The sequence below is a fragment of the Rhinolophus sinicus genome, chromosome 12 (assembly GCF_057876585.1).
Source record: "Rhinolophus sinicus isolate RSI-liver-muscle chromosome 12, RSI-T2T, whole genome shotgun sequence".
Classification (NCBI taxonomy): domain Eukaryota; kingdom Metazoa; phylum Chordata; class Mammalia; order Chiroptera; family Rhinolophidae; genus Rhinolophus; species Rhinolophus sinicus.
In genome coordinates this window covers 30,857,178-30,970,689 of record NC_142512.1, presented here as the reverse complement: position 1 = coordinate 30,970,689, position 113,512 = coordinate 30,857,178, and the positions used below count along the sequence as shown (strand labels likewise).

General features: G+C 45.8%; 3 protein-coding genes and 1 long non-coding RNA gene across 10 annotated transcripts in view; 2 read left to right on the top strand and 2 right to left on the bottom strand.

Moving 5' to 3' along the window:
* The window catches only part of COIL (coilin), a 16,399-nt gene extending 3,509 nt beyond the window's left edge, over nucleotides 1-12,890 (bottom strand). The window contains exons 1-5 of one of the 2 annotated variants that reach the window (XM_088802159.1): nucleotides 12,580-12,890; nucleotides 4,809-5,916; nucleotides 4,598-4,684; nucleotides 4,143-4,190; nucleotides 2,181-2,250 (exon numbers count right to left, since the gene is read on the bottom strand). In XM_088802159.1, the coding sequence (XP_088658285.1) occupies nucleotides 2,181-2,250; nucleotides 4,143-4,190; nucleotides 4,598-4,684; nucleotides 4,809-5,916; nucleotides 12,580-12,857 (1,591 nt within the window). In that variant the 5' untranslated portion in view covers nucleotides 12,858-12,890. The remainder of the gene's footprint in view (nucleotides 1-2,180; nucleotides 2,251-4,142; nucleotides 4,191-4,597; nucleotides 4,685-4,808; nucleotides 5,917-12,579) is intronic. The other variant, XM_088802160.1, reaches the window with a different exon arrangement.
* A 6,466-nt stretch (nucleotides 12,891-19,356) lies between these two features.
* On the top strand, nucleotides 19,357-46,937 carry SCPEP1 (serine carboxypeptidase 1). Its single transcript, XM_088802158.1, is given in 14 exon segments — nucleotides 19,357-19,492; nucleotides 21,833-21,981; nucleotides 24,835-24,924; nucleotides 28,405-28,560; nucleotides 28,918-28,992; nucleotides 33,219-33,291; nucleotides 36,767-36,804; nucleotides 37,312-37,440; nucleotides 38,040-38,133; nucleotides 39,090-39,203; nucleotides 41,220-41,357; nucleotides 42,388-42,551; nucleotides 46,238-46,289; nucleotides 46,292-46,937. Coding segments are annotated over 14 exon segments (1,404 nt in total). The 5' UTR covers nucleotides 19,357-19,419; the 3' UTR covers nucleotides 46,351-46,937.
* Nucleotides 39,901-81,219, bottom strand: LOC148756508 (uncharacterized). Of its 2 annotated transcripts, XR_016022879.1 has the most exons (6): nucleotides 81,084-81,219; nucleotides 79,459-79,547; nucleotides 57,269-58,008; nucleotides 54,255-54,406; nucleotides 52,306-52,421; nucleotides 45,339-45,486 (listed from the first exon to the last, which is right to left on the bottom strand). It is a non-coding gene; the product is annotated as an uncharacterized LOC148756508 (long non-coding RNA). The 2 variants fall into 2 exon arrangements; XR_016022880.1 differs by lacking the exons at nucleotides 45,339-45,486; nucleotides 52,306-52,421 and adding an exon at nucleotides 39,901-40,032.
* On the top strand, nucleotides 56,056-112,351 carry AKAP1 (A-kinase anchoring protein 1). 5 transcript variants are annotated; one of them, XM_088802156.1, is made up of 11 exons: nucleotides 56,056-56,213; nucleotides 98,803-100,390; nucleotides 102,926-103,059; nucleotides 104,689-104,815; nucleotides 105,395-105,522; nucleotides 106,763-106,940; nucleotides 108,396-108,546; nucleotides 108,996-109,063; nucleotides 110,447-110,520; nucleotides 110,722-110,784; nucleotides 111,329-112,351. In XM_088802156.1, the coding sequence occupies exons 2-11, from the start codon at nucleotides 98,827-98,829 to the stop codon at nucleotides 111,401-111,403; spliced, it is 2,562 nt and encodes an 853-aa protein (XP_088658282.1). In that variant the 5' UTR covers nucleotides 56,056-56,213; nucleotides 98,803-98,826; the 3' UTR covers nucleotides 111,404-112,351. The 5 variants fall into 5 exon arrangements, with proteins under 5 accessions (XP_088658282.1, XP_088658281.1, XP_088658283.1 ...); XM_088802155.1 differs by lacking the exon at nucleotides 56,056-56,213 and adding an exon at nucleotides 75,434-75,457; XM_088802157.1 differs by lacking the exon at nucleotides 56,056-56,213 and adding an exon at nucleotides 81,324-81,455.
* Nucleotides 112,352-113,512: the final 1,161 nt, after the last annotated feature.

The following is a 113,512-nucleotide window of genomic DNA, read 5'->3' as shown; positions in this document are numbered from 1 at the left end:
CAGAACTGTCATACTCATTTCTAAGTTTGAAATAGCTCTGAGAGTTTGTTTCTTTTTCACAATTCTGGGAAATTTTTGCTGATGTCATCTTCATTTCCCAAGACATCTTCGTTCCTTTCGTCACAGCCACTTTCCTCATTTATGTCAAGAAGTTCTCGTAAAGCTCAGTGTCAACATTCCCACAGTTAGCTACTAATATTTCTTCTATAATTTCACTCAAACTTCATTTGGATGTCACTTTTTGCTTTTTTGTTGTGCTTTCATCTTTGTTGGCCGATTCCCTATTTCAATGATCCATTTTTGTAAAATGTCATGTGGGTTTATCACTGAAAGACCAGGAAGCAGCACAACTACACACTCTACTGTGTGTATAGGAACTGAGTTACAGAAGTACAGTGACCACGGGGCGGCGGGGTGGCTGTTGGTTAGAGGGCGAGCTCTTAACAACAGAGTTGCCAGTTCAATTCCCACATGGGCCAGTGAGCTGTGCCCTCCACAAGTAGATTGAAGACAATGAGCTGCCGCTGAGCTGCAGGTGGGGCAGCCAGATGGCTCAGTGGGCTAGAGTGCAAGCTCTCAACAAGGTTGCCAGTTCAATTCCTACATGGGATGGTGGGCTGCACCCCCTGCAACTAAGATTGAAAACGGCGACTGAACTTGGAGCTGAGCTGCGCCCTCCACAACTACTAGATTGAAGGATAGTGACTTGACTTGGAGCTGATGGGCCCTGGAAAAACACACCGTTCCCCAATATTCCCCAATAAAAAAATTTAAAAAAAAAAGAAGTACAGTGACCAATTACCAAGAGACTTGGAAAGAAGTGGCATGACTGGTCACTGTTCATGATAGGCATCTGTTAATATGTAATGATTTGTGGACTAAAGAGCTGGCAGTGCTTACTGCCATTACTTATAGTTAACAGTTAACATACCCAATATCATTGGAGGACTGGTGTTACTTAACTAAACTGTGGTAACTGAAGTTCATGTATATCAGAACCATGCAAAGCAAGGACTACCTGTATTTCTATCAGAAAACAGATAAAGCCATTTCTTGATGCCCCAAAGAAAAGTTCCAATTACATGTCATCACTGTCAATCACCTGACAAGCAGTGCTGAGGCTATGGCCCTGGAATTTGACCATGGACAAGCTTCTCTGTCCACCATTCCTAAGGGGGATTTCTTCAAATGAAACCTAATCAGAATAAAGCTGGAAAACCAGTGTAGGTTACATGTAATCATTTACTTAATAACATAAAGAGACTTTATTGAAAAACCCTTTTGGCTAACTTCTGTGTACTGAAGTTTTGATTCTTACCTTACTTAAAGACAAACAGAAACTAATTAATTGCCTTAGGGTCTGCTAAAGAAAAGGGGATCTCCCCTGCTTTCTGGCCAGGGACCCCTACAACACAACCCAAGTTAAGCCATATACAGTAAAAGTCCTCTCTTCAGGATTTCAGGACCAATAATGGGTAGAGTGAATCACGGATAAAGCAGAATGTGTGAGTATGCATACACACAAATACTTCCGACATTTTATTTTGGTGTAACACACAAATATGTTCATTTGTCAATCTTTTGAAATAGAGCAGAGTAGATCTTATGAGTCCACCGTTTAGAGTTGTCTTTCTTTTATAAATCATATCCTTAATGTATGTCTACAATTTGCACAATTTCCAGTTTTGAAGTTTTTTGTTTTTGTTTTTTTTTAATGTTTTGCTAGAATGCAAAAACTAGCCTAGCAATCTAAGTGCAAAATCCTTCCCAGATTTTTTACCAAATTCCTCCCAATCTCTTACAGCTGACCCACTGACCCATAACTCAACAGCAACTTTTTTAGTAACACTCCTGAGTCAGCATTCAACTTGGGTTTCATAGAAATAATTCTTTTTGCAATCAGTTTTCATTGGTTTGTGTAATTTTTATGAAATTACGTAATTACAGTAATAAGAACAACTGGTCTAACAGTTTTGGGAACAAATTCGACAACTCTTAGCAGACACACAACTGTGCTAATGGGAACACAGGCCCCTGCTGTGTGCTAGCAGAGGTAGTGGAGAAGGCCGGCTAAGCATGCAGGCCAACGAACACAGCAGCTCCTGTGTATGCAAGCTATTTAGAAACCAATGCAGATATAAAAGTCTAAACACTTTCAAATTCTTTTCTAGAACACTCACCAGGTAAAGATGAAAGAATTTCTATATCTACTTGCTGGGTCTCTGGATTGTGGCTTAATATTTTTCCTTCCTTTCAAAAATAAAAGTCCAAGTCAAAAATCAACATGTGAAACATTATGAATACACTAAAACCACTGAATTGCACACTTTAAAATGGTGAAAATGGTGAATTTTATGTTATGTGAATTTTATCTCAATAAAACATGTTTTTAAACAAATCAGCATAGAGGGGAAATGAAACTCCCACACACCAAGCCAGTATTTCCCAGGGTCTAACCTACCCAACGGTCAGGTACCACAAAACTAGGAACAGCCCCTATAGCCCAAAGCCTGCTCATTATTCAAACTAGCCTACCCTAAACTGTATCCCCCACCCTGCCGTGCCTATCCTCAGGAGACCCCAATAAAGGCTCTGGCCTAGGCTTTCTCCTTATTCCTGCTTCTGTCTCCTGGCCACTCCCACGTGCTTTCCCCTGCAGCCCCTCCTCTACGGAAATGTAAGTAATAAATTCTTCTTTCAATAGCATTGGCTTCTCTATGTCAGCACTCAGTCACCTCCATTAATTAATCACATGGGAACAAATACACAGGGTCAGGATATGAAGAGACTACATTCTTTGAAGAGAGATCTGACAAGCTTAATGAACAAAGTCGGTGATCAAGCAGGGTAAATAGCACTTGCAGTCAAAGCAAAAAGGTGGGACCTATTTTCTCTCTCAAAATGGTTTTGAAAGATATTTCAAAGAAGTTCTAAAACTACCAGGATATAAAGTAAGCAAACAGCTTTCCAAAGTGATAACTATGATGACCAACATCCATTTAATGTGAATTTTAAAAAATTTATATCATTTAGAATCACAATTTGTACAGGCTGTGGGACGTATCAATTCTATATTTATTTCCATTTCCTCATGTAGCACAAAATTTAATTCGCCATTTATGGTAGAGTGACAAAACATCCTGGTTTGCCCAAGACAGGTCCATTTATATTTCCTTCCAGTATAATTATCCATATAATATTAATTCTTTTCACTCACAAGTATCTTGATTTAGTGATAAATCATATGGTCACCTATATTAAGCGGCTAAGAAGATGAAAAATATGATAAAATACAAATTATCCAGAACTGACCCACCTAATCCATTCGTGAACTGATACTTCTTCGAGTCTGCTTTTAAGGAAAGGCTCTTACCAAGATTATAAAAGTTTTCCAAGGTATCAACTCAGATTAAATCAAATTTCCTTGTACTTTATATTTAACACTATATTAACATTACCAATTACCTTTAAAATGGACTTAGTCTATATCTTATTACATCAAAATATGAAAGTATGCATTTTAACAAGATTTTCAACAAAATTTTGAATGAGTGAAAAGGGAAGGAAACGTGATTTTGTACTCCCTTTGAGGCAAGCTTTTACTAAACTGTGATAAAGCTCAAATGCCAATGACGACCCATATAGATATTAAGTGAGTAAATACCCAGAATATTAGTGAATTATCTGTGGTTAACTGATAATGCAAAAGAAACCATATTAGACCATAATAACCAGCAGTAATTCACAAATATATAAAATAGATTCTTATGATGAAAATTACCAAATTTTCAGGCTGAGAGCTGTTCATTATTTTCTTTGAAAGTTTAGGATCACGGGGGAGGTGTACTCAAATAAGTTTGTGTCAAATATGTTTGTGTGTCAAATAAGTTTGAGTGTCTGATTACAAAAAAAAAAATTTTAATTCATCATTCTCATTCTCTAATCTTCCCAAGTGTAAGGAAAATCACCCTGGGAGACTTCACAATAACGCTATTAACAGGTTTGTATTTTGGTAATGTTTTCATTTTCTACTTTCTGGCATTATTTACTCAAAAAAACCTACATTATCCGTAATAACAGTATTAAACATGACTTTAGCTTCTTTAATATACTGACAATTATTTTTAAATAAAAAGCCTTACCTTGTAGTCAGAGACATCAGGAGAATAATCAGATGTTAGTTCCAGAAGCTAAAAAAGAAGAAAAAGTCCACAAATACACAAACCCTGTGGCTCCTTTCCCCTACCTCTAAGAAAACATGCAGAGCCTGACCATGAACCTGTGGCAATACAGGGGTTCCAGTGGAAAAGGTTTTTGTTTTTGTTTGGGTTTTTTAGGGGGGAGGGGTGATATGTATAGTCTTCTTTTACTGTGCACTTACTATGTTCCAGACACCAGGCTAAGCTATTTTTATTCCTTCAGAAAATAATGACTGGGCACCTACTACATGCTAGGCACGAAAACACAAAAGATATAATCCAGAAAGGGTGTGTGGGTGTGTGTGTGTGTGTGTGGGTGTGTGTGTGTGTGTGCTGTTAACGAGTAAGTTTATTTGGAGGGGGAATAATCTTTTTGTTGTAGTTGTTTTAAAATATACCTTAAATGCAATCCTTTCTCCAATTTGGGGGGCAGCCGCTAACAGCGGTAACAGGCTGTAGTCCTTCTTGTGTGTCTCTACTGGATTCTGAAAAACAGTAGTAAGTCATGTGACTTTGTTACTGGCGAGAAAATGTGAACTGATGACACCACGTCCAGACAAGTGATGTGGGGAAAGGAGAAACGGTAAACTCACAATAGAGACTACTTGCCTGGATGATAGTAGAGGAGTTTGTTACCATTTCATTTAAATGCTGCTGCTTCAGATATTCAGCGTTTCTGTTTAAAACATAGGGAACAGCAAGCCCTCGTCCTCGACCTCGACCCCGCATGCCCCGACCCCTAGCTCCCTTCCAAGAAAGAAGGTCCTCTCCTCTACCGCAACCTCTTCCCAGACTGGTGGGGAGAGTCACGCTGGGAGGAGGACCAGGGGCCTGTCTGCCACCGTTGGAGTCAGAGTGCTTCCATCCAATAGCATTTAGAGTCTTTGGTGACGGTCCTGGACCTACACAACCTTTTCCTGCAAAGAGACCCACTGTCTTTAAGAAACCTGCAGGCCGCTCTGGTGTGCTCTTTGATAGCAGGCATTGGTCATCTAACTCCGAACTAGAGTCTGAACTAGAAGATGATGTTCTGGTCGTCTTGTCCTTGACGGGGGTGGCGTTAAAGCCGGTTTTTGTAGCCACTTTGTTTGCAATTGTGTTTTTTATAGCGGGTCCTTCCTTTGATAACGCAGCTGATATTTTCTCTGAGGAATTTCTGACCTCCAAGATGACATTGCTGAGACCATCGCTGGTTGACCCATGATAAGACTCAGACTCTGAGGAGGAACTGGGACTATCTTTTGCGTGCCTGTCCACACCACCTTTCCTTTTGGCTTTCACAAGGCTGTTTCTAGCAGGAGAACCTTTTGGAGGCCCACACTTCTGGACGGTCCACTCTTTCACTGGCTGTGCTTTAGAAGACTTGGAATTCTTTGTCTGTTTTTTATATTGACATTTCTTTTTCTTTGGTGATTTTCTTTTGGTCTGTTCGTCGTCATCATCTACACCACCACAGGTGGCTTTGTTTTTCCTCTTGTTTTTTTTCCTCACACTCTGATCTGTGACAGCTTTTGGTTCTCGAGCCAAGATAGTCTCACTGTGATCATTCTCTTGCCTCTTCAAATGCTTCTTTGAATTTCTGTAATCTAGTTCGGTTTCTTCATCCTCTTCTAACTTAAATGACCGCTTCTTTGCTTTTCTAGGTAAGAAATGAGCACCGTCACCATTACTCACTATTACAGGATTCTCAGCGCCTTCTCTCTCTTCTAATTTAACTCTGCAACAAAAGAACGAGAGAAAAAACTAGAGTGAGTAACTATGTCTCCTGGTCACAGTAATATATACTGAGCTGACTGCAAGCAGCTGTCACTGCCATCAGTCAATGAAAACAATGTCAAATCATTTAAGGACAAAAGGTTCTTTTTTGACCAAATGGCTTACATGGCATCACTTACACTCAACTTTCAAATGACTGGTTTTATTTATTGAGTATCTACTGCATCCCAAACATTTTCTATACATTTTCTCTAATCTAAACACCATCATGAAGTAGGTATCTCTCATTTTAAGACAAATCACAGAATTACCATTCAGAAAAAAACTTGCCCGAGATTCATAGCTAATCAGCAGCAGAAATGGGATCCAAACCTCAGTTTGTCTAACTTCACAGACTTTCCATTCCATTATGTTGCTAACCCCAACCAGCAAAAATGTCAAGTGTCCATTTTTGTTTTTAAATGTGGGCTGCTTTTTTTAAAACCAGATTTTATTTTTATTTTGTTTAAATTTAGGAAAATACTGAACAATGTATGTTCACTGGGGTAGTGACAGACATTGTAAAATTCCACATTTTGTGATTAATTTTATGTGTCAACTGGATTGGGCCATGGGGTGCCCAGATTTTTGGTTAAACATTGTTCTGGGTGTAACCGGGATAGTGTTTCTGGATGAGATTAACATCTGAATCAGTAGGCTAAGCAAAGCAGATCGCCTTTCCCAAAGTGAGAAGGCCTCACCCAATCCATTGACGGCCTGAACAGAATACAAGGCTGAGCAAAGGAGAATTCGCTCTCTCTGCCTGACTAAGCTTGGAGCTGGAACACGGGTCCTCTCCTGCCTGAGGTCTCAGACTAGGACTGGAACTTACATTATCAACGCTCCTGGTCCTCAGGCCTTAGCACGTGGACCGGAACTATGTCATGAGATCTCTAAAGTCTCCAGCTTGAATCTTGGGACCTCTCAGCCTCCATCATCTCAGGAGCCAATTCCTTATGAAAAATCTTGTATCTGTATCTATATCATCTCCTACTGCTTTTGTTTCTCTGGACAACCCTAATACACACTTCATCCAAAATCATTTCACCGTAGAAAAGAAATTCTGGTCCTCCATGAACTGGCAACAGTGAATTCTAATACGTGCAGCCTGCTGACGGAAAGCTGAGTGTCACCAATGTCAAGCACACAGTGGATGCTCAAAAATGCCTGCTAAAAACACGATACTTCCAGCTACATATTTCATCAAGTTTTTGTTGTTGTTGTTTTGTGTGTGTGTGACAGGGAACGATGCAGAGAATCGTATTTGAAAATAAAGTACAACTGGTGAATAACAAGATACATTATAAGCATTCTTTAAATTTTTTTAAGGTACAGTAATCCTGTGGATTTATCTTGATGTGGTCATTGAAAACAATCCTCAACTATCCTTCAGGATACATGAATACACAGACACATACAAATCAAGGTAAAAGAAAAGCTACTGATACCGGGAATGGGACAAAGAGAGACACAAAACTCTGAAAGATCAGGGATTTAACTTATGAAAACACATTACCCTCTCTTCTGAGCTGTGGACGTCAGCATCAGGCAGCAAGGAAGTATTCCTTAGACTGGCAAAAGTTAGCTCGGCATCCTGGGAATTGAAGAACGGCTGAGGAACTTCTAACGTATCAGACCGTCCCTTGTTATTCTTGATCAATTTGCTATGATTCAAGTTTCCGTTCTGAGATGACTAACTAGGACCAAACATTCCATCAAGTTTGAAAATGGCTGCGAGACTTTCTGTTCAGTCACTGTGGTTTATTAAAATCACTGGAACACAGCACCAGTGTTCTGCATCCACTGGTGCTGTGTTCCAGTGTTGCATCCACTATATGCAAGATCCCCACCTTTCAGAGGAGCTTGCAATTCTGTCGTGCTTTCCAAAGCAGACCTTGGCATCATTTCACCTGTTTTGAAGACAACGGACCTGCGCATGAAGGTATGGCCTGTGACTGCTGCAGTGTGTTCACTGTCTGCTATTCCTGAAGAGAATAATTTCAGTTTGGAACATATTAAGATTGAGAGACAAAATGCCATCCAGAGAACAAGAAATGGTTCACCAGGGTCTGCTCAGTTACCATTCCTTTCAGGGTGTACACTTTCCCTGGCAAGATTCTTCATTTCTCTACTTGGATCACAGACAAGAAAGGTAGTTGTCCTTTTACAAAGAGAAGTGAATTACCTGCATAACTGGCAATGAAAGAGATTTGATTCCAAGAAATATTTAAAACAGACTCTCCACTGTTCATTCAAACTCTTTGCAGGGCAAACTGGGAAGTAGTAACAAAATGCAATGTATTCCCTTCAAATCTGCAATTTCAATTCTAGGATTCTGTCATACAGAAATACAGATATAGGGCCGGCCCAGTGGCTCAGTGGTTGGAACACTGTGCACCTAAAGCTGAGGTCACCAGTTCGATTCCCACATGGGCCAGTGAGCTGCGCCCTCTACAGCTAATATTGTGAACAACAGCCAATGTGAGCCACCATGAGCAGACCACCCACGACTGGCCCACTGCCTCAGCCCCGGGGGAGGGCAAGGCTTATAATACCAGCATGGGTCAGAGAGCTGTGTCCTACACAACTGGACTGAGAAACAACGGCTTGAACCAGAGTGGGGGGGAGGCAGAAGGGGGGATAAAAAAAAAAGTTTGTCCCTAAAGACATGCAGAAAGTTCAGGGGGAAAAAAAAAGAAAGAAATACAGATATGCCCATCTGCCATGCCTGATACTTCCACCAACTGCCTGCTAAGGCCAAACTGGCTGTCTGGGTTAAAATTTGCCACTTTAATTACGTTTTTAAAACATGACCTCAACCTTTCTCATTGGAGATGTGCTAATAACTATAGTACATATGTTATGTACTATATGTATCTAGAATTACACATGTATCTAGAGCAGTGTGGGGCTCAGAGCAAGTGTTATCCAAATGTCAGCTCTAATTTTTATTAATACAATGAATGTTGCTAGTCCTCAGGGCAGGAGTTGGTGGGTTTTTAATGTCATGTCCCATCAAATGAAGGTAAAATTTAGTAAGGAGGGTGAAAGGATGGACGTGCAACCTCTTTGAGTCCCATCTGTTCCCTGCAGCCTCCCTCCTGTCTGGCTGCGGCTGGCAGTGGCCTGCATTATCACTTTCAGAGAGGTAAAGTGACTTGACCTAGGGCACACAGTTAGAATCGTAGAGCTAAGATTCGAACACAAGGTTCTGACTCCAGACCCTGAGCTCTTAATCACTCTGCTCTATTACCTTTCATACAGTAGTGAACAAAAGTAATGCATATATTCTTGGCATAAATACAGACCAGTACAACTTTTCTGAAGACCAATTTGACCAAACAGCACCTCCTCTAGGAATGTATGCTACTGAACCATGGCTTAAGTACACAAAAATATACAATAGGGGCTGGCCCGGTGGCTCAGGCGGTTAGAGCTCCGTGCTCCTAACTCCGAAGGCTGCCGGTTCGATTCCCACATGGGCCAGTGGGCTCCCAACCACAAGGTTGCCAGTTCAATTCCTCGAGTCCCACAAGGGATGGTGGGCTCCACCCCCTGCAACTGAGATTGAACACGGCACCTTGAGCTGAGCTGCCTCCCGGATGGCTCAGTTGGTTGGAGTGCGTCCTCTCAACCGCAAGGTTGCCGGTTCGACTTCCGCAAGGGATGGTGGGCTGTGCCCCCTGCAACTAACAATGGCAGCTGGACCTGGAGCTGAGCTGCGCCCTCCACAACTAAGACAGAACGGACAACAACTTGAAGCTGAACGGCACCCTCCACAACTAAGACTGAAAGGACAACTTGACTTGGAAAAAAAAAGTCCTGGAAGTACACACTGTTCCCAATAAAGTCCTATTCCCCTTCCCTAATAAAATCTTAAAATACACACACACACACACACACACACATGAATATTCACCACAGCATGTTAACAGTGAAAACCAGAAAATAACTGCCATGGAATGTTCGTATCCCCCCAAAATCCATATGCTGAAATGCTAAGCCCCAATGTGATGGTATTAGGAGGGGGGGCCTTTGGGAGGTACTTAGGGCATGAGGGTGGAGACCTCATGAATGGGATTAGGACTCAGAAGAGACCCCACAGAGCTCCCTAATCCCCTTCAACCACCTGGGGACAGTGAGAAGGTGCCATCTATGAACCAGAAAGCGAACCCACACCAGACACCAAATCTGCTGGCCTCAACTGTAAGAAATAAATTTCTGTTTAAGACACCCAATCTGTGGTATTATATCGGCTCCAAGCAAATGGGCGCACTTCCTCCTCCCAGGAGAGTTGGAGACCCTTCAGAGCTCACTGTCAGCACTGTCGCTGGGAGCTGAGAAACGGGCTGTGAGGAAAGGGCCATGGCACACCAGTGTGAAAATGCCTCTCTAGCCTCTATGGTTATTTCCCACACTGGCTCCTGGCTCCACTTTTCCTCATTAGACTTCTCTCAGCATTCCCAGCAATCCCAACAGAATCTTTGCTGCTCAGACTCATCTCTTTATCAAGTCAGACTATTTTTGTGTGTGTATGTGTTTTTTAATTTTTCATTGGGGAATATTGGGGAACAGTGTGTTTTTCCAGGACCCATGAGTCACTGTCCTTCACTCTAGTTGTGGAGGGCGCCACTGTTTTCAATCTTAGTTGCAGGGAGCGCAGCCCACCATCCCAGCCAGGAATTCAACCGGCAACCTTGTTGTTGACAGCCCGCGCTCTAAACCAACTGAGCCATCCAGCCACCCCACCGGCAGCTCAGAGGCAGCTCATTGTCTTCAATCTAGTTGTGAAGGATGCAGTTTACTGGCCCATGTGGGAATCAAATGGGCAACCCTGCCATTAAAAGCTCGCGCTCTAACCAACTGAGCCATCCGGCCATCCCAAGTCAGGCCAGTTTTTGCCTCCACAACTGTATTGAGCCATCTAACATTTCCAACCCCTCCTTTAAGGTACTGCTAAATTCTAACCATTTGTGTTCCATAATGAACTCTCCTTTCTCAACCACCTTCAGCACTTAACAGCATACGCTAGTATAATTATCCAGTCTGACTGCCTGCATCACACAATATACAGGAGCACGAAACTAGTTATTTTGATCTACTCCAACAACATTAGGTAACTTTGAGAAAAGAGACTGTTTTCTTCTGTAGCTCTGAGGAAAAGTGAGTCTGTCAGGGGAAGCCAGCGATTGATTGGGGACATGAAACCACAAAAACATACAAAACTTTTACAACTTCAATTTTTCCCTAAGTTCAGCCCCATTTACCACGGAAGCCAGCTGCAGAGGTATTTCCTGCCATATGAAATTGTGCATTTGAAGCATTTAGGAGGAATTCTACCTGTTGTTGTGCTGTATTTATTTCTTATAACAGCTTTCATCGTTTGTTTTTTATATTGTTACTGTCATTATAAAGATTATAATTCCCAGATGACTCATTAATTGAAGTATAACTGCAGTTAGCTAGCAACAAGTTATTAATTCATTAGGCAGGAGATAGAAAGGAAACTTAAAAAAAAAAGAAAGGAAACTTAATAAGATGTAGTCCTTACAAGCCTAATACTATTTAAATAGTCCCTGAATTGGAGAGAATGGAGGTCTATTTCACAGTGAATAAAAAGGAAAAAAACCAACAACTCTTTGAAATCTGGACTAGTTCATATTGTCATCAGAAACAGCTAAACATTAACAATGTTTACTAACAATCATAGTGTTTCTGATTTTAAGAGAAACACACACACACACACACACACACACACACACACACACTCCAAGATGGAGAAATTGTTCCAAATTAAATTCCCTGATATTCTGAAGAAATCTTATGAATCTGACATGCTCTGGGGAAAGGACAGCCAACCAAAAGGCAAGCAAGAGGGAAGCAGCCTGGTTCACAACTAGAATTTTTCACTGCAACCGAAGCTTGAAAAAGAAACTCTGAATAAATCACTCCAAGGTATGAATCCAAATTGAAGTGATCATCAACATTTTATTGAGACAAATCAACCACATGTGGGCAATTCATACCACAATTGCTCCTTGATACTCAGTATCTTTTTTTTTTTAATTTCCAAAGACATATTTAAAACTATTTTGTTCCCCAATGGACAACCCCCAGAGGTCCCAAACACCTATTTAAGGGAACCACAAACCGCCCAGGTGAGACACAGAATGACCCCCATTGAGGTTGGACAACCTGCACGTTATGAAAGAAACGGGGCTGTTCCTGTCCGGGGTCTCCCGCACCTGACCCTGCGAGCCGCCGGGGGAGGACAGGGTCTCAGGCACACCTGCACCAAGCGGACCTAACACAGTGCCAAGCTAGGTGAGCGTTTGCTAAATCAAGGCTGAAAGAAAACGTTGGCCCTGCCCATACACATGATCCCGTGTACGGTTTTTCCAAGTTTGCTCCACTGTCCACTCGCATCAGAAGCATCGGAGGAAGGATGCTCGTTGCAATGCAGATTCCTGAGCCTCATACCTGACTAGAATCTCCGGGGGGTTATGAATGAGCAGTTTGGGAGCCCCCCCTTCCCCACCCCCAGTCGCCCCACCCCCACTCGCGGTGCCCGGGGGACTGAGGCGCCCCCGGGCGTGCGCAGGCGCGTCCCCGGCCCGCCGCCTACCTCGTCACCCCCGCACGCCCGCCCCGCGCGCACCTGAGGCAATCGTTGTCTCGTACTAGGCGCGCGCTCTCGCCGGGGGGCAAGAGCCCCTCCTCCAAGTAGAGGCCGAGGGGGGCCCCAGAACTGAAGCCGAAACGCTGGCGGATGAGACTGATGAGATCCGTGACCACTCGGCATCTGTTCAAGTCGACCAGAAGCCAGAAGGCCGTGCACTGTGGGGTAGCTGGCGGCGGGTAATCAAATTGAAGCCGTAGCCTAACCGTCTCGGAGGCTGCCATCTTGCTCGGTGCTCAACGGAAGCCGAGAGGACCACAGTGCTACCGAGAGGCGTGCTCTGGCGGCCCGCCCCCTGGAGCCTTTTAGCGGGTGCCACCTGTTGGTGGCAAGTGGCTACTACAGGGTTCGTGATGGAAAGAACACGGAGCGAGGTGGATTCAATTCTGTTTATGACTGGGCCAGGGAAGAGGACATATAAATGAAATGCCTTTATTCCTTTCCTACTGAGCGCTGTGTAGGGTCCGAATTTAGGCAACTCTCTTATAAACAAGCAGTTCTCAACAGTGGTATATAAAACATTAGCTTATATACGTAAAAGAATTTTTTTTAAAATCCCAATACATTTAGTTGACAAAATTATTCCTCATAAGGAGTTGCAAAAGATGTCATTCCTAGTGTATTTTAAATATTGACATTTTAAAAATTAATCACTCTTAAATGTATTCAGTGTAATTTAAATACCTTAGCAGTCTAATACCTACCACCATCCACATTAAAATATGAAAATAAGCCATTTTATTAACACCTAGGTAAGTAAATCAGAAATTCCAATTTCCATTCCATTCTTCCACATAATATATTAACTCCTTTAGTTTTCATGCCAAAGGTATGAATTACAAACCCTTATTCCCATTTTGAAGATTAAAAAACCCAAAGTTCAGAGAGGTTAAGTAGCTTCCCCAAGGTCACTGGGCCAGTAAGTGGTTGATACCCTGGAGTCAATAGACAGACTGAAACTTTTTAAGTTTTATTTTCCTGTGACTCTAATACTCTAGGTCTTCCAACTGAGTTATCATTACTATTATTAGTGGTACACAATTGATCAAAATAGCATAAAACATCACATATTTTGGTGCATAATTATTACACAGGGAAATAAAGTGGACATGGAAACATCTATTAAGGAAATAAATGTAGCTGTGTGTTTGTGGTTTTTTAATTAATACAAGTCTCTGTGGATAAATATTTCTAAATAAGACAGGGCTCCCCATCAATTCTGGACCCATTTTTGTTGTTGTTGTTTCTATAGATGTAAGGTCCTGTGAAAACTTGTTCATTCATATAAGGAGATAAAAACAGAGGATTTATATTGACAATGTCAGTCAATTTCCTTAAACTCCTTCCAAGTTACGTGCTAAAATCACCTAGAGATCTTTCTTTAAAAATTATTTTCAATACTACATCAGCCAAAAATTCAGTTAGGTTTAATAATGTTAAAAACAAAGAATTGGGAATCACCTCACTTTCAAAAGGAGTGTTTACTCACTCGAGTTTTTCACTTTCTCAGTATCTGGGAAGGCTCTACTAACACTTAAGTGATTATTATACCACTTACTCTTACATTTAGAGATGCCTGGTTGATGGAGCTAAAATTAGATGAAACTGGGGTAAGAAATGACAATTCCATAAAAGAGGGAATGGTGATCAAAGTCCTGAATGTAAGCGAAAGATGGCTAGCGAGATGAACATTTGTGAACTGTTATATACAGATTTATTAGCAATTCAATCTGATAGTTGAAATCAATTATGTTTATTATTACACAATTAACAGAATTGGAAGAGTAAGTATACCAACATCTAAGAAAGAAGAGTTAATTCCCTAAAATGTGACTGTTTTCTCAAGTTCAGAGTATTGCTAGATTTTGTATATCAATGATTGCTGCTAATAAAGTTAATTTAAATTTAATAATATCTGGTAGAAACAAATAAATAAACCAGTGAGGTAGGTGCCAGTGAAGCTATGTAGACGAGGGACAGGGGTGGAGAAGAGATGCATTTCTTTTTTGGAAAACAAAAACATACACATTCTCAGGCAATCAGCTTTAGGAAAGACAAGTGAAAGAAAGAAATGTGGAACTCTATTCTTTTAAAACCATTCATTCCTGTCTACCCTTAGAAAGTGTTGGAGTACTCCTCAGGCTATATTTACTCCCAGTCTGAAGACTGCTACTCCAAACCATAGCAAGTTACCTAAGCAGTGGATGGCTTCTAAGTGTTTACCTATCTATTCCTGTTTCCTTCCTTAGAGAAGGGCCCTGGAGTAAGGACAAAAGATTACACCTAAACCACAAATCTAAGAGTCAGATCTCATGTAAAGTCTGATTTTAGATCTAATCTGATTAGGTCAAATCTAATCCAAGAGTCAGAACCAAAGTGTTAACAGTATTTTAATTAGGCTGGGTGGTAGGTACACAACTCTGTGTGCTTATTTGTATTTTGCAATATTCATGATTGCCAAAATTTCTAGAAAGGATCTATTTTTTGTCAAAGACTCTTTAGAGACCTCTATTGGGTCATTTGGCAACATTTGTCTAAATTATAAAAACATGTACCCTTTGGGGCCGGCCCGGTGGCTCAGGCGGTTAGAGCTCCATGCTCCTAACTCCGAAGGCTGCTGGTTCGATTCCCACATGGGCCAGTGGGCTCTCAACCACAAGGTTGCCAGTTCAATTCCTTGAGTCCCGCAAGGGATGGTGGGCAGCACCCACTGCAACTAAGATTGAACATGGCACCTTGAGCTGAGCTGCTGCTGAGCTCCCGGATGGCTCAGTTGGTTGGAGCATGTCCTCTCAACCACAAGGTTGCTGGTTCGACTCCCGCAAGGGATGGTGGGCTGTGCCCCCTGCAACTAGAAATGGCAACTGGACCTTGAGCTAAGCTGCGCCCTCCACAACTAAGACTGAAAGGACAACAACTTGAAGCTGAGCTGCGCCCTCCACAACTAAGACAGAAAGGGCAACAACTTGACTTGGAAAAAAGTCCTGGAAGTACACACTGTTCCCCAATAAAGTCCTGTTCCCCTTCCCCAATAAAAAAAAAAATCTTAAAAAAAAAAAAAAAAGCATGTACCCTTTGACCTAGCAATTCCACGTGTAGGCCAGGATGCTTTACCATCTCTTGATTACTACCAATATATTAATGTGCATGTGTTTGTGTCTTGTTTTGGGTAGATAAAGACTAATTGTTAATGGGAATCTCAGAAGAAAAAGCCACAAATACTGGTGGGGACGACAGGTAGACCACCTCCCAAGCTCCGAGAAACCCAAAGGCTTAGCTAACAGAAGTGGGATACTTTATATCCAAAGAATTGAGCTGGCCACCTTCCAGCGCACCTGCTTATTTTATGTATAACAACTATAATCCCAGAAGTTGCAGATATCTATAGCAAGACAGCAAAATTTTACTAAAAACAACCTAGAATTACAATGGCACGGGGAACGTTCCAATTAGATAAGATCATTTATGAAGTACAGTTAAAAGCAAGAGCTCTCAAATAAAATAATAATAATAATAATAATAATAATAATAAACAGAATGGGATATCAATTTTTTTTATCCCAAACTAACTTTGAAATTTCCCCCAAGGGTTTGTCTCTTGCTATATGAAAAAAAGGAGATGTTGAACTAATTTGGGTTTATTTGATATGTTAAATTACATGGAAGCATTGTTAAATGAGAAGTAACATTGAGCCTTCTTTGTGTAGTGTCTGCATAGATATATGTTATAAGTGTTCCAGAAACTGAGATTCATGGAACCTAATCTTCTTGGTGGTTATCATCCTTGAGACTCCGAATGATTCGATGGCTGGTGCACAGCTGGGTATTGCCCCATGGGTTATCTACCTGTGCCCCTAATTGTTCTAGAAAGGAGGCATTCATAATTCCCTTTGACAGATCCCTACATCCTTGGTTAGGAGTGAGTACAAATGAGACTATAATCAGAAATCTCTCCTTACCTCTTGAAGATATTCCAAGAATCTGTTATTAAGGCAATAGCTGCCGCACAAAAATCCTTAGACTCTCTGGCCAAAGTTGTTCTTGATAAAAGAATAGCCTTTGAGCATCTTTGGCTGAGCAAGGTGTCTGTACTGTGGCCAACACCACTTGCAGTTCCTGGATTAGCAATTCTGGGAAAGTTGAAATTTAAAATCAGTTACATAAAATCATTGATCAAGCTACTTGGCCTAAGAGGTGTTTCTGATCAGATTGAGTCTTTGGGATTATGACTCTGAAATGTACTCCAAATAGTGGGAATTATCCTGCTTAGAGTTATAACATATATCTCCCTGGAGAGTATTGCATTCTCTCAAAAACTTTAACCCGTGTTTGCAGCGGCTAACTACTGTGTTTCCCCCAAAATAAGACCTACCCGGACAATCAGCTCTAAGGCGTCTTTTGAGCAAAAATTAATATAAGACCCGGGTATAATATAATATAATATAATATAATATAATATAATATAATATGAATACCGGGCCTTATATTAATTTTTGCTCTGAAAGACACATTAGAGCTCATTGTCCGGCTAAGTCTTATTTTAAGGGAAACGTGCTACCAAGTAAATGATCTCCCTAACATTGGAATGTTACTTAGAAAAGGAACAAAGAAAAGGACCAATTTAAGGATTACGAAACTGAAGTTGTGGCCTGTGAATTGAAGCAAAACATCATGACCCGTGAAATCACACAGAGGATCAGAAAAAGCCACAAGAACTACAGAGCAGTAGCTGACAGTGGCATTAATGCCTTACATTTTTTATCACATCCATCAGTCTGAGCGTTTGATCAAAAGGGGGAAATTGTTTAAAAAACAGAAGTAACGGGCTCAAAATGGAATCATTTGCCCCCAGACAGCAAACCAAGACTGAAGTGCAGTTTTCCGCCTATTCCATGCGTGTGACCTTTAACCAGTCATTCTGAAACTTCCTGATTAGAAATGGTGAGGCAATCGGCATGATAAAACCCGTGTCACTCTGTCTGAGCTACCCTTGCTCCTAAGAATGATTTCCAGTCCATTCTTTCTCCCACATTTTCCTGTCCTCCCTCAGCTTTGTCAAGCACATTCGCATCTTGCCTCCTCCTTGAAGCAGGCCTACGATTCTCAGACTGCTATCATCCTATTAGTTTGGGTACAGTAATTAGTTGCCGAGGCAATTAGCTTTGAAAAAGAGACAGGACACTTTCATTGTACCAAAGTAACAAAACTGAGGCACAGATCCGGTCATGTGACTGTCTGCCCAACAATCTTCCCTGGATTCACATCACTTGCAATAAATCCTAAATTGCTAGCATGCTAGCAGTCGAGCTCAGGATCCTGTATTCTGGTCCAGACTGACCCAAGTCCCCTTATACTTTATCCTTCATCACTTCCCCCATTTCTTGTAGCTTCCTGAATATGCTGGGGCCTCTCAGGCCCTGCACTGCATATAAAAGAACAATTTATCCCAAACTTGGAAAAAGGCAAAATGACTTGCTTGGCTTTCTGATATCATGGTGGAGCATTGTCCAATAAGCCTATGTGACTCTCATATATTCTCAAATACGACTTTGTGGTCAGGGCAACCATTCCAGGACAGCCTGATCCTCAACTTCAGAGAGTTCACAGTTTAGCAAGGAAGATAAAATTAGAATAACCACAGAGATCATTATTTGAAAACAATTATGCTGAGCATCAGGAAGGAGAGGTACAGGTTGCAATTAAAACCATTAAGAGGTCCCAGTCTTCACCTAGGCTGTACTGTTGGGAAAGGCTTCCCTGGGAAGGGACATGTAAACAGACAGGTTCAACAGTAACTAGCTAGGTGCAGAGGGCAGAAAAGGTGAGAGAGAACATTCCATGCAGGTGGAACAGCACATCGTGTGAGTGCACAGAGAAAGACACAGGGAAACTGGTGTGAAGACACAGGGAGAAGACCGCCCTGTAATATCAAGGATCGCGCCCAAGCTTCTACACCGGAAATTCTCTGGAAGCACCTATAACGAGTCCCCAACCAATCTCCATCAGCTTCTCAAAGCCTTCCTAAAATAAACAATTGAAAAAAATAATAAAGAATTTTTTGCAAATACAGTTTGGAAACGAGTTCCCCAAATCTTTCTTCCAATCCTACTGCCTTCCCTAAAGCCCTATTATATTTTTTATCTACCCCCAAAAGGACAAGTTTGTATTACAGAAACGCAAACAAGTTCAAATTGAACCACAAGCATCACCTTTTAAGAAACGTTCTGTAGCCACTCTCTCATCAAATTTCCACTGGCTCTTCAGCCTTGATTCTTTGGCTAGTCTTTCTCTCTACACAGTCCGCATTCTTTTTCTCTATGTTCTCTCCTCTTCTAGGAGCAAAACAAATTCTTCTCATAGTCCTATGCAGCACAGTTTAGTAATTCTTTGTTACCTTAGCTGACGCCCTATGCTCAGCTCTCATCTCCTAATCAAGGAAACAATAAGGTGTTTTTCTTAAAGACCATTCCAATCCTTAAGAGGAACTTCGCCGTTAGGATAATAAGCTTTCACCTTTGCTCCGTCCCCAAAATGGCAAAGAACAACGTGGTGGGGCAGACGGAACACCTTGAGCACTGTTTCAGGGTTCCTGCTTGGCCCGCCCGGCAGAGGGCGCCCGGGACGCTGCCAGTCACTTCGCCCGCCCAGCCCCCGCCCCCGCGCTGTCCCCAGACCTCTCAGGCCACGCCCATCCCGCCCCTGGTCCCGCCCAGGCCCCGCCCACCACAGTCACGTGGTGGGGCTCTGGATCCAGCCTGTTGCTGATGCTGCAGCGCGGTATTCGTCATGGAGCTGGCGGCGCGGATCTCTCCGTTGCTGGCGCCGCTGCTGTTGCTGCTTCTTCTGGACCTGAGCACGGGTAGGTTCGGGCAAAAGGTGTATGTATCAGCGACCAGTACCTCCTTGCCTATCGTGGGATGTGAGTCTGTTAGTGTGTTTGTGCTTTTTAAAGCAAATCTCTTTTCCCTTGTGTCTACCTTGCGTAATTATATTGCTTTTGAACCTCACTGGGGTTTTGTTGTTGTTGTTATTGTTGTTTTTTAAATTAAAAGTGCTTTTAAATTAAAAGTGCTTGCACTGGGAGGTCTGGTGCTCCTTTTTTCCCTAGGTAGCAGCAGTTGTGCAAAATGTATGATTTGGAGAAATTGCTGATCAACGAGGTTTCCACGATCTTAAGGCCACCTCCCTTTTCCTGCCGTCATTTGCTGCTAAGTGGGATTATGAGGGGTTTATACTTTGAGCTGAAACAGACGGCCCCAAAGAGCCTGAAAATCGTACCATTGGGAGAAGGCCTTTTTCCCCTCTACTCGATGGGAAAAATAATGTCTCCCCTTACCGAGGTCCTTTTTGTCAAGAACAAATTCGTGTTTAATAGGATGACTTGCAAATGGATTTTCAGTCTTTTATTTCTTTCATTTCCTGGTCTGAATCAAGAACTCAGAATTCCAATGGGCCACAAACGTGCTTTTTGATCTTAGGCAAGTTGCTTAACAGTTGTTGTTTGCTCTTTTGTAAAACGAGGATCATCTGACACTTCAGTTTGTGTCTGGGAAGTGTTGTCAGCTATGTTGCACCCCAAATTTTAACCGTGATCACTACCAGGGAAGGGAAGAGTGACAGGGGTTAGGTCAAAAGAGACCCAAGCCTTCTGTGTCATTTTCAAGGAGACCACATTCTTGTGTTACTTTTATAGAGAATCTCATAACCACATCTATAATATTCCAGCTGTTCTGTTTTTCTCCTCAAACCACTTTTTGGTTTTCTTACTCTCCATCCTTGTCAGTTACAAACAGCGTTGTCTCCTCATCCACTCCCTTTTCTTCTTGAACCAATTTTCTTTTACTGGAGGTAGTAGGCAGTGGGTTGAAATTTATGAAAAGAGGAAGTACAAGGCAAAAAGATAACGCCAGTCACCAAGGGACATCCCTAAATAACCTTTTACCATCAGCCTTCTTTTCCCACAAAGTGGTATTAAAAAAAAAAAGATACTGTAACTTAAACGTTGTTACTTTAGCAAAGGTGACCTAGAAAGTGTATTTAACCTACTCTTTTCCGATACATATGTCGCAGGTGCTAGAAAAGTTAACTAAGGAAATTGGAGTTGTGGGATTAAAGGACACACACACGCACACACACACAGCTCTTAATATATTTTTTGCCTAATTCCCTCCCTAATAAGTTATGCCAGTGCATGCTCTTACCGTCTTACCAACAGTGAGGGCCAGTCTCCTGATTCCTGTGGCTATTGAGCAAATGTCATCCTTTTTTGTCTATCAAACAAGCAAAAGTTTTTTTGGTGACCTTATTATTGCTTTAATTTTCATGTCTTTGACTATTAGTGATGTTAACCATTCTTTCACATATTTTTCATAGACATTCATAGCTCCCTTTTCATAAATTATTTCCTCATGTCCTTGATCCATTTAACTATTAGGATGTCCTATTTTTTAATTGATCCACATGAGTAACGAAAATTACCCATTTTCTTATTTGTTGCAGATCTTGCTTTGTTGTTTGCCTTATTTTATTTTTGCTGGACAGAGATTTTGTTTCTGTCCTTAACTCTGTTGATATTCTTCTTTATAGTCTCTCTTTTCTTTATAAATGATTTCTTTATAATTGTTTCCCCATCCAGAGGTCAGAAAAACCTTCCACTGTATTTTCATATTATTTTTAATATTTAAATTTTAAAATTGACAGTCTTGATCAACTTCAAATTTATTTTGGTTTATAGCATTGAGAGGACCTACATATCTATTTTTTTTCCCTTCAAAAAAGTTAACAGGTGGCCCAGCATAATATAGTGAATAATCTTGGTCCCACTGTTTGTGATGCCTCTTCAATTACGTGTTAAATAAGATACAAAAACCAGCATGTTGCAGTTTGAGGTTTTTCTCTTTCTCAAACATGTAAATCTCTTTTTAAAACAGAATTATAAAAGTGTTTCATGCTTATTGTTAAAAATCCAACATACAGAGCATGTAGAGGGAAAAGTGGAAGTCTCTAGCCTCCTATTAAATTTGGTTTTTTCATAACAGGTTCCACCCCTCGCCTTATTTTCACAATATATTGGAGTGAGTAAATTGCCTAAAATATAAACCAAATCATCTCTAGTCTAGCATGGCCATCTCTACTGGGCTTGGAATTTGCCTAGAAGTTACATATTTTTCAGGTAAATCAAATTGTGCTTCTGTTTCAGGAGCCATCATCGACCGGCCCACAGAAGAGGGCAAGGAAGTATGGGATTATGTGACTGTCCGGAAGGATGCCCACATGTTCTGGTGGCTCTATTATGCTACCAACCCCTGCAAGAACTTCTCAGCACTGCCCCTGGTGATGTGGCTTCAGGTAAAAGTGGCTTCTCTGCCTGGCCAGGTTTGAGGCCAAGTTCCCCCCACTTAACATTTTGCTTGCTTCTAAGGGCTCACAGCTCAGCGGAGGTGAAGGACTGATTGGTCCAGTAGCCAACCCGGGGTCTCTAGGTTTGGGGTTTGTCATTCTTGGCAGGCGAAGGCAGTGATATACCAAAGAGGCCAAATCAGAAAGGGAGGAGTTCCAGCCTTTTGCCCTTTTTTTAATTATTATTATTGAGTGCAGGCAGTGCCAGGAACTTTTACCAGAAGCTCCTGAAGACATAGTTGACTATATGCTGACAGAGAATGTTTTGGAAGCTTCCAAAGCAAAGACTGAGGTGCCCTGACCATACCTTCCTCTTTTCATTGCTCAGTTCTTTCCTAGACCCTAACTTCTTGTCCCGAGGAAACCTGATCTTTCAAAAGGAGTCAGCCTCTTGTTTCTTAGTATTAAATGTTGGACCCTGTCCTTTTCCCTAGAGGTGTTTACATTTTGACCTTGAGCTCTGCTTGTAGAATGGAAGGCATGGAACTGGTTAAGAGGTATTTGGGGGCAGGCAGAGGATCCTTTCTTGCATTCCTAAAATATCTGCACAGAGATGGCCCACCCCCACCTAGAAGACCAATCTCTAGGGAGGGTTTGAGTTAGGATGGTCTTGCTTCAGCCTCTGGAAACTATGCCTGGCCCACCTGGGACTCCAGGTTGCTCACCAGTAAATAGAACCCCCTGGGACTCACTTGCATGGGATGCAGATGTCACTTCCTGCAAAAATGTCAGTATTCATAAGCAGCCTCCCAGAACCCTGGGCTTTGCCTCCCCTGCCAGTCCATGCGGAATTTCTGGTGAGGGAGAGAGAAGGGGGCCTTTTTCTCTCTTAGGATTATCAGAGCAGCTTCTTTGATAAGTTGGAGGTGAAACTCAGCCAGGGGTGCAGATAGGAAAATGCTGCAGAAGAAGAACCCATAAATACTGCCCAGGGAACTTCTGTCCACCCCGGGCCTGTCAGGGAGAGCCCTGCAGAAGGTAAGCCCAGACCGGCCAGTTGAGGACTTGGGTCCTTGAGGCCTTCCTGCCACTTAGAGCTATGGCAGGTACTTCTCTTTTCCGGACTTTGGCTTTCTAAGCTAGGGGATTTTGTTATAATGTGGCATTAAGTAGCAGTACTTTTCCACTCCCAAGTGAAAGCTTACAAACAGAGCCAAGGCTGAAGAAAGCAGAAGTGCTGAGAGTGGGGTGCAGAGTCCCACCCATTCAGCCTCCTCTACTTGGTCACATGCTGCCCTCAGGCGCTTTCTGAGCTTTTGGGAATACAATTTGGAAACCACTGGATTTTAGAAGTTGCAAATCTTCCTTTGGGTTGATTGCAGAGCTGAATGGTGGTTTTGAGTAAGTTGCCAACATTTAAAAATCAAGACATTGCTTTCCTCTTTGTCAAAAATCAGGAGATGTAGCAACTTAGTGCCTGAATTCAGTACCCCAAAGCTGAGAGGTAGCGGTCCCCTTTCAGACTGGGCAGGAGCTCCTGGGGGAGGGGCGTCCTCGGCCAGCACCTAATTTCTCTGGATGGTTCACAGTCTAGTTTGTGACCTTTGGTTAGGTTAACCCTTTGATATGAAACGCTGTTTGAAGGTTTTCAGCTGGCTAACTAACCTGCTCTTCATTTCTTCAGAGGCCCAAGGTAGAAGAAAAAGGGTTATGATTAAGGAAGAAATAATTACTAATTTAGATGAAAAGGAGATCTATTTGAGCAGCCTACTGAGGAAATGTGTACTGACTTCTCTGGGTGGTGAGAATCCAGGTCACGTTGTCTGAGTGGAATAGTGAGCTATTTTAGGTACACTTTCAAGCCATTTCAGCGTGTCATTTGGCTCACTGACACATTCACCATATTTCAGAGTCACCAGATTGCCCCCACCCATGACAGCACCCCATCCCAAAGTTCAAGACAAAAAAAGATTTTGTAGGAGGATGTTCTCAAATAGAACAGAAGTATCCTCCAGCCAGCTGCTTGTTGCCCTAGGCTGGGGTGGGGTGGCCACCTGCTGTTGCCAAAAGAGCGGGGCAGAATGGGCAGTACCCTTTTATTTGAGGCCCTTGGCCTGTCCCCTCACCTCAGCTGATAATTGTCTCCTCATAGCCTGCTGGGCTCCGTTGGCCCACTAGATTTTGTCCAGAAAAACCCTGACACCCTTTCCCCCGACCATCTCCTAAATGGCCTCCTCCCCTCTGTTAACCCTCAGAACCCATAGAATCTGCCTCACAGTCTGGGACCCCTGGTGCTGAGCTTCAATTGAGAATCCTGCCTGTCCCTTGTCCCTGGATGTCACAGTACCAAGTGCTCCCTGCCCTGGGGCTTCTGCATTTGCTACATAGTATCCAGGGATCCGCTTGATCAAACTATCTGTCAGTGTGGGTCCCTTGTCAGTCCTCAAGGACACTGAGGAGAGGGTGATGTGGTGGAGTGTCACAAGTCCCCAGGTCCAGTCCTGGTAGAACCCAATTGCCACGTCCCCTCCCTGGGCCTTATTGCTTATCTTTGACGGAGGGGTTGGATGAGGCGACTTAAAGTCAGTGAGCCCCACGTCAGGCCAGTGTTCAAGTTTGGGGAATTAGAGGTAGGAAAGTTTCCTCTGGGGGCTCTTAGCCCAGATCTGTTCCCTTTAGAAAGACTTTAGCAGTTACCAGGGGCCTCAGTTAGTGCAGAAGTCCCTGGTTCACCAGATGAATTGTGACACAGCCATCACGGAATCATAAATCATTTATCGTGAATGTAGCCATCGATGTAACGATTAGATTTAACTAACTAATTTTTCTTTGCTTCATTTTGGTTTCTTTTCTCTTCCACAGGGTGGTCCAGGTGGTTCCAGCACTGGATTTGGAAACTTTGAGGAAATTGGGCCCCTTGACAGTGATCTCAAACCACGAAGAACTACCTGGGTATGGTGAGAATGGCCCCAACTGAAACTACCATGTGGCCTCTCCAAGGCTGAGCCCCACCCAGCCTACCCCATTCTGGGCGCGGTCACAAGTTTAGCAGTACTGCCCCCCCCAACCCCGTCCTTTCCCCCACGGTCTCTCTTGCCTTTAGTGACCTTGCTCTCCACTTGTCTGCAGAAACCTACTCTAGCGGTCACCATGGACCTTGTTGTTGCCCATGTTTTGGCTGTCTCTGCAATCTGATCCAGGGTCCCACCCTCTGGCCGCGATTGTCTAGCCTTTCCCCTCTCTCCTCCCTCCCTGCCCTGCTTCTTGAGTTCTTCAAGATTTCCAGTCCTTTGTTCTCCATCTTTGTCAGGTCTCCGGTCTCTGTCTCCACCCCTGTTCGTCATTCCTGGCTGCACTCCCTCCCCTAACCCCCTCTCTGGTCAGCCTCCTTACCCCCCAACCCCTGGCTCCCTTACCCTCTCCTTCTGCAACCTTGCCACACCCAACCTTGAGTCAGTCTCACTGTCCCCCTGCCCGGCCCCTATCCTCAGGCATCCAAAGACTGGAGGGCAAAACCACACTGTCAGGAAGGTGAGGCTATTGCCCATGTGTGGGCTTTGCTATGGGCCTGTGGCCACACTCTGCTCTGTGCTTCTTCTCTGCTCCTGCCGACAGCACCTTCCTCCCTCACTGGGAGCTAACCCGGCTCACTTCCTCACTGAGAGAACAGAAGCCCTCACACGTAACCCGCTATTTCCTGTCCTCACCAATCAATGTATTTATCTTTCTGCCCCTCTTACCATCCTCCTGCCCATCTCAAAACAAGTGAGGCCCCTCCCTGCTGAGGTCACTTCCCTCAAGACTCCACTTCCGAGGTTATTATCTTTCTATATCTTTATATTCTGTCAAGTCTGCCTTTTCCGGGGGGGTGGGCAACATACACAGGTCTTTCCCAACTGAAAAACAAATTATCCCTTGACTATACAAGTCCCTCCAGCTACTACCCTTTCATATAAAAATTGTTTGTATTTGCTGTTGCCAGTCTTTACCCAGAGCTTATCCTGAGTGCTGCAATATTGATTCTGAGAGCTGGGGGTCGCAGATGGGAGATAGTGGGTGCTGGGAAACCAGTGCATTAACTCTAGAATGCAGTGTATGTGTTATTTCCTCTGTGGTCATGACAAAGGGGAAGCACGGCCCAAATCCACGGTAGTCTGTCCCCATCACTCACTAGAGCTATTGCCCCCACGGGTATACAGGCTTCCCAATTCCAAGTCCATTAGGTCTTTCTTGGCATCCATCTTCGTTGGACTTCTTTGTAGCACTGTTGGCCATGTCTTACATGTTGCTATTTCCGAGCACTCTGTCCTTGGTAACTCTCTCTTCTATGTGTTCTCGGGCAGCCCCATCCTGCCAAACTGCTCTCATGACACGTAGAAGGTGATGACCCCCAAGTCAGTATCTCTAGCTGAGAACTTTCTCTTTTGCCCCAGAACTATTTTGCCACTTGCCTCTTGGGTATTTCCATGTAGATGTCCCTCATACATATTTGACATATCCCAAATTGTGGTCATTATTCTGTCTCCTATACCAGACCCTCTGTCCACCCACAAAACCAGCCAACTTCCTATTTCCCTTGTGGTAAATGGTACCTCCATCCACTCAGGTGCCTGAGCCAGAAACCAGAGAGCCAGCCTCACCTTCCCCTGCCTCCCTTCCCTCCATCCAATCACTTTTACCTAAAAAGGAATTCTTAAAAACAACTTTATTGAAATATAATTTGTATACTATACAATAGAGCTATTTAATGTATACAATTCAATGGCTTTTAGTACATTTAGAGTTTTATAACCATTATTACAATCCATTTCAGAACATTTTCATTACCCTCCCACCCCGAAAAAACCTTATATCCCATAGTTGTCCTTCGATCCCTCCTCAGGCAACCACCTTTGCCTATTTTGGACAGTTTATAACAATGGAATCATACAAATATGTGGCTTTTTGTGGTTTCTATGACTTAGCATACTGTTTACAAGATTCATTCAGGTAGCAGTTCATTCTTTTTTAAGGCTGGATAATCCTCCGTTGTATGCATACACCACATTTTGTGCATCCATTAGTCTGTTGATGGACACGTGGGTTGTTTCCCCCTTTAGGCTATTGAGAACAGTGCAGGGAACATTGGTGTACAAATGTTGGTCCTCCTATATTCAGTTTTTGGGTGTATATGCCTCAGAGTGGGATTGCTGGGTCATATGGTGCTATGTTTAATAACCAAATTTTGTTAATATTCATCCATCCCTTTTCACGCCCTCTGGTGGCTGCTTTCAAAGTACCAGCCCCCTCAAGGCACTTTCCACATGCTGCTTGAGTGACACGCTCCATTGCAAATCATTCCTTCGTTTAACAACTTTTAGTTCCCTCAAAAGATGAGATCCAGGTTCCTGGGCATAAGCTGGCTTCTGCTTACCTCCAGCCACGTTTCCCATCATCTGTCCCTGTGCATTCTACCTTCAGACCTTTGCTTGGGCAGCTCTCTTGGACTTCATTCCTTTGGCCATCCATTCATACTTAGCTCACCATATTCACATCTACTATTCTTTAAGACTTAATGCAGGGTCATCTGTTCCTTAAGGTCCCCTCAGAGTCCTTTGGTTCTCTTGTCTGTCTCCACACTGCTCTTCCTGAAGTGCATTTTAGTTACTCTTGCCTTAGGGCCTTTGCACATACTGTTCAGCCTGGAACATTCCTGTACTCACTGCCGACTGAAATATCACTTCCACTTGCAGTAGCAGAGCCCCCCACGTCTCCCAGAACTAAGAGGAAGAGGGTAATATGACCGGGGCAGGGAGCCTGACTGAGGAGTGAGGAGACCTATTTTAGTCCTGATGCTGCCGTTATCTGTCTAACTTTGTGACTTTGGACAAATCCGGGACCTTTTCTGAGCTTTCGTTTCCTAATCAGTAAAGCACATGACTGGACTGTGTCATCACTCAGGGTCCTTCTACATAGATGTAACGTTGTGTAACTCAAGCTGCTTTGAAGAAGGTATTAGAATAAGTTCTGCTCTTGTAAGGTATGGGGAAGCCAGGCCATTGTGCCAATTGGACTCCTCTAGAAGACAACTGACAGGTGGTACTCAGACCTTTGATGTACTCTCACTGCTTCCAGCTATTGACGCTGCGTGGTTCTACCTGCTCTCGTGGATTACATTTAGGACATTTGTATCGTGGGAAAAGTGACAGCTTCGGTGCCCTTGACCCCGTATATATATGTTACTCTTTCCTTCTTGCTTTCTTTTTTTTTTTTACTGAAGTAAGTAGTCTCTGTTCCTGTCCTTGGTTTTTTTTAAATCCCTTTTAGCAACAGGATCATAAGCCCACTGATACCCTTCCATGTGTAGCTTTGTTGAGCTCATACAAGGTGATCAGAAGATAATGGTGACTGAGTGACTGACTGTGACATTTGGTTTCCCTCTGTGGCACGCAGCTCCAGTCTGCCAGTCTCCTGTTTGTCGATAACCCTGTGGGCACCGGGTTCAGTTATGTGGACAAGGATGACGCATACGCCAAAGACCTTGCCATGGTGGCCTCAGACATGATGGTTCTCCTGAAGACCTTCTTCAGTTGCCACAAAGAATTCCAGGTAAGCAAAGACTCAGGAACAGCTAAGCAAGGGGCTAGCAGTAGGAACACCATATCCACCAGGATAAATTTTCCCCACGCGTTCGATGCCCAGCTGATTTCAGAGAAACCTTTTGATGCCTAAGATAGGGTTATGGGCTTTTGTTTATATCACCTCTTATATCAAGGTGGTTTTTAGCTTGAAAGAATGACCCTGGAGCCAGGGTCGTTCTAATCTGACATCATAAACAGATAAGGGGAGGGACAAAGGAAAGGAGATTTGTCCGGCCATCCCATGCAGTAGAAATTTGAAATTAATCCGTGTGAATTAAAAGGCATTCAGGATGTTTAGTTTTTCATATGTTCCTTTTCTTGCTAGACGATTCCATTCTACATTTTCTCAGAGTCCTACGGAGGAAAGATGGCTGCTGCCATTGCTCTAGAACTTCATAAGGTAACAAGGACGATGACGGTTGTTTGGGTTTCAGACGGAAACTGATTGTGTTACTTTTTACACTCATCTGCTATTGAATATATTTTGAACAGGACCTTGTACATACAGAGTAAGGGCAAGTTTGTAATAATAAGCATGAAGAGCTTCAAAAGGCCACCACCCTACAAAATGTCAAACATACTATAAAGCTACGATGAGTAAAACAATGTGGTACTGGCATAGCAGCAAACAAATAGGTTAAATGCAACAAGATAAAGAATCTAGAACAGATTTAATATATACTTGTATGCATGCATATATGTATGTATACGTAGCTATGTGTATGTATATAATACATACACGTATATATGTATCACACTTCCATATGGTCGAATGTAAATAAGCATTTCAAATCATGGGGGAACAGATAGAATATTCAATTAATGGTACAGAGACAAATGGCTATCACTTTGGAAAATAATAAAGTTGAATTCTTGCTTTGCATAAAATATCAATTCTAGAGAGATTAAAAATCTAAACATAAAAATCAAAATTATAAAAGAACCTGAAAATATAGGAGAAAAGTTTTATAATCTTGGGTAGGAAAGCCTTCCGTCATAAGATGAAACACCCAAAATCCAAAAAGAGTAAGTTTGACATATTTAAACCACATACAAATTTAAAACTTCTTTCATAAACGATTTAAAAAGATATATATGTACATATATATATCTTTTGAAATTATATGTATATACACACAAATATGTAATACACAGTATTCACATCAATAAATCCATAAAAATAGGACAATATCCTAGTAGAAAATTGGCAATAAATATGTACAAGCAATTTAAAAAGATATATATGTACATACCAATAGTCTGTGGACATCTTTCATATGTCCACAGACTATCTGTACTTTTTCTATATGTACATATATTCCACAGACTTTAAAAAGATATGTAGGTACGTATAGAAAAAGTACAAATAGTCTGTGGACATACGAAAAATGCATAATTTTTATTATTAACTCAAATATGTGAGATTTGAAAATATTTAAAAGATTGGTAACATGCAGTTTTGGTAAGAAGTAGGAAAACAAGTGCTCTCATACACTTTTGGTAGAAATGGAAATTGATAAATCATTTTAAAATGGCAATTTGGCAGTATTTATCAACTTTTAAAATGTATATGACCTTTGACCCAATAGTTTCACTTCCAGGAATCTGTCCTATGGGATACTTATACACATGGGAGTGTCAGCTGATGTTTCGTACACCATTACTTCATAAATTGTTCATAAATTGAAAACAAGCTCAATGGCTATCTGTAAGATTACTTACATAAAATAGGTGTATGTTTCCATGTGGGTACACTTCGCAGCCATCATAAAGAATGGATAGGTCTGTATATATACATGTGTATGCATGTGGTTGAGAAAGCAAAGAAAGGTGTTAGAAGGATACTCGTAACATGTTAACTGTGATTAACTAGTGAGTGTGAGTGTGCGAGTGGGGCACAGGTGAAAGAGTTTTTCCACATTTTCTCCTGTCTCTTTCTGTGTGTAAATTTTTTACAGTGAGCTTGTATGAGTTTCATTTTTTTAATATTTATTAATTCTTTTTTAAAAGATGAACCTTTCATAAGAAGCTGTATATGTGCATAACAGAAAATTAGAAAATACAGCAAGCACAAATTAAAATTTCCCCTTCTCACCAGATAGAGGTCACTGCTGTTAACACGTTAGTATATAACCTTTAAATCTTTTTCTGTACCTTTATAATAATCTTTAGCTAATAAGAGACCATATTATACATGATTCCTACAGACTGTTTTCTTCAATTGCTAGCCCTCATCTTCCCATTTCAGTAAACTTTCAAATATTCAGTATTCTTTGATGATTCCAGGATGTCCTTTGTAGCTGATTTGTTTAATACCTAATCCACATCCATGAATACTGTCTGGCTGTGGTATCCCTAAAGTCTGTTTTCATCTAGCACAGTCCCCTTTTTTTTTTTTTTAAGGAGGGTGCAGCTCACAGTGGCCCATGAGGGGATCGAACCAGCAACCTTGGTGCTACCAGCACTGTGTTCTAACCAACTGAGCTAACCAGCCACCCCACAGTCCCTTTTTTATGACCATAATTGTGTAAAGAAACCAGACTACGTACCTTGCAGAATGTCCCATTTTCTGGATTTGTCTGGTAACATCCTCAGGGTATTATTTAGTCCATTCCTCTCTTTACTGTGTTTCCTACAAAACTGGAAATTATATCTAAAGGCCTTATGCATTCAAGGTGAAAGTTTTGGATGGAATATATACATGTATTTCATAATCAGGTTTCAAGAAACTATGGCTCATAAGTCAAATTCAGCCCACTACCTGTTTGTACACGACCTATGAGCTAAGAATGGTTTTTACATTTTCAAGTAGTGGGAGGGGGCAGGGGGTGCGGATTAAAAGAAGAAGAATGTTTCATGACACATAAAAACTACAGAAAACTGATATCTTAATGTCTACAAATAAAGTTTTATTAGAACTCTCATTTATTTATATATTGCCTGTGGCTGCTTTAGCAATAATACAAAGTCAGAGTTCAGTAATTACAACATAGACTATTTGGTCTAAAACCTAAAATATTTACTATCTAGCCCTTTATAGAAAAAATTGTCAACCTCTGATATAGGTGGTGTTGTGCAGATGATTTTGCTTCAAATCAGAAGGCACATAATGTCCAGATCTAGTCTGATGCCTCCATTGAACTCTTACACCCTCCCCCTGGACAGAAAGTTATTTGAGTGGCGTTATTTTCACACTATATGGAGATTCAGTTCTTAATCCATCTTTCACCTAATGGCTTGAACATCAATTTTTTATTCTCACATTAAGTCACGAATTTCATTAGGAACTTCAAAACAGTGTTTTTCTCCTGTCATTTCGTTCACATCTCTTAGCTGTTATTCTTCTATACATGAAATTTTCCCTCATCATCTGGGACTGTTTAGGTAATTTGAAATAAGTTCCTTCTGGAAAAACCAGATAAATGCATAATTCTTTCCCTTTAATTACCAATGTTCAGTCAGGATATTCATTGTTTTCTTATTTTAGATCCCTGAATAGCTTGTGCATCCCCATAACTCAAAATTCAAAAAATATAAAAGGTACACTCTAACAATTCTCCCTTTTGCCTCTGTCCGTCTCTCCTAAGGCAACCTCTGTTATTAGTTTCTCCTGTATCTTTCCACAGGTATTTCATGTCGATAAAAGCTAATTCACAAATATGATCTTTTCCCATTTTTATATAAATAATAGTACACACTACACGCTATTCTGTAGGTCTCATTTTAAAATTTAACAGTATATCTTGAAGATCTTTTCATATAAGTCCATAAAGAGCCTTCTCAATGTTTTTTTTTTTGTTTTTACATTTTTTCACTGGGGAATATTGGGAACAGAGTGTTTTCCTAGGAGCCATCAGTCGTTGTCCTTCAATCTAGTTGTGGAGGGCGCAGCTCAGCTCCAAGTCCAGTCGCCGTTTTCAATCTTTAGTTGCAGGGGGCACAACCCACCTTCCCATGTGGGAATTGAACCGGCAACCTTGTTGTTGAGAGCTCGTGCTCTAACCAACTGAGCCATCTGGCCGCCCCTCTCATTGTTTTTCTAAGTTGTATCGTGTGCTGGAGTGGAAATAACCATAACTCATTTAGCCCATCCTATAATATTCAGATTGTTTCCAATTTTCTGCTACTATGTTACTGCTAAATGAAAAAAAGAGCAGAGGGGCATGAGCCCCTAGTCCTAAGGCCTCACCCCACCCCTGAGGACCTCCTGAGGAGTCCTCCCAGCCCTTCCGTGACTGCAGCGTGGGCAGTGAGGGTTGTATCCAAGGAGCCCACTGAGCACCTTGTGAGAAATCCGACCTCGGGGGGAGGGTTGGCAGTGTTTCTCCTAAAGAAGATAGGGTCTGCGTCAGACCCCACACATGTCCTGCCAATACCCTGGGGAAAAGAGTAGAGAGAAACTCAGTAGTTCCTACTCATTTTGAAAATGGCAGCAGGAAAAGGTACTTTTGCTCTCTCGTGGGTATATGAGGTCTTCGGAGACCTGGGGAATCTTGGAAAGGGTGGGCAGAAGTATTCCTTGCTCAGCAAAGGCTATGTATAAAGGGTAAGCTCTTTTCTGTTGAGGAAGGGATGGAGGCCCCTGGATCCCCTTGACAGGATGTTTCTTGGTTCCTCGTCTTTCAGGCCATTCAGCAAGGGACCATCAAGTGCAACTTTGCCGGGGTTGCTTTGGGTGACTCCTGGATCTCTCCTGTCGGTAAGTACAGAATTTTCAGATATTTTTTTTACTTCCTTTCTCATCCGTCTCTGGGACTCTGGGCTGTGTCATCCACTTCAAAGAACAAGGCAATGGAATTTTTTGGGTCCTTGGAAAAGTTCACACTGAAAGTGTTTGCCCTGGGTCCATCTCAGAATGGGGATGAGAACCCACTTACACAGCACCTACCACGGGCTGCTCCGGGCTGAACCGAGTTCTCTTATTCGAGTCTCATAAGAAGAGAATCAAATTTTCCAGTCGATGACAGTCTAAAGATTCAGAGAGGTGATGGAATTTGCCCTGTGACGTACAGAGTGAGTGGCTTGGTCAGGATGCAATCCCAGGTCAGTCGTCTTGTGCCCTCCGTCACCCTGCTGCTAGCATGAGCATCTGGGGTAAAATTCCCATTTGCTTCTCATGTTGATGATGAGACAAGATTGCCATCAGGTCCTGCGACTCAGAGGTTCACAGTTTCATAACTTGAGCATCCGCGTTGGGAGTACAGATAGAAATTGTTTATGTTGCAGACATCTGGGGCGTGGCTTCAGGCATCGGAAATAGTAACGTTGGTGGGGTTGACTCGAAGGCAGTATTCTAAACCTCAGCACTTTTGACAGTTTGAGTCCTTCTAAGTCTTTGTTGTGGGGGCTGTCCTGCGTGTCATAGAATGTCAGCAGCCTCTCTGCCCTTTAGATGCCAGCATTTACCCCAGTGTGACAACCAACAGTATCTCCAGACATTCCCAAATGCCCTCCAGGGTACAAAATCACCCCCAGTTGAGAACTACTGCTCTGACCTAACAAAAGGTGATTTTTCAGGCAAAACCTAACTAGACAGAAATCAGAGGTGAAGTGGCCTATGGAGGATGGAGGGGGATACGCGGGAATGGGCCAGGAGGGAACTTTTTAGGCTTTCGGTGCTCTCTGTCTTCATTGGGGTGGTCAGTACATGCGTGTATATGCATTTATCGAAACTCTTCGAAATGTACCTTTATGACTCGTGATGTGTGATTATGCCTCAGTTTTTTACAAATAACAATTTATAAAAGGTAGTATTTTCCCCCTAAAAGATAGGGATTTGGCTTGTGACAGAGCCAGGTCCCTAATGGACTTGGGATATGCTGCTGCTACTTGGAATGGTTATTCCTTGCCCTCCTTCTTGGCATCTCCAACGTAGGATGGAAATGGCATAACTGAGAGCTCTGAGTCATTGAGAGAAGGGCCGCTGCTTGTTTGTCCTTCCTGCATGAACCTCCTAGGATGTCACGAAGCTGCAGATGCCTTGTTCAGAGAGGCATGAGAGTCCAGCAGGCCTCTTGCCAGATGCCTCGCTCAGAATTACCGCCCTGGCCCTCAAACTTCCTGCTGGGGTCTCCTCACAGTTTCATAACAACACTTAAGCACTTGGCATGTGTTAATTCACTCCTTACAACAGCTCCATGAGATGGATGCTGTTATTATCCTGATTTTGGAGATGATGAAACAGACCCAGGGAGGTTAAGTAGTTTTTTGTTTAGAGTCGCACAGCTAAAGCCAGGCCTCAAATCCAGGTACCAGGTACTGGAATCCATGATCGTGCCCATTACACTACCCTGTCTCCAGAAGACCAGTAAGTTTCACCTCATCATGGCTTTGCAAGTGTTATTCATCCCGTCCAAAATCTTTTTCACCTTGCCATGACCCACGTTCCCTCATGAATCTTTTTTACCCAGGTCTGACTCCCTCCTTCCAGATCCACTTTAAGTATCACCCCTCCATCCCAGAAGTACTCCCTTTTTGAGGGAGAAGTACTGTTAATTTTCATGAACAGGTTTTAATGGCTTGCTAGGTAGTAGGTATCGTGTTAGGTGTGAGGAAATATATACAGACATGTCTTATAGGAGATCTGCACCTTTCAATATGGTAGCCATTGCCACATGTGACTATTTAAATTTAAATTAATTAAAATACAATAATATTTTCAATCTTTTAATTGGACTCTGCAGATTTCAAGTGCCCAGTACTCACATGTGGCTACTGACTACTGTTTTGGACTACCCAGATATAGAGCATTTCCATCATTGTAGAACGTTTCACTGGACATCTCAGGTTTACATCATAGGTCAGCAGGCCATGGCCTACAAGTCAAGTGTGTCTTCTTATCTGCTTTGGTAAATAAGTTTTTTATTGGGACACAGTCACGCCCATTTATTTACATATTGTTTGGAGGCTGCAGCAACAAAGTGGAGTAGTAGAGCAGCTGGCCTGCAAAGCCAAGAATATTTACTATTTATCCCTTTACAGAAAAAGTTCGCAGTCCCTGGTCTAAATCAAGCAGGGAATGGGGTGCCCTGGAGAATTACAGACAATTCTGTATTTCAAGAAACTAAGGCACTGGCTTAAAGGTGAACTGGACAGGGAAATGGGTAGCGAGGCCCGGGAGGATCTGGTATAGCTGCACCTCTCAGGGTGTACTCCAGAAAACCAGTCCAATCAAGTGCTATACAAAGGACTCCATCGTCAAGTAAGTTTTGGAAGTGCTCAACACCGGCTCCACCTCCTCAAGGTTTCACAGGCACGTCAGAGGCTCTGAGAAGTCCCGCAGTAAAGAAATGTGTTCTATGTTGCATAACCCCAACGATATTTCACCGAAGAGTTATTTTTTCTTTTAACGCCTACATTAAAATCCCGCAAAACCGAGGTTATTTGAAACATACTTTGAGATGCTTGGCCCGAGGGTACCCCAGAAGGCTTTTAAGCAAAGGAGCAGGTATATTCAAATGTACTTCGTCACTTGTGATCCTCGCTACCCTGTCGGCTGGCACATGTCTCAATGGCACTGGCCCCATCCTGGTGTCATGGTCATTGTGAACTTGTCTAAACCAAGCCCGGCTATTCTCTTTGAGGGCAGACATATTTATATCTTATCAGCCTCCTTACTGGCTTCGGGCCCTTAGTCAATTCTCAATATATTTGTGGAATGGAAATGACTTGATTGGCAGTATAGCCCCAGACACATGAATTACGAAATCATTAGTCTTCTTCCTTAATTAGCTCCTTGGCAGAAGTTAGTGTCCCCAAATTGGAGGAGTAAGCAGGAAGCAGAGCAGAAATGTGAGGGCGGAGAAATATTCTAAGCTGTCAAAAAGCCTCGAAGTCTGCCGATAAGAGCCTCCACTGCACAAACACAGCCTGCCTGTGGAGATGCCATCACTGGCTGTGACTCACTCACTGGGCCAGTATCACGCCAAATTAACGTGCCATTAGCCCTGAGTCAACAGATATGCCCACACACCTTTGTGCCACCTCCCAGCCACCAGAGACATTCGCTGGTTTCCTACCTGGGCACTGGTGAGGGAAGGAGCCTGGTGATCCAAAGCCACCAGCTTTCTTGCTTCTGTCTCTTTCTGCTTTGGGAGGGAGGCTAGTTAGGTTTTTCTTTGGGAGGACGGAGTCATGACAGACTTATTTTGTACATAATGTGGTTTTTCCTTTAGATTCGGTGCTCTCCTGGGGACCTTACCTGTACAGTATGGTAAGTAGGTGGGGCCTCACCTCTGCGCTCTTCGTGCTCAGCCCAGCTGACCTCTTCTGGCTCTGACCTCAGGAAGGACAAAGCTAGCTGAGTGTGCCCATGTGGTTGACCATGCTCCTCAGGGATGCTTTGTCCACTGCCAAATTGGAGACCCTAAGCAGCAGCCGGCCTCGGGGCCCAATTTAAAGAAACATCAGCTCAGTTATCCCATTTCTCTAGGTCCAAGGAACAATTTTTTAAATCCCCCAACATTCTGTTATAAGTTTTCAAATACGTAGCAAAGTTGAAAGATCACTGTGAACGCCTGTATACCCACCATCTAGACTCAGTTAACATTTTGCCGTCTTGCTTTCATAATAAATACGTGACTTGTACATAAGATGCTTTTGTATACAAATTCCCCTTTCTACTTTTCATTCTTTCAGTTACCCATCCCTAACTGTAGCCATCAATGCGAGATATGTGTCTAAACAAAAGAGGCCTTTTTGTTCTCGGTTTGTATTCCAGTCTCTTCTGGATGACCAAGGTCTGGCCGAGGTGTCTCAGGTTGCAGAGCAAGTCCTGGATGCTGTTAATAAGGGGCTCTATACAACGGCCACCCAGCTGTGGGGGAAAGCAGAAACGATCATTGAACAGGTAACAGGACAGGTTTGGAGGCCAGCCCCATTGGCTTTTTCTCTTGGATGAAGGGCCCCTGGGTGGTGGTGTCAGGATTGGGGTCTATCCTGAGACTCTCCCAAAACCATGCTAAATGATAAATCTGACGGGTCTAAGCACTGACAGGGTCAGAAGGCCACCCAGCCCTGCAAGACTTGCTGGTTCCTTAACTGACTGTGTGGATTCCATAAGAAACAATATGCCTTGCCAAGGCGAGTGTTTGGATTCTCGGCAAGCAGTATTCTGATGCCAGTGAGCCAAGGGGAAGAACGCATGGGCTGAGGACGCAGTGTGTGGGACCCTCTGCAGCTCTGTTCTCCCTGTCAATTAACACACAAGCCCGTGGTTTTCTCCTGCGGCATCTGAGCTCCACTCAGGTGGTCTGCGCGCTAACCCCAGGAGCCTGGGCTGACACAGCCCGTCTCTGACCCTGCAGAGCGGCATTTCTTTCTGGTCCGAGCAGATTTACAGAGAGAAAGCTGCCCTTGGATAAGATGCAGGGCCAAGTGCCTTTCCGTTTTGCAACTCCGATAATGGACAAATGAAACCAACAGCCAAAATATGCTTCTGTATTTCAGAACACAGATGGGGTGAATTTCTACAACATCTTAACTAAAATTGCCCCCAAGTCTGCAATGAAGTCGAGCCTGGAATTCACCCAGAGTCACCTAGGTGAGTGAGCCTTGAAGTTGCCAGACTGGATCGTGGCCTCCGTGCGACACGAAACCAATTTCTTTGAAAAACCTTACTTTATTTATTGTTTATTTTTTCAAAAGTATAGTTGACATATAGTATCAGCTTCAGGCGTACAACCCAGTGATTCCACATTTGTATACCTTACAAAGTGATCCTCACAATAAGTCTAGTAACCATCTGTCGCTGGACTGAAAAAGCTTTATTGATGTATAATTTATATACCATAAAACTCATCCATTTTAAGTGTATAACTCAATGGTAGTTAGTACATTCCCAGGGTTATGCAATCCTCACCACAATCCAGTTCTAGAACATTTCCATCACCCCAGAAAGATTCCCGCATGTCGGTTTGCTGTTGATTCTCATTCCCACTCCCAGCCCCAGGCAACCACTAATCTGCTTTCTGCATCTCCAGACTTGCCTTTTCAGAGCCTTTCATAGAAATGGCATCGTGCAATAGGTAGCCTTTTGAACATCTGGCTTCTTTTACTTAGGCTCGTGTGTCTGAAGTTCAGAAACCAGCTTCTGCAAGCTGGATTACACTGCCAGCTCTCCTGCAGGCTGGACTGGGTTATCTTTCAGCTGACCCAGCTTCACTGCAGGGGCCAAATGCTGACAGGCTCCCTCCGGAAGAGGCATAGAAAGCCTGCAGGAGTCCGCTAGATCCCACATCTCAGCTGATTTCCTTTGGCCGTGCTCGGTAATCTCAGGGGCCCCACAGTACCTAAATTGCAGCAATCAAAACTAATAAATCCTCTCCACCTTCAACCTGTTTCTGGCTTGCTTCTCCCTCTGGGATCAATCCAGGTGACACTTTCCATTTTCCAGCCGAAAGCCCCCTTCTTAGGCACCGCTTCGCCAGCAGCCTGGAAAAGACGTCCCCTTGGTCTCACTTCCACTCCTTGGACTCACCCTGTACCAGTTTCTTTTAGTTCATCTTTTCCAACACCACGTGAGACACCTACACCAGGACTCCTTGAATCAACTCATGAATGGTCCCATCAGAAAGAAGCTCAGAATTATTCCCGAGGATTGCTCCTGGGGAGGTAACTTACGGGACCTAATTCAGTGCCTTGTGTAGAGTTGGGGGGCGAAGAAAGGTGCAAACTCAAAGGCTTTAATTTGAAGAATGGGTTTTGGCGGTGGTGATTGTACATTGCTGGTACAGCAGTATTATCCACATTTTATAGATGAGCAAACAAATGTAGGGCTATTAAATAACATGCCAAATTTGGTTCAGAATAAGGGGTTGGTTGGGAGAGAACGGAAACGGTTGGTTATGAGTGGGTAATTGTTGAAGCCAGTTGTGGGTACGTGAGGGGCATCATGACCTTCTCTTTACTTTTGTATCAGGTTGAAGTTTTCCATAAGAACAAATTGAGATTTTAAAAAGCCATGCCCAAGGCCAATTGGTTGCAGGTGTGACTTCTAGACAAAGGTCCTCGTGGACAGGTTTGACCAGTTCTCTCTGGCCGGCCTCCCCAGGCCTTCTGATTCTGGATGTGGCTCAGGTGTCTGCTATATTCTGGCCTGAGGGCCATAGTGAGGAAGTACTGGATTCCTCCAAGACCAAGGCCAGGTACAAATCTTACGTAAGTCCCTGTTTAGTCCTATAGAGAGGCCTTGAGCAAGTGGAACGCCCACTCTCCTGGAGGGGGAACACTCCAAGCTGAGGAGGGTTTCATTTGTGTCCAAAATACCCCAAAGTTGTGATCTGGAGGTTTTTGTAGGGTGGATGCTTGACAGATGCTGAGAAGCTAAGACTCGGTGGCCTGGGCTTCCTCAGGGAACACGGGCCATGCTCCCAACCTGTATTCACCAGAGGACCCATCCTAGACCTGGTGTCTTCATTTCCCCCTCATCCCTTAGAGTTTTCTAGAAATGAAAAAGTTAATTAGATCAAATAAAAAGAATGTGGTATCAGAGCTATAAGGGATGGGACCAACTGTGGGGATCTGTCATGACACGGAGAAGAGGGGGTGATCATCGTGGGAGGAAAGTCCAGCTCAAACTCCGGAGAGCACATGTTTTCAGCCCAACGCCCTCATTTTGTCTTTATGATGGTGTTTTCCCGCCCTAGCTTCTCTGGTGATAGCGACCCTTCCTCCCTGCCCAGTGTGGCTGGATCGGCCAGGTGACTACATGTTTGCAGATGGTGACTAACAGAGAAAATTGTCTTTGGCTCCACGTGTGTCTATGTATGATCTGAGTGTCCTTGGCCGGTACCCCCAGTGTCATGAGTTCCAGTTTGTGGTTAAGCCTACATACTTTGGAGTCAGCCAGGCATGCGTTCAAACCCTAGGCGTGTTTCTTAGCCTCTCTGAGCCTCATTTTCTTTAACCCTTTGCACAAGTTAAGACTCCTTACCTCCCCCAGGGTACTGCTGAGGACAAACTAGGTTGTCGCTTATAAAGTGCTTACTTAGCACAGCGACTCGCAAATAAAAATAAATGGTAGCCCCTATTGACCTTGTCGTGGCTCAGTATTAGATGATTGACAGTGGTCAGGAATCCCACGGGAATGCTGCAGTAACCGGCTCATCTCTTGCCTGGGGCTAGTCCTCCACGGGGCTTTACTGAGGGCTGGCTCTGACTGGGTCTGGGTCTGACGTGGTGTATTGCTAGGGTAGCCCCACTTGTTCAGCACTTAAAACTTGACCCTGGTATAACTCAGGAAAGGAGGGAGACTAACACTGGCCCGGAAGTACAGGTTGTTCCCTGAGAGGACCAGCCTAATGAGTACTTTCCAAGCCTCCCCGTTTCCTTGGGCACTGGCTTTCTCCAGGTTTCAGTTCCTCATCACAGATGCCATTGCTGTCATCAGTAGCCCTTGAGTGAATCGAGCACGTGTGCTGTTTATGTTTCCCTTCTGCATGACCAGCTCTGGGCACAGATACCCAGGCGGTTGGTGCTTGTTGGCGAAGCATCTGTGCGTTCGGTCTTTGTTAGGTGCTGCACAGGGGTTATGTCTGGGTCCCAGAGCCCAAGATGCTTTGGGCTGAAAGGAGCCTCTTGTTCTGGCAGATTCCAAGCTGCTGCTTCTTTCTCCTTCCTCCTGTGTAGGCCAGGCTAACAATGTCTTCCTGAACATGGAGGAGGACTTCATGAAGCCGGTCATCAGCGTTGTGGACGAGTTGCTGGATGCCGGGGTCAACGTGACCGTGTATAATGGACAGCTTGATCTCATCGTGGACACCATGGGTAGGAACCCACTCAGAGGGGCGCATGGAGGCAGTGTTGTGAGTTGAGCTAGAAGGGAACTGGCCTCGGACATGTCAGTCTTGGCTCTGTGACGTTGAAATGCCACGAGCAAGGCCATGTCCGGTTAACATCCATCCACCCTTGACCTTGACTTTTTGAAGAGGGTGGAGCTGCCTGAAGCTGTGACCACCGCCCCGCCCCCCCCAACCCCCCCAGAGAAGCCTGGGCCCATCCGGCTTTTGAGGCCCTTACATGTATAATTAAAGAAAAGAACAGTACCCACCCCCACAACAAAAATACAAAAGGAGACATTTTCTTGATCATTGGGCAAATGGATTATTTGATTGAGGGAAAACCTTGTTTTTGAGCAGTGTCACAGTAGATGGTAAGCACTGCAAAGTGAATTAAGACTAAACCCTAATGGCTCTGTAAACCTGAAGACCGAGGGGAAATGGTCTTTTTGGAGTTCCTGTCATACTGGCTGTCACCACGTGCCCACTTCTGGTTTCAGTAGAGCCAGGTAGAGGCACAGAGGCAGGTTCTTGGAATAGGCAGGCAATGAAGGCACATGGTCTGGTGGGTGTGATGTGTTTCTCAAAGTCAACAGGATTGAATATCTTTTTGTGACACGTCAGCCAAGGGCACTAAAAACAACATGAAAAGTTTGTGTTTCTTCCAGAAACTGCTGCTGGGTGATCCTCGCTTCCTAACCCTGAGACTTCTCATTCCTCCTGACGAGAGCGCCCCGATTTCTTTCCTACAGAGCATATGGCCATGGGAGAGGCAGAGGCAGAGGAGTCAGGCTTCACAGCTGCTAGGTTTCTCCTGGGTATCACTGGGGGCTTGCTAGAAACGCAGAATCTCAGCCCCCACCCCACTCCCCCAGACCTACTGAACCAGAATTTGCATTTTGATAAGGGAGAGTTGTATGCACGTTACACTTTGGGAAACACCAAGTTATAGCACCTAGATTTTTGTTTCTACTCTACTTAGGAGTTAATGCTGGGTCCTTCTTTGTCCCTCTTGCCAGGTCAGGAGGCCTGGGTGCGGAAACTGAAGTGGACAGAACTGCCCAAATTCAATCAGCTGAAGTGGAAGCCCCTGTACAGTGACCCTGAATCTTCTGAAACGTCTGCTTTTGTCAAGTCCCATAAGAACCTAGCTTTCTACTGGATTCTCAGAGCTGGACACATGGTGAGAGTCAACTTTGGTCCCAGACTTTCAGTTCTGAGTGGAAAGCCACAGGAAGTTAGTTGATGGCGTGGGTGCACTGCCTGCTTTGGTCTTTGCGTTAGGCTTGGGAGTGTTTTGAGGTCTCTAACAAAATTCTGCCATTAGCGCTTCATTCCTTTCAGTCTAGAAATTCTCATTTAAAGAAGTAAATCTTCCTGAGAGAATTAAGTTCGGCTCTCTGTCCTTTACTCTTTAGTTTAAATGAATGTAATGTTACTTGCCTCTTAACAGTTTGTCTAAAGGAACCATTTGTCCTAGGGGAAGAAGGGAGACATTGTCTTTCCTTGACATTTTCAGGGAGTGAAAAACCAAAGCATGGTGCTCCTAAAAGCTGAGCCGCCAGTCCATGGTACTTGGGGGGGGGGGGGGGGGGGGGCGGGGAGTGTCTTCGAGCAGTGGTGACTCCAAGTGACTCCAGAATTTCAGTTTGGAAGAGACTTTGCCTGCAAAGATGGGCCGTGAGGCTATCACACTCCTGTTATTTGCAAAGCGAGCTCACTATTTTCCCTCAGGTTGTATGTTGGTTGAGTGGCTTTCTGGGGGTCGGTGGAGATGGTGGAGGGCTGAATCTACTACATACACCTATGCGCCTGCCAAGTTGCCAAAGGGAGGAATATCAGGAGGCAGAAGGGCCCAGGTGCTTCCCTCATGGTTACACTTTGGTCTGGCCACTTAAACACACAGTCTCTCTTCTTCACGGGATTATGGTTTCTTGTCAGGTATTAGTTCGGAGGGACACTAAGGCATCCTCTGGCCTGCCCGCCCCCCGTGGCTCCCTTGTGCCCAGGACAGAAGCTCCATAGAGAAGGGACTGAGGGACAACCATCTGGCAGGACAGTGGGCCTAAGGCTACTGGTCTTAAAGCTCTGTTGGCACAGGAAGCATGAAGTGTGTTTACTTGGATGGCTGAGGAGGTGTTGAAAGATTTGGGGGAGGGGCAAAGTCTCCCTCCCACAAGCCATTCCTTACAGTCATTAGTGGTTCTCAGTGGGGGTCAATTTTGTCCTCAGGAGACTCTGGCAATCTCTGGAGACATTTTTGGTTGACATAGCTTGGGGGAGGTTACTACTGGTATCTAGTGGATAGAGGCCAGGGATCCTGATAAATATTCCATCATACACAGGACAGTACCCCCAACAAGGAACTGTCCAGCCCCAAATGTCAGTAGTGTCAAGGTTGAGAAACCCTGATACAAAGGAAGGGGAGTTGAGGTATCTGGTAGACCTGGTTTCACAATATTTATTAGTTGTCTAACCACAGGCAATGTAGTCTTAACCTCTCTGACCTTTAGTTTCCTCTCAAGAACATCCCTGAAGTGAAGATGCTGAAGACTTTAAGAGAAACCAGTTTCTCTTTGGCATCCTTTATTTGTTGAACAAACATTTGAGTGTCTCGTGACTGCTAGGCACCGTGCCAGGTACTAGGAGGACACAGATGGATGGTGCACCTTCTCTGTCCTCAAGGAGCTCACAGGCCAGAGGGGCAGACAGGCCAAGAGACTCTAATGACATGGGGTGAGAAATGCTAAGATGGGGATTGACCCAGGGAAGGGGGCCCAACTCGGGCTTGGGGGTCTGGAAGATTAGGCACTAAACGATCGGCTGGAGTTACCTAGGTGAAGACGAGAAGGTATGCAAACAAGGGCAGTATGCAGGTTCAGAGGAGCCTTCAGACAACTGAGGCCTCAGGGAGGCCCTGGAGAGATGAGACTGGGGAGACTTGGCACATCACTTTAAGGACCTCCAAGGGGTTACCGTTGAGGGGTTTTAAGCAAAGGAGTACAATTTCTAGATTGTCTAAGAAATAACATTCTCGCAGGGACAAGACTGGGGCAGAGCCAATCTAAGAGACTTTTATAGTAATCCAGAAGGGGGAGAGGTGGAGGGATTTGATAAGTGTTAGAAGGGAGAATGGGCAGGACCTAGTGACTGGAGAACAGCGAGTGTGTTGTCCATAGGCAACTGGACATCTGAACTCCGTATATATGAGTCTGGAGTCAAATGTTTGTCCTTGGAGACAGAGATTTGGGAGTCGAATATGGAAAAGGCCAGGGGAACAGGGCCCCGGGTACACCGGTACGTAAGAGATAGGAGGCAAAAGAAGGACCCTCAGATGAGACCTGAGAAAGAAGCGGCCAGAAAAGCAGGAAGGAACCCAGGGACATATGGCATTCTCAAGCAGAGAGGGGCCAGTGACGTCAAATGCTGCTGACAACCCAGATAAAGGACTGAAATGTAAGTGATGATTTGGGTACACTTGATACCGTCGGTGACTGTGGCAAGCAGTTTCAGTGACTGGCAGGCTCCAAAGCCAGCATGGCAAGGTTGGGACAAATGAATGAGCAATGAGGGAGAGAAGACAACAACTTCCTTTAAGAAACTGGAAGGAAGAAGTAGCCCACTTCCTTTTAAGAAACAAAAACTCATGGACACAAACAACAGTTTAGTGGTTACCAGAGAGTAAGAAGGGAGGGTCGATGGTAGAAGATAAAGGGAGTCAAATATATGCTGATAGAAGAACTGACTCTGGGTGGTGAGCACACAATGTGCTACATAGATGACGTATTATAGAATTGTGCACTTGAAACCCATGTAATTTTACTAACCATTGTCACCCCAATAAATTTAATTTTTTAAAAAACCACACACACACACACAAAACATGGGATCTGAAGAGAGAATGAACAAGGCAGCAGGACACAGGGTTACAAGGGCATTTTGTTATATCTCTGAGTGTCTGAGACCCGTCAGTGTTGAGCACACATTGTCTGTTAGAGCACAAGACTGAGTATTACTGGAGAGGGGTCCTTGCGGAGGCAGGTAGAAGGCAAAGGAGGAAGCTGCTCATCACATACTTGCTTGCTCGCAGGTGAGCTGGAGTTCAGGCCCATTTCCTCCTGGTTTGTCGCAGAAATAACAAGACATCAGTTGGGGGCAGCCTTAAAATAGCTCTTGGAGACTGTATTTAAATCATCCCCCAACCACTTCCCCCCAGTTGATTAAATGTCCTTTTGGTAAACCCCTACTTCTCAGGACAGTCAGGGACGGGTGTGCCACAGAGAACCGTGGAGCTGTGGAATTTCAGAACCTGGAGCCATTTACTCTTTACCCCAGTCTGTGCAGAGGAGAAACCCAGGCCTCTGTCACTGCCTTTTCATGGTGTGTGGGAAGGAGATTTTTTTTTTTTTACAGGAATTATTCAAAAACTCTTAAGGGAGAAACAAAACAAAGTCGAATAACAGCACAAAAACAATGCCACCCAAACAAAGGGTCTTGTTGGATTGTTCGTATTTGTTTACAGCTTTGCTGTTAGCTTCCCTCTCCAGCCATTTTTCTACTCCATTCCCAGTCTGGAATGTTGCCTATACAGAGAATTCCATAAAATGTTTAGAATCTTCCCTCTTCCTTGAATAGGCTGGGTCTTAGTACCATAAAAACACAGCCCATATAAAGAAATCAATGTATCAGCCCCAAATTTAGGAGAAGGTTCTTTTCCTAAACCCCAACTTCTCCCAGAAGAGCTTCTGTCCTCCCAGGTTCCTGTCACAGAGCGGGCACTCTTCCTGGGAGTGAGGTTTCAGGAGATCGCCCCGGAACTCAGCCCCAGGAACAGCCAGGAGCACTAACGCAGATACTGCTTGGTTCTAGGTTCCTTCTGACCAAGGGGACATGGCTCTGAAGATGATGAAGTTGGTGACTGGGCAAGAGTAGAATGGACTGGGCTGGAGGTGACCTGCACGGCCTCGGGGCACGGCACCTGAAGGGGGCACCTGGAGCTGTCGGAAGCACCATTCTCCCCTGGACTCTCCCTTGGGCTGTGATTGGGACGGTTTCTGCCAGCTTCCGCAGAGAACAAACTCTGCCTCTGTGGCAACTTGGAAATCATTTCTGCTTTTGAAAACAAAATAAGATTTTTTTTTTAATGGATTTGTTTTAATCAGAATGAAGGTGTTAACTACATTAACTTTTTCTTATTATAAAAGCAAATTATGTGATTTATGGGGCAGGGAGGGAAACAGAACAAAGTAAACACCCATATATTCCCTCCCTGGGGATATGCACTGCTACCACTCCTGTGTATATCCTTGGCAGTCTTTTTTTGCTATATATACATATATTTTTTTTACGCAAATGGAATCATTACTATGTAATTTTACTGTCTACTTTGTTCACGTATCAGTATGTCCAAAACACCTTTTCATGTCAATAAATGTTCTTCTGTAACATTTTTAATGGCTGCGAGGATTCCATTTCATGGATGTACTATAATTTATGTACCAAATACCCAATTGTGTCCTGTAAGCAATGTCTAGTTTATTGCCATTATAAACAGTGCTCTGGTGATTCACCCTGAGTGTTATATTTTTATGTACATCCTTACTATTTTCTTAAAATAAATTCCTAAAAGCATAATTGTTTAGTCAAAACATTACAACATTTCTTTGAAATTGAAATGATGAGTTTGAGACTTTGAAATTTTAATTCGTGGCTCAGAGTCTGCATAAGGAATCTGATAGCTTCTGTGATGGCCCTGAAAGAAACACTACCTCTTCAAGTGTGGGGCTGAGATTCTGAAAACCAAACAAAGTCTGTTCCTACAGAATGTGGGGAGTTAATAGTAGGTTATATCTTCATGAGCAGCCCCTTCTGGCCTAAGACTGAAATAGGCTTCCTCGGGCAGAGGCACTGCACACTTTCCCTGTGGTTCAGCGTGGGAGACAGCATCCTGTGTGCCCTTGGACAATAACACGAGAGGCCGGATTGGATTCCCCTGGACTCCCTCAGTGCTGCCTCTGCTGGGTATCCTTTGCTGGAAACAGTTTAGCTGTGAGTATAACTAGTCACTGAGTCTTGTGAGTCCTTTGGGCATTGGTTTACGACACAAATTGAGTTTGTTAGAAGTCAGGGTATTGGTTGGCACAGAATGCAAGTGTGAAGCTTAGGATGGGTCATATGGGCAGATTCCAAAGAAGTTAGGGACCTCTAACCTTTTTTGCCCCTAGAGGCAGCCCTTCCATCCCTGCCTGAGGAGGTGAATCTCTTGTCCTAAGATCCTGGAACCAATTCCCAGACTTGCCCAGGGCCCCTCTTCCTTTTACATGACATTCTCTCAACCCACACCCATGCCTTCATGGGGCATTCCCTATGATGGTTGACTGAGGAAGAACAGTCTCAGGCTTGATTTACAGATAGTTCTGTATGGTCTGCATGCATCGCCTGAAAGTGGAGAGCGACAGCACTAAAGCCCCTCTCAGAGCCCTGCAAGGTGGTGGGGAAGAAGAATCCTCCCAGTGGACAGAACTTGGAGCAGCGCACACTTTCGTTCATTTTGCCTGGAAGGAGAGATGGCCAGAAGGAAAGGGGAGGGTGGCATGCCCTGAGGGCATGGAAGCTCCAAGCTTCTCCCAAAGCTTGCCTTATACATCTCTTCCTTCCATTTAACTGGTCCCGAGTTGTGTGCTTTATAATTGTTTAAAAAAAAAACAAATTCTGCTGAGTAAATTTGAAGATCTAATTGGCTTTATTAAGTGATTCATGAATCAGGCTGCTTCCCATCTAGCAAAAGAAAAGAAAGGATTGTTTCAGTCTGGGACATCTTTTTGGGTTAAGGGAACTGCAGGGGTTTATTATGCAGATTACTAGCTAATCAGGAGGTTTCAGATGTACTGTGTAAAGGACATATTCTTGGGAGAGGTTGAATACTGCAATTAAGTTTTGGTTTGCTGTTGTTGGGACAAAATGACTCCATTCAGGTCTGTTATTTATTTATTTTTTTAACATAGTAAAGCAGTCATAGTAAAGCACTTTTCCTGAGTGAGTTGCTCTACTTAATTATCGAATCTTGGAGGGGTTGTAGTAGCAACCCCAGAATTTGTAGCCAAGTTGGACAGAAGTGTGGGTACCCTGGCCACCCCATTCAGGATTAGTGTCTGAAGGGAGGGCAGTCTTGTGGGATTAAGCCCTTAAACCTGTGGGGTCTGATGCTACCTCTGGGTAGTTACAGTCAGAATTGAATTGACTTGTAGGACACCTAGTTGGTGCTAGAGTCACAGAAGTGGTTGTTGGTGTGGAAAACCCACACATTTGGTATCAGAAGTACTGTGAGTATTAACAGCTCTTTTGGTGTCAGAAAATGTGGGGTTTGCTCATGGCCCTTGTCCACTGAAACGTGGTTTGGGAAGATTAAGAATGAAAGGGTGGGACATAAGGAACCTTTGATTCCTGGGTGGCCATGTGGTCGCCCAGGGTATGGAGAAGAAGCTGTGCAAGCTAAGTTATTACCGGTAAAAATTGGCAACTCCCAGGGAGTTGGTTTACTGAATGCAAATGAAATGCAAACGATAAGAAAGGCGCAAAATACACAATGCCTTGGTTATTGTTATCTGTAATAGCTAAAATGAAATTAAAAGAGTTCTGGGTCAGACTTTGATGCTGAACCAAGCTCAGATTTCTATCAGTCTGAGCTTCAACCACTGGCCTCAAAGCTGTCCCCAAGAGGAAGGATTATGTGGGGACAACAGAGAGTAACTCTAATACCTCTGGTCACTAAGAAGGTGGTCCACGTTGGGGAAGGGCAAAACCAAGGAACGTGAAACCAGTGGGTACAGTGTGAAGGGTCTGTCTCATTTTGTGGATTGGTGTTATCAGTTTCCTGAAGAACCTTTACTAAAACAGACTGTGAACGTGACTAATGTAGGTGCAGTGTCTTTGGTTTTGAATGCTACAGAGCAGAAAAGCGTGTTTGGGTTGATGTAGGACCCACAACTCACTATGGAACACTCACAGGTGACTACTGTTCAAGAGAGAACCACAGGCTCCAAATGGAGTCACTTGTGCTAAAGCCCCTGACACTGAACCTAGACTTAATACCTGACCTAATTGCAGTTTCAACCTTCTTCAGGAATGTAATCCTTGTCAGTCTGTAATTTTCTGTCACTACCAATGAGGTCATCTGTCAAGGAGGCCCTCTCCTTCACGCAAAGGAAGCTAAGGTAACCTGCCTGATAAGACACCCCCCCTCCCTTCCCCTAAGGGAAGGTAGCCTTGGCTGAAACAATCTTTTCTTTTGCTAATAATTTCCTTGTCCTGCCCAGTTTCTGCCTATAAAAGCCTTCCACGTTGTACAGCTTTTCTGGAGCACCTCTCTACTTGCTAAACAGGATGCTGCTTGATTCATGAAGCACTCAAGAAAGACAATGAGATCTTCAAATTTACTTGGTTGAATTATTTCTTTAACAGCTGTACAAGGTCCAGACACCTGGCCAGTTATTCCCAAGTAAACAACCAGGCTGATGGATTAAATGAAAGCCACTGTAAGGGCTGTTTATCTGAGAAGGGGGACTGTCTGACTCCCTATAAGTACCAAGTGAACACCCCACATGAAGCAACCAATGTGCCCCATAAGCAAGTCATGTAGGACTGGCTTTGTGATAACCGGGATAGTCATCCACTGAATATGCCTGTTACCCAGGTCATGACCGATGCTGTGATTGGGGGTGGGTGGGGCTCTTCCATGGGTACCCTATGTAAACGAGTACTGCTGCAAAACCAGCAATAATCCCAGAAGCCTTAATTGCATTTGCTGTCTCAGCTTCCCCTCGTGGGTTTTATAGATGCTGACAAAAACATGAGATTAATTATAACAGGAGAATGAGGAAAGGCAGGATGGAGTGGGTCAAGGCACTCATCTTAGCAGGACGGAAACCTTTAGAAATGAGATCAATCAGAAATCTGACCTAGAATAACTTGGGGCAATAGCTAGGCAGTTCACCAAGATAAAGAGGGTTAAAGTAACCAGACTAGCCCCAAGTTGGAGTCACTCATGCAGCAAACCAAAACTTACACTAAGTTTCTAGGCTGGGTTCTCCCAGAAAAGGAAGGCCTAGGTCAATGAGTGCTTGTCTGCTCAGTCTAAGTGACCTGACCCAACTCGAACACTTACCTTTGCTCAATACAAGGAAAGTAACGCTACCTTAACCAATCAGCAGATGCCCAGAATAGCTTCCTTGTTCCTGCTCCCTTCTGCCTATAAAACCTCTGTGGAGCTCCTATATATCTGCTAGATTGGATGCTCCCCAATCCATGGACCTCTGAATAAAGCCAATAAGATCTTTAAAATTTGCTCAGTTGAATTTTGTTCTTTAACAAGACTGACAAAACGGCCAGGGTCTCTAGGTTCATCCCCTTGCTGAGGACCCAACATCTTATGTACTTGAGTGGGTAAAATGATCAGGAAGTGAAAAAGAGTTTCTGGGACTCCTTCACATGGGAGTCCCACACACTGTGGTTCCGTGTTTCCCCGAAAATAAGACCTAGCTGGACCATCAGCTCTGACGCATCTTTTGGAGCAAAAATTAATATAAGACCCATCTTATTTTACTATAAGACCCATTCTTATAGTATAATATAATATAATACCAGGTATAATTTAATAAATATAATACCGGGTCTTACATTAATTTTTGCTCCAAAAGACGCATTAGAGCTGATGGTCCAGCTAGGTCTTTTTTGGGGGGAAACATAGTATTACAGTATGATTACTACAGCAGTATTGCTAACGATAAAAATTACACTTCTATCAGCTCACCTAATTATCTTTTTTTTTGTGATGAGAACAATTAAGACCGAGTCTCTTAGCAACTTTGAAGTTTATAATGCAGTACTGTTGACTATATTCACGACGCTGTGCACTAGATTTCCAGAACTTATTTATCTACTGGTTGCAAGTTCGTATCCTAAAACATCTCTCCAACCCCCAGCTCCTGGTAACCACCATTCTACTGTTCTTATTTGAGTTCAGCTTTTTCAGGTTCCACATACAAGTGATATCCTACAGTTCTTGTCTATCTCTGTCTGACTTATCTCACTTAGCTTGATGCCCTCAAAGTCCATCCATGTTGTTGCAAATGGCTAGATTTCCTTCTTTCTCACAGCTGAATAATATTCCACTGTGTGTGTGTGTGTGTGTGTGTGTGTGTGTGTGTGTGTAAATTTTCTTTCTATTGGGTTCTTAAATTTGTCCAGGGTTCCATGTACCCAGTTAAAGATTCTTCCCTGACTGCTCGCTAGGAACGGCCACCTCTGACCAATGAGAGGTAAGGAGAAGTAGCTGAACAGGAGTTCCAAGAAACTTTATACAAAGGGATAGATTAGACGTGTGTGCATTTTTGTCGTTCTCCCATCTTCCTGCTTTGACCATGAACTTGAGACTAGAGGCAGAGCATCTATCTTGTTACCTAAGGCAAGAAGAGTGTGAGAATGAAAGCTGTATGTGAGGATGGTGGAGAGAAAAAGTGGAGGGTCCCTAGGACCTTGATGACATTGTAGAGCTGCTGTGCCAGCCCCAGATCATGTATTTTTAGTCTTACTAAAAAAATAAGCTCCCATTTGGTCATGCTAGTACACTTACTATTTCCATTATATGTAGTCAAATGCAATCATGATAGCGGTGGCTGAACCCAAGGGCTTTAATGAAATTACCGAGACAGAGTCCAGACTGTGAGAAGACAGAAGGACCTAGGAAGACTCCTATAGGAACTTGTAACAAGTAATGGCCAGGTAGAGGAGGCCCACTGCAAGGGACTTGGAGAAGAAGGAAGAAATCTGACACCAGTGTTTAGAAAGAAGTACTTGGAAGTCTCTCCAAGACCAGGAAGCAGAAGGGTTCCTGGATTCCATCCTGGCTCAGGTAGCCTTCGGCAAGTGGCTTCACTTACCTGTGCCTCAACTTCCTCGTTTGTAAAATGGGGATAATAATAGGGTTTTGACGATTAAATGTGAAGCAATACAGTTAGCCTTCAGCCGGCATTATCTGCTATTATTGTTCATCGTTCTGCAGAAAAAGAAAATGTTGTTTGGTTTGTAAAGGCTACTCCCCTGGGAAACCTGAAAGTAGTGTTGTCCTCCAGGGGATTAGCAGACATTAGTCATCAGACAGGCCTAATGAAAGACAATTCTCTCTGGGGTGTCTCAGGGTTCCTCCTCCAAGTCCACCTGGCTGGTCCTGTAGTTGTGCACCGGCAAAAAGTTTTCCATTCTAAGAAGCATTTAGACGTGTTTGTTGAATCCTCTCCATGTGTAAGAACTATGTTAGGTGATGGTGGTATATAAAGATGCATGCAATATAGGGTGTGCACATTTGTGTGTGTGTGTGTGTGAGAGAGAGAGAGACAGACAGACAGAGACAGACAGAGACAGACAGACAGAGAGAGAGAGAGAGAAGGAGAGAGAGACAGAGAGACAGAGAGAGTTAGTTGGTTCTCTGGGCACCAAAAGTAACTGCTACCCTCTTGTTTCTGCTGGGCTTGAATCAGGGCGGATGTAAACCTGAGGAGGCCTGAGAATGAAGCTAACTTGGCAAAAGGCAGAGCCAAACGATGGAGAGAAATAGAGCCCCAGTGCAATGACATGTTTGAGCCCTGGGTCAAATAATATCTGAGGGAAGAAGTATTCTCCAACTTTACATTTCCAGCACCCAATAAATTGCTTAAACCAGTTTGAGTTAGATTTTCCCTCCCATGTAGCTGAGACAGCCCTAAATGATGCAAGTGATAACTAAGAAACCAGGGTCCTTGAGCATTTTGAAGAGAGGAGCCACCATTCCACTTTTCCACCATTTGAAGATAAAGTTTAATCTTAAGCCAGCTGTGCTGTGGATTTCCTTCCATGTATAGCCACACCTAATTCTAACTAAATACAGTGTGGCTTTAGAAACTAAGAATGGCATTGTTATGTCTTTTTCACAAACCCAGAGAAACTGAGAATTACTGCCATGGGGAAGTGTTTCAAATGTACTTTGAGACCGTGTCATTAGGTTTGGCTTCTTAATTATTCCTGATCCTAACACAAAATACAACTTTAGTGTCAGGAGCAGGAAATTCCAAGTAAAACTCTAGGATTCATGACATCCAACTTCCAGTTTAGTTGCCTCAAGTGTACAGGAAAAGAAGGGAGTTGGGGCAGGTTCAAGTTCTCCCAGTTTATCTTGTTTCCACAGTTTACCATCCCTACTGCTAGAACTATTAAAAGGCTTTCTTGAGACAATTGCAAACAAAATAAAGTGGCATTTGGCATCTCCCTGGGAACACATTTAACTCTGCTCTTAGAAGAATAACCTGTTTTAAATTGCTAAAGCTCAAGTCAAGCCCTGAGAAAGAAACCACTGAGAAAATATTGTAAAATAAAAACGCCAATCTAAAAAGGAAACACAAAATGCCAAGTCAAAAGAAAGTAGTGTTAGAATATACTTTGGTTACAATAAATCAAATCTGGGGAAAACACAGATGTTTTTGGGCTCAGATCTACAATACGTTAGCATTGGGGATTCATTTTTTTGTTCCTCAGAAAAAGTGGTCATTTCAGAGGGGCAGTGAAGGGAATGCAATATTTTGCTGTGATGTTTACAAGCAATGCTGGCAGTTGGTCTTTCCTGCCATTAGAATTTATCAGCAGTCAACATCTGGGTCAGACTCAAAAGCAAAAAGCTGATTCCAGGTAACTTTCTCCAGAATTAAATAGCGTCATTAATGATGTAGCTTAATTTGAAGACCTTTGATGTACAGAACTCCCCCTGGACCAGATCTCTCCTCTCACCACCTTCTCTGCCAAACCGTGTGTGATGGCACTGATCAGTTTCTCCAGCATCCTCCCTTTCCCCTTAACTCACCCTGGTTTAAAGCTTCAGGTGCTTGCATAGTCATCTTCAAGGGAGCTGAAGAGTGGCCATCCAATTGGTGATGACACATGGCAAGATGTTAATCCAGGCCAGCTTCATCTTGCCGGTCTGCACATCTCTGGACTACTCTAGTCGATGTTCACCTGGGCAGACCAAACAAAGGTGAGTGTTGTTTTAGGCAAAGCCTAACAGAGGTAGCACATCTGTTTCAAAAATAATAATATTATCATAGGGCCGGCCTGGTGGCTCAGGTGGTTGGAGCGCTGTGCTCCTTATGCTGAGGTTGCTGGTTCGATTCCCATATGGGCCAGTGAGCTGCGCCCTCTACAGCTAAGATTGGGAACAACAGCTCTTCCTGGAGCTGGGCTGCCGTGAGCAGCCAGAGGTTGGCGCCGGCGGCTGTATGCTGCTGTATGCTGCTGTATGCTGCTGTATGCTGCTGTATGCTGCTGTATGCTGCTGTATGCTGCTGTATGCTGCTGTATGCTACTGTATGCTGCTGTATGCTGCTGTGTGCTGCCATGAGCTACTGTGTGCTGCCATGGGCTACCGTGTGCTGCCAGGAGTGGCCGGCAGCCAGCATGAGTGGCCGGCAGCTGGCAAGAGCTGCCGTGAACAGCCGACTGACGACTGGCTCCCGACTGCCTCATTCTGGGGAGTGCAAGACTCAATCCCAGCATGAGTCAGGGAGCTGTGTCCTACACAACTAGACTGAGAAACAATGGCTTGAACCGGAGTTGGGGGATGGGGGGAGGCGAAAGAAGGGGGGGAATCATAGAGTGCATCCCACAGCCAATGTAACTAAAAAGAAACTTGCAATCATCCCTCAGCCATTCTATTATTATAAAAAACAATTAACCGTCAGCAGATCACATTATCCGTTTTTGTATGGATTTTTAGGAGGTTTCTGATGTTTTTCAGAATAACTATTTCACCTTTAGGGTAAAGGAGATGATCGTAGAACTCAGCAATGAAATCTATATTATATACTCATGGGGGGGGGGGAAGTCCTGTGTTTAACTTTAATCGGTGACAGGTTTTAACATTATATTCTAGTAACAGTTCATTATTACCTTGTGCTTTGTCTTTTAAAAGCCTGCTGCCACAGCACCCAGAAGGTTGCCTTTGTTCTTGGCTCACTTTCCCTTTAAGGGTTGTTAGGGTTTCAGCTGGTAAAGTTCCAAGTGCCCTCTGGACTAATTGGCACGAAGTCAGAATTTTCCAATTTGGAAGAGAAAGAGGCTGTTCTCCAGGGAAGGCTCTTCAAGGTAATTGCTTTCTCAGAGATTCCAGCCACCACCTTTGGCAGCTTTCACCAGAGAGAAATCCCTCTTGCTGTTAGGAGGAGCTAGAAACCCACATATGGAAAAATAGGAGCTCAGGATAGACTTGCTGAGACCTTTGAAACCAGTGACCTTTCGAAAGGGAGGCAGTGGGGGAAAGACCAGTACAGGCAAAGGCAGCCAAACCTTCCTCCCCACCCCCACCCCCACCCCCCCGCATCCCCCACAGGCACAGCAGCTCTGGCGACACATTTCCATGATCTTCCTTTTTCTAAAGAGCTTCAGCAAAGGGAGGCATTGGCCGAGGAAGCTGATATATTTACCAGGATTCCAAGCAGGAGGAGAATAACACTTGAGTATTTGGAACAAATACTTAAACCACCTGAGCTGGAGGGAGGCACCCAGGACGTGCTGGGGAAGAAAACATATCTAACCCGGGCAAGGCTCCAAGAGGAGTTTGTGTGTGTCCAGGGAGTGAGTGGGGGAGAGCGAGAGGAAAGACACAGAGAAGAAGGAAGTTCTCTTTGGGTCACCATCTGCCAAAGGTGGTGGTGGTGGTGACAGACAGATGGGTGGCTGACTGGAAAGAAGCACTGAAGAATCAAACGGAATTGTGTTCTGTGAGCACAGCTCTGCTTTGAAATCTTCTCCACGGTTGTGAGTGTGGGTGAGTGCATTCCCTCTGGGGACACTGAGGAGGTGCTGAGTTCTGTGGTCTGTTGACATGGATGGAAGAAAAAGAGGGAGCAGTGCTGGACACAAGAGATAGGAAAGCCCCAGCGGGGTTGTGGCACTTTCGTTCCTCTGTGTTCACATCACAATCCTGGAAAATGGCAGAAAGGAGGCGACAGCCAACGTTGTTTTGGGGATGAAGAGGTGGAGGCTGGAAGCGCTCAAGGTGAGGTCAGCAGGTTAGGTGTGAATTTAGTCCCGCCTGACTCCAGAGCTCATGCCTGAATGATCAGGATAGTCGTGTCCCTCTGCCTGCCCCTGGACAAGGCTTTAGAACTGCTGTACTTAGTGGCTAAGAGTGGCTGGCCCCCGTTCTAGGTAGGAGGAGCATAGCGTGGGGCACAAATGCATGGGTTTTGGAGTCAGACTCTCTGAGTTTGAAGCCTGGCTCGGCCATGTACTAGTTGTGTGACCTTGGACAAGACATTCAGAGTCTCTTACCTCATCTGCAAAAGCAAGACAATAATAGCACCTTCTTTATAGGGTCATTAGGGGGAGTAAATGAGGTTATGTACACAAGAATTTTAGGACAATGCAATAAATGTCAGTTGTTATTTTCATTATTTTCTAACAACAACACAGGACCATGCCATGAACGGCCCTGAAGTTCAGCAGTGCTGATGCTATCCTTCCACGTGTCTATCCTTCTATCTGTCTTTCTCATCCACAGGGAGACTTCAGGCTCTGGAGCCAAACATCCTCGTTCCAATCCCAGCTCTGCCCCTTCTGGCTGTGTCCCTCTGGGTAACTTACTTAACCTCCCTGTTGAAAGAGGTGAAAAACAGCTCACCTGTGGTTCAGGGTTGTTGGGAGGTGAACTAAAATGAAAATTACCTGACCTAGTCCCGTCCGTCTGGTTTGATCAGGAAATAGTCCAGTGGCTCCTCTGCCATAGTCTGCTTTACTACACACATATTAAACAGCTCTGGGGTCTTCTAGGACATCAAACTTTACCCATGTTCAGTTAAGTTTAGCTGGAGTTAAACTCACCTGGTGGGAATGGTTCCCTCTGTGTCGCCTGGAAACACAGGTGGCCTTACTGTTACCGGAGAGTGAGTCCTTCTCGGGGCAATGTCCAGGTTCTTGGCGTCTCGAGCAAAGAATTGAACGAGACACAGAGATAAAGTGGTGAAAGAGTAGTTTATTAGAAGAGATAGTACACTTCAAAGAAATACGGACCTGAGCAGTCGAGAATGGATCAGGGCCCCGACTAATGAGGCCTTGGGTTTTTTTGTTTTTTCTCTCAAATGGGCTGTTCCTTTTCCCGGTGTGGGACCAACTGATTGACACCTGTGATTGACAAGCGGCTATACCTCATCTTTTTTAAACTGCGCAGGTGTGAGTGGTTGGTTTGATCTAGTTGGGTACCTTGTATCCATTTGTTTACAATGGAAAGGGGAAGGTTTGGACAGAGAGGGGAGGTCTTCTGGGCGGTGATGTAAAGACCCGATGCCTATCTCTAACTGCCTGCCTTGTTTTTCCCTTGAGAGACGGGATCCTCATAAAATCTCTATGGGACGTTGAGGGACAGGAGGTCTGTTCTTCTGTATCTGCTTCCTACTGGGCAGGGGTGTAGAGCTGTCCCTACCTATTGGGGGATTCACAGAACTCTCGCCCTATCTGATCTCAGATGAGAGGAAGGGGTCTCGGGACCCGCCTGGAAGACCATGTTGGCTTCTTTGGTTGGGACTGGCAATCTTGTTGGGGTATCCTCTGCATCCCCAAAGCCCCTAAATGAGGAAAAATAGATTTTAATTAATAAATCCGTTAACGCTATAGAGCCTGTGGCCATTCAAGTTATTTAGGTGGCGTCAATTGTCCCAGAGCTGGGCCCAGAATGGGTTGGAAAGAACATCAGTCTTCAGTGATTACAATTAACAAGTGTACTGGCCTGGGGGAATGTTAAAACCTATGTGGTTTCTGGGATGGCCAAGAGTTAGGTCGGGAATGGCTTGGGGGTGTTGGGAAGTCACAGGCTTTTAGGTAGTCATTTGAGGCAGGGGTGAGAAACAACCTGTGATTCAGGCTGGGAGCAATCTTTAGTCTAGGACTCAGAACTGATTAGAAGAGTAATCAAAGCCCGGGGCTAAGGAGCTGAGAAACTAGGGAAAAGGTGACTTAAAATGTCTCTAGTGAGGGAGGCTTAAAACTTGTAGTGAGGGAGCTCTCCCATATCATTACCTGAGCATCGTGCTGGGCAGGGTGGCTGAAATATGACTGGGTCATTTATTTCAGCGATACAGGTTGTTCTGAGAATTACTGGGAAAGCTAAATTGACTAAGATGGAATAAACCAAGTCAAACACATTTATTATGAGCCAAACGTTTCCCCTTTCCTTCCAGCTTTGGGCAAGTCTCCATGTTCGCTGCCCTTCCCCTGCTCCTGGGGACCTCCCCGAAGACCTTGTCTTTGAATGCCACCATTTGTAATGTTTACTCCTCCTAGGATGCCATTATAGCTCCTCCAGGAAGCTTGATTTCCCTTGGTGTGTTGCTGGGGGACCAAGATGTTTTGTTTGGCTGATGAAAGAAAGAATGACCACAGAAAGTTAAAGGACTTAGGAGCAGATGTGGCAAGAGATGCATTGAAGATACCCTAGAAGAATATATTTAAAGGCTAATGGTGGCTTTCAAACTGTGGGTAGCATAGTTGTTGTGTTTTTTTTTTATCTGTACTTTCTCATCTTTTCTACAACAACAAGGTATAGATGGCTTTTGTAATAGGGGGAAAATAATCGTTAGAGATAAAAGTCACACTCTTAGCTAGAAAATTCACCTAGCACATAATAGTTACCAAGCCTGTACTGTAGCCAACACCGGGCTTGGCCCTGGATGTACAAAAGGGATAAGACCCCTGCACTCAAACAGCAATGAAGTGAGGGGAACTTTCACTAAACAAATAACTATGTCATGACAAACGGGGATGCGTGCAACAAAAGAAATGACCTGGGTGCTGTGGTTGAGAGTAATAAGAAGAGGCTGTGAGTGATGAAACATAATTTAGAAGGCAGTTAGCTGGTGCTGTTGCTGCTCAGCCCTGAAGGAGGAGAAGGAGCCGGTCTGGGAACCCAGCTGGCCTTGCAAAGAGTGGGCAAGGAGAGTTCTAGACATAGGAAGTGCCTGAGGGATGGTCCTAAGATAAGAGCATGCTTGACACTTGGCAGAGAGTATTGGGGAGTGGAGGGGAGATTATAGAAGGGGCAGGGGCCAGCTCATATAGAGCCTCTAAGCCTTGATAAAGAGTTCGGTCTTTATGCTAAATGCAAGAGGAAGCCAGTTAGGAGGCTTTTGAAAGAGAAGAAGCTGGGTGCTAGTGGAGATGGAAAGACGTGGGTGGGGTTAGGGCATTTTCTGAAGGGAGAACAAATAGAAAAAAACATAATGGATTAGAGGTGGGGAATGAGAGAGAGAGAGGTGCCATGGATGGCTTCCAGTTTTCTGGTGTGGAATTATTTATCAAAGTGAGGTAGACTGTGGGAGGAACAGGTTTGGACATGTTAAATTTCAGACGTCTGGGTTTATTAGAAGGGTGGCATTCAGAGATGATTGAGCCCTCTGATGTGATAAAGTCCAAAGCAAACAAGAAGCAACTCACCAAGTTGCTTTGGCATAATTTAACAGCTTTATAAAGTTTTTGTTCTTTATTTCTAGAACTGTTAAGGATCGAAAAGAGTCATGTAGAATTTTGAGTTGTATTTTATTTTACTTTTTGGATGATAGTATGTGCTATGGTGGCATTTGGTAGTTTGGAGTTTCATAAATATAATCAGTATAGTGCTCATGACTGTCCAAAGTCTACTATAGATATAATAGACAATGTATTGAACTAATTTCCAATAAAACTTTATGAAAATGTAAAGTGGCTAGCTGGTATGTAGTCAGTGGAAAGATAATAGTTATCCTTTACCTAGGACTTACAATGTACTTTGCATTCTGTTATGCATTCTTTAAATATCCCATTTGAGCCCTACATTTTTTATTATCCATTTTACATATAAGGGGGGAAAAGGCTCAAAAGGGTTAAGTAACTTGCACAGAGCTAGCAAGGGGCAGAATCTGTATATGTCTGAGCTGACTAGAAGACTTGGGCTTCCAGTATGAAGCAGATGTCCTTGGTTACAGAGTGGGTTATCTGGGAAGCATAGGTTAAGATGAGGCTGAGAATGGAAAGGTTTATTGGGGAGTGACACTCATGGACAGACAAGACCCCAATGCAGACCTGTCAAAGTCTCTGCCAGCCCAACGTGGAGCCCTGAAGGAAAGACCCCCCATTAGATGGGTCCTGCGATGGTCCTAGCTAGGTCCTTATAACGCTACCTCAGCTCACCCATTGGCTGGGGAGAGCACTCCAAGAAAAGCAAGATCTCAGCTTGCAAGCTAGGCTGATCCCCAAAGGCTATTAGTTAACTGTACTCCTTGTATCTGGGCAGGAGTCCATCTTTAAATGGGGATCTGAACAGTGTATCTCCTTGCCTCCCACATGCTCTAAAAATTGCCAACATTCCTTTCATCGAAGAGACAGTGCTTCAGTTATCCACTGCTGTATAGCAAATTGTCCCAATAGCAAATAAGCTTAAGACAATACTTATTATCTCACAGTTTCTGTGGGTCAAGAATCTAGGCATGGCTTAGCTGGGAGCCTCTGGCTGAAGGTCTTTCTTGAGGTTGCAGTCAAGCTGTAGCTGGGGCTGCAGTCTCATCTGAAGGCTCAGCTGGAGGGAGAATACACTTCCAAGCTCCCTTACGTGGTGTTTGGCAGTCCTTGGTCCTTCGTCACATGGGTCTCGCCACAGGACCACCTCATGACATGGCAGCTGACTTCCCCCAGGGTGAGCAACACAAGAAATAGTGAAAAAGACGAGCCAAGGTGGAAGTCATGGCCTTTTATAATCTAATCTTGGAAGTGACATCCCATCCCTCTGTCTCATTCTATTAGAAGTGAGTCAATGAATCTAGTCCATTCTAAGGGGACATACAAGTACAGGAATACCAGGAGGTGGGGATCCTTGGCAGCCATTGTAGCGGCTGCCTACCATAGGCAGATGCATATTCAAATAACACTGACGACAAGAATGACTTTAGCTACACTTGCTATGAATCAGTTATTGCATTAGGTCCTCACGTGCATCATCTCACCCTAACCCCTTTATTCACTCAAGGTTCATCAGGTATCAAGCCCTCTGAGCTGCTGAGAACAGAATGACTTCTTTCTCTTGCGGTGCTCATGTCCAGAGGTATAATTGGTTTGAATTTCACAAAGGAGGAAAAGACAAGTTACCCAGTTAAGAAGTAAGTGGCTGAGCTAGGAGGCCAATGCCGGTCAGTGTGATTTCAAGGCCAGTATATTTTGTGAAGACAGCATACTCCTGAATCCACAAGCCTGAAAATACTGCTAGTCTAAGAACAACTTAGGAAGAACATTGCTAGTCCTTCCTGGCTCTGTGAGGAAGGAAGAGTCACTAAGAAGATATACAATGTAATTCCACTTACATGAAGTTCAAACACAGGGGCTTGTGTAGCAGCACATAAATAGCAGTAACACTAAAGAGAAAAGCAGGGAAATGATTTCCACAAGTTAAGATAGTAGCCATCTCTGGAGGACGAGGGTTACGTGACGGCGGGTGGTACACAGGGGCTTCTGGGGGGGCTGAGTGCTCTTCTAGACATGGTTGCTGGTTATATGGGTGTCCAATTTATAATGACGCATTAAACTGTACATATATGTCTTATTTACTCTTCTGTATGTATGACATATGTCACAGGAAATACAATGAAAACAATTGTGTCGCTATTTGCCAGGTGCAGGCACCTGTGATGGCAGGTAAAGAGCTTTTTCCGAAACACAAGGAGCATAGGTCTTTTTGCCTTCGGCAAACCTCCCACACAGTTGGATTCGCAGCCTGGCTCACCAATATGTTCTTCATGCGTGTTAGCCCCAAAATAAATTCTGAGGAAGACAGTGCTTGGTGACTTCATATTGCCTGACACAACGGGTCTGAACAAGTTGGTGGTTTTTTCTATTCCTGGAAGGGCTGCTGGAGAAGGAAACCCAATTCACATTGTAACAACTGCCAATAACAACGGCCAGTTTAAATCCTTACAACGCAAAGAACAGCTTTGTACAAAAGTGCCAGGGAAAGCTCACTCTTGGGTTCCTCAAATTCATTTGGCTTCAACCTAGTCACTTTCAGAACGTGTCAAAAAAGCAGCGGGGGGGAAAAAAGGAAGAAAAAGAAAAAAGCAGAGGATACTTTTAGGTTGGGTTCTGCAAAGCCAGACATGCTGGAAATACGTGAGAGGGATTCAGAAGGCAGCCACTGTCCACTGAGAGGAATGGGGGTGGATGGGTGGGGTGGGGAATGGGAAATGTCCTGTCTCTTTGGGGATTTTGAGCTCATTCTACTCTGTTCCACGTTGGTCAGATGGAGCTTTGCTTTCTGAGTTACCAGCCCTCTAGATGCCCCTGTTTGGTGACAGTTCTGTGTCTAGACTTGGGGGGTGGGGGCTACCTGTGCCTGAGGCAGGGTCACATGGAGTTGAGGTATGTTTTAGGGCCCAGAGCATCCTTCCTGCATGAATGGGGGATGGGGAAGGTAGGGTTGCCAAATAAAGTACTGGACGCTTTGTTAAATTTGAATGTTATCTGAAATTCAAATCCAACTATGCAACTGAACATCCTATGTTGTTATTTCTTAAATTTGGTAATGCAGAGGGGAGGGTACTCAGCATCTAGCAAAGGGAGAGACAATTGGGTACAGGGAAAGGACAGGCTTGGTTGATCGGCTTACTCCATTGTTTTCCCTTTCCATGGCCCTTCGGGATGTCCACCTAGTGTGCTGGCTGTGTACCTGCTCTGTACCAGATATTTGATAATATTAAGGAGTTATTAGTTATGTTGTATGATAATAGCGTCGTGGTTATTTTTTTTAAAGGCAGTCTTATCTCAGAGATGCACACTAAAACATTTATAGATAAAATATCTGACATTTGCTTCAGAATAATATGAAGAGGGAATACATACTATCGCAGGTCAAAAAAATCAGCGGTTGTCAGGGGCTTAAGAAGGAGTGAGGAGAGAAATGAGTAAGTGAAGTACAGGGGGTTTTTAGGGCAGTAAAACTACTCATGTTCTGTCTGATACTGACCATGACATTCTGCATCTGTCAAAACCCATGGAACTGTGTGAAAAGTGAGGCTTAATGTAAACAGTGGACCTCAGTTAATAATAATGTATCAATACTGATTCATTAATTGTAACTACTGTATCATCGCACTAATGGAGGGTCTTAATGATAGGGAGAAGTGTGTCCAGGAAGGAGAAGGGGCATATGGGAATTCTCTGTACTTTCTGTTCAATTTTTCTGTAAACCTAAAACTCCTCTAAAAAAAAATAAAGTCTGCTAATTTTTAAAAAGATAAAAGAAAAAGAAGGCAAAAAGGAAGAAAAGAAAAATCTAAATTAGATGCTTTGGAATTTCTCAGTAAAATGGAGCTGCTATTAAAAAAAAAAAATCACTGAAATGAGATTTGGTTGAGATAACTGTGACTGACTGGAAGAAAATGATTACCATCTAAGATTGTACCTTGAGATTTCCTCTAAGTGACTCCAAGTTCTCACTGCGCATTAACGAGAAAAATTGAAATCCTAAAAAAATAAAAAAGACGAACAAAAATACAGGATCATGTGACTCAGCAAATGTGCCTTCCCATCTTTCTCCATTTTTGTCCAGCAGCATTTCATTTTTGCACGCAACTTTCCTGTACTTGCTGCCTTTGTTTTCTGGTTCCAAGGGAGGGTGACTCATATTCACAAAGGGGGGGGGGGGTACGCAGGGAGGCCCTCTGGTAATTTGATGAAAGTGAGGGAGAACTTTGAAATATTAATTCAACCACAGTAACAACCGCTGCTGATCTGATGGGCATTGCCTCCGTGGAAGTTGGGATACTGTGCTGTTAAAAACCATCCCCCCTGCAGGGGTGGCCTCGGTTTTATTCTTAACCGTTGGGAACCAGCTTCCCGCCAAGTGTTTGGGAGGACACACCCAGTTCCCAGCTCTGGCTAGATGTGAAAGTGAAAGGTTCTGACTGAACTCCCCTGGCTGTGAACTGAGCCACCTGTCAGGAGGAAAAACAGGTCTCAATTAACACGAGGGTGCTCCCAAGTGGCTGTGGACCAGCAACGGTCCCCTGCAGAGAGAGGCAAGCCGTGTCAACCAAACTGTATGTAAGTACTGATACATGGAGAACACGGAGAAGGCTGGGATACAGAATCCTTGACTGTAAGTTCCACTAGTGGGCTGGATCTGCCAGAATCACAGGGGAAACCAGCAGCTTAGAACAAAAAGTATCATCATGCTTGATTCAAAATTGGACACTAATATTATTTTATAAGAACACCATACATTGTATGAGCACATAATTTTTCTCTGTCAAATATTATTTTTGTTTTGCTGTTTATTTAGTCTTTTCAAAACAAATTCTGGTAGTTCCATATGTATCTTTTGTGTATAAGTGATGTCTCACTTTAGTCAAGAACCTAAGTGTTTCCAGACACAAACAGCTTAATGGGCCCAAACTGTCCTCAGGATTGGTTGTAAAATTGTCATAGCAGTAACAAAATATTTATCTTTGGGATTAGGATATAAAAACATATAAATCCATTTCGACAATGTCTTTCTCCATCTAAGATAATTTTGCTGTAAAATTAAATACTAAATTTTCTGCCATGCTCATGCAGTGGAAAAATTGTAATCATTAATTTGCACTGGGTTGCATTTTCTGGGGACTTATTTACGCTGTCAGAAGGATGTGACAGCCATTTTTCAGGATCACTATCCAATGAGCATCGTAAATCTTAGAGGATTTTGGTTTTCACATTCAGCGGCAGCTTTTATAAATTCAGTTTTCTTCATATGCTAATTGACAGGCCATACTGAACTTGGCTTGCATTTGGCTTTCTGAGTTATGACTTTGTTATGAATAATTCTTTGTTGTTGTTGTTCTCATTGTTTTAATACACAATTAAGTCTTCATTTAGTGAAGACTATAAACTGGCAGGAATTTTATCTGAGGGTTTTAAAATGTGGGTTGGGAGATTTTTATTTGTTCATTTTCATTTGATTAGCAATGTAATCTTTATTAAATAAGGAACTTGAAAATCCTGTCTTCAAATTTTATGTGGGTCATGCGCAGGAGAAATCTGCTCACTTTCACTGTTTCCAGTTTTTAGAAATTTAAGCACACTGCTTTCTATTTCCTTTTTTTTCAGTCTTTTTCGTCTCTGAGCTCCACGTTTGTATTATCTCTCTCTGTAATGATCTTGACTTATACACATTTTCACAATTATTTAAATAAAGCTGAACGTTATATGTAAATTTTTGGAAGATCCACATCTTATTAAAATGTTTATTAAAATTCATAATTCTAGCATTCAATATGCATCTAGTTGCCACTGTATTTCTCCATCTAGTTGCCAGTTCACATGTTTTGTGACTGCTGCATCTAGCTCTGCCTATATACCAGTTTAAGAGGAATACTAATTATTTAACGTTGAAAAATATTTTGGGGGCTGTCACTTGCAACCGTTGCAAACACCAGAACGATGTATCACTGGAAAAGGATACCTTGTTATGCAAGAACCTATTGCATTCATGCTGAGAGGAAGGATTTGACAAGTTAATTGGTTTGTCTTTTTCTTAAGTGCTTCCTCCTCCTTGTAAGCTGAAGCAGTGTCTAGCTCTATGTTAGCAGTAGCACACTGACAAATCTTCAAGGCATTTGGACTCAGTCCCTTTGTTTCAAGGACATAGGGCTAGATATGTAACGGAGCAATTTCTTGGGACCTGAGCAGTGTAAGTCATGAGAACTAATGCTTAGGGTTTACGTATTGTGCTATGCCAGCACTGAGTGTCAATTCCCAACTGATGGGCACTCTTACGTTCCTTAATATATCTATCTATTGTGCTCATGATATGTCAGGTCCTTTTTGCCTGGGTTACGGGCTGTGGTGGTCACTTTGGATGTTGTCTTAGGAACTAGTGAGAGATCTATGGAGAGTGGGATTCCTGGCAGACTAAAGATTGGGAGAAAGGAGTCACCCCCGGGGAGATTTGGGAGAGAGGGCAGAAGCAGATTTCCTAGTAGGCCAATGAGGCTAATGAAGCCTCAGCTTCCAGGTCCCACATTCACACAGATTGTTCCAAGATCCATGCCTAATTTTGTGTTCTTTTTCTTAAAGCTGGACCCAACCCACAAAACTCAAGTTTGACAAACTTAAGGTGGGATACCAGGGCCCAAGCCAACAGGCTCATGTCCCCTTCCAGTGTCACCCTGGAGTACTCGACAGGAACCAGGGGCATATGAGATGGAAGCAGAAGGCCTGGGCCAACCCGGTCAGGGTTCACAGGAATGGCCGAATCTGCAGTAGTGAGAGCCATCCAAATCTCTAGAGTAGTGCTGATCAATAGAAATATAATGCAAGTCACATATGTAATTTTAAATTTCTAGTGGCTACATTTAAACATGTGAAAATAAACAGGTAAACACAATTCAAACAATGTATTTTATTTAACCCAATGTATCCAAAATATTAATGAAGTCCTTAAAATCTGGTGTGTGTTTTATATTTGCAGCACATCTCAATTCAGACTCGCCACATTTCAATTGCTCCCTAGCTACCCGTGTTTGCGGGGTCACTGTGTTAGCTTCCTATTGCTGCTGTCACAAGTCACCCCATATTCCGTGGCATAAGACAACACAAACTTATTCTCTTACAGTTCTGAAAGTCAGAAGTCCAAAATGGGTCTTACTAGGCTAAGATACTGGTCTTCTATCTGGGGAAACTGTTGCCTTGTCTTTTCCAGATTCTAGAGGCTACCCACATTCCTTGGCTCATGGCCCCATATCACTCCACCCTCTGCGTCCACAGTCATGTCTCCTTCTCTGACTCTAATCCTCCGGCATCCCTCTCATAAGGACCCCTGTGATTACCTTGGGTCCATACACATAATCCAGGATCTCAATAATCTCCCCGTCTCAAGATCCGTAATTTAATGACGTCTGCCAAGTCCCCTATACCATGTAGGATAGCATATTCGTATGTTCTGGGGATTAAGATGTAGACATCTTCGGGAGGGCATTATTTGGCCTGCCGTGGGTGCTTAAAGAGTCTGAGGCTTCGGGGGAAAGATGCCAGGGCCTATAGCCTCAGTAGGGTCAGAGAAAGAAGAAATGCCTCCATTTTGTCTAGAGTAGTGCAAGAACGATCTCAAATTTCACAGGAAGAAAAGTAGGGGAAGCTAAAGGTGTTGATCTTGGGCAGGAAACCTGGCTCAAGGTCATGTCAGCCAGCAGGCTCCCTATTTGTTGTGCCATTTAGGAAACTTGTCAGTTATCAGTCCTAGAACAGAGCTTCTCCTCTAAGGATCATAACCATTCCACGCCATCCGCTCCCTCACTATCTGCTACATACACATACCCCCTCAGTGCACAAATCAGAGGCAGAATTCTCATGACACGCTCAGTGGTAGAGTGGATCATTTAATATTTAAAATACTTATTGAATGAAAACTAAATATATGTTTGATTTTCTCAAAGGAATACTATTAAAATGGGACAGTGGGCTCCTGACCAAAGACTCAGTACTAAGTAAGTCAGAGATGTGGTCAAGATACATCCTAAGAGAAAAGATTATAAAATCTATAATTCCCTAGAACAATAGAAGTGTGCTGCTTCAACTTCTATGAAAGGGACTTAGAGGTACTTTATACCATGATTACACAGGAGTCCAGTGACTTAGAGACTGCATGAAAGTACCATTGGATCACATATTTGAACTATAGTCTAATTTGATGGCTATAATATGGTCAAATGATAATCTTGCTCAACTTATTAGAGTTTAGGATGACTCATATGAGATGATTTAATAATCCAAGATATCTCACAGACGCCTTTATTTTTCTCCTGGTATATGTCCCTGGAGCAACCAGAGGTGTTTTAAACTATTTCCATGAGTCAGTATAGCCAGTGCTTGATTTGTCATTGGCGATGGCGGTCATCCTAGCCAACCTGACCCAGAGCATCGAAGACACAAGGTGTCCTGGGAGGGGTGGGGACCTGGCACTGGACCCACCCACCCAGGGTATGCATGCCTTGGGATGGTAGCTCACAGGTGTGGGTGCTGGGAGGCTGTCCAGTTTGGCAGGCAGAACACAGAATCTGGGGAGCAGGGTAACTGAGGATAAGCAATTGTTTAGCAAAATGAGACATGAGGGTCATCTGACATGACAAGAGGTGGATAGAGGGTAGCAACAGAACAGATAATTGGCATTGTTGGATGCCAGTCACCACTTAAAATACTTCTGAGTGATCCCACAGATACATGACATGCAGTCACCTGTCATTTTGCCAGGACAAACATCTTAAACCCCTGAGTGTGTGGGAACTAGGTGAGGGAATGACTGGTATTCCATCTCCCTGCGATTCTGTGGTTCTTTGCTCATGGTTGGGTATGCAGAATCTTTTCATAGGTAATTAACAAATAACAATAACCACAATGTGTGTTTTTTTCCCCTTTGGGGAAAAAAAAAGTCTGCTGCTGATGCTGGTATTAAGCTAAAGAGAAATTCAGTCAGAAAATGTAGTATAACTACGTGTCAAACTCAGCTGAGCTGGGCTCAAAGGGATGAACAGGTCCGCTTCAATTCTATACAAAAAATACTCCAAAAACTGAAAACGCTGTTTGGGTATGGCACAAAAACTGGTCACCCAGGGAGAGTTATATTTTCGTGAAAGTTGAAAAGGAAGTGAATATGTGACATGAGGCTATGCACAACAAGCAGGTGACCCTTTGATTCTGGAGAATAGTCACCTGTACAAACAATTAAGGGTTCAGAATGGCTTGGAAGGGTATTGCTCAAGCCTGTCATGGGTTTGCTGCAACTGGAAATGAAACTTGTAGGCGCTGGTATCAGGAAAGCATGTTTGCAGGTAGCAACCGTTGTATCCATCTGGAGTTCACAGGACAAACCTGGGTGGGGCTTGGGTAGGGCCAAAGCAAAGCAGGGATTTAGTTCTGGGAAGTTTGGAGGGAATGCTCAGCAGATAAGCAAAAGGGCATTTTGGGCTCCAGGAGCAAGGCAGAAGCCAGACAACAGAACTTAGGACAGAAGCGGCAAGAAGTCAAAGCTGATTTCAGAGCAAACTGAACTTTGTGCTGTGTCCCTGAGCAGCAAATTAAACGTTCTTAATCTTCCTTTTCTAAAGTTAGAATTGGTCCTAAAAATTGTGACGGGGCTGAGCCAATGGATTTGGGAGGAGGATCAAGGGCTCTCAGGTACAGTGAAGAGGGCTGCACAGCTAGGGACCTAGAAGGGTGTGAGAAAAGTTGCCCAATGAGAAGAGTAACTGGAGGTTCAGGATCAGACTGTTGCAGAACCCCTGGTCAAGCCAAGTTCCCCTTCTTTATTGGAGAACCTCTACCTGAAGTTCTCAATGTGTGGCTGCCAGGGTAAAAGTTAGGACAATTTGTGCTATGTCAATTTGAGTAAATTGGGATCTACATTTCCCAGAATCCTCTTCTCTACACGGCTCCAGGTAAGAGCTGGCTGAAAGGGGAATGTGCATGAGATTTGTAAAGTGGAGGGTATTTGAAATACCCTCTGAAGGTTGTAGAGGTCAGGAGCAGTTACAGATAGATGCACAGGTGTCTGGTTTCCAGCTTGTCCTCGTTCTCCTCTGCTCCCGATCGCTCCTTACCAAATGCTGACCCTGTTGACTGACAGTGGCCCCCGACTCATTGCCAGATGCTTGACAGTAAACCACAAGGACCGTAGCTACCCAGAGGCACAGCTTCCCTCTGACCTTTCACAAGCCTTGCCTTCGCCATTCCATTTCGGCAACGGATGTGCCTAACTTCTCATATTGACCAAATGGTGACCTATTCTCTGATTCTCAACTTTCCTCCTGGTCCTTACCTTCCCCAGTTCCTCCCACGTAGGTGTAAGGTCTCCTTCCAGCAATAAATTCCCTATCCCATAACTTGTAGCTTTCCTGCTTCCCTGAATAACCTCGGACTGCATGTATTACCAGCAGCCTGTGTAGATTCTAGGGAAATCAAAGAATTGAAGCTTCCACCTGCTTACTTATTGTGAAGATTCTTTGGTTGCAAGGGACGGAAAGCCACACCAAACTAAATTAAGGAAAAAAGGGTATTGGCGCCTATCTTCAACCCATGAAAGTGCAGGGGTAACTGGAGCCAGAGGTTTAAAAACTCAGTTTCTTATCTCTTCTGTTCTTTTCCTGTTAGCTTTATTCTTTCCTCCATCAGGAAAGCTTGATCAACCCAGCTTGGGTTGTCTGTCCACCTCATGGTCCAATTACAGGCAAGAGGAATGAGGCATAATGGACCCAGCCTGGATGACTTGCCCACCTCTGTGACATGGGGTTGAGTCTATTATCAGAGGAAATGTAGCACAAATGTGGCCACTGGGAGTATTGTTGTGAGCCAGGGAGCTACCTTCATTTACATCTACTGCACCCCATTTAATAAATTAAACTGGGCAATTTTGAGCACAAGTAAAACCCTTTCTAGTTAAGGTATCCAAAGATATATCTAGTGGTTGGAAGACACAAATAAATTGCATAGGCTGCTCATAGAATCTGGTATTATACTGATACGCTTTAAACCCGTTTTGCACTATACTGGAAACTTTACAAATAACTACCAGAATGTTATCAGGCATCTTTAGACTGCTAAAACATGACTCACTAGAGGCTTGCTAAAACAAGCAGAAGACATTCTGACAATGAAAGAGCTGATACTTCCTTTGTTTTTGGACGTTATAAGAAACAAGAGAATAAAAGGGCGAGAAGAGAAATATGTCTTAATTAGGATGCAAAGAAATTGAAAGATGGTAACTATTATGTCTTTACCACATTGAGTCTCCCCAACCACAAACATGGTATGCACTCTCTCCATTTGTTTAGGAATTCTTTTACGTCTTTCAATAAAGACTCTAAGTTTTCTCCATAGAAGTTTTGACTAGAGTTTATTAGACTTATTCCTAGATAGAATGTAGATTTTGGTCCTATTATAAATGCTATTTTTTAAATTAAATGTTGTAATTGTTTGTCATTGGTATATAGGAAAGCAATTTTTTTAAAGGATCATATATCCAGAAACTTTAGTGAACTTTCTCATTAATTCTAAGGGTTTGCCTGGAGAGGTTCTTGAATTTTCTACATCTTATCTCCTAATTTTCACATGAAAATAAATTTTCCTTAGGTGAAAAATCCAAATTAAGTAATGGAAACCTAGGACCATAATACCCTGTATTAATTTTATATGTTTTACAGCTAACATTTATTTAGCTCTCCCTAGAAATCGTATGGTATATGGCAATGTCTTGTAAAGTATGTTTCATCAACAAGAGAAGATTTTCACATCTCATTATATTCTTTTCTTGGAGGCTCACAAAGGTCCTAAGAAATTCTGCAAAGAAACCTCTCTAACTTGGTTAAATCCTGCATTCAAACTTATTTCATCATGGAAACTTTTTTAGGTTTATTTACTTATTCTTACTTAAGTATAGTTGGTATATGATATATAATAGTATATTAGTTATATTAATTTCAGGTGTTTGATATAGTGATTCGACAGCATGGAACCCTTTTTCAAGCAATACCATCTAGCCTTCTGAGGAACTACTTTTTACAAAGAGCATACTTTGGGAAATGATGGCTTTAGGAAACATAGTCATCATGAAAACTAGTTAACTCCAGGATCTTCTCAAAGAAATTACTGTCTCTTTCTTTACATTCTATGGAAGCTACGCTGGGTAGCACAAGGCTCTATTTGGCTTTTTTCAGTTTCTACTCTTCAGTCTTTAACAATAACTTCCTACACTTAATGCCAGCATTAGAAGAGAAAGAAAAATATGCATATTAAATCTCATACAAAACTACCCACTACTTCTGTCCTCAGGCAAGGGCCACAGCTGGTCACAGCGGGAGCTCATCCTTGAAATTCCGTCAATATCTTTTGACTGATATGCAGATGAGGCTTTATTTTTTGCTCCTATTATTCTTCTGTGAAACCCCAGGCCATCAGCTCTTACGCCTTGTTTCTTCCCTTAGATTTCACAAAACCGCAGGTTCATCAAAAGCTGTCTGTTCTGTGTTCTGGATTATGTACACAAACTACAAATAATCAGAGTACAACTAAATATATGGAAATGGAAGAGGCCCACCAGTAGGAACATATTTTATTAGGAAGAAAAAGTTCTAATTATGTAAGTTTTCTTGGTATTGCTATTTCTGATCAGACAGAATGCTTATGAGATCATTTGAAAAGATAATGATGAATGTCTGTCTCAGTGGGTCTCACCCTGCTGTACATCAAAATCATTTGTGGAACTCTGAAAAAATATAAAAAACTGGGCCCTTTCTGGGACCCTCTGAATTAGAATCTCCACGGAGAAGCTTAAGTACTTGTATTTTTAAAAGCTCTGCAATTTATTCTCTGGCATTTATTATGTGGCCTTTCTTTTTTAATAAACCATTTTTCCATATGGCCTTGCCTAAATTTTTCTCCTGATTTTGATTTAAAATAACAAACAATATTTTTTTAAAAAATAAATGAATTCCAAACAGACTTTCCAAAGACAAACAAATGTTTTTTGTTTGTTTGTTGTTTTCCCCATGTCTGGCTCTAATCCTTGTCCACGTAGAAAATTCTTTGAGTTCTGAATTTGTCACTGAGCATTTTATTTTTAAAAATTTCCATGTTACCACAGGGTGATAATAATTGTCATTTTAGGAATTATATAATATTCCAGCAAGTATTTATTTGCATCATAATTTAGTTAACCATTCCAGTACTATTGGACATTTAAGCTGTTTCTCTACTTTTAGTTGCTCCAGAAAAAATGGCAATACAAAACTTAATATATATGGATTTTGCCTTTCTTTCGAATCAATTCCATTGGGATAATTTTCTGGAAATCTGGTTTTTTTATATCTGGAAATCTGGGTCAAAGGATATGAACGTTTTTTATGACTCTTGTTAATGATTACTCAATTGTCTTCCAAAAGGTAGAACAAATTTGCAAAGCTATGCCCCTGCTCCATGGCAATAATTGCTGAGGTTTTCAGGGAGGGGCAGGCAATACTAGAGGTCTGCTGGGTGATCCCATGACAGGTGGAAACAAAGCCTCCAAATGTGCCAGTCATATTACCTTACTTAAGAAGAAAGGCGGAAAACCTGATACCAACAACAGTGTTAGCGCACTTCTCAGCTCTCTCATCTACCATGAGACAGCACTGTCCTTGCATTTTCTCTAATTCTCAGAATAACCTTGGCAAGTTAGCTCTTACTGCCCCTCATGTTACAGAGGAGGAAAGGGTGGGAAGAGAGGTTTAATAACTTGCCGAGGGTCATACAGTGAGTTAGTACCGAAATGAGGGTTTGAAGCCTGTGTTTTACGACTGCTGTACCACACTGCATTTCGCAGCACTGATATCTGAAGCGGCCACAGCATCTCTCACCAGTTAGATACCTCCTAAGTCATAAATTGGCTGTAAAATGGAACATGATGTAATAGATGTAATATGCTAACAATACCCACAATTCTCTACCTCTTCTCCCACCTAAAAGTGGAGACTAATGAATGCTTTCCTTGAATCTGGGTTGACCTGGTGACTTCTTTTGACCAAGAGCATGCAGCATGAGTGATGCTGCCTAGGTCTGGGTCTATGTAGAGAGGTCTAACTTCCTTGCTGGAGGCCACGAGGAGAGAGGAATAAATGCCTGGCCAGCCTAGATGTTCTGGCCATTGAAGCTGAGACACTAGGCATGTGAGTGACGCCATCTTGGATCCTCCAACCTCAGTCTCACCCAGCGAACAACATATGAGCAGAAACAAAACATCCTGATAAGCTAATAATCAGTGATTATTTTAAGCCATTTCAGTTTTGGGGTGGTTTGGTATGCAACAATAAAATAACCAAAGCAATACATTTTATTTTGGTGAATGTCAAATGCAGAAAGAGTACCAGTGCTACACGCACGCTTCCCTAACTGCAACACGAGCAGAATGAAACACCTGACATTTACCACTTCTCATCCCATCTCTGTACTTACTTCTGTCATAACACTGAGCCTGCTGCATACAGCCTTTACCTATGCTCGTATCTGCCTCCCCTACCAGACTGGGGCTGTCACCTTGGTAACCACAGCGCCTTACACAAGGCCTGGCACAAAACAGCTGTTAATACATATTTGCTGAATGAATCTGGACTTGCTCTTGATTGATTGACGAAAGCATCTGACACGGAATGACAGTTTTTCATTCTCGGGCTCAGCACCGTGCCAAGTATCTTATATGGATTATCTCATTTAAATCTTCACAACAACCCCATGAATAGGTCCTATGACTATCGTCATTTTATAAATGAGAAAACTCAGACGCTAGGTTAAGTTAACATAAGGTTACAAGTGTATTTTTTAAATACCAGTGCTGAGCAAGGCAATACTCTAGGCTTTGGCAAGCACGTAAATGAATGAAGCCATTGCAGTGTCATGCACAAACCCCTCAGAGGTCTGGTTGGCTGACTGGGTCATGCAGACAGCACTGGCTCTGTTAGGGCTCATTCCCAACAGCAGGAATGTCATGGAAGGTTGTGCAGGTCATGTCCTGCATGACAGCACCCAGCCCAAGGGCAAGTAGGGGCTGAAATCCAGGCTGTGCTGTTGCACTCTGCTCACATGAAGCCTGGCACAGAGCTCAGTCTAGGGGAAGGGACACCTGTTGCCTAATTTGCACAAGGCCACTGTGTCAGCTAGTGCCAGTCCTGGGTAGAACACATTAGTCGGTGGGAACCTGGAATGCCTGATCATACAGAAGAAAGAGGTTATTAAGCAACTTGCCATGTTTTAGAATGGATAGCGTAAGAAAATGGTTCCAGAGAAATGGCAGGGGGTGTGTGAAGGTTGGGGACGATGGAAGATTTGGGTGCAGTGTCTGAGCTCCCATATTGCTATGTGCTCTGCCCCATCACTCCTAGAGGTGGGTCAGCTTGCAAAATGTCTCATTCCCAGGGAAGTTCCTGTCTCCTTGCAGTTATTTGAAATTTCTGGATCTTGCTGTCTCAGACCATTCCAGCTGCAGTGGTGCACAGAAAGGTATGTAAACTAACAGAATAAACACTGCACGATAGATTATGAACCTCACTGAAGTTTTCTTATAGAGTCCAAGCAATTCAAACATCCATACACAGGCCCCCAACATGGTCAGGTGGCCTCCTGGGAAGATCCCAACCGCTGGCACAGAAAGAGATACTCCCATGGAATAAAATGAGGTAGGTAAAAATTTCTGATGGTTTAATTGCTGCTCTACATGTGTGAGCGTGGTTGTAGTAGAAGAACCAAATTGGTTTTGGGTAGAACTTCACCCTGCCTGAAGCAGTTTGCAGAGTTTCTTAGGCTCCACCTCCAAACGGAACTGCCATTGGAAGAAGCTGGTAAGAGGAGAGTGGGTTCTGGGAAGTGACTAGCCATATCCCTTCCAGCCACCCACCGAACAGACCCAGAATTAAGATCTTAAATACAGTATAGGGCTGGACAATTCCCAAGAAATGCATGGTAGTGATGGTGCTCAAGCGTGGGCAGTGCCCCTCTGAGACCCCCTCATCAGAGCCACTGGCTGGGGCCTCTGCTTTGGGAAGTCATGGCTTCTGGGTTCCAGAGGGGAGGAAAGAAACAGCCCCTTTTTCTCACAAGCTGAATGACCTCACATTCCCTTTTGGGGCTTCTGGAACAAAGCACCACACACTGGGTGGCTTAACACAACAGAAATCTTACAGTTCTGGAGGGAAGAAGTCCAACATCAACGTGTCAGCAGGGCCCTGCTCCCTCTGAAAAGGGTAGGGGAATCCTTTCTTGCCTCTTCCTTGCTTCTGATGGTTTGCTAGGAATTTTGGCATTCCTTGGTGTAGAGATGCATAAAGCCAATCCTTGGTCTTCACATGGTATCGTGCCTGTGCTTTCCTGTCTTTACATGGCCATCTTCTTGTAAGGACACTAGTCATACTGTATATTAGGGTCCAATCTACTGCAGTACGACCTCAACTTCCCTACTTTCATCTGCAACATTCCTATTTCCAAATAAGGTTACATTCTGAGGTAGTGCTGCGGTGAATTCAACATATCTTCTTTTTTTTATAAAGTTTCTTTCTTTTTTTTTTAATTGGGGAAGGGGAACAGGACTTTATTGGGGAACAGTGTGTACTTCCAGGACTTTTTTCCAAGTCAAGTTGTTGTCCTTTCAATCTTAGTTGTGGAGGGTTCTGTTCAGCTTCAAGTTGTTGTCCTTTCAGTCTTAGTTGTGGAGGACGCAGCTCAGCTCCAGGTCCAGTTGCCATTGCTAGTGGAAGGGGGCGCAGCCCACCATCCCTTGTGGGAGTCGAACTGGCAACCTTGTGGTTGAGAGGACGCGCTCCAACCAACTGAGCCATCTGGGAGGCAGCTCAGTTCAAGGTGCCATGTTCAATCTTAGTTGCAGGGAGCGGAGCCCACCATCCCTTGCGGGAGTCGAGGAATTGAACTGACAACCTTGTGGTTGAGAGCCCACTGGCCCATGTGGGAATCAAACTGGCAGCCTTCGGAGTTAGGAGCACAGAACTCTAACCGCCTGAGCAACCGGGCCGGCCCATCAACATATCTTTTTTTTTGGGGGGAGGGGGGCAGGGGCACACAATTGAATTTATAGCAGGTGCTCCTGCATAAAACTGCTCCCTGGATCTCTAGGTCTGTCTCTAGCAGCCGTCTAGTGAGTTGGTGAATCCATGGGCTCCATATCAGATTTCTTGGGTTAAAATCTTGCCTCTGCTGCTGTGTGACTAAGGGCCATAAAACGGAAATACAATATAACAAGAGTTATCTAGTTTTCGAGGTTGGGGGAGGGTTAGGATAAAGTACTTTGCACAGTGCTGGGCAATCAGTGCTCATTAAGTAGTAGCCGCTAGTGTTCTTATTCCCTACCTCTTTCCATTGATTTCTGTAGGAGTAGGTCATTTATTCTTCCCTGCAGACACATGTGGGCCTGGGGCATCACCCAATGCTTCTTCAGTTTAAGAGACTAGGAAATGTAGTGGAGAGGGAGCCGGGTTTAGTTTCACCTGTTTATTCAGTTGAACTAAAGGAGTAAAGACACTCCTTCATTATTTGCTCCTATTTGTTAGCACTAAAAAAATTCCTTCTGTAGATGTTTCCAGTAGGAAAGGCAGAAACTTTCTCAAATATGTGCCCCCTGATGTTGGAGGAGCTGCCAAAAACAACTGGCTGAATTTTCTTTTTTGTAACAAGCCCTCCCTCAGCTTTATTACAGGTTCAGCAACTTCACCATGTCCGGGTGCCAGAATTGAAAGCTGACAAAAAAACTTCACAAGTTGTATAATCGTGTTTCCCCGAAAATGAGACTTAGCAGGACAATCATCTCTAATGCGTCTTTTGGAGCAAAAATTAATATAAGACCCGGTCTTATTTTACTATTTACTTATTTTACTATAAGACCGGATCTTATATGATATAAGACCCGGTCTTATATTAATGTTTGCTCCAAAAGATGCATTAGAGCTGATTGTCCGGCTAAGTGTTATTTTCGGGGAAACAGGGACGATGTAGAAAACAAGAGGGCCACTGATGTAATTTACAATGACAAACATCAACCTGTCAGGTGGACCAGTGCCTTCCATAGGTCCAATCACGACTTCTCTCCTTAGAATTCTCAGGTTGCTTGGTGGCTAAGGAGTCAGGATGAGGGGCGTGAGTTACAGGATTTAAAGGAATAATAGCATCAGGTCCTGATCTGACGATTTCCATTCATCAGAGAGCAGCTTCTTCCACTCATTAGATTGGATTGGGTACCTTCTCCCTTAGGTGGGCACTGCCCACTTTTCCTTCCTGTTGTTTTTTTTCCTCATCTTTGGGTGCTTTATTTTTCACCTCCTCCTTCTGGATGATATACTCCTTTTTTAGATACAGTGTTCTTCTGTCTTGTTCTATTAAACAGATTCTTTTTTTTTTTTTTTTAATGTCAGGATTAGAGAATCTGAGAGGAGCTCTCCATAACTATTTCCACAGAAAAATGCCATCCTTATAAAACCATGTGAGCAATTTCAGGGGGTTCATGGATGTCTCTGAAGCTGTTTTACATATCCTAGGTTAAAACCCTTGCTTTTAAGCAGACCTTTGCCCATTTGGAGCTGATATTCAAGTTTAAGTCTTTCTAACAATGTAATCTTATTTTCCTCAAGGCCAAGTTCTTAGAATTACCTTCCATCCTCACCTCCCTTCTCATTCCTCCACCTTTTAATCTTATACTAGGGCCACACTGTGACCTCTGAACTGCCCTGACCTGTGGCCACCTCTTCAGCCACAGCTGCTGCGTTGATCTTCAGTTGTGATTACAGTTAATCCTGTTCTCACCTTTTTCTCTCTGATTTGTGTCTTGTACTTTCCCTAGTATTCCAGTTATCCCACTCCTCTGTTCTTCCCTCATTCTTTTTATCCCGGCAGGCTTTGCCCATGTGCCAACTCATGGGATATGACTGACATACTGATCTCATTTGTCCCCTTTTCTTGTCCCTCCTTCTCATAACCATATTCATAGCCTCATCTACCTCTTTCTTCTACCCCCTCCTGCTCCCCATTTTTTCCTACCAATGCTTCCAGGACTTACCCCTTCTCCCCCATCATTTTCTCAGTTTCTTCCTCATAGACGTTTCTTAACTCCGCCAACATCGGGACATTGTCCTTCTTTAAAATATCCACTTATATATGATTTTCAATACGTATTTGTATTTCTCACTCAGACCAATCCTCTGAGCTCTAGTCTTGCACATTCATCTTAATTACTATTTGCATTTGGATGTTACAAAACAGTGCAAACACAACGGGTCCAAAATGAAACTAATGATTCTCTGCCAGTTAGCCCTCATCTCAATAAATTGCCCCCCATTTCACACTGTAACTCAAGTCAGAGGAAGTATCGCTCATTGTACCATTTTCCTTACCCCCAATATGAGAGTCTTGTTGCTACTACTTCCAAAACATATCTTGAGTTCAAAGCAGTCTCTTCATACCCACTGCCATGACTCTTAGCTCAGGCCAGCGTCATTTCTCACCTGGACCACCGCAACAGCCTTCCAACTGGTCTCCCTGCTTCTGTGCTGGTCTTCCTCAAGTCCATTCTTTCCATAGTAGCTATAGCTCCCTTTTAAAAACAGAAATTATATTGTGTTACAATCTTTACTTAACCCTCTGGAATGGCTTCCCATTTATTCACCAAACACGTTTTTACTGAGTGCCCTCTATGTGCCATGCACTCAGTAATGCCTCCTGTCATGAAATAAATGTATATAGTATGCAGATAGTGGTAAGTGCTATGAAGAAAAATAAAGAAGGTGTGAGGGGTAGGAAAGTGTGTGTGTGTGTGTGTGTGTGTGTGTGTGTGTGTTTATAATTTTAAATAGGGAGGGATTCCAGGGAAGGTTTCACTGAGACTGAGTAGGTGACTTTGAGCAAAAGACTTGAAAGAGGTAAGGAAGTGAGCTCTGCAGAATATTTTAGTTGGAGGGAATAGCAAGTGAAAGGTCCTGAGGCAGAAGCATGACCAGCTTTGGGGCTGATCAGAGTAGAACAAAATCCAAACTTTACTGTGGTTTATAAGGCAGCCCAGTTCTCCACCCCCCAAAAAAACCAAACAAACAAAAAAAACCCTCAACCCTTCTCCCTTTACTTCTCCAACCCGTTTTCCCAGCCCGCCCTCCCTTCCATATTCCATCCACACTGATCTTTCAGTTTACCAGAAGTTGTTTCCAGCTTTCGCCTGTATTGTTGCCTTTACTGGGCACACTCCCCAACCGTTATTCCCGTATACAATTTGCAGGACCCTCTCCTTCTCATCCAGTAGGTTTGTTTCAATTTCTCCTTAGGCCTTTTCAAACCATGGGACCTAAAGTAGGTATCTTCTTATTTCTTTCCTAGTTCAGCTTCTTATTTGTTTTCCTTCACTAATCACACCATACAATTGGAATATACAGAAGGTACCAAGAAAATGTATACACATTTTAAGAAAGGGAAACTGTATTAAAATGGTAATACTCAATGTATACGGATAACAAAAGAAGAACAGAAGTCACGTTTGACTTCTGCCATTATAGGAGGTGCTCAGAGTAGTTACCATCAGCGTCCAGACACTTCTGATTATAGCGAACTACTGCTTGAGCAACATTGACCAAAGTGTCCACTTGTATACATTTTTTGGCACCCCGTGTGTGTGTGTGTGTGTATGATATAATATATGTTATATTTAATATGATATATTATATTTAGTATATAATATATATTATATATGAATTTATATTTAGAATTCAATAGGTAAATGGTTTCTTATCATTTAAAGTTGCATTTGATCACTAGCGAAGATTAAGCATTTCCCCAAGTAATGGTTTGTTCTTAGCAAATTTCCCAACACCTGTTCAAGTCCACATGTCTTAAGGCTGGGAGGCGGGGCCAAGCGTAACACCACCCTGTCCACTTGCTGGCGGCAATTTATCTTTCCAAATTTCCTACAGGAGTCAGTGACTCATGGTGACTATCTATTGGTAGAAATTAGTCCAAAACCCAAATCCATTTAGAAGAAAGTGTGTTTCACTTCTACACGACCAAGTTGTGAAAATGGGCAAGAAAGTTGCATTTGAGTGGTGCCAGGTACCCCCATTATGCAACAGCAATTATTGATGGTCACCTGATCATGCATTACAAGGGGAAGCAAGGGGGAGCCCGGCCCCACCACCGGTCCCTCCGCCTTTTCCAGGGCGTTCTCAGTGCCGAGGCAGGCAGATGGTCTAATTGACCCCTCCAGACCGCCTAGAGCCGAAGCGGGAGTATACGCGCTGGGCTTGCGAGGCAGAGCTTCGAGGTCCCCTGGGGTTCGGAAGGCTTGAGCCAGATCCCTCTCCCCAATCCCGCCGAGATTACAGCTCATCTCGCGAGAGCTCCAGCAAGGCACGGCTGCGGGCCTCGGCGGCGGGATGTTGGCGGTACGCTCCAGACCGCGCCCCCTCTGGCGCAGCTGGGAGAGGAGCGGGAGGGAGCGGCCGACGGCGCGCACGCGCAGGTGAGCGGGGCGAGCGCGGGGGCACGAGGGCGGGGGGCGGGGCCTTGCGTCGCGCCGCGGGCACGTCTTTGCGCGTCCTCAGTATTTAATGTCTCTGTGTTCCACCCTCCGGGGCGAGCACGTGGGGGAGCGGCGGGAGCTCAGGGCTGCAGGGCCCGGCCTCGGGGGCAGAGGCGGGGGTCGGGGGGCGGCGGTGGGCGTGGACTCTGCATCCTGACGGTCGCCGAGGAGCTGGTAAGTTGGGACCGATGGGGGCGGCTGGCCTGGGGACCACCTGCTGGGGCCCCGAGGGCGACGCCGTCGGGGTGATGAGCCTGTGATGCAGGTACGGAGTGCGACGCCCGCACCTGGTGTCCCGTAGGCCGGAGGCTCCCGAAGCCGAGTGCGGTTGGAGGGGCTCCGGCCCGCCGCCTGCTGTCAAGCAGGCCCTTCTTTCCCTTGCGTCGCCTGTGCGCCCCCTCATCTTCCCGGGTCTGGGTTGTCTGCCCGCCGGCTCCTGCTGACAGATCGCGTGTGCGTTGCTGAAACGGCGCTCTGCAGCGCGGTGCCCCCCACGCGCGTCACCATCCTTGGGGGCGGGGGGTGAGGACGCGACGCCCCAGCCACCCCTCTGCGGCTTAACTTTCCCGGAGCGCGCACACCCTCCCGTGAGACAATCCTGAGCGCGTCCCACCCAAGGTCGCCCAACCCCACACGCGTTTACTTTTCAAAGGTCGTGTGTACCCAGTGTGAGAGGCGGCGGCGGGGCGGGCTGTGGGCAGGGCCAGGTGCTCACAAGGGCAAGAAGGTGCTCCCAGGCCCGCGGGCACCCCTTTATTCCTCCGAAGGGGTTGGAGTTGAATTGGTCACTCCTGGAACCTCACCCAACTTCTGAGCCCCTTTAGTTCGCCCTGGGTTGCTCCCCTCCTAGGCCGGGCTGTGGCAAACTCGGGCTGGGAGCCCAGCCCAGCCCCTGGGAGTTGAGTGCGGTGAACCAAGGGAAGGGTCTCGGTTTGCGGAATGGGGAGGATGGGCTTGGCGACCTGTTGTGATTGGATCCCTGTTTTGGGCGTAGGGACCGTTAGAACCGACTTAGGGTCCCGAGGTCAAAGTGTCTCTCTAGAGGATTAGCATTTGCAACCCCTTAAAGGGTGTCCGGAGAGGCTGAGGCCGTCCAGTCCTCCCTCGTGTGCCCACTGACTTATTGCTCCGGGGCTGTAGGTCACGTGTGGCCTACGCCCGCATCCCCCGCCCCCCACCGGCTGGCGTTCTGGAGGGACCACGCTAGTTTCGCGGTTACGCGTCAAAATGTGTTTGGGATGGCGGTCTTGGGCGCCTCGGGGTGGGCTTTAACCAGTTCAACTCTTTTGTGCCTTAGGGTACGGTTCTTCCCATTTTTCCTCCAAGGGAGGTATCTATATGGGGAAGAAAGGAGCTGTTGGTGGTGCCTCCCGGGACTGCGTGTAAGCCCTGGGCCTTTCGCGATCGTCTCCAGCGGTGATGCCCAGGTTGGCTGGCGCCTTTCTGCCCCTCCGCCGCTGCTAACGCAAACCCGGTGCACTTCGCTCCAGGTGTGAATGGAGGCCTCTCAAGCTGGATAGGGTGCATAGGCAGGGCAATTAGGTGAAACTAGCAGTTTTTCCCTGACTGAAGTGCAGGCTATTTGGTGTTTAAATTTGGCTCGTGCAGGGAAATCTGGGGCTGGACACCTGGTACAAACATATCTGTTGATTGGTTTGCTATTACTGCCTCCCCCCCTTGTCGCTATTACTGATGAACACCGTTTACAATAAGCTGTTAATCCTGGCAACCAGTAACCTTACAGTGCTCTTTTAACAGCCCTTCCCAAATTAGTTAAAAAAAAAAAAAAAAAAAAAAAACTATTTAGAAAGCAAAACTTGGACTCTGAGTAAGCACCACCTCTTTGCTCTTAAAGGTACAGAGCATCTTTGAAATGAGAGGGCCGCGTGATTTGGTCATATACCAGATGACTCTGTTCTTGGTATTCAAGCGATTCGCCTGATGATGATTTAAGACTTTCTGAGCACTGGAAGCATGTGAAGTTATGTTTTGGGAACTTTTTGCTTGTGTTGGACCTTTCCTCTTTTACCTCTTAACTAGTTTTGTGGGTTCTGAGTAATGATTTCTGTGTATATTCTCAGATGACGTTGTCACTAGGCCAGAGGAGGTTCTTTGGATCCTACAGGTATGCAAATCACTGAAGCTTCAGTGCCTACCTGGATTAAATGGACTCTATTGTCATGCATATTGTTAGGTGATGGCCCAGAATTTGCAGGTAACTAATCTGGTCCAAGCTTGTGAGTGAGACAGGTCTAATGGATGTTTTGCTGGAGCCCTGTATGGAACTATCAGTTCCTCCTTTTAGCTGTTTCTAGGAAGTACATTCACACTTGGCCACTGCTGGGTGACAGGGTGTCTGTTGTAAGTGGCCTGCACAGGTGCCAAAAGGATGTGTCTCCAGTGCAAGGTTGCTGAGCGTCATTATTTTAAAGCATTTCGTTTTGCCCTACCTGGTCACCAAAATTATCCTTGGGCTTTGGACCCAGGCTGCATGCTAGCCATCCGTGTGGGTGAAGGCCAGTTTAGTCTTTACCGTGTTCCCCCATCTCATCCTAAAGACAAATTGAGATGGTACTTGTGAGACTTGGCACTGCGCATGATGAGAGCTCAAGCATTGTTTTTATTCCCTACTAGATAATCTCGGAGACTGACAGTTTCTCTTGAATCACTTCAGTGATTGGAATTTTATTAAAAGTACCCTTCCCTCAGCCTCTGACCTGGAAAGTTGGTTGGAAAGAAAAGGAAAACAAATTGGTTTCCCCACACTCTGCCAGCCAGCCTCCTGGCACTAGGCTGCAACAAACACTTGATCGAATGCTCGTTTGGGGTTTTTGAGGAGCGGGCACCCCTTGTGCCTGGTGAGCTGGTGCCTTCCAGCCCATTCTCCCCAGGCCAGGCCGCTTCTTCCTAATCTTCCCTGTGAGTTTAGAAGGAGAGGACTTTTCTGCAGCTTGGTCTGTTGTGGGGAAGTCAGCAGTTTTGTGTATAAGTGAATACCTTCAGCTTGCCGTTCTGAGATTTCCTCTGCTCTGGGGACGTGCTGGGTCGTCTGGGCCTCTTGTCCCACTTCAGTCGTCTATTATTGTTCGAGTTGCTGCTCTGTGTAGGATGTATTTTAATCCTAATCTTTGCTTCTTAGGGCAAGTTATGTTTCTTCCACATCCCTTTCTGGTGTCATGCCTCACACCTTTATGGTCATTTAACATTAAGTGCCCATCATCCTATGTGGCATTCCACTGAGCAAACCTGCTGGCCTTGGTATCTCATTTTAAACTTGGGCTGTGGAAAACATGACCAATGACAATATTTTGAGTAGGGCACAGTGGCTGGAGAAGTAACGTGGGGATATGGAACTGAAATGTAAAGGATGCCTTTTCCTGGATAGTTACTGTGTTAGGTGAGTTGTGAGCAAACACCTGTAATCCTTTAATCCTCAGACCTCTGAGAACAGTTGAGGAGGGTGAAACTGGGGGTCATTCTGGATTGTTTCAGTAGCTAATAGAAATACAAATTGAGGGGTAGAGAAACTGACAAGTGTAGGTTTGGATTTAAACTAGGTCCTCTGGAGAGCTTTTGTGAGAAGAACTAAGGCATAGTCAAATCGGTGGGCTTCTCTCCTAATCTTTCTGTTGCTTTCTAAGCAGATCGTTGCAGTGAAGCAGTGTGTGTTATTCAGCATTCTGACGATTGGCTTTCGGTAATAAGTGGCTGTCAAGATGTCCTTTTCCTTAAGCTTTCTTTTCCTCCTACCAGATGGTCTTCGTTCTGTCCAGGTCCTCACCATTTGAACATTTCTACAGCTAGGTTGATAGTTTGCAGCAGTCGGTAGTAAACATTCTGGCCCCATCTGGTGATACTGGCTGGCTGCCTTCACTTGGCCGGGTGTCACTGAGGCCCATGTACTTAGGAACACAGCAGGGCCCCAGGTGAGTTCTGGAAGTATGGCTTGTTTCACCACTGGGCTTAGCTGGCAAGAGCCCTGGAAGGGGGTGTGGGGGTGTGGGGGGCGGGGTGTATGTGTGAAGGCTTGGTGCAGCTTTTCATGGATGAAACCTGGCTGTGATTCTAGGCAGGTCTGTTGGCTGTCTGGGATCTGTTTCTTCAACTGGTAAGAGAGAGTTGGTCTACATCAAAGGTGTTCAGTTAATGCCCTTGGGAGCCCTTTTAGTCTAAAGTGCCTGGGGACTGTTGGAAGGCCGAGTTGCCTTCAGGGTTGTGTGTGGGGCGGGGTGTATGTGGGCTAGGATGCTTGGTTCAGTGGATGGTATAAGTCAAAGGCGTAAGAAACCCAATCCACTGTTTAGGGGTATCTCAAGTTCTCTAGCTCTAACGTACTGCTGTGCTAAATATTTTGATTTTTTTGCTATCTCTTTATTCTCATCTCCTACATTGATCCTTAGGGGAGGGGAGTCTACAGCTGCCTCGTCCTACAGAGTAGCAAGTAGCCATGTGTAGCTAATTCAATTTACACTTTTTAAGGTATTAAATAAAATTTAAAAGTCAGTTCCTTGGTGACATGAGTCACATTTCAAGTGTTCAGTAGCCTCATGCGGCCCGTGGCTGCAGTACTGGACAGTGCACATCTGGGACATTTTCATCCCAGAAAGTTCTGTGGGACGGCACTGGTCTTAGTTCTTTTCTTTGCCCAGCTCTAAAAGCTTAATTGCCTCATCTTGTAAAGCATCGTGTGTTTGGGCTTCGTCTTCCATAGCCCCCAAACCCAACAGCTTTGGTGACAAATTATTTATAAGCTCTCTCCATGGCATGTCAAGAAGCAAGTTCTGGACTGCCAGTTTGGAGGGCATTGATCAATTATGAAACAGTTTGAGAGAGGAGCGTCATGAGCAATGGGGGGGTGGGAGCGTGAATTGAAGAGCCAGACGCTAAGCCTTTGGAAAGCTGTTTTGGTTTGAGAGCCTGTTTATTATCATAAAGGTCCTTGCGAGTTCTCCAAGGCCTGTGCTCACTGTCCTTGGTTTTTAGATGTCAGCTGACCTATTTCGTCGCCCTCCACTCACCTGAATACTTCTTGCAGGGTCGCAATCTGGGCCCTCGCTGCTAAACCAGGTACCTTACAAAACAAGCATCATTTTCATTCCCCCCGTCCAGTCCATCTCAGTGCTAGGAGGCCTGTTTCTACATAAAGCACTGGGGAGCGGTGTGTCACGGTGGGGATCCTGAAGTGTTGGTGTGGGGCTAGCTCTGGGGAGATGCCCCCTCTTCTAGTCCTGGGCGTGCTTAGTTTGAAGCCTGCTACACTGACCTTTGTCTTATAACGTGAGAGCTGTCTTTTTTTTTTAGTGTTTATTGGGGTGACAATGGTTAGTAAACTTACACAGGTTTCAAGTTTCTATAATGCATCGTCTATGTATCACATTGTGTGTTCACCACCCAGAATCAGTTCTCCTTCCATCACCATATATTTGACCCCCTTTGACTACCCTCTGGTAGCCACTAAACTATTGTCTATGAGTGTTTGTTTGTTTGACTGTCTTGTTCCTTTGAGTTTTATCTCCCACATATCAGTGAAATCATATGGAAAGAGCTTTCTTTTCTTGGAGCCAGACGGTATAAGATGCATAACAGACATGTACTGAGCGCCTAGTGTGGACCTGGCATCGTAGGAGGTTTTTCTAAATTGTTCCCTTTTTATTTTCTCTCAACCCTATGAGGTTAAGTGTTTCTAGTTTGTATATGAGGAAACTGAGGCCCTGAGAAAGGTATACTGATCCTAGGATGCAGGGCAGAGCTAACTGTGGGCCTAGATCAGGGTTCTGTATCTCTAGCCCCCCGCTTAGAGGCTGTTTCTTACTTACTGCCCCATTTTCCCTCCATCCTCATCCAGAAAATGACATTGTTTTTAAAAGACTAAAATCTTTTATCCCACAAGCTGAGTCAGACTGTTGGGTGTTTGCGGCATTTCAGCCTCATTTCAGCCCTGTGAGGGAGGTATTCGTATCCCGTCTTACAGGACATGTGCATTGTACAGGAAACTGAACTTCAAGATCCTACTCTTTTATGCTCTTATGTTTCCACAGCCACGTTTTATCCTCAGAATTTTGCTACCATCCGGTGCCTTTCAGCTGCACAAATAATGACTGTGACTAAAAAGCCTAAGTAGACTGACTATGGCTGTGTCTGAGGGCCTGGAAAACGGCTCTGAAGACTGTGGTGTCTCAGTTGCCTGGTTGACAAGACAACCTTGAAGTCACTCATCCCCTGGCTAATAATAATGTGGCCTGTCACACCTCACATGGAGGTCACGAGCCCATCCCCTGGCCCTCATCAGGCTGGCTGTCGCCTGGGTGTAGCTTGGTCGCAGTTGGAGGTAGCAGCAGGATCTGTTCAAGCCCAGCCCTCAGCCCCACACTGCGTTGCCGCTCCCACCCCTTCTCCAGCCTCGGCTCCAAACAGATTTGAAGGACAGTCTTGTGTAAATCTTCTTGCCCCTCCTTCTTGTCCCTCCAGAGAGAAAGGAGCAGGAGTGACTGTCCCTGAATTGCCTTGGAAGGAGGCCTTCACTCTGATGTGCCTTGAGCTCTGTCTGGTGAGAAAAGTCCGTGCTGAGAATACCGTGTTTCCCCAAAAATAAGACCTAGCCAGACCATCAGCTCTAATGCGTCTTTTGGAGCAAAAATTGATATAAGACCCGGTCTTATTTTACTATAAGACCCGGTCTTATTTTACTATAAGACCGGGTCTTATAGAATATAATATATAATATGATATAATATATTATAACTGGGTCTTATAGTAATTTTTGCTCCAAAAGACGCATTAGAGCTGATGGTCCGGCTAGGTCTTATTTTTGGGGAAACACGGTAACCTCCTTGCTTTGTCCTTTGACTTTGGTGAGGCCCACCTGGCCAAGCGTGTGTTATTTTTGGCAGGTGGTATCCTTTAGGAGGGCCAAGTGTGTGTGGCCTCAGTGTACAGGGCAGGTCCTGGCGCTGGAGCCGCTGCTGCCTCCTGATCAGGGGCAGAAGGAGAATAAAGCCACCCTAGAAACTGTCATGAGGTGTGTGTGGGGGGTGTGGCTGCTTAAGAGGTCCCTGGGGCTGCCTTTTCTATTCTGGATCTATGGCAGGGGCCCAAGACTGCGTTCTGGGCCAGGCAGGCATGTGACCGAGGCAGCCCAGTGAGCCCCAGTGAGTGGGGCAACTCAGGACGGCTGTCCGGGGAATGATACCCAGACCCGTTGTTGCCCCAACGCCAATTTCAAAGGAAATCACATAATCCCATTTTCATGAGAAGTTACCCAACCTAAGGGCAGGCCACTAAAAACTGTAAAACTATGCATCTGCTGGCAGCCTCATTACCAGTGTCATCTGGCTTAAACCAAAATAAAAACATGAGAGGAGGCAACACCATGACCCTCAGGAGAAATTCTGACTTGCAAGACATTGAAGCTGAAGAGATTCTGACAAAACAAGTTCTGTTTCAAACCACCATCCTTTTTTTTTCTCCCCCCACCCCCCCTTTTTTCCCCCCGGTTCCTCCTTTCCTCTAACCCGGAGCTGCCACTTCCAGCCCATCTATCTGTTTCTGGTTAAGAAAGCTCAAGCCATATAAGGCCCTCTGTTGCCTATGGTTTACGTTGGCTGGAGAGCGAGGTTGCTTTTGTAAAGCTTATTTCAAAGAAGTCGCCAGGGCTTTTGTGAGGCTGAGTGTGTGTGTGTCCGTCCTGTCCCCACCATTCACCTTCTTCCCTACCACAGGCTAATAAGTGGTGTGACCCCCACGACTTCCGACCAACGCATGTTCTCAGAACTCCGAAGTAAGAAGTGAGCTCGTTTGCTCTCACAGTACACGTACCTGTCATGCTGCTACCAGCCACAGAGGCACCCTGTTTCTGGAGTAGACTCTGGAATCAGCTTCTGTTTATTAGTTTAGAAACTACATACAGTCTCAGCTAGTGGGGCAAGTTGGTTTCCCTCTCGGGAGGAAGTTTGGTGACCCTGTACCTCTGGGTTCTTGACCTTCAGCCTGTTTGCCCAGTGATGCTGGGGAATGAGTTCTCTGGCAGTCGCCTTCCGAGCTCATCTTCACTTCCCTTTCTTGCTTCTCTTGAGTGAGCCAAGCTTGTTGCTGCCTTAGGACTTGGGCACATGTTCTCCCTGCCTGGAACTTTCTCCCCCTCTCCTTTCCTGGTCCTCCCAGATTTGGGCATGGCTGCTCCTCACTGTGTCAGCTCCGCTGCCGCCTCTTCAGAGAGGCATTCCCTGACTCTTCTGTCTAAAGCTCCCCTCTCTCTCTCCCACGTGCTCCATCTCCAGCCTGTCTGCTTGGGTTCCTCCTCTACACTACTGAACCCAGAAGATGATTGACTGTTTCCCAACTCTCCCAGCTAGTACCATTCTAGATGCCCAGGAGTATAGTTAATTCACACGGTGCAAAGGGATGCCTAGGGCTCAGTTCTTGGAATCGGTTGAGAGGCTGTGGGTTTCTTACGATTGGTTGCTGCATCTTGGCAGTGTCTTGAGATTTCCAACGTGACTCGCTGCCCACCCCACCCTCCACCTTTGCTTCCTGAGGGCTCTTGCATCTCCGGCAGAAGAACGCGGCTCGCGGTGGGAACTCAGATCTCTATTAAATGACCAGGCCGGAGGGATCCTGCTGCCAGGTGCTGGCTGGACCTCAGTGGGGTGGGGAGCCGGATGCCTTAGCTCTGAAGGGTCTGCTATAAGCCTGTTGTCTTTGTGATGATTACTGTCCTGTCAGCAGGGCAGTTGGGGGGGGTCTCTGGAGCAAAATTGGCATAAATTATTACGGGAAAATAAAGCACTTTCAGTTTGTACATAAATGAGTTGACGCATACGTAGTGATCATCATGGTTAATAAGAAACATAAAGCTCTATGGTAATAGAGCATCCACTGCTGCTTAATACTTAAGCATGTATTAATTTCCTGTGAAAGCATTGCTTGTAGGAAGTTTCGACGTCGGACTGTGCGCAAGGTTTTAAAGAACAGTCATTTGCTCTGAGTCCTCGCCCTCCTGTCCTGTTCTCTTCTAGAGGCAGTTGCTTTCAACTCCTGTATTTCTAAATAGTATTCCCTTCCTTCCTTTCTCATGTTCTCTCCCTACCCTCCCCCATTGATCTTTCTTTCCTGCCTTTTTATGTTGTCCGATTTGTTTTTCTGCTCTGGAAGGATAAGGATTTGGCTCATTCCTACACTTTTTCTTTCCTCATCCTCTCAGTATAGAGATAGTGTACATTATTAGGATATAAATTTTGCTTATGGCTGCAAAGTTGTTAGTTTTCCGTATTTCCTTTCTTGTCTCCCCTCCCTCTCCTCTCCTAGTTAATTTCCTTTGTTTGTTTAGCTTAGTTTTCTGTCTCTCACCAGTTCTCTGACTCTCCCCTGGGCCTCAGCCTTTGCTACTGAGCGTCTGTCATTGTGCTTGAATATACTGGGTACTAAGCCGTTCCACTTTGCTCCTGAGATGCACCTCTGGCCCCTGCTTCCCCTTCATCCTGGGAATTCCTTCGCCCCTTGTGTTGCCTCATGGATCAGTACCCCCTTCTTTTTTGGTTTACTTCCTTGTTTTGGTGGAGGCCACTCTCCAATAGCTTGCTGAGAAAGTGTGCGAGGGTGGACAGCCTACCAGAGGCAAGCTGATTCATGCACAAGGACGAGCCCCTTTGAAGGCACAGGATGGGGTGTGGCTGAAGAGGGAGGGACAGTGAAAAGTTGGCCAAGACAACTCAGCCCCCAGATCCCTTCTACCGTGCCAGCAGAATGTCTGCCTTTACTTTAGGGGTAAAATGTGAGGGCATCTGGATTTGAGCAATGGAGAAAATGGGTATTGAATGCAAGTCTGCATATTGAGGGGTGGCTGGTTGACTCAGTGGTTAGAGCGCTGTGCTCATAACACCAAGGTTGCCGGTTCGATCCCCACATGGGCCAGTGAGCTGCACCCTCCACAACTAGAGTGAAAACAGCGACTTGACTTGGAGCTGATGGGTCCTGGAAAAACACTGTTCCCCAATATTCCCCAATAAAAATTTAAAGGGAAAAAAAAAGTCTGCATATTGAATGGGGCAACCCACCCTCTTTGGCTCCCACAGTGTTGGCATTCAGGCTTCTATTGTCCTCTCATCTCCCATCGTCTCCCATCCCAGGACATTAGAACATTCTAGTCTGGGGGAACTGGCCGCCTGGTTCCTGTTTGTCCCCCACCCAGGACACTTGCCTGACTCTAGGACCAAACTTGTTAGTTAGGTGATCAGTGGCCTAGGGTGGTAGTAACAGACCCAGCAGAGAAGTCATTGGGTTGTTGTGTTGTGTTGCGTTTGTCCCATAGGACTTGAAAGTGCCTTGAGGATATTACATTGTCTGATTCATTTGTGTCCTGCTGTGCTTTGTACCCTGTAGGTGCCAGTACGCATTTGGTGACTAGAAGTTACTTTATGCCTTTAGGTGATTTCTGAATTGGTCGTAGTGCACTGTTTGCCATTTGCAAACTCAGTGTCCACCTCTTTGCTTTGCCCCTGAGGTGAAGGGTCTTTGCCGAACGCCAACGTCTGTTCTGATTCCTTTTGAAGGCGTGTGTCTTTTTCTTTTCTTTTTCTTTTTTTTAAAGGAGAGCGCAATTCACAGTGGCCCATGAGGGCATTGAACTGGCAACTTTGGTGCTGCCAGCACTACACTCTAACTGAGCCAACCAGCCATCCGCATGTGTCATCATTAATAACCTTTAAGTAAGCTTGTTGTCTGACCAAGCTTGGTACCTTTCGGGCAGTCTGATATAGTGCTCTGTGGCGATGGGCACACACTCCGAGTACCCAGGAGCACTTTGCTGGCACCTGCTTTATCACCATAGTCGTTAAAAATTTTTTAAATTACATCCCTACCCCCCAAATGAAGCAACGGGAAGGCTTGTAGGAGGTGCCATTTTTTTCCCTTTATCATTTGAAACCTAATGAGACTGGACCTGCCGTGAGTAGTCAGCAGAGGAGAGAGGCTGGGCAGTTCAGCCTTGTGTGGTTTCCTTTTTTACCAAGTTTTCCAAACTGGGACTTAAATTGTAAGTGAACTAGAAGAGGAAGAGCTGTTAACTTGAGACCAGGCCCAGAGATGGGATTTTTCACTTCTGGCTCTTCTTACCTGAAGCTCCTGGTGCTCGGCTCTGGGCTTCCACTTTGGCTGGAGAACACTGCACTGAGCAGGCTCTCCCACCCAGACACTACTGGGGGAAGCCTCCGGTCCCCTGGGAGCGGCCGCCAAGTGTTCTGTGATCCAGAATGGGGAGTGGCTGCCCGGGCTGCCCTGTGGGGCCATCACAATGGAGGGTGTGGGGGACAGCCCTGCACAGGACCTCACAGCCCTACTGTGAGCTAATTTGGAATCTTGAGAGTGCCACCATGAGTCACAGGTCACTCGGGCACCCTAAGGATGAAGGTAACAGCCCTCTGAACACCGGGACTGGGCTGAGAACAACATACCTGACACATGGCTCCAGCGCCCTGATTCCTGGGCCCCCCAGCCATGCTGCTGAGGGTGAGTGGCCCAATTTACCATCGTCCCCCACCCTCAGTGGCAGCATCAGACATTTCCCGGCAAGGTAGGCGCTGGCGGTCACAGCATTTATCTAGCTCTTGTGTTTCCTTTAGGTCTCCTGGACACCCTCTAGAACTGTGCTTTCCACCAGCTGCATGTGGCTATTTAAATTAACATTAAGTAAAATTTACAATTCATTTCCTCGGTCCCACTGGTCATGTATCAGGTGCTCAGTAGCTCCCTGTGACTAAATGGCTGCCAATATTGGACTGCAGTTGCCACTTGGGGATCACCCAGGCCTTTGCCTCTTGTGACCTCCTGCTTTGGCCCTGTCTCAGCTGCTCATTGCCTTGACAGTAAAGGTCAGACTCCTTTTGTCTGGCCCCCCGCCAGCTCTTCAGTCTCTGCTCCCAGGACGTGTTCCACTCTCCTCTGGGACCGGCTGCCCCATCTCATCCCCAAAGACATCTCGGCTTTAAAACCTTTATTTATGTTATTAACCCACCATTGCAACCTATGGAAACTCGGGCCTTCTTTGAGACAGCCTTTCTTGGGTTCTCCTTGCCTAGGTCTGAAATCAGGCTCAGCTTGATGCAGCGGGGGTGTCTGTGTATCAGTGAGACGCACACTGACTTTTCTATCTGGGTTGTAAGCTTCTGTGACACACACTGAATCTTCCTTCTGGGTTGTGAGCTTCTGGTGGACATAGCTTTTTCTTGCAGACACTTAAACACATTTGAATGTATGTGCACAACCTCAGCCTGAGGAGGAATTAGGTACATGCGTCCTGTACCAGCAAAGAGGCACTCTTGTGGTCTTCCAGCAGACCCGGGGGTTGGGATTGGGGTTGGGGGTGGGGAGAAGAGGGAGGAAGGGGGCCTTGGCCTAGCCCACAGCCTGCTGTTATTCTCTGAATGCAGTGGCGGCAAGTGTGGGCTTGAGGTTCTGGATCATTCCCTGTCCTTGGAAGACCCAGGACTTCATAGGGAAAAGCATCCCCTCAGCAAGAACTTGATGTGCAGGGTGCGGTAGAGATGGAGTGTCTTGGGCCTCCTCCTTTTAGTGAATTCCCAGGGACAGTCTTTGGCAATGTGAACACATCATCCTGGAATAAGGGAAGAAAGTTCAAGTTGCAACTTCCAGGGTTTGTCAGAGTCCATTCAGAACACAGTGGATGTGACTTCACTACCAGGCCCCAGCCCAGACTGGACTTGTTAGGCTCTTGGCACCTAAGCTCTTGTTTTTATGATGGACTTTCCCATCAGTTAATTACATACAGCTCTTTTTCCACGATAAGTGCAGCCAAACGGGCTGAGTCACTGGGACCAACACTCTGCACCATTCCCGGAGATTTGCTTTCTTGTTTAGCAGAAGGCTCTAGATTGCAGTGACTGGGCTGGCCCTCGGGGTTGGGAGTGAGGTCATTACTTCTCCAGAGGTAAGCTGTTCAGAGAAGCTGCAGGTTCCTCTGGGAGAAAGAAAGAAGGCATCCTTTTAGCACCTGGAGTGAGCAGGTGGGCACTAAGCTCCTGGGGGGCTGTGCCACATGCCTGCCTTCAGCTCTGTGTGACCACTGGGCAACCAGCCAGCCTTCATCTATTCGGGGTAATGGACCTGCTAAAAATAGCAGGCAGCTATTTCATTCCAACAGATTCAAACTAGCTGCCTCTCCTCCCCTCCAGCCCTCGGCCGGCGCTGTGCGTCCTTTTCCCTGACTGGGGCAGGCCTGTCTGAGTGGCCTGGGCCGCAGGAGTGGGGGTGGGGACATCTTTAAGTAACTTGTGAGTATGAAGGCTTTTAGACCCACACGGTTAAATGCCACTTTTATTTTGAGAGGTTCAGGTTTTAAAAAAAAAAGAATGCCCAGAGAAGGAAGCCTTGTAAGGCTGCCGTTGTGTGTGTACGTGAAGGTGGTCGTGTCTGAGAATTCAGGAAAGGTTGGTGCATCTGACACTACCTGTCCAGGCCTATTTGACCACGTGAAGCAGGGAAAGGGCACCTGTGGAGTCCCAGGAAGTCTGTTTCACTGAGGTGAGGTTGGCTCTAGTAGAACTCTTGGAAGTGAAGGGCTGAGGAAGGGGGAGACTTTTCTTGACTGGTGGGAGGAGCGGCTTCAGTCCCCAGGCCCCCCTGTGAGGTGCGTCCAGTGAAACCCAACTAGACTGTGAACACGCCACCTTTGGCTGGGGTGGCTGTTGATTCCAGGGGCTCTGGGCTCTGTTTTTGGTGGAGATGGCTCATATCTCTAATCACAATCCCCTGGTAGCAAAGGAAAAAAATAAATAAGCCATTTCATCCCCTCCTATCTGGAGATCTCATAACTCTTATCTCAAGTGCCCGGAGCACGGCAGTTCCTATGCAGGGCAGTGGGCAGTGTCTGTCCCTCCTAGTCGTGGAGAGGAGGCCTTTGCCTGGAGGTGGAGTGGCCCCTGGCTTCTGGTTCTCAGCATAGGGTCCTGCAGCTGTAATCAATGGGTGAGTAGTGGGCCCTGGGGATCCAGGTGGGACATGCTCAGGATTCTGTGGGTTACGTGACCCTGCTCCCAGGTAGCAGGAAGTAAATGCCTTCTGGGAGGCTCTCCGGGCACCACAACAGGGGCACCTGGCTTGGAAATGGTGCAGAGTTTTCTAAGCTGTAATTAGCAGAGTAGCTACAGCTGCCTGTCTGTAGGGGGCTGTAGATGGTGGGTGCGAGGGCTTAGAGCCTCCATCTCTGGGAACAAGCTGGGCTGGGAGGGTTGGGTGGGTGAGTGGCAGCGGTGTCCCTGTGAGCTAGAGCAGCAGGCAGTGAGCACGTCGTGGCCCCAGGAGACTGGTTCTGTGTTCAGTGTGGACGAGGACTGGGAACAGAGCAGATGAAGGGGGGGGAGCCCAGTGACATGGGGCCAGGGTCTGGCTTGCGGTGTGGCTTTCCTGGGGTGCAAGATCAAAGCCAGACTGGAATGTATGTGTGAGTATTGGGCCTCTGCCTTATATAGGCTCTCCAGTGGTGGGGTGGGGTCAGCTGCTGGACCCCTTGGATTAACTTTTAGTTCCAAGGGGGTGGGGGTAGAGGATTTCCCTAGCTGTTTTGAGAGGCATTTTGCGTGTTGGATAGCAACTCCCCCCTTGCACACAACCCTCCACACACCATTTGAGTTTGTGGCCTTGGGCCCTTGGTGTGTAAAAGGAGGAGGCTGCCCCTATGGGTTGTAAAGACAGAGGAGTCTGTTTCTTCCTCTACCCCCTTCCAGTTCATCTTTTCCCTGAGATCAGAGAATTGCTAAATAATATGGGGATCACAACTATAAACCCTGCTGAAATGGGATTGTCTAGTCAAGAAGGAAGCAGAATCTAAATTTCCCGACAAGAAAAGATCTCCTGACAGCAGATGTCCGGCTTGGTACCTTATCCCGAGAGCACCCTTCCCCCTGCCTGTTTTCCTTCTCAAAATGGTATTTATTTTTATGTGAAAGGCATTGAACACAAAGCAAATAGCCCATGACCTACCACTGTTTTTGGCTGTGTGCAAGTTGTTACAGAACAGCAGTTCTCCAGCTTGACTGCACGTGGGCGTCACCTGGAGGAAAAAACTTGGTGCCTGGGTCTTAACCCTCAGAGATTCTTGTTTAATTGATTTGGATGCCGTCTTGGGATTTTTAAAAGCTTCCCAAGTGGCGTTAATGTTGGAGAAGCACTGAGAGAGAAACTATACAAAATCTCTTTTCCCAAAAGGAAGGAGGAAGACTATTTGCAGGTAAGGTCCCGGGTTTTTTGTGGGACTATGTGGACACAGACATCACGTACACGGTGGTCTGCAGCTTTTGTTTTGTATATCCTGACAGTTTTTCGAGTGAGTACATGAGATCAGCTTACGTCTCTAACACTGGTGTCCATGGGTTCTGTGATATATTTAGCAGTGATTCCTCTGACTTGTTTCAAATGATACCCCAGTGAGCATTCTTATGTAGACCTCTGCCTACGTAGGTTTGTTTTAGTGTTTGTTTTTAGGAAAAGATTCCAGGGTGTGGGATTTTGGGGTCATAGGGTGGGTTAATTATAAAGTTTTAGGAGCAGTACAGACTTTTTCCTTGGCCCATACAATGTCTGATCCCCACAGGCACATTAAGTAGTGGATTCCAGATTTAATGTGAGTTCCAATCCCTTGACTGTATGACCGTGAGTTATTTTAACCTTAAGATGGCAGTACATTCCAAACCAGGTGTTTGAAGATTGGATGATGTAAGAGAAAGTATGTATTGAGCTGAAGTTCCACATTTGAATCTGAAGTTATAAGGCAGCAGCGTCGAAGCTTTCTGCTCGGAGGGATTAATACAAAACCTTCCAACTCTGGCCACTGCTTAGTTCTCCAGTCCCATTGCTTCATCTTCACATATTAGCAGGAAGGTTTATCTTCAAAGATGGAAGTTCTTTTAGAACATAACCCCCTCCCCAGCGCGTCCCCCACCCTCCTCACTTTGGGGCGGAACACTTTTCCTCGCACCTTCACAAACATAATGTGCTTGTGAATCCTCTGGAGGTTTTGTTAAAATGCAGCTTGTGATTCAGTAGGTCTGGAGTGGGGCTGAGATACTCTGCTTCTGGCAGGTGCCCAGGTTATACTCAGTGCTCTGGTCCCCAGACTGCGCTTTGAGAAGCAGCCCTAGCGCAGCAGCTCCCAGCTGTGGCTGAACGTCGACACCACTCAGGGTGCTTTAGGCTCTGGTTTTGCCCGAGAACATTTATGTAAGGAAGTAACACCAGTAAGAGGTGTTAAAGCATTTACATTTATGTCTGCAACTAAGCACAAACCTAAATTAAGGTGTAATTCACCATGTCATTGGAGGATTTGGGGTTTCAAGAAAACTTACAATTTTTGCATACAAAATAACATTTGGCATGGCCACACCGGATACAAGCATTCTAGAATAAATCCGCCGCATACCTCTAATGAGAGCTAACCCTGCTTCGCAAAGCACTCACCACATGTCTCAACGAATGCCGGTCATCTTACAGATGAAGACAATTGAGTTTCCCGTCTCCTTTCCATGTCTACTGCCTTCTTCTAGGCCCTTTTCATTTCCCCTTGCCTGGATCTGACTTATGTCCCCAGATTCCTTTCGCTTATTATAATGTTTCTCCTGCTCCCAGAATCACCAGAAAATAGTGTGGTGTGTGTGCCTTGCAGACCTGGGCTGGTTCTCTGATGTCTACAGGATTTAGTCGACACTCTGCAGGGAGGTCCCAGGACCCTCATTGAGCTCATTAAAGGACTTGATTCTCCAAGCATGCCCTGTCTCTCCATGCCACTGTGCGTGCTGCTGGTCCCACCCTGCAGCGTCCCCTGTCCTTTTAGAACTTTTGTTCTGGCTCTTGCTGTGTAATTATATTTCATTGACTCACGGTTTTGTGGGTACATGTGAGGGACATGTATACCTATGGATTCCATGGGTGATTAAAAATGCTCCAGTGCCACCTGGATAGATGAGTGTTCTGGGAGCTTGGAGAACTAAAACACCACATACACGTAACTAGCTCCTTGGGGGAACAGGGAGAATGTGGCATCGAGAAGTGATAAAGGAAGGGATTTGTTCAAGAGAAGGGCATGTGTGTGGGTGAGGGAGCAGAAAGTGTCTCTTCCTGCCCGTCGTCCTCCTATGGCTCGAATGTGTGGAGGGCGCTCCTTTCAGGGGGAGGGAATGGAAGAGCAAACAGCTCTGCTATCACCTGTTGATTGTCTTTCCTCTGCAGTTGTATCAGGCTCCTTTTACCAGGCTCTCACAGCATCCCTCTCCTTCTCTTCCAGGTACAGTCACTGCAAGCCTCCAGGATGGCCATCCAATTCCGTTCACTTTTCCCCTTGGCATTGCCTGGAATGCTGGCACTTCTTGGCTGGTGGTGGTTTTTCTCTCGTAAAAAAGAGCATGTCAGTAGCCGCGACAGACAGGTGGAGGCTTGCACCGTGGAGTTGAGGGCCGACCCTGCCGTCGAAGCTCTGGTCCCGGCGGCAGAGGCCTGTCCTGGAGCCGTGTCCACTCCTCCCACTGTCACCCAGCCACCAGAAAAGGAGCTGAGCATGGCGAGCAAGCCTTCTCCAGAGCCCCGAGCCCTGCTGCGGGCACATCCAGCCTGTCGTACATCAGCGTCCTCAGGCAATCTTCCTAACACCACCGACACGAGAGTTCCACCAGGAACACACAAAGACGACAGCACAAGGGTGGAACTAGCCCTGACGGGTGACGAAGCCAAGTCTGTTCCTCTCGAGTGTTCCCTCCCGTCCCCAAAGGTTGTTCCGTTCCCCCACGAAGCAGCTGAGGTGTCCAAGCACGAGGCAGAGCGGGACCGGCAAGCTCAGTCTGCAGCCCCCACAGAGAAGCATGGCCCTGGGGAGAAGGCCAGAGAGACAGGCGGGGCCGAAGGCACTGGCGACGCAGCGTTGGGAGAAAGGGTGCTGGAAGAGGGTGTGCTGTCCCAGGAACATGGCTTTGAACCACAGAGCAGCAGGGCCCCCAGCCTGGCTCCCCTGGGAGGAGGGGGAGAGGCAGGGAAGAGCAGCCTGCCTCAGGTGGAAGGGGCCGCGGTAGGGAAGTTGCTGAGTAGCTTTAGCGAATCGCCACACACGGAACTGGCCAAGGAGGATGAGACGCCGGCAGCCCAGGAGAGAGCCTGGGACGGAGCTGTGTTAGGAGAGCTGGGCACAGAGGAGACCTCGGATAAAAACGAAGAGCTTGAGCAGGCTGCCTTCCAGATCATCTCCAAAGTGATCTTGGAGGCGACGGAGGAAGTGCTGGCCACCACCATGGGTAAGATTGCAGATCGCGTGCATCAGGCCTCAGCCAGTCAGCTCCACGGGCAAAAAGAGGAGAGCTGTGCCCCGGTCAGCCAGAAAACTGCCCCAGGGCACGATGCTGCAGAGCCCGCTCTGGCCACCGCGGAGGCAGCCATGGGCCCAGCACGTGCTGCCCTCCCCTCGCCAGGCCTGCCAGCAGAGGACCTGCCGCCACCAAAGACCTACGTGAGCTGCCTGACCAGCCCTCTGTCCAGCCCCACCAAGGAGAGGAAGCCAAAGAACTCCGTGCACCACCTCTCCCTGGCCCCCTGCCCACCGCCGGCCGCCCCCCTCGGAGAGTCACTGCACAGCACAAGCGTCCTAGTGGAAGATGCCTGCATGTCGGACAACAGCCAAGGTGTCTCTTCAGTGGCTTCTTCCGTCAGTACTTCAGGGCTTGAAGACTCTTGTACAGAGACCAACTCGAGCCCCAGGGACAAAGCTACCACCTTGCCGCTGCCAGAAAGTACTGTGCCGTTTAGCAATGGGGTGCTGAAGGGGGAGTTGTCAGACTTGGGGACTGACGATGGATGGACCATGGATGCGGAAGCTGATCATTCGGGAGGTAGGAGGGTCTTGGGCATTCGTCACTTAGAGAGGGGACCATGGGGTCTCCCTTGATTCATAAGAAAGGCTGCCGGTCTGCCTCTCTCTGCTATTTCTGCGTTAATGGTGCTCTTCAGCTGTGTCCCAGCCGGCCTGCAGAAGGTCGGGGCACAGCGGGGAGCTGGCGGGTAACTGAGAAGTTAGGCTGCCCAGAACCCCAAAGCCATGTGAGCTGTAACTTGGTTTGGCAGCCAGTGACCCTTCCCAGCCCATCAAAGTTGGGTTCACCGATTAACCTAAGTGTGCCCCTTTTCCTCTTTTAAACACTAACCTCTTCATTTTTTTCTTTTTTTTAAATGGAGAGAGGCCTCCTTAGCTTACATTCCCTTGAGTACCAAGAATGGGTGTGAGCTTATTTAATGGTTTATTTCCTTTTCATCGTGTGCTTGTTCCCATGTGTTCACCTGCTTTCCTTCTGCAGAAGCTCTTTCCTGGTAAGTGCCCAGAGAATGGCTCCAGCTTTGAGTACGTGGGGGAGGCTCATGCTTTTCTGCACGGTTGCTGTCACCTATACTCCTTTGCAGAGCGCCTCTGTGCAGCCAGGAAAGAGGGCCACTTTGGTAACGAAGTGTCCCCTGGGGTTTTCGAATGCTGACCCCCCCCGCATAGACAGTTCAGATCGCTCACTTCCAGGTCAGCAGCTCCTGACCCTGCTTTTGCAGCTACCCCAGGGTATTTTCATTTATCTTGTGGAAAGAGACCATAAATTCCCTGCTTTGGTCTCTGACTTGCTTGTCCTGGAGCCGTTCCCTACCATTTCAGCTCCAGGAAGGTTGGGAATCTTTCTTGGGAATTCTACTCCTTTCAGCAGCACCTGGTGGGTACCACACGCTATGTTTTGTCCCCTCTAAGATGCACCGATTCAGACACTGCTGTTTTTTATGGACCTCTAAAGAAAAAAAAAAGTGCTGCCAGTCATGAGTGCAGAAAGCCAGAGACTGTAAGATGCACCCAAACTTCAGGAGTGTGAAAATGCTTTTTTTTTTTTTTTTAAGGCATCTTAAAATGGGTGAAAATCTTTTAAAAATAAAGGGGTTTCCCTTTGCTTGTTCCCCTCAGGTTAATTAACAAGCCCCCTGACCTTGTCATGCCAGCTCTGGATCCAGAGTAGTAGCCCGCAGATGTGTTGCAGGCGTCCGAGTGTAGGCCTCGCAGAAGCGGAGGCTGGGACCGAGCTGTGGTGACCAGTGGGGAGGCGTGGGCATGGCACGTGGAGGCCTGGGAGGAACGTTCAGCAAGCAGCCAGTGGTGCCCAGCACCAGGCTTGTGCCTTCCATGCATTCTCACGGTAGCCCTGCCTTGTACGTGAGGAAGTGAAGCTTACGGAGGGCCAGCGAGTGCCACACTGAGGAAACTGGAAGCTGGCCTTTCAGTGCAGCCTGCTAGGGTCCTGGTACGGTCTGAGCCACCTGTGGGTGTCATCGGGGCGGCAGGTACCATCCCGTCCTGTTCTGTTGGGCAGAGGCTGGGGGCCCCTTGTGTTGAGGGAGGAGGTTACTTTGAAGGTGACTCTTCCTTAGCTGCGAGGGAATCTCTTCCGAGTAACTCTTGGTCTACATCATGGGTTGCTTGGTAAACGATTATGCCCACCCAGGGTTTGCAGAAAACATGTGCAAGATAACCTAATTAGTAGAATCTCAGGAGTGGTCTATTTCTGGCAATTGAGTCATCTATGTTTAAGCCAGAGCCGCTTCTCTTAAGCTGGTCTGGCCACCTCGTTTTTCTGCAGTGGTCCCCTTGGCACATTCTCAATTGAGAGTGGAGCAGTGTGGGTGCCAGAGCCCTGCTGCTCGCTCTGTCCTCTTGGGAGTGAGCTTTAGCCAGAGGGTTCAAGACCCGCCACGAGCCCAGAAGCGCATTCAGAGTTGCACAAGTCAGGCCTAAGCAGAAGGGAAGGAGGATCCCCTTCCTTCGTCCAATCAGAGCCCTGATTGGGAAGAATGGGGCCCTCAGACAAACCAGCGAGAGAGGACTCTTTCTAGCTCTGCTTGGCTGAAGGCCACCACCTGTGAGCCCAGGCTTGGGGCCTTGGGGACTAGAGACCCTTGGTCTGAGGTACTAGCACAATCGGAAGAGTGTGGAGTGGTTCTGAGTTGTTGGTCTCCATCTCCGGGGAGGCCTGCGCCCTCCTGAGACCATGTGAACCTGTTGGCCTGTCCCCCTCCCCTGCCCCATGGACTCCCTTTCCTGGGCCAGCGTCTGTTTCTTCCCAGTTCACCACTTGTCTGCTCCAGCAGCTGTGGCTGGGTGCGGCTGCCAATTAAGCAAGTGGGACTGTAAGTGACAGGCTAAAATTAGGTGTATCTACACCCCCAGCCCTCCTTTCATTGGGGTTGTTCTGAGCCCTTCTAGACTGCTAGTTGACAGTCACCTGCCAAGCTTGAGGGGGGTGGGGGCAGGGGCCTCCCGGGAATGTGAGTTGGGAGTTGTACCTTATTAACTGCTCTGAGCCAGTGTCTGGGTGTCACTATACATGCTGCTTCCTCCCCTGCAGGTTCAGACGGGAACAGCATGGATTCGGTGGATGGCTGCTGTGGCCTCAGAAAGACTGATGGTTTCCAGAATGCCCAGGCAAGCTCCAATCCTAAGAAGGTTGACCTCATCATCTGGGAGATTGAGGTGCCAAAGGTAAGGGCTGCAAACTCAAAGTTCCCCCTGGCCCAGGGTCATCAGGCTTAGGGGCAGGGCTCCCAGGGCGGGACAATCAACCAGGAGAAGCCCCTCAGTGAGCCAAAGGCTGGAGGGAAAGGCAATGCTTCACTTTGCCAAGGTTCCGAGAGTTCCCGCAAAATGGAATTCCTCCAGCTCTTCGGGAGCATCCTCTTCGCGTCCCCTTCCAACTCCCAGGCCTGCTTACCCCCCTGGGCTTTTCTTGTGTGTCAGGGCTCGGATCTGTTTGAGATGCTAGCGAGATCAGACGGGACATGGGACAGCCGGCAGTGCCGTCACTGAGCTCTGCTCAGGCTCTCCCGTGCGAAGGATTTGATAACTGAGCACAGTGTAAATCCACATTTTAGAGAACTCGAGAGGTGTAGAAATGTATGAAGAAAATAAAAATCAGCTTTAATCCTACCCCCGAGAGTGACTGCGAAGACTTTTATTTCCTTCTTGTCTTGCACCCTGTGGTTTTTAAACAAAACTGAGATTATGTTGCTTTAATTAATGCTTTTAAATATTTAACAATTTAATTTGCCCGTGCTATTCTTTGAAAATGTAATTTTAACTGCATTATTCATTGTGTGAATGTCAATTTACTTCACCAGTCCCCAATTCCAGGGTGCTTAAGTGGTTTCTAGCTTCTTGCTGTTCTAACTTAACAACTTATTAGCTTGGTCCTGATGTTTATCTCTGGGGCTCAGAAATAATTGGCTGACTGCATTCTCCCAGGGCACTTAGCTTCCTGCCGAATGGAGACTTGGCTTGGCTTGAGCTCTGGGTCAAGCCGTCAGCCTGACCTGGGGTGCTGGCTCCCTCGGTTTTTTCCTCCCCCAGTGACCCTGACAGCTATCCTGCCCTCATGTCCTTCAGGGGATGCAAAGGGCATACTCGGGCAGCTCTGGGTGCGGAGGGGACCAGGTCCCGAGTAGCTCCGTGGGGTGTGGGGTCGTTTGGGCTCGATTCAGAGCTTGTCTTACATCATGGCTAAGTTTGGCTGCTGCTGTCCGCCTTGAACTATGGCATGCTGGGCACTTCTGCGCGCCTCGGATTCTGAATGCTCCGGCCTGCTGTCAGTTGCCAGCAAGAGCCCAAGGGTTCTTTCTCAGACCTGTATTTTCAAAGGGATCCCCTTTATCTTCAATCCTGAGTAGATTTGAACATGTGGAAGAGTCATAAATTGACCCTTGTGTTAGTAAAACACCTCATTGTGTAGATTTGGGAGGAGAAAATGCTGCCTTTGCAGCTTTTTGAATTTGGGTCACGTGGTCAGGGATGAAATGGGAACTGCTGAGTCCTGGAGCCAGACTGTATAGTTCAACTGCTTAGTAGCTGTGGGATGTTGGGTGAGTTACTTAGCCTCTCTGGGCTTGTTTTCCTCATCTGTAAAATGGTGATAAAGATATCCTGCAAAAGTACTGTAAATAAATTCAGGTGCTTAGAATAGTGCTTGGCAAATGAGTGCTGACTTTTTAACAGTTAATGATGTTTTAGTTTGACCTTTTATATAACAAAGGTAGGTCTTTGGGAGTGTAGGGAATTGATTTCCCACTGACCACTTCTCTCTCTCTCTCTCTCTCTGTCTCTCTCTCTCTCTCTCAGCACTTAGTCGGTCGGCTAATTGGCAAGCAGGGGCGGTATGTGAGTTTTCTGAAGCAAACGTCTGGTGCCAAGATCTACATCTCCACCCTGCCTTACACCCAGAACGTCCAGGTCTGCCACATAGAAGGTCAGTGGCCGCTGCTGCCCTGTGCTTTGTTTTCCTACCTGAAATGTAAGCACATTGAGGTATCTGAGTTCCATTTGCTCCCCTGTTGGAATCCACATCTCTGAAGAGAAAACCCTGCACACGTCAGGTGACTGGAGCATTGCATATCTTCCCTTCACCCCTCATCTCCAGTGCAGGCGCTGGAAGGAGAAGCGGGTCCCTCCCCAGATGCCCTGGCCTGGAGAGGCATGGACACTCAGCTGGGTGGGTCAGGGTCCTACCTAGGTTAGAGTGCCCACTGCCCCACATGGCTCCCTCACAGCACAGAAGTGTGATACCCCTCGGGTCTGGTGGTTGAGGGCCAGCCCTTTCCCCTCTGCTAGCCTCTTACTGGAGTCACAGCACAGGTGTGATTTGAAAGGTCAATGGGTTTCAAGTCTCTTTAGATGCCTTCTTTCCTAAGGCAAAACTTACCACTTGGCACCTTAAAGATAAACGTGAACTCTAGGAGAAGTCCTTCAGAAATGAGTGTGTGCTTGAGTTGCGCTTTGCAGAAATTGTCTTGCTCACTGACTGCGTCCTGCTCCAACCCCCATGCAGGCTCTCAGCATCATGTAGACAAGGCGCTGAACCTGATCGGGAAGAAGTTCAAGGAGCTGAACCTCACCAATATCTACGCTCCCCCACTGCCTTCACTGGCCCTGCCTTCTCTTCCAATGACTTCCTGGGTGAGCATGCTCCTGGGGGACCAGGACTTCTTGCACCCCTTTCCCCTCAACCTGCCCCAAGCAAACTCCCGGACCATGGCTTATTAAGGCCAAGAGCTCACTGATGACTGGGCCCTCTCACTGCCGCATCCCCTGGTCAGTTGTGCTGCTAGCCTGTGACCTCGGGGGAGAGGTCAGGCTAGCGGTGGAGTGCTAGTAGGAAGCCAGAGGCCTCGGTCCCTGTTTGGAAGGACCACTCTCCCTTGGCTCTGCCTCCCGGGTACCCTTTATATAAAAGGCATTTATTTGCCCCTCTTCTTTCCCATGGAAGCTGAAGCCCACTCCCTGTTTCACTTCTGAACCAGAGTTTTCACCGGGAAGCTTGGCCCCAGACCCACTCTATTTTTAAATAACTGAGTGGCTAGTGTGGCTTCCTTCCCTTGCTCTCGGCGCGGCTCAGTGGAACTGAAGAGGGAACCCCAGATGCCTCTCACCCAGGGGGAGGGATGGAGGCCCTGACTCTTCTTGGGCCATCTGGCTGGAAGGTGGCCTAGATGCTCTGCTGTGTTAGATGTTTCCTGTAGCGTAGCATCAGGAAAATTAGAGCCTAAGGACAGCTCCTTAAAGACCAGTCTTGGCCCTTTGAGGGCCTGGAATGTGCCTGGCCACAAGCACACCTATATTCCAAACCCCAGAGTGGGAATGAGTTGGGAGGGTGTCGGTGGAGCATAAGAATAGCAAATATGACTGAGTGAGACGGTTGCAGACCGTAACAGTGGACCCTTGCTGGTAGGAAGGCAGAGTAGAGAGATGCTGTTGAACCGTAAACTGCTAGAGTCAGCTGCAGGCCCAGGGAGCTGGCTGAGGGCCTGCGCACCTTGCTCTTAGTGGCTGCTTCGTTTCTCGCTGCCTCCCCTGGGTCTTATAGACTCAAAAGAGGTTTGGGGAGGGGAAGCTCTGGTGGATGGACGCTGCCCAGGTCAGTGAGGCCCAGCACTACCTCCGCCTCGCTCCTGGGAGACTCCCCGCCCAGCCCTGAGCGAGGCCACCTCTGGTGGTTCTCACGGTTTGGCAGGGAGGGCCACAGTGGTATGGAAAAACCCTTCCCGTGCGAAAGTACGTTTCCCTTGAACCCCTGCCATCTGGGTGCCATGCTCTTTTCAAAGCTGTGCCAGTTCAGAGACTTGCCCCGGGGCGTGGGGGCTTAACCCAAACGTGCGAAGGATTGCTGCAGGGCTCGCTCCCGTCCCGCCCCCTGCAGCTCATGCTCCCGGATGGCATCACTGTGGAGGTGATTGTGGTCAGCCAGGTCAACGCCGGGCACCTGTTTGTGCAGCAGCACACGCACCCTACCTTCCATGCCTTGCGCAGCCTGGACCAGCAGATGTACCTCTGCTACTCGCAGCCCGGAATCCCCACCCTGCCCACCCCAGTGGAAAGTAAGTGCTGTGCTGGGGGCTCTGGCCAGGCCAGGCGGAGAAGTTGTAGGGGTGGCTTGTTCTGTCCCCGGTCTTGACCAGGAGGGGGCTGTGGTCGGAGCCTTCATGGGACCAGTCGCCTTGCCTTCTTGCTGTTGGCATAGGGCTACTCCGGGCTGAGCTGCCTGGCTCAGCAGTCCAAGCTGCTGTTTGCATTGGCTAGTGGAACCCTGGGGTTGGAGTGGAGTTTTGACACATGGATGCGCAGCCCAGCTCTGCCCCTTACCTGTTGAATGGAGCTGATGCCCACTGGTCCCGGGACTCGGGATTGGATCCTGTATGTGTCATGTGTAAGGTTCCTGATGCAGATCAGGGTCCCACGGCCGCTCCCGGGGCGCATCAAACCCCCGCAGGGCGTTGGGAGCCTCTGAAGTCACGTGACTTGCCCAAGTCATGCCTGAGCAGGAGGTGGGATCTGAACTCAGCTGGAACCTTGAACCCATTCTCCGTCACTATTGTCTGTGTTGCCCTGTTGGCTGGCATTGAATGTCCGAACATCTCTCCACCCACCCCCGTCAAGGACTCCAAACTTACAGTCCCCCAATGGGCTTCAAGCGTCAGGAAAACTTTTGAAATTAGCTGTAGCATTTCGTATGGTTTTTCTCCTGGAGGAATAAGGCTTTTGATTTTTGTTAGAATCCGTAATGTTGCCTCAACCCAGCAGGAAAGACCAAACTGGAGGCCAACCGGTGACTGCGCTGGGGGCTGCTTTTAACGGTCAAGATACAGTGTGGCCAGCTGTGTCATAGGCCCTCATCCTAGCCAGCCTGGGGCAACTGCCATGGGTTCCACTGGGCGACCTCCCCACGATTCAATCTGCCCCGTCCCTGCTGCTCCAGAGTGGGGTTGGGGACTATTGGGGTACTTGCTCTCTGGCCTTATTGGCTGCCCAGGGCATCTGTGCCACGGCAAAGGTGAGAACAAGTGGGGTGTAGGCCTGGGAGCCCCCATCTGATCAGCCCTGGGTCTGAGTTGTTATGGGCTGCAGCAGACTCTAGATACCAAGCCACTGAGATCCGCTACACTTGGAGGTTCTTGAGTCTTTCTAGGACGTGCCCTTAAGAATATAAGTCCCCATTCCCTGAATTTTGTGTTTTATTTTTTGTTTCAGTTAATCCGTGTTCATCTCAGGCTTCAGTAAGTTCCAGAGTAAACAGATCTAAATGAATGCTTTTTGGCCTGGATAGTTTTGTGGGTGGCACACGTGCTAGGCTGAATTTCCCAGCCTAGGTCCTCCTGTTGGCCAGTCTTAGGCTCTGGGGAGGCTTTGGGGATTCCTTGTGGTTCCCGTCCCCTGTGGCGTGGAGGTACAGGCCTCTGAGAAGGAATGTAGGGAGGTGGGTAGCGATAATTACGTGGCCCTTGGTGCCCTGCCCTGGGCCAGGCTTGTCCACACGCTCTCTTTGTGCCCTGCAGTAACGGTCATCTGTGCTGCCCCCGGCGTGGATGGTGCCTGGTGGCGAGCTCAAGTAGTGGCCTCCTATGAGGAGACCAACGAAGTGGAGATTCGCTACGTGGACTACGGTGGATATAAGAGAGTGAAAGTAGACGTGCTCCGGCAAATCCGGTGAGTGGAGGCCCCTCGACAAGTGCATGCCCTGTGTGTAAGGGGACGCGGAGCTCTGCGTAAGCAAGTCCACAAGCCTGGGGCGTGGGTGAATCCTGCCTGCTGCTGCCTGCTCTGCTTTCACAGAGTCTGGTAGAAGCAAATGCCATGGCTCGCCTCAGCCCAACTGAGCTAGAGGGGCCTGTTGTAGGGAGAATTCCCCCATGTGTCCTATGGCAGAAGGGAAGCAGGCCTCTTTTTGGGTGTGTGATGCAAGAAGTCCCTGTGAGGTGAGGCTTTTGCAGCAGGGCGGGCGGCCTGCATTCAGCTGTGAGGGCAGCTGAGGCTTACTGCCTGTCGTGGGTACCTCAGCTTTGCTTCTTCCCCCTGGGCTGCAGGGGTCACGGCACTAGGCAGAAGGAGTCAGCTTTCAAGTCCATGTTCAAAGTGTTCTTTTCTTGCTTTTCTAGGTCTGACTTTGTGACCCTGCCGTTCCAGGGAGCAGAAGTCCTTCTGGACAGTGTGATGCCTTTGTCAGGTAACAGCGGGGGCCTCTGGCTGGAAGGGTGGGGAGCAGTTGTGGAGCGCCTCATTTCCCTTGGAAGACGGCATGTGTTGCCGTGGATGGCTACCACGCTCAGTCTCTGACTGATTGATAGCTTTGGGCTGAGGTCTGAGCACTTCTATCTCTAAGTTCTCAGGGGATGCTAATGCTACGGGGTCCATGGACCACCTTTCAGGTCCACTGCTCTGGACTTTATCCAGACCTCCGGCTCAGAGAGGCTGCCAACACAGGTGCCTTCCAGAACACAGTGGAGACCCACAGTGCCAGCACCCCGGCAGGGCTGGCATTGGGGCCCCGGCAGTGCTTAGCGGGGCTCAGCTCCTGGGGGCGCTGTGCGGTGTCCCTCACTGTGACTACATTGCCGGAGGGAAGGGGACTGGCAGTGTGACCATGGGCAAGTTACTTAGCCTCGATTTTCCCCCTCTGGAAAATGGGGTAGTACCTGTCTTTCAAGGTGGCCAAGGGAATTACATACACCCAGGAACTGGGATGTGGATGTTGGTCAAGTTGCAGCTACTTATGACGATGAGTTTTATATCTGTGGCTACTAGTCCATTGATTCCATCTCCTTCCTCCCCAGATTTGCCCTTTCTAGTCTTGTTCTTGTCGAAAGCAATGTAGTGCTTTGGAAGCACTATAGTCTAACTGCAGTCAAATGCTGGGCAGGGGCTTCGTATTGTTTTCTTTTATTGCTCTTGTCCAACCTTCCTCCATTTCTGTCCATCTCAACAGTCTGTCCAGGCCCAGCTGAAACGCTCCCTCCTCCATAGGATGTTCCCAGACCTTCGTAAACCTGCCTCTCCCATCCTTACCATCTTTTGCCTTGGGTGTGTTCTTGTATGTAACTTTTAGAATCGGATGAAGAATGCTGCCTCTGTGCCCTGCCCACTGTGGAGTGACTGCCCCTATTGAGCTGTGTGGCCAGCTGCCTGGGATTAAATTCCACCTGTACCACTCTGGGAGCTGCTTGAGCTTTGGCCATCCGCCTTTGTGTCCTGTGTTCTTACCTGTAACGTGGGGAATAACACCTGCCACCTCGTAGGGTATTACTGATTGAGTAGAGGAACGTGCTCAGCCCAGCCCTCCCCAAAGAGGTGGCGGTGGTGCTGTTCCCATTAAACGCAGAGTTTCTGTCCCTTTGGTCCTCTATTCCTCTGTGGGTAGTATGTAGCAGGGATCCTGAGTGTATGAGAGGCCTGGGCTCTGTTCCTGATGTAGGTGGCTCTCCCAGATAAGGTTCTCAAGCCCCATGCCAGCTTCTGAGGGCTCTACTTGGCATCCACCTGGAAGTGGTGTACATGACAAGTGCCTGCCTCAGTGAGCATCTAAATGCTGTGTTTCCTTCTCCTTCTAAAGATGATGAGCACTTCTCACCTGAGGCGGATGCAGCTATGAGCGAGATGACAGGAAATACAGCACTGCTGGCTCAGGTGTGTGGCTGGTGGGCGGGAGGTATGGCAGGCTGGGCTGGGTCTGTCCGAGGAGCCTCCGGCCTCATCCGGGCTTCTTGGAAACTGACCTTTAAATGCCTGCCTTCCTGTGGCTCTTCTTCCCTGGGTTGGCCAGCAGTCTTTAAGGAGAGGGGCATGGGGTAAATTTTAAACATGCTTTTTGTTTTGTTTTGTTTTCAGGTGACAAATTATAGTCCGACTGGCCTTCCTCTGATTCAGCTATGGAGTGTGGTTGGAGATGAAGTAAGTTCTCTCCTCCTTTTCCTCCTAAGTTACTGGGCAGCAGTAATGGTTGATTTAGAGCTGGGGTCCCTCTTGAGCTAACCAGAGGATGTAACTATAGACCTTTTACCCCCAGGGGACGTTTAGCAATGCCTGGAGACCTTTGTGGTTGACATAATTGGAACGGTGATGCTAGTGGCATCTACTGGGTAGAAGCCAGGGAGGGATGCTGCTAAACATCCTACAGTGCACAGGACAGTCCCCACAAAGAATTATCTGGCCCAGAATGTCAGTGGGCCTTCCTGGACTTGGTCCAGACCTTCCTGAACCTTCTGTCCATTGAGTTTTGCTCTCTTCCATCTCATGGTATTAAAGCTTCGATTTCTTTGGCACATTGAAAAGCCTGTCCTCAAGCCAGTAGAACATAAGTAAATGCCCGGAAAATGAGCCACGCCCCCTACGTCCATTACGCTTGTACCTGTTGCCTGCGGTGGTGGCCTGGGGCTGTAGGAGGGAGAACCCTGAGTGCCCTGGGCATAGCTCTCAAGGGAACTTTCTTTTCTAGGTGGTGTTGATAAACCGGTCACTGGTGGAGCGAGGACTTGCCCAGTGGGTAGACAGCTACTATACAAGCCTCTGACCCCCCCGCCCCCCACAGCCACTTGAGTCTTTTTTGCACTGTTGAAATTGGGCTTGGCACTCAAGGCAAAGACTTTACATCAGAATAACAAACGTTGTCTTCCTTAGAAAGTTCTTTTTCTCTGCATTGTGCTCGTGTTGAGAAGATGGTTCATCTCTGAGACAAGGAAGAGCTGTGGGTGTTTTTCAAAGCCATAGATGGTGTGTAACAAGCCTGTCGGCTTAACCTGGTTCTAAGCTGTTAAAAAAGAAAAAAAGTGGAAGGAAAACTACCCCCCCACACACACACACAGACTGTCCTGGTCCCTCTCCTTTCCATTCCTTTCTCCTTCCTTCCCACTTCCTCCCCAACCCCAAACCAAACCAACTATAGCAAACATGCCAAGGATGTGTTGCTTGCTTGAGAGGGTTTCTTTTGCTTCCAAGTATTTCTTGAGGGAGCAAGACATGAACTCACTAATTGGTGTCGATTACTTGTACAGCTGACATATATGAATTTATGATCTTTAGCCAGTTTTTATAAACGTCACCTAGGTCTCTTAAGAAGGCAAACTTTTTAATGCGTATGTAAATACAAAGCAATCAAACCTCTGGCCTTGGTCAACGGGGGGAGGAAACTGTTATCTCGCCAAGCCTGGTTGTAATTTGTAACCATTTTCTATTTGTGCAAACTCTGTAAATATATGTTTAAAAAATGTAATATTTTGTATAAGACACTGGAGAACAAAGGGAAGTCAAGCTTTTTCCACACCCCGTGTCATCTGTGAGCAGAAGTTACCTCCGCAGAGTGTAGCTGCCCATCCCGGCTCCTGCTGCGGGCCCTGAGGTGTCCTGCCTGCTGATCAGGGTGACTCAATGGTGTAGATTGCGATCCGGGGATTTCTTTTTTCTGTACAAATTTGTTTAAAAAAAAACACAAAAAAAAAACAAGTCATTGAATTACCTTGCAGTGGTGTGTTTGATTCTTTTTTTAGACTGGTTCCAGCATTGTACAATTTAAAATAAGTAACGTACGCTTGTATAAATCTTGAATTGTATACACTACAGATAAAGCTCTGAGTTCATTTTTCCATGACGGAAAAGGTTGGGGAGTGAAGAGGCCCACTGTGAGGATGGTGGGCTGGACGGTCCCCCTAAAGGAGACCCATGGCTCTTTGATAATAGGGTAGCCGGAAATTTCCATCTGGCCTTTTTCCCTTCTTGCCCCACAAGGTGGCAGCGGAGCTTCCTCTGGCTTCCCCAGTGACTATCTCAAATAGCCAGGCTTGAATTTAAAGCACTGGTTTCAGAATTCTTTGGTTGTGCATTCTTAATAGAGCTATGAAGTTCCTTAATTTACAGCAGTGATAAGAGTAATGTAAAACATGCATACATTTACATGGTGAGAACAGATACTAAATACTGCAGGTACTAAATAGCTCCTTCTCTTAAAGGTAGGCTCAGGCCCTTTAGCCCGGGCCTCCAAGCCTGCCCATCCATTTGGGGGTCTCTAGAGAGCTGAGGGTCCTTCACACTGAAGTTCTCCCACAGAGCTGTGGGTAACAAGGAGTTAAAAGTCTCAGTGTCCCTTGTCTGTAGGATCAGATAATGAATGGTACCAACCTCATAAGGCAATGAAGCAAAATCATGGAAATCTCCCCTGCTTGTACAGAGTTGGCCCACAGCGAGCTACCAGGCCATCTTAGCTGCTGGCAGCCCGTCCCTGTGGTAATTGGTGTGACTTCAGCCAGGTCATGTTACACCCAGGTCTCGGCCTTTTCTGTGTAGCTCACATCGCTGGAGCAGGAAAGGGTGTACGGGGAACCTTCAAGCTAGTTTGGCGAGAGCTCGCCAAGCCTGGTGTACAGATTTGGCTTTTATCTTTGGGAGCCATCGAAGGGTTTTAACAGGGGGAAACCACACGATTCTGGCGCAGGGAGGAGGATGGGGGAAGTGGATGAGCAGAGAGACCAAAGCCAGGATGGTCCAGATGGACACGGGCTTCCTCTGGGATGGCTCCTGGGTGACAAGTGATGTGGTCAGGATCCTTGGACAAAGCCCAGGATGAAGGGAGTGGTGGGGATGAGAAGGTGTGCTGCTCTTGTGTCTGAGGTCTTCTCTGAGTCTTCTG

Coding starts and splice junctions, on each gene's coding strand:
- AKAP1 (XM_088802153.1), top strand. CDS start 82,754: ATGGCGGTCTTGGGCGCCTCGGGGTGGGCTTTAACCAGTTCAACTCTT. Junction 103,060..104,688: donor GGGAGATTGAGGTGCCAAAG/GTAAGGGCTGCA, acceptor TCTCTCTCTCAG/CACTTAGTCGGTCGGCTAAT. Junction 105,523..106,762: donor CTCTTCCAATGACTTCCTGG/GTGAGCATGCTC, acceptor CGCCCCCTGCAG/CTCATGCTCCCGGATGGCAT.